General features: G+C 42.7%; 1 protein-coding gene, 1 long non-coding RNA gene and 1 pseudogene across 2 annotated transcripts in view; 2 read left to right on the top strand and 1 right to left on the bottom strand.

The window, feature by feature from the left end:
• The window catches only part of LOC139569862 (uncharacterized), a 1,593-nt gene extending 368 nt beyond the window's left edge, over positions 1-1,225 (top strand). Inside the window, exon 2 of the mRNA XM_071391186.1 lies at positions 321-1,225. Within this exon, the coding sequence (XP_071247287.1) occupies positions 321-1,225 (905 nt within the window). The remainder of the gene's footprint in view (positions 1-320) is intronic.
• A 28,776-nt stretch (positions 1,226-30,001) lies between these two features.
• On the top strand, positions 30,002-66,475 carry LOC139569861 (toll-like receptor 13; annotated as a pseudogene).
• A 3,591-nt stretch (positions 66,476-70,066) lies between these two features.
• Positions 70,067-93,663, bottom strand: LOC139571450 (uncharacterized). The gene is made up of 3 exons (XR_011674298.1): positions 93,446-93,663; positions 72,127-72,248; positions 70,067-70,842 (listed from the first exon to the last, which is right to left on the bottom strand). It is a non-coding gene; the product is annotated as an uncharacterized lncRNA (long non-coding RNA).
• Positions 93,664-107,500: the final 13,837 nt, after the last annotated feature.

The raw sequence follows: 107,500 nt of genomic DNA, 5'->3' as shown, positions 1-107,500 counted from the left end.
GGTGACATTCTCAGTTCTGGTCTTTCAAATATATAAATCCAATGTCTAGAGATTACTGCAGAGGTGTCCAATACTTTTGAAAGCCTGTCCTGCTGAACAGTATAACGACAGTACTGCACAGTACACAGTCAGATACCGCAGTACAGTCACATGTTTTTCTATTCAGTCATAGTTCTTTCTTGCACAGGATTTCATCTCAGTTACTGTATCCCATTAGCCTACTTTAACAACTCAGTGTAGTCATCAGACATATTATTTTATAGTGAGCTCAATTACAAATTACCATCATAGCTAATAGTTCTCATATGGTTTCCTTTAAGTGTGGTTAGTAGTGGATGAGGAATATCCCCTGGGACGGACTCCAGTCTACAGGTACTTCACCCCAGACACCACCCTGGCACGGACTCCAGTCTACAGGTACAGAACCCCAGACACCACTCTGGGACGGACTCCAGTCTACAGGTACAGAACCCCAGACACCACTCTGGGACGGACTCCAGTCTACAGGTACTTCACCCCAGACACCACACTGGGACGGACTCCAGTCTACAGGTACTTCACCCCAGACACCACTCTGGGACGAACTCCAGTCTACAGGTACTTCACCCCAGACACCACCCTGGGACGGACTCCAGTCTACAGGTACTTCACCCCAGACACCACCATGGAACGGACTCCAGTCTACAGGTACATCACCCCAGACACCACTCTGGGACGGACTCCAGTCTACAGGTACTTCACCCCAGACACCACCATGGGACGGACTCCAGTCTACAGGTACATCACCCCAGACACCAATCTGGGACGGACTCCAGTCTACAGGTACTGCATCACAGACACCACCCTGGGATGGTCTCCAGTCTACAGGTACAGAACCCCAGACACCACTCTGGGACGGACTCCAGTCTACAGGTACAGAACCCCAGACACCACTCTGGGACGCACTCCAGTCTACAGGTACATGACCCCAGACACCACTCTGGGACGGACTCCAGTCTACAGGTACATCACCCCAGACAACACACTGGGACGGACTCCAGTCTACAGGTACTGCATCACAGAAACCACCCTGGGACAATCATTAGTCTCACAATCACGGGGACGTAAGGGACTCCAGCTGAAAGACAGACAGACAGTCTCACAGTCAAGAGGACAGGAAGGGACTCGAATCTACAGGTACTGCACCCCAGACACCACCCGGGGACAGTCTCCAATCTACACGTAATGCACCACAGGCACACTGGACTGTCTCCAGTCTACATGTACTGAACCACAGACATACTGGGACGGACTCCAGTCTACAGGTACTGCACCACATACACACTGGGACGGTCTAAAGTCTACAGTAACTTCACCACAGACACCACACTAAAACGGTCTCCAGTCTACTGGTAGAGTACCAGAGACACACTGGGACGGTCTCCATTCTACATGCACTGCACCACAGACACACTGGGACGGTCTCCATTCTACATGCACTGCACCACAGACACACTGTGATGGTCTCCAGTCTACATGCACTGCACCACAGACACACTGTGATGGTCTCCAGTCTACATGCACTGCATCACAGACACTGGGACAGTCTCCAGTCTACAGGTACTGCATCACAGACACCACCCTGGGAAAGTCTCCAGTCTATAGGTACTGCACCACAGACACACTGGGAGAGTCTCCAGTCTACAGGTACTGCACACCAGACACAGGGGGGCGGTCTCAAGTCTCCAGGTACTGCAACACAGACACAGGGGGACGGTCTCAAGTCTACAGGCACTGTACCACAGACATTGGGACAGTCGCCAGTCTACAGGTACTGCACCAGAGACAACACCCTGGGACGGTCTCCATTCTACAGGTACTGCGCACACTGGGACGGTATCCAGTCTACAGGTACTGCGCCATAGACACACTGGGACGGTATCCAGTCTACAGGTACTGAACCACAGACACAGTCGGACGGTCTTCAGTCTGCAGGTACTGCACCACAGACACCACACTTGGACCGTCTCCAGTCTACAGGTACTGCACCACAGACACCACCTTGGAATAGTCTCAGGTCTACAGGTACTGTACCACAGACACACAGGGATGGTCCAGTCTGTCATGACTGAGACAATATTTTGTGAAATCTCTTTTCCTTTCCTTTCCTTCTCTCCATTCAACCCCACCTCACTAACCTAGCCATCACAACCTCCTCTTCTTTCTCATTGTAATTCAAGATGGGTGTTGGGTTGCAAACAGTCGTGTTCAACGAAGCCTGAGACTTTTATTTTGAAGCCCAGCTATAAACAATGTGCAGATTGTGTTCCAGAGAAAACAATTGGACTAAATGCAGAAAATCCATCAGCCGTCAATAAACATTGAGCTGCAGCGGAACAGAGCTCCTTCCTCACATTGCATTTTCATAGTTGACCTTTGTAGCCGGAGGCAGTGAATTATTAGAAGTGCTGTCTGTGCATGTCAAGTATATTGCTGAAGGAGCACTAATGTTTTTTGTTGATAGAAACTAACTTTCATTTTGCCATATTAAGGTAATACTTGGGCTGGTACAGCAAACAACTTTCAATATAAAGAAATAGCAAACTGACAAATACCAGTTTAGTCAGCTTTCACACTCTCTCTTCCTGTTTTAAATGTAGCACTAACAATTATTGGTACAAAGCAATCATTTTGTATGGAGTCTGAGAGGGGATGAATGGCTGTGGTTAATGTGCGTGATTGAATTTTGAAGGCAGCTGCAGCAGGGCCCGCCTGCCCCTCTCCCCCTGGGGAGTCTGAGTCTGTGGCCACGATGCCCACCCAGGATGGGGCCAGGAAAACCAGGCCTCCTCCATCTGCTCCTGGGCTAGGACTCTGGGCCCTGGCTCCTAGGTCTGGGTCTGTAGTCTGGGGCGGGTTCCAGTGGCTTGCTGGCCGGCAGTGTGGGAGAGCCATGGCATGGCCCTGGAGACTGTCTGCAGCCTGCAGGGTGTGGTGTCTTCTTACATCCACCGGGCTGGGCTTCCAGGGCTGAGGGAAGGGAGAGGTGGAGACGTTTGATCCATCTAATTCCAGAGGTGAAATAGATCCCAGGTCTGTAAGGTCTTTCCACTGGATCTGTATACCATATACAGTACCAGTCAAAAGTTTGGGGACATCTACTCATTCAAGGATTTTTCTTTATTTTCACTATTTTCTACATTGTAGAATAACAGTGAAGACATCAAAACTATGAAATAACACATATGGAATCATATAGTAACCAAAAAAGTGTTAAACAAATCAAAATATATTTTTTCTTTAAGAAACTTCAAAGCACTTTAAAAGTTTCTTCAAGTGCAGTTGCAAAATCCATCAAGCGCTATTATGAAACTGACTCTCATGAGGCCCACCACAGGAAAGGAAGACGCAGAGTTACCTCTGCTGCAGAGGATATGTTCATTGGACTTACCAGCCTCAGAAATTGCAGCCCAAATAAATACTTCACAGAGTTCAAGTAACAGACAGAGGAGACTGCATGAATCAGGCCTTCATGGTCGAATTGCTATAAAGAAACCACTAGAAACAAGAGCAATGAACATTAGACCAGTGGAACTCTGTCCTTTGGTCTGAGTCCAAATTTGAGATGTTTGGTTCCAACCTCTGTGTCTTTGTGAGACGCAGAATAGGTGAACGGATGATCTCCGCATGTGTGGTTCCCATTGTGAAGCATGGAGGAGGAGGTGTGATGGTGTGGTGGTGCTTTGCTGGTGACACTGTTATTGATTCATTTAGAATTCAAGCCACACTTAACCAGCATGGCTACCACAGCATTTTGCGGTGAGACGCCATCCCATTTGGTTTGTGCTTAGTGGGACTATCATTTGTTTTTCAACAGGACAATAACTCAACACACCTCCATGCTGTGTGAGGGCTATTTGACCAAGAAGAATAGTGATGGAGTGCTGCATCAGATGACCTGGCCTCCACAATTACCCAACCTCAACCCAGTTGAGATGGTTTGGGATGAGTTGGACTGCAGAGTTTTTATTTTTTTACCATTATTTAACTAAACAAGTCAGTTAAGAACATATTCTTATTTTCAATTACAGCCTAGGAAGAGTGGGTTAACTGCCTTGTTCAGGGGCAGAATGACAGATATTTACCTTGTCAGTTCGGGGATTTGATCTTGCAACCTTTCAGTTACAAGTCCAACGCTCTAACCACTAGGCTACCTGCCACCCCAGAGTGAAGGAAAAGCAGCCAACAAGTGCTCAGCATATTTGGGAACTCCTTCAAGACTGTTGGAAAAGCATTCCAGGTGAAGCTGGTTGAGAGAATGCCAAGACTGTGGAAAGCTGTCATCAAGGGAAAGGGTGGCTACTTTGAACCATCTAAAAAATATGTTTTTGTATTTTTTTGGTTACTACATGATTCCATATGGTTTTTTAATAGTTTTAATGTCTTCACTATTATTATACAATGTAGAAAATAGTACAAATAACGAAAAAACCTTGAATGAGTAGGTGTGTCCAAACTTTTGACTGGTACTGTATATAAATGTCACTCCCTGATCTGTTTCGCCTGTCCTTGTGCTTGTCTCCACCCCCCTCCAGGTGTCACCCATCTTCCCCATTATCCCCTGGGTACTCTGTTTGTCTGTTGACTGTTGCCAGTTCGTCTTGTTTGTCAAGTCAACCAGCATTTTTCTAGGCTCCTGCTTTTCCCCAGTCTCTCTTTTTCTCGCCATTCTGGTTTTGACCCTTGCCTGTCCGGACACTGAGCCCGCCTGCCTGACCACTCTGCCTGCCCATGAGCCTGCCTGCCGCCCTGTACCTTTGCCACTACTTTGGATTACCTACCTCTACCTGACCTGACCCTGAGCCTGCCTGCCGTCCTGTGCCTTTGCCCCACCACTCTGGATTATCGACCCCTGCCTGCCTTGACCTCTGGTTTTCCTGCCCCTGTTGCTGTAATAAACATTGTTACTTCAACATAGTTTGCATTTAGGTCTTACCTGAAACGTTATAGTACGAACTGGCCATGACTGACCCAGCAGACTTGGACCATCTCCTCCCAAGGAGCTACCATTGGTGGCATGAGGAGTTGCTTCGTAATCTGATGGAGGGGTTCCAGGCCGTGGCCGAATGTCACGACCTAGCTTTGGACACATTGCGGGAGCAATTCCGTTTGTTGCCTACTAGGCAGCCTACCACGACGGTAACCTCCCAGACCCTCAGTAACCCGGCTGGTAGCAGCCCAGTCACCCCGGTTTCTCGGGAACCGCGCTTACCTCCCCCGGAGCACTACGATGGAGATTCCAGAACCTACTGGGCCTTTCTTTGCTCCCTCATTGCTCCCTCATTTTCGAGCTGCAGCCTTCTTCATTCCCCTCGGACCGCTCGAGGAAAGCGTACATCATTACGCTGATGTCTGGGAGGGCACTCGACTGGGCCACGGCGGTGTGGGAGCAACAATCCGCCATCTGCCTCAGTCTGGATGTATTCATGGCAGAGTTGAGAAAGGTGTTCGAGGCTCTGGTGTCCTGGAGAGAGGCTACCCGGAGGTTACTCCAGCTTTAGTCCAGCAGGACTCACTCAGTGTGGCAGACTATGCGGTGGATTTCCGCACGCTAGCAGCGGAGGGTGCCTGGAACCACTGTTCGACACGTTCCTGCACGGAGTATTGGAGGAAGTAAGGACGAGCTTGCAGCCAGGGAACTACCAACAGATCTCGACTGACTCATCGCTTTGACCATCCAGTTTGATGGACGGCTACAGGAACGTAGGAGGGAGAAGAGGTCTGATTGCAGTGCCAATCGTTCACTCAAAGATTCCACCTTGCATCTGATGGACTCCGGAAGTCCCCGGTGTCTACGTCCCCGCAAGGATTCAAGCTTACACGAGTTCCTCCAACAGCCTCCGAAGACTGCCTATGTACCTCTTCCCAAGCCGATGCAGCTCGGCAGGGCCAGGCTGTCTCCAGCCGAACTCATACGCAGACTTACCACCCATTGGCAGTTACAATTGTGCTGATAAACGATGGGGAATAGTAGCCTGCTCTCATCCTGCAGCTTGCCGGCCAATGCATGCTTGTCCCAACACATGTTTTGACAACTGAATGGCAACATGCCTGCCCGCCCATTTGATTGATGCAAAATACATTTGATTGACAACTAAGCGTGTGTTGGTAAATTGCCATCAGTGCGTCAAAGTGAGCTCTTGGTGTTCATAAAATCAGAACGTTGTCAGATTGTCTGTTCATAAATTCACATAAAAAGACACGCAAGCCTATTAGCCACGTTATGACTGACTTGTGGTCATTGTCCTGGCTACTTTGATTGTACTGACCTTCCAATCCTTAGCCACCTTCATCCGCCTTATTTTAAAATGTATATTAAAAATATAAAATTTTCAGCAATCTGCACACAATACCCATAATGACAAAGTGAAAACATGTTTTTTTAAATGTTTGCAAATGTATAAAATATAACAAAACAGAATAGCTTATTTACATAAGTATTCAGACCCTTTGCTATTGAGCTCACGCGAAATTGAGCTCAGGTGCATCCTGTTTCCATTGATCATCCTTGAGATGTTTCTACAACTTGATGGAGTCCACCTGTAGTAAATTAAATTGATTTGACATGATTTGGAAAGGCACACACCCATCTACAGTATATTAGGTCCCACAGTTGACAGTGGATGTCAGAGCACAAACCAAGCCATTAGGTTGAAGGAATTGTCCGTAGAGCTCCGACACAGGAATCTTTCGAGGCACAGATCTGGGGAAGGGTACCAAAACATTTCTGCAGCATTGAAGGTCCCCAAGAACCCAGTGGCCTCCATCTTTCTTAAATGGGAGAAGTTTGGAATGACCAAGACTCTTCCTAGAGCTCGCCACCCGGCCAAACTGAGCAATCGAGGGAGACGGGCCTTGGTCAGGGAGGTGACTAAGAAGCTGATGGTCACTCTGACGGAGCTCTAGAGTTCTCCTGTGGATGTCAGGTTTTGGCCAGGACTGTTCTGGTTTTTTGTCACTAGATGTCCCCATTGCACCTTTTTTGTACCTTTTGTTTTTCCCTTGCTCTAATTATTGTTTGCACCTGTATGTCGTTCCCTTGTTAGTATTTAATCCCTGTGTGTTCCTCAGTTCCTTGCTCAGTGTTTGTATGTTAGCACCCAGCCCCAGCCCAAGCCTTGTTGTGAACATATATTTTTCTCTTGTTGGATTTTCCAGAGGTTCTCTGGTTTTGTTCTTTTGTATTTTGGATTAGTCTTTTAAGGTTTGTTTTTCCCTTGCTGTTTTTACCACTTTGTGGATTTCTTTGTATTTTGGAAGATATCTATTTTTTATTAAACCACCATCTCTAGTACTGCTGTGTCTGCCTCATCTTCTGGGTTCTGCCGATTTAGTGACTGTTTCTCGCACCGGGTCCTGACAATGGGAGAACATTCCAGAAGGACAACTATCTCTGCAACACTCCACTAATCAGGCCTTCATGGTAGAGTGGCCAGATGGAAGTCACTCCCAGATGGTGAGAAACAAGATTCTCTGATCTAATGAACCAAGATTGAACTCTTTGGCCTAAATACCAAGTGTTACGTCTGGAGGAAACCTGGCACCATCCCTACGGTGAAGCATGGTGGTGGCACCATCATGCTGTGGGATGTTTTTCAACGGCAGGGACTGGGAGACTAGTCAGGATCGAGGGAAAGATGAAAGGAGCAAAGTACAGAGAGATCCTTGATGAAAACCTGCTCCAGAGTGCTCAGGACCTCAGGTGGTTCACCTTTCAAAAGGACAATGATCCTAACACACAGCCAAGATAACGCAGGAGTGGCTTTGGGCCAAGTCTCTGAATGTCCTTGAGGGAACCAGTCAGAGCCCGGACTTGAAGCCGATCGAACATCACTAAAGAGACCTGAAAATAGCTGTGCAGCAATGCTCCCCATCCAAACTGACAGAGCTTGATAGGATCTGCAGAGAAGAATGGGAGAAACTCCCCAAATACAGGTGTGTCAAGCTTGTAGCGTCATACCCAAGTCAAGGGGTCTGAACTCTTTCCGAATTAACTGTAAAGTTGGTTTTATGGCATAAACTGGGAATTTTATATATTTTGACTGATATTATGATTGTCTTTTTTTTCATATCTGCAAAGTAGTTAAAACGTTGTCAGTTCCACTTTAACAGAAACCTCAATGGATTAACATGCTGACCACACCGCCCGCTTTGCGTGCGCTGGTGTTGCAAAATAAATGTATAAATACATGTTATTCAATAATTTCATCCTAACTGCTCTGAACTTGGTTCTATTATAGACACTTGACGCGCTGCAAGTCCCGCCTCTCCCATCACCTCATTGGTTTTTAGGAACATATACCAACGTGGGTGATTGAAAGATGAACTGAGGTCCATGCTCCAGTCCAGTTGGGGGTGGTAATGCACCTTAAAGTTGGTTGCCAACCGCCATATAAAATCCACAGAAGAAGAAGAGTAAGAAGAAGAAGAAGAAAAAGAATACTGAACTAGGAGATATTATTAGAAACTAACTAGGTTTCCCCTTTTATCTGTGGATTAATTGTCAGAGTAGAGAACACACGATTTTGTGTGACTAAAAATGGGTCAAAGATTCTACAAAGATACAGCAAAAAAAGTATAACAACCCAGTGTTTATCTCCCTGGACAAAATGTTTCTAGCAACAGCAAGCTCGCTAAATGTCCATGAATATTTTGTGTGTGTTTCGACCTGTTCCCAAATTAATATAGTTGGTTGTGAGATAATTTTGACTTTTCAACCTGTGTGTCCTGATTGTGTCTGATGTCTCTAAATACAATCCCCTGGTCCCAGGTATCAACTGCAACTATTTCAAGTGTTCTGGTCTTTTGTTATACTGTTATAAATGATTCATGACTGATATCTGTCTTTTAACCCTGTCTTCAGTCCCACCACTAAGTGCTACTACATGTAGCTGAGTGTTTTTGATGAAAGAAATGAACTGCTGAATCACCATGTCATGGGTTAGGCTGTTATTTGCTGAGGGAACAGCAGCACACCCTGTCCAGCCATCTCTGCCCATCAGGCTGGGGGTCGCTATGCTTTGCCCATGTGATATGTGACCACCTGGTATGAGTGCCTGGTATTAGCCTTGCATCACCCGACCTGGCAAACGCTCCATAGACATTATAAGACATTTCTGCAGCTCCAGGAACAGCAGGGGCTTCCCTTTCACTGGCATCAGGGAATGTGATCACTGTGCATTATCACCGTGTAGTTAGCGTACATTTGGACATATTAGTGCGATCTGGTTTCAACATGAAACTCAACACCCAGTCACCCTAACACAAATTTTACAGATGGCTTCTCAACAACAAGCACTGTATAAAAATATCCCTCGGCCATCTACGTTCTGAAATCCTATTTGTACAAATTGGGACCATGTGCGTAAGCTTGACCAATAGGAGTGCCCGTGGAGCATTAGGATCGTGTTGCCTGTGTGGCTGCTGGGTGATTTAGAGAGGCGTTGGTATTTATAAGTGTCACAGAGAGAAGGTCAGAGTACTGAGTGAACACTTCAGCCCCATGTATCACAAAAAAGCCTGCTTGTTAAACATGTGGGCAGAGCACATGCACATTAACACATACAGTGCATTCGGAAAGTATTCAGACCTCTTCTCTTTTTCCACATTTTGTTACGTTACAGCCTAATTCTAAAATTGAAAAAATATTTATTTTCCCTCATCAATTTACACACAATACCCCACAATGACAAAGTGAAAACAGGTTTTTAGAATGTTTTCAAATGTATTAAAACCACTTAGTGCGGAAATCCCATTAACGGGATCAAATTCGACAACATCCGGTAAAATCGGAGAGCGCCAAATTCAAAATACAAAATCGTAATATTAAACATTCATAAAATTACAAGTGTCTTGCATCGTTTAAAAGCTTAACTTCTTGTTAATCCAGCCGCTTTGTCAGATTTCAAATAGGCTTTACGGCGAAAGCATACCATGCAATTATCTGAGGACAGCACCCGCGAACAAAAGCATTACAAACATTTTCCAAACAAGCAAAGGCGTCACGAAAGTCAGAAATAGCGAGAAAATAAATCACTTACCTTTGAATATCTTCCTCTGTTTGCAATCCCAATGATCCCAGCTACACATCAAATGGTCGTTTTGGCCAATAAAGTCCTTCTTTATATCCCCAAAAAGTCAGCTTAGTTTGCGCGCTTGATTCAGTAATCCACCTGTTTCCCTCATTCAAAATGCATACAAAGGAATCCCAAAAGTTACCAATAAACTTCATCCAAACAAGTCAAACGTTTCTAATCAATCCTCAGGTACCCTAATATGTAAATAAATGATAACATTTAAGACGGAGAATAGTATGTTCAATACCGGAGATAAATAACGAAGTGTGCGCACTCATCCACGCGCGCCTCAATACTAGAGTCAAAATGGGAGCCACCTAGAAAAATGACAAATTCTAGCTCATTTTTTCAAAAAACAAGCCTGAAACTCTTTCTAAAGACGATTGACATCTAGTGGAAGCCCTAGGAACTGCAATCTGGGAGGTATTCCTTTAATTTCCCCAATAACAAGGATTTGAATGGGCAGACACCTAAAAAAAAAGCCGGATGGATTCTCCTCGGGTTTTCGCCTGCCATATCAGTTCTGTTATACTCACAGATATTATTTTAACAGTTGTAGAAACTTCAGAGAGTTTTCAATCCAATACTACCAACTATATGCGTATCCTTCTGGGCCTGAGTAACAGGCAGTTTACTTTGGGCACGTCAGTCATCCGAATTTCCGAGTAAGATTGCCCTCAATTACTGCCCTCAAGAAGTTTTAAAATATAAAAACAGAAATACCTTATATACATAAGTATTCCGAACCTTTGCTATGAGACTCAATATTGAGCTCAGGAGCATCCTGTTTCCATTGATCATCCTTGAGATGTTTCTACAACTTCATTGGAGTGCACCTGTGGTAAATTCAAATGCTTGGGCATGATTTGGAAAGGCACACACCTCTCTATATAAGGTGCCACAGTTGACAGTGCATTTCAGAGCAAAAACCAAACCATGAGGTTGAAGGAATTGTCTGTAAGGGCTCCGAGACACGATTGTGTTGGGGCACAAATCTGGGGAAGGATACCAAAAAATGTATGCGTCATTGAAGGTCCCCAAGAACACAGTAGTCTCCATCATTCTTAAATGGAAGATGTTTGGAACCACCAAGACTCTTCCTAGAGCTGGTTGCCCGGCCAAACTGATCAATCGGGGAAGAAGGGCCTTGATCAGGGAGGCGACCAAGAACCTGATGGTCACTCTGACAGAGCTCCAGAGTTCCTCTGTGGAGATGGGAGAAATTTCCAGAAAGACAACCATCTCTGTCTCACTCCACTTTATGGTAGAGTGGTCAGATGGAAGCCACTCCTCAGTAAAAGGCACATGACAGCCCACTTGGAGTTTGCCAACAGGCACCTAAAGGCCTCTCAGACCATGAGAAACACGATTCTCTGGTCTGATGAAACCGAGATTGAACTCTTTGGCCTGAATGCCAAGTATCACATCTGGAGGAACCGTGGCACCGTGGCATCCCTACAGTGAAGCATGGTTGTGGCGGCATCATGCTGTGGGGATGTTTTTCAGTGGCAGGGACTGGGAGACTAGTCAGGATCAACGTAAAGATGAACAAAGTACAGAGAGTTCCTTGATTAAAACCTGCTCCAGAGTGCTCAGGACCTCAGACTGGGGTGAAGGTTCACCTTCAATCAGGACAACGACCCTAAGCACACAGCCAAGACAACGGTAGGAGTGGCCTCTGTGCAAGTCTCTGAATGTCCTTGAGTGGCCACGTCAGAGCCCGAACTTGAACCCGATCAAACAGCTCTGGAGAGACCTGAAAATAGCTGTGCAATGACACTCCCCATCCAACCTGAGAGCTTGATAGGATCTGCAGAGAAGAATGAAACTTCCCAATTATATGTGTGCCAAGCTTGTAGGGTCATATCCAAGAAGACTCAAGGCTGTAATTGCTGCCAAAGGTGCTTCAACAAAGTACAGAGTAAGGGTCTGAATTCTTATGTAAATGTGATATTTCCATTTTTTTTTATTTAATACATTTGCACAAAAAACAGCTGTTTTTTGCTTCGTCATTATGGGGTGTGTAGATTAATGAGGGGGGAAAACTGTTTAATCAATTTTAGAATAAGGCTGTACCTAACAAAATGTGGAAAAAGTCAAGGGGTCTGAGTACTTTCTGAATGCACTGTACACAACCATGCGTCGAGAATACACATATGCATGTACTGCATATACAGTATATGCATATATATATGTATATGCATGTACACACACACACACACACACACACACAGGACTGCTGTAATGTTCACATGGTCAGGGTTCTGTCCGTTTCAATGAAATCTCTTGGGAAGAAATCAAGAGTAGTTTATGTCAATTGAAATGGACTGGAACCCAAATCAAGCTGCTCGTTCAGTCCGAGGCGATAAAGTGCATACCTCCTCAGTGCTGTAATATGGTCAATTTCCCCATGAAACTCTTGTCCTAATAAAGAGCTACTCAAAACACAATGGAGGTGCCACATGTCGGACTGGACCCGGACCAGCGATGACACTGTCCTCTTCCAAGTAGGGAGAGAAATTGAAAACACAGCCAGAGTTACTGTCAGCAGACATATTAAAAGAGGGAGAGACATTCTCATGGCCATACACCACCGGTCCTCTCTGCACTTCTCCTTTGTGTCTGATTAAATGAAAGCTTGAGGTCAGTTCTGCTGCTATTCAGCTGTGAATAGGATGGAAGGTCTGTATCACTATACAGTGCATTTGGAAAGTATTCAGACCACTTTACTTTTTCCACATTTTGTTACATTACAGCCTTATTCTAAAATTGATTAAATAAATAATTTTCCTCGTCAATCTACACACAATACCCCATAATCACAAAGTCAAAACAGGTTTAGAAATGTTATCAAATTTATAAAAAATAAAAACAGTGAAAAATGTCAAGGGGTCTGAAAACTTTCCAAATGCACTATAATTGATGAAGGACTTGTTTATTTACCCTCGACAGCTTCACACTGCGTGTCCATCGAATCAATTACCCATAACACCACAGGCTAAACAAATATCAACACATATCAATTCATATGGAATAGGGAAAGAAAACAAACTGGACCTAAAACACAATATTACATTTTCAACACAAATCCTGAAAGTTGGTGTCATGGGGATATATTTGATACGAAAATTTGATCTGACATTTCAGGCTTTTAAACCTCTAAGGTCCTGAACCTCAGTAATGTCAGCAATCATGAATTGGTCAAGTCTATTTCCAAGGGATTCACATTTACTGATACTTACCTATTTTTTATAACAAAACCATTCACTCAAGTTCTTAAGCCTTTCCGATTGGACCGTTTCAAACTTCATCCTCCTTCCTCATGTTCCCCTTCCCCTTCCTCCACGCCTCAGAGGGCTCTCAAATTTGGCGAGTTAAACGTTTGAATCTGAATTAAGCAAGAGGAGTTGGCTTGGCCAACGGCTGCCAGCGTGGTGGGACACCAGTGACGGTGATGTCAGTTGAAGGGGCCACCCTCATTGCAGACTGGTGCATATCGCTGACACCTCTCATAACTCAACACCCTACAGGGCAGTACCAGGCAGCATCCTGTCTCTCCAGCTGGTCCCCTGCCCCTCCCACTAGAATCAGTACAGTGCAGTAGAGTACAAAGGGCTGGGATTGATTGGCTGGCAGGGATAGGTAGTCTGGTATAGAGGTGGGCTGGTAGGGGTGGGTAAACTGATAGAAGGGCTGACTGGTAGGGGTGGGTAGACTGATGTTGTCTGGCTGGTAGGGGTTGGTAGCCTGGTGTTTTCTGGCTGGTAGGGGTTGGCAGCCTGGTGTTTTCTGGCTGGAAGGGGTGTGTAGACTGGAAGGGGTGGATAGACTGGTAGAGGGGCTGACTGGTAGGGGTGGGTAGACTGGTAGATGGGCTGGCTGAAAGGATTGGGTAGACTCATGTGGGCTGGCTGAAAGGATTGGGTAGACTCATGTGGGCTGGCTGAAAGGATTGGGTAGACTCATGTGGGCTGGCTGAAAGGATTGGGTAGACTCATGTGGGCTGGCTGTGGGGGTGGGTAGACTGGTAGGGGTGGATAGACTGGTGAGGCTGGTTGGTAGGGGTGGGTAGACTTGTATGGGCTGGTTGTTTGGGGGGTTAGACGGATGCGGGCAGGCTGTTAGTGGTGGATAGACTGGTGTGGGCTGGTTGGTAGGGGTGGCTAGACTGGTAGAAGGGCTGACTGGTAGGGGTGGCTAGACTGGTAGGGTGGTTAGACTGGTTGAAGGGCTGACTGGTAGGGGTGGTTAGACTGGTAGAGGGGCTGACTGGTAGGGGTGGTTAGACTGGTAGAAGGGCTGACTGGTAGGGTGGTTAGACTGGTAGAGGGGCTGACTGGTAGGGGTGGTTAGACTGGTAAAGGGACTGACTGGTAGAAGGGCTGACTGGTAGGGTGGTTAGACTGGTAGAGGGGCTGACTGGTAGGGGTGGTTAGACTGGTAGAGGAGCTGACTGGTAGGGGTGGCTAGACTGGTAGAGGGGCTGACTGGTAGGGGTGGCTAGACTGGTAGAGGGGCTGACTGGTAGGGTGGTTAGACTGGTAGAGGGGCTGACTGGTAGGGGTGGTTAGACTTGTAGAGGGGCTGACTGGTAGGGGTGGTTAGACTGGTAGAGGGGCTGACTGGTAGGGGTGGTTAGACTGGTAGAGGGGCTGACTGGTAGGGTGGTTAGACTGGTAGAGGGGCTGACTGGTAGGGGTGGTTGGACTGGTAGAGGGGCTGACTGGTAGGGGTGGCTTTACTGGTAGAAGGGCTGACTGGTAGGGTGGTTAGACTGGTAGAGGGGCTGACTGGTAGGGTGGTTAGACTGGTAGAGGGGCTGACTGGTAGGGGTGGCTAGACTGGTGTAGGGGCTTACTGGTAGGGGTGGCTAGACTGGTAGAAGGGCTGACTGGTAGGGGTGGTTAGACTGGTAGAGGGGCTGACTGATAGGGGTGGCTAGACTGGTAGAAGGGCTGACTGGTAGAGGTGGTTAGACTGGTAGAGGGACTGACTGGTAGGGTGGTTAGACTGGTAGAGGGGCTGACTGGTAGGGTGGTTAGACTGGTAGAGGGGCTGACCGGTAGGGGTGGTTAGACTGGTAGAGGGGCTGACCGGTAGGGGTGGTTAGACTGGTAGAGGGGCTGACCGGTAGGGGTGGTTAGACTGGTAGAGGGGCTGACTGGTAGGGGTGGCTAGACTGGTAGAGGGGCTGACTGGTAGGGTGGGTAGACTGGTAGAGGGGCTGACTGGTAGGGTGGTTAGACTGGTAGAGGGGCTGACTGGTAGGGTGGTTAGACTGGTAGAGGGGCTGACTGGTAGGGTGATTAGACTGGTAGAGGGGCTGACTGGTAAGGGTGGCTGACTGGTAGAGGGGCTGACTGGTAGGGGTGGTTAGACTGGTAGAGGGGCTGACTGGTAGTGGTGGATAGACTGGTGTTAGCTGGTAGGGGTGGTTAGACTAGTGTGGGCTGGTTGGTAGGGGTGGGTTGACTGGGGTGGGCTTGCTGGTAGTGGTGGGTAGATCTTTGTGGGCTGGCTGGTAGGGGTGGGCAGGTAGACTGCTGTGGGCTGGCTGTTGGGGGTGGGTAGACTGGTAAAGGTGGATAGACTGGTGTGGACTGGTTGGTAGGGGTGGGTCGACTCTTGTGGGCTGGCTGGTAGGAGTGGGTAGACTGGTGTGGGCTGGCTGGTGGGGGTGGGTAGACTGGTGTGGGCTGGTTGGTAGAGGGGGGTAGACTGGTAAAGGTGGATAGACTGGTGTGGACTGGTTGGTAGGGGTGGGTCGACTCTTGTGGGCTTGCTGGTCGGGGTGGGTAGACTTGTGTGTGATGGCTGGTAGGGGTGGGTAGACTGGTGTGTGATGGCTGGTGAGGTTGGGTAGACTGGTATAGGGGCTGGCTGGTATGGGGTGGGTAGAGTTGTAGAGGTGCTGAGCGGTCACTTGCACAACCAGAGCCTAGTGAGTAGAGAATTGTCATGGTGCCAGTGATTGACACAGAGGCCCAGTGTTCTAGTGATGCAACGGTTGTGTGGTGAGAGGGAAGCCAGTTATGTAGTTGAGTGGAGCACAAAGCGTGTTGAATTGTCCTCTTTCCAGATTTTAAATGGGCTTATATTCTGGTCTCTGGGTGATTTATGCCCCACTCCAGCTTTGAAGATCAGAGGGATTAAATGGTTGTTGGAGAGAGAGAGAGAGAGAGGAGAAGGTGGACACAGACTCCCTCCCTGAAACCCAAAGGCTTTGCAGACATTAATGTACCTCAGAGCATGACTATATACAAACTCTCAAACGACCCCAGGGCACGGGTCACAGGTCAAGCTAGTATTTCCCCTCCGTGCCTTTAAAAATCTGCAGATGACAATTACAGCTCATTTGATTAACAGAGAGGGCGGTGCAGATATCGGAACTATTTTACAGCGGGGAAGCAGATCCAGTTTCACTGGCTGTCATTTATATGGTCAGAGGAAGGCAGGCAGAGTCCCTTTACTGCTGCAGCCTTTCTACATCCCAGACTTCAAACAAACCTCTCTGGCTCGACAGACCTGTTTTATAAGAAAGAGAGCGAGAGAGACAAAATCCACAAAAGTGGAGACAAATTTGACCCAAATAACTACTCTGGGATATGTGTCAACAGCAACCTCGGGAAAATCCTTTGCATTATCATTAATAGCAAACTTGTACATTTCATCAGTGAAAACAATGTACTGAGCAAATGTCAAATTATCTTTTTACCAAATTATCGTACGACAGACAACGTATTCACCCTGCATACCCTAATTGACAAACAAACAAACCAAAACAAAGGTAGAGTCTTCTCTCTACTTCCTCTCTCCCCAGTCCATATCAGCTAACTACTTCCTCTCTCTCCAGTCCATATCAGCTAACTACTTCCTCTCTCTCCAGTCCATATCAGCTAACTACTTCCTCCCTCTCCAATCTCAAATCAGCTACCTACTTCCACTCACTCCAGTCCAAATCAGCTACTTACAACGTCCTCTTTCTCAAGTCAAAAACAGCTACCTACTTCCTCTTTCCACAGTCAAAATCAGCGACTTACAAAGTCCTCTCTCTCCAGTCCAAAATCAGTTACCTACAACCTGCTCTTTCTCAAGTCTAAATCAATTACCTACTAACTCTTTCTCCAGTCCAAAATCAGCTACCTACAACCTGCTCTTTCTCAAGTCTAAATCAATTACCTACTAACTCTTTCTCCAGTCCAAAATCAGCTACCTACAACCTTTCTCTCTCAAATCCAAATCAGCTACATACTTCCTCTTTCTCAAGTCCTAATAAGGTACCTACTTCCACTCTTTCCATTCCAAATCAGCTACCTAATTCCTCTCTCAAGTCAAAATCAGCTACCTACAACCTCCTCTTTCTTAAGTCCAAAAAAGTACCTACTTCCTCTTTCTCAGTCCAAATCAACTACTTACAGTCTCCACACTATCCAGTCCAAATCAGCTACCTACTTCCTCTCTCTCCAGTCTAAATCAGCTACCTACTTCCTCTCTCTCCATTCCAAATCATCTTCTCTCTCCAGTCAAAATGAGCTTCCTGCAACCTCTCTCTCCAGTCCAACTTAGCTACATACAACCTTCTTCCTCTCTCCAGTCAAAATCAGCTACCTACTTCCTATCTCTCCATTACATATCAGCTACCTACTTCCTATCTCTCCAGTCCAAATCAGCTACCTACAACCTCCTCTTTCTCAGGTCCAAATAAATTACCTACTTCCTCTTTCTCCAGTCCAAATCAACTACCTACTTCCTCTCTCTCCAGTTCAAATAAGCTACCTTCTTCCTCTATCTCCAGTCCTAATCATCTACCTACAACCTCCTATTTCTTAAGTCCAAATCAATTACCTGCTTCCTCTTTCTCCAGTCCAAATCAATTACCTACTTCCTCTTTCTCCAGTCCAAATCAATAACCTACTTCCTTTCTCTCCAGTCCAAATCAGCTACCTGCTTCCTCTCTGTCCAGTCACACCAGCTACCTACAACGTCTCTTTGAAGTCGAAATCTGCAACCTACAACCTAAAATCTCTCTCCAGTCCAAATAAGCTACCTACTTCCTCTCTCTCCAGTCCAAATCAGCTACCTACTTCCTCTCTCTCCAGTCCAAATCAGCTGCCTACAACCTTATTTTCCCCAGGTCCAAATCCAGTACCTACAACCTCTTATCTCTCCAGTCCAAATCAGCTGCCTACAACCTTCTTTTCCACAGGTCCAAATCCAGTACCTACAACCTCTTATCTCTCCGGTCCAAATCAGCTACCTACAACCTCTCTCTCCAGTCTAAATCAGCTATCTACATCTTCTCTCTCCAGTCCAAATCAACATCTTCTCTCGCCTGTCCAAATCAGCTACCTACTTACTCTCTCCAGTTCATATCAGCTACTTACAACCTCCTCTCTCTCCAGTCCAAATCAGGAACCTACTTCCTCTCTGTCCAGTCCAAATCAGCTACTTACAACCACTCTCTCCACTCTAAATCAGCTACCTACCTCCTCTCTCTCCATACCATATCAGGAACCTACATCCTCTCTCTCTGATACAAATCATCTACCTACAACCTCCAATTTCTCAACTTCAAATCAGCTACCTACATCCTCTCTCTGCAGTCTAAATCAGCTACCTACATCCTCTCTCTCCGATCCAAATCATCTACCTACAACCTCCAATTTCTCAACTTCAAATCAGCTACCTACATCCTCTCTCTCCAGTCCAAATCAACTAAATACTTCCTCTTTCTGCAGTCCAAATCACCTAACTACTTCCTCTCTCTCCAGGTCAATTCAGCTATCTACATATTCTCTCTCCAGTCAAAATCAGCTGCCTTCTTCCTATCTCTCCAGTCTAAATCAGCTACCTACATCTTTTCTCACCAGTCCATATCAGCTACCTACAACCTCCTCTCTCTCCAGTCCAATTCAGCTACCTACAACCTCCTCTCTCTCCAGTCCAAATCAGCTACCTACAACCTCCTCTCTCTCCAGTCCAATTCAGCTACCTACAACCTTCTCTCTCTCCAGTCCAATTCAGCTAACTACAACCTCCTCTCTCTCCAGTCCAATTCAGCTACCTACAACCTCCTCTCTCTCCAGTCCAATTCAGCTACCTACAACCTCCTCTCTCTCCAGTCCAAATCAGCTACCTAAAACCTCCTCTCTCTCCAGTCCAATTCAGCTACCTACAACCTTCTCTCTCTCCAGTCCAATTCAGCTACCTACAACCTCCTCTCTCTCCAGTCCAATTCAGCTACCTACAACCTCCTCTCTCTCCAGTCCAATTCAGCTACCTACAACCTCCTCTCTCTCCAGTCCAAATCAGCTACCTAAAACCTCCTCTCTCTCCAGTCCAATTCAGCTACCTACAACCTTCTCTCTCTCCAGTCCAATTCAGCTACCTACAACCTCCTCTCTCTCCAGTCCAATTCAGCTACCTACAACCTCCTCTCTCTCCAGTCCAATTCAGCTACCTACAACCTTCTCTCTCTCCAGTCCAATTCAGCTACCTACAACCTTCTCTCTCTCCAGTTCAATTCAGCTACCTACAACCTTCTCTCTCTCCAGTCCAATTCAGCTACCTACAACCTTCTCTCTCTCCAGTCCAATTCAGCTACCTACAACCTCCTCTCTCTCCAGTCCAATTCAGCTACCTACAACCTCCTCTCTCTCCAGTCCAATTCAGCTACCTACAACCTCCTCTCTCTCCAGTCCAATTCAGCTACCTACAACCTCCTCTCTCTCCAGTCCAATTCAGCTACCTACAACCTTCTCTCTCTCTCCAGTCCAATTCAGCTACCTACAACCTCCTCTCTCTCCAGTCCAATTCAGCTACCTACAACCTCCTCTCTCTCCAGTCCAATTCAGCTACCTACAACCTCCTCTCTCTCCAGTCCAATTCAGCTACCTACAACCTTCTCTCTCTCTCTCCAGTCCGATTCAGCTACCTACAACCTCCTCTCTCTCCAGTCCAATTCAGCTACCTACAACCTCCTCTCTCTCCAGTCCAATTCAGCTACCTACAACCTTCTCTCTCCAGTCCAATTCAGCTACCTACAACCTTCTCTCTCTCCAGTCCAATTCAGCTACCTACAACCTTCTCTCTCTCCAGTCCAATTCAGCTACCTACAACCTTCTCTCTCCAGTCCAATTCAGCTACCTACAACCTCCTCTCTCTCCAGTCCAATTCAGCTACCTACAACCTCCTCTCTCTCCAGTCCAATTCAGCTACCTACAACCTCCTCTCTCTCCAGGTCAAATCAGGTACCTACTTCCTATCTCTCCAGTTCATATCAGCGACCTACACCCAACCAGGGTGACTTGTTACTCTAAAACACAGATTGATTTGGTGTTCAGTAATAAACCAGAGAGCGTGACTAAATCATTCAATATGGTTACTGGGCTATCTGATCATAATCTGACACTTATAGCCAGAAAGCTGTCTAAGAGCAGGTTTAACCTTTCTACTGTTAGAAAGCCGGATCAACTAAGAATACCTAAGAGTGAATTAAACTATTTTGAAAATGCAATTAAGGGAATTAACTGGAATGATCTCTTGTCCTAAATAGACGTGGAAGCTGATAGTCAGGTTTTTCTATCCACAATCCAGACTACAATAAATGGTTTCCTAAAGAAAATCAAATCCAAACCTGGCCAAAAGAGCACTCTTCCTTGGCTAAATGGAGAAATCTGGAAATTGATGAAAGAACGAGATTATGCTCTAAAAATAGCCCTAAGATCCAAATTAGAGCATGACAGACGTAGGTTTACCATGTTGAGAAATAAGGTGATGAAAGAAATCAGACAGGCCAATGCAAACATTTTTATTAACAGAATTGGTGAAGCAAAGGGAAATTCTAAATTGATCTGGGAGAATCTAAAAAAGTCTAAATCTAAAAAAATTAACGGGGAAAGACCATAGTAACACTGCAAAAAGACTAGAAATCATGGTAAATAACAATCTAACACAGGATGCAGTCGAAATAGCAATAGCCTTCAATTCCTACTTTATTGACTCTGTCAGGGTACTGACACAGAACCCCTCCACTAGTTTCTTGGGCTCAGTGCTAGTGAATGACGCTCAACCTGTCTTCATCATAAGGGAGGTTTCTGAGTCAATGGTGAACAAGGTGATTAGCTCACTAAAGAACTCTAAAGCCAAAGATGTGTTTGGGCTGGACTGTACCGTTCTTAAAAACTACAAAGAGTCACTCATTGGCCCCATTACTAAGGTCACCAACACATCTATTGGTCTCGGGGTGTTTCCAAGGGTATGGAAGTCGGCCATAATAACAGCCATCTTTAAATCGGGCGACCCTGCTGACGTGAGTAACTACAGGCCCATTAGTATACTACCTGTGGTGTCAAAGGTTGTTGAAAAGTTTGTAGCAGAACAACTGATTGCCCACCTCAACAACAGCCCCTTCACATTACACTCCATGCAGTTTGGCTTCAGAGCGAAACATTCCACAGAAACGGCCAACTGCTTTCTTCTGGAAAATGTGAAGTCCAAGATGGACAAAGGGGGCGTTGTTGGGGCTGTGTTTCTGGACCTAAGGAAGGCTTTTGATACTGTTAACCATGAGATTCTCATCACAAAATTGTCCAAGTTCAACTTTTCCCCCGATGCTTTGAGATGGATGAAATCATACCTTGAAGGCAGAACTCAGTGTGTCAGAGTGAACAATGAGCTGTCGCCTACTCTTAGCTATGATGTGGACGTGCCCAAAGGGTCAATACTGGGGCCCCTCCTGTTCAGCCTGTACATTAATGATCTGCCTTCTGTCTGTACTGGGTCTGAAGTTCAAATGTATGCAAATGATACAGTGATATATGTGCATGCAAAGAGCAAACAACAAGCTGCACAAGAACTCACTACTGTAATGGTCCAGGTGACAAAGTGACTCAGTGACTCATGTTTGCATCTCAATGTGAAAAAAACTGTTTGGATGTTCTTCACAAAGAGGGCAACTGATGCTACTGAGCCAGATGTCTACGTGTCAGGGGAGAAACTCCAGGTGGTATCTGATTTTAAGTACCTTGGCATCATACTTGATTCCAACCTCTCTTTTAAAAAGCATGTGAAAAAGGTAATTCAAATAAGCAAATTCAACCTAGCTAATTTCCGATTTATACGAAATTGTTTGACTACAGAGGTAGCAAAACTGTACTTCAAATCTATGATACTCCCCCACTTAACATACTGCTTGACTAGTTGGGCCCAAGCTTGCTGTACAACATTAAAACCTATTCAGTCTGTCTACAAACAGGCTCTCAAAGTGCTTGATAGGAGGCCCAATAGCCATCAGCACTGTTACATCCTCAGAAAGCATGAGCTCCTGAGTTGGGAAAATCTTGTGCAATACACCGACGCATGTCTTGTATTCAAGATCCTAAATGGCCTGGCTCCCCCTCCACTCAGTATTTTTGTTAAACAGAAAACCCAAACATATGGTGGCAGATCCACAAGGTCTGCCATGAGAGGTGACTGTATAGTTCCCTTAAGGAAAAGCACCTTTAGTAAATCCGCTTTCTCTGTGAGAGCTTCCCATGTCTGGAATACACTGCCATCAGACACACATAACTGCACCACATATCACACTTTCACAAAATGCATGAAGACATGGCTAAAGGTCAATCAGATTTGTGAACATAATCCCTAGCTGTGTATTGCCGCTTTCCATGTTGTCTGTTGTCTGTAGCTTGTGAGGTGTGGAAACACTTTGTTGCTTTTATGAATTTTGTCTTGCTGCTTTTTGTTCTATGTTGCTCTGTCTGTATGCTACGTCTTGCTTGTCCTATGTTGCTCTGTCTGTATGCTATGTTGCTCTGCGTGTGCTCACTGCTCAATGATTGTCTATATTGTAATTGTTTTTAATAACCTGCCCAGGGACTGCGGTTGAAAATGAGCCGGCTGGCTAAAACCGGCACTTTTACTGAAACGTTGATTAATGTGCACTGTCCCTGTAAAAATAAAATAAACTCAACTCAACTCCTCTCTCTCCAGTCCCAATGATCTACCAACTTCCTCTCTCTCCAGTCCAAATCACCTTCTCTCTCCAGTCCCAATGATCTACCTACTTCCTCTCTCTCCAGTCCAAACACATTCTCTAACCAGTCCAAATCAGCTACCTACATCTTCTCTCTCCAGTCCAAATCAGCTACCAACTTCTTCTTTCTCTAGTCCAAATCAGCTACCTACATCTTCTCTCTCCAGTCCAAATCAGCTACCTACATTTTCTCTCTCCAGTCCAGATCAGCTACCTACATCTTCTCTCTCCAGTCCAAATCAGCTACCTACATTTTCTCTCTCCAGTCCAGATCAGATACCTTCTTCCTCTCTCTCCAGTCCAGATCAGCTACCTACATTTTCTCTCTCCAGTCCAGATCAGATACCTTCTTCCTCTCTCTCCAGTCCAGATCAGCTACCTTCTTCCTCTCTCTCCAGTCCAGATCAGCTACCTTCTTCCTCTCTCTCCAGTCCAGATCAGCTACCTTCTTCCTCTCTCTCCAGTCCAGATCAGCTACCTTCTTCCTCTCTCTCCAGTCCAGATCAGCTACCTTCTTCCTCTCTCTCCAGTCCAGATCAGCTACCTTCTTCCTCTCTCTCCAGTCCAGATCAGCTACCTTCTTCCTCTCTCTCCAGTCCAGATCAGCTACCTTCTTCCTCTCTCTCCAGTCCAGATCAGCTACCTTCTTCCTCTCTCTCCAGTCCAGATCAGCTACCTTCTTCCTCTCTCTCCAGTCCAGATCAGATACCTTCTTCCTCTCTCTCCAGTCCAGATCAGCTACCTTCTTCCTCTCTCTCCAGTCCAGATCAGCTACCTTCTTCCTCTCTCTCCAGTCCAGATCAGCTACCTTCTTCCTCTCTCTCCAGTCCAGATCAGCTACCTTCTTCCTCTCTCTCCAGTCCAGATCAGCTACCTTCTTCCTCTCTCTCCAGTCCAGATCAGCTACCTTCTTCCTCTCTCTCCAGTCCAGATCAGCTACCTTCTTCCTCTCTCTCCAGTCCAGATCAGCTACCTTCTTCCTCTCTCTCCAGTCCAGATCAGCTACCTTCTTCCTCTCTCTCCAGTCCAGATCAGCTACCTTCTTCCTCTCTCTCCAGTCCAAATCAGCTACCTTCTTCTTCTCTCTCCAGTCCAGATCAGCTACCTTCTTCCTCTCTCTCCAGTCCAGTTCAGCTACCTTCTTCCTCTCTCTCCAGTCCAAATCAGCTACCTTCTTCCTCTCTCTCCAGTCCAGATCAGCTACCTTCTTCCTCTCTCTCCAGTCCAGATCAGCTACCTTCTTCCTCTCTCTCCAGTCCAGATCAGCTACCTTCTTCCTCTCTCTCCAGTCCAGATCAGCTACCTTCTTCCTCTCTCTCCAGTCCAGATCAGCTACCTTCTTCCTCTCTCTCCAGTCCAGATCAGCTACCTTCTTCCTCTCTCTCCAGTCCAGATCAGCTACCTTCTTCCTCTCTCTCCAGTCCAGATCAGCTACCTTCTTCCTCTCTCTCCAGTCCAGATCAGCTACCTTCTTCCTCTCTCTCCAGTCCAGATCAGCTACCTTCTTCCTCTCTCTCCAGTCCAGATCAGCTACCTTCTTCCTCTCTCTACAGTCCAGTTCAGATACCTTCTTCCTCTCTCTCCAGTCCAGATCAGCTACCTTCTTCCTCTCTCTCCAGTCCAGATCAGCTACCTTCTTCCTCTCTCTCCAGTCCAGTTCAGATACCTTCTTCCTCTCTCTCCAGTCCAGATCAGATACCTTCTTCCTCTCTCTCCAGTCCAGATCAGCTACCTTCTTCCTCTCTCTCCAGTCCAGATCAGCTACCTTCTTCCTCTCTCTCCAGTCCAGATCAGCTACCTTCTTCCTCTCTCTCCAGTCCAGATCAGCTACCTTCTTCCTCTCTCTCCAGTCCAGATCAGCTACCTTCTTCCTCTCTCTCCAGTCCAGATCAGATACCTTCTTCCTCTCTCTCCAGTCCAGATCAGCTACCTTCTTCCTCTCTCTCCAGTCCAGTTCAGCTACCTTCTTCCTCTCTCTCCAGTCCAGTTCAGCTACCTTCTTCCTCTCTCTCCAGTCCAGATCAGCTACCTTCTTCCTCTCTCTCCAGTCCAGATCAGCTACCTTCTTCCTCTCTCTCCAGTCCAGATCAGCTACCTTCTTCCTCTCTCTCCAGTCCAGATCAGATACCTACTTCCTTTCAATCTGGACTGGTGCCTATTCATTAAAGAAGCTGTCAATTTGTGTTTTCCCTCCTATTCCTCTGTTCAATGACCAATATCTGGCTGCACATGACAAATGCTGTCTGTTGTCGTAACTCCAGGTCACGATTGGATTGGGCCCAGTTGTTTTACAAGCATGCTTTATAAACCCACTGGCTTATTGAGATAGCCTCCCCTCTCTTTCTCCTCCCAACCCCTCTTCATCAATGGATGGTTACGAATGAGTAACAAGCAGATATAAATAGCCTTCTTTATTAAATGAGTGGTTATTTTAATTGAGCTTAAATCAAGAATGACTTATATGGGGCAGCTGATTCTAATGGAGAGAAAGCTCCTTGCCTCAAGTAAAAGCAACATTATTTTCAGCCGCTAGGCTTGTGTCGTTTCGGGGTCCTTGGCGTTATCAACCTCTCCAGAAAACATCAGCACCCTACCCTGATGCATTCCGAGGTGCTGGGGATTTATTTTTCTTTCAATTAAATAAATGGTTTGGTAATTACATTTCTTCACCGGCTTTGAGCATAATGGCCATCCCTGACAAGCGCTAATGTAGGGGGGGGGAGTGGGAGAGGAGTTTGAGACGAAACACGCCGTCTTCACCTTGGTACTCCCCCACACCCCAAACCACAAGTGAGGCGTTGTTTGAAAGCGTTTTGTGGTCTCTGGCAGTGGCGGCTGATGGAAATGTTCTGAGTTGGAGCCATGAAAAGTTGCAGCTGTCTCACTTGAGCCTGGCTACAACTGGGAATCTCAGACCTTGGCTTCAAACTTAGGCAAAACGGGCTTATTTTCTCTCTCTCTCTCTCTCTCTCTCTCTCTCTCTCTCTCTCTCTCTCTCTCTCTCTCTCTCTCTCTCTCTCTCTCTCTCTCTCTCTCTCTCTCTCTCTCTCTCTCTCTCTCTCTCTCTCTCTCTCTCTCTCTCTCTCTCTCTCTCTCTCTCTCTCTCTCTCTCTCTCTCTCTCTCTCTCTCTCTCTCTCTCTCTCTCTCTCTCTCTCTCTCTCTCTCTCTCTCTCTCTCTCTCTCTCTCTCTCTCTCGCTCGCTCGCTCGCTCGCTCGCTCGCTCTCGCTCGCTCTCGCTCTCCCACTTTCTCTGCTTTTGAAAGTTGAGAGTGGCTAAAAAAAAATATTATTACCTTTTCGCCAGGTCTTCATTTCCATGTGTTGGGTTAGGAGATGTGTTAGGTTAGGATATTGTTTTTACCTTTATTTAACTAGGCAAGTCAGTTAAGAACAAATTCTTATTTTATTTTTTTGTGTATTTATTTTAAAAAAATGAATTTCACCTTTATTTAACCAGGTAAGCTAGTTGAGAACAAGTTCTCATTTACAGCTCCTGCTGGAGCACGTGCTGCGGGTGGGTGTTGTTATGGTGACCAATGAGCTGAGATAAGGCGGCGCTTTACCTAGCATAGACTAATAGATGACCTGGAGCCAGTGGGTCTGGCGACGAATATGTAGCAAGGGCCAGCCGACTAGAGCATACAGGTCGCAGTGGTGGGTGGTATAAGGCGATTTGGTAACAAAACTAATGGCACTGTGATAGACTGCATCCAATTTGCTGAGTAGAGTATTGGAAGCTATTTTGTAGATGACATCGCCGAAGTCGAGGATCGGTAGGATAGTCAGTTTTACTAGGGTAAGTTTGGCGGCGTGAGTGAAGGAGGCTTTGTTGCGAAATAGGAAGCCGATTTTAGATTTGATTTTGGATTGGAGATGTTTGATATGAGTCTAGAAGGAGAGTTTACAGTCTAGCCAGACACCTAGGTATTTGTAGTTGTCCACGTATTCTAGGTCAGAACCGTCCAGAGAAGTGATGCTAGTCGGGCGGGCAGGTGTGGGCAGCGAACGGTTGAAAAGCATTCATTTGGTTTTGCTAGCGTTTAAGAGCAGTTGGAGGCCACAGAAGGAGTGTTGTATGGCATTGAAGCTCGTTTGGAGGTTAGTTAACACAGTGTCCAAAGAAGGGTCAGACGTATACAGAATGATGTCGTCTGCGTAGAGGCTGATCATGGAATCACCCGCAGTAAGAGCGACATCGTTGATATATACAGAGAAGAGAGTCAGCCCGAGAATTGAACCCTGTGGTACACCGATAGAGACTGCGAGAGGTCGGGACAACAGGCCCTCCGATTTGACACACTTAACTCTATCTGAGAAATAGTTGGTGAACCAGACGAGGCAGTCATTTGAAAAACCAAGGCTGTTGAGTCTGCCTATAAGAATACGGTGATTGACAGAGTCAAGGTCGATGAAGACGGCTGCACAGTACTGCCTTTAATCCATGCCGGTTATGATATCGTTTAGTACCTTGAGCGTGGCTGAGGTGCACCCGTGACCAGCTCGGAAACCAGATTGCATAGCGGAGAAGGTACGGTGGGATTCGAAATGGTCGGTGGTCTGTTTATTAACTTGGCTTTCGAAGACTTTTGAAAGGCAGGGCAGTATAGATATAGGTCTGTAACAGTTTGGTTCTCGAGGGTCACTTCCTTTGAAGAGGGGGATGACCGCGGCAGCTTTCCAATCTTTAGGGATCTTGGACGAAACGAAAGAGAGGTTGGACAGACTGGTAATAGGGGTTGCAACTATGGCGGCGGATAATTTTACCTTATAACTTCTCATTAGTGAGCTCAGTAAATATGGTGGCTGTGGTCTGCACCTTATAACTTCACAATAGTGAGCTCAGTAAATATGATGGCTGTGGTCTGCACCTTATAACTTCACAATAGTGAGCTCAGTAAATATGATGGCTGTGGTCTGCACCTTATAACTTTTCATTAGTGAGCTCAGTAAATATGATTTCTGTGGTCTGAACGTTCTACCTTCTCATTAGTGAGCTCAGTAAATATGATGGCTGTGGTGGCACCTCAATAACTTCTCATTAGTGAGCTCAGTAAATATAGTGAGAACATCAAGGTCGCTGTGGTCTGTTACTTATAACTTCTCATTAGTGAGCTCAGTTCATTTGGTGGCTGTGGTCTGTACCTTTACAGAAACACAAACACACACAAAGGACTAATTGCAATGCTAATCTGAGGCACTGAGGAAAACCAAATGTCTGCAGTGAACAGAAAAGAAACACAATTACCGATAAGAAAAATATACTGCGTGTTACATCTTTTATGTTCCTGCCAAGAGGGACAGGCCGGTCATTCAGCTCACCAGGGATATTGTGTCAGGAGAATAACAAACACGCAATAAATACTGGGATTGATATCATATGTCTGGTTTACCATACAACATGGAATTTACTTTTAGTTTTCCAGCATTCTAAAGCTGTCAATCTATTTGTTTTAGTTTGTGTACTAAATAGATCGTGAAGTGTTCATTTAACTGCTCTAATGATCCGTAATGCATAATAGTCCTCCACTATAACAGGTGGCACTAAAAGAGAACTGGTAAGTCTAACACAGCTTGACCTTTGCCCCTTTTACACAACATAATGTGGTATGGGCTGAAGGAGTTACAGAGAGAATGAGAAATCCTCTCTGTGTTTTTGTTCCAACCTTGAGTTTTCAGAGATGACAGGTTGAGTCTCCACCAGCATCGGCATCGTAAACATCTCTCTTTGCAGTTCAGGTTTCTTCATTGAACCTCCATTAGTGCTTTATAGACACTGTGTCCTCCATCTTGATTGCCTTTTATGGACGCTTTTAAAAAAAGCATCTCTTTAACTCCTTATCATGCAACTGAGTTTTTCTGCTTTTCTCAAACAGTGTATCTCAAACTCTATATGTTGGATGGAGAGAATTCAGTTACATGGCCTTTGCATTTATGTCAGGTTGCCACCATTTAACGAGAGAGAGAGAGTGCGTGAACCAGAGAAAGAGAGAGAATGAGAGAGAGAGAGACAGAAAGGGAGAGAGAATGAAAGTGAATGAAAGAGAGGGAGAGAGAGAAAGAGAGAGAGAGAAAGAGAGAATGAAAGAGGGAGAGAGAGAGAATGAGAGTGAATGAGAGAGAGAGAGAAATAGAGAGAAGATGACTATGAATAAAGTGAAAAGTGGTGAGAGATATGTAGTGACAATGTAAACATATGTTTCCAACGCCAATAAAGCCCTTAAATGGAAATTGAATTGAATTGATATATTACAGCCAACAAGTGGTACTTGTTTATTTTCCTAATTATGTATATCAGTTGAAATGTGATCCTGATATGCTGTGGGAACACCGGAGATAATTATAGTGTAACTCAAACCCTAATGAACCAATAAACACACAAACACACTCTAAAAGTCTATCCGTACTTATTAATAACAGGAATGTCCCAGTTAACCACATGCAGACACCTATGATGCACTGAGCTGTCCAGTACCACCACAAGATATACACATCCCACTGGGCACAGACGTCGGTTCAACGTCTAGTTTTGATTTACATTTGGTTGAGGTGTCAACTAAAGTGAATTCAATGTGAAATCATCCAAAATGTAAATGTGATGATGTTGATTGAATTTGGAAAACTGACTGGATTGGCAAAAGTCATCAAAGTAAGTTTTTTAAATTATTTATTCACCAAACTTTTAACCTAATAAAAAAAATCCACAATTTCCTTAATGATTTAACTCAACTTTTTATTTCTTTATTTTTGTTTTGTACTTTTTGACCCTTTTTTCTCCCCTATTGGTAGTTATGGTCTGGTCCCATCGCTGCAACTCCCCTACGGACTCGGGAGAGGTGAAGGTTGAGAGCAATGCATCCTCTGAAACACGACTCTGCCAAGCGTCACTACTTCTTGACACATCGCTCGCTTATCCCGGAAGCCAGCCACACCAATGTGTCGGAGGAAACCACGCCCAGCTGGCGACCGAAGTCAGCTTGCAGGCGCCCGGCCGCTACAAGGAATTGCTAGAGCGCGATGGGGAAAAGGAAATCCCGAGATTCGAACCTGGGTCGGTAATGACGCCTCAAGCACTGCGATGCAGTGCCCTAGACCGCTGTGCCACTCGGGAGGCTTTCCACCAAAGTTTTTACCTAAATCATTGGATTTAGGTAAAGTTGGGTGAACAAAAATAAAAAATTCCCTTACGTTGATGACTTTTTGCCAATCCAAACGGTTTTTAAATCTTGATTCAATGTCATCACATATAATTTTGGGGTTGAAATTAAGTGGATTCAACCTGTTTTTGCCCAGGGTGATTAGACAGCAGCATCGTAATAACATGAACACTCAGAAACGATGATATTTGGAGTGAACTAGGCCTACCTATCTTAAATCAAAGCCCTAATAACATTATTATATTTTGAAAGCAGACTATCACACCTCTGTATAATCTAGCATTAGATCCCTGTGCACAATAGATGAAACACCAGATCATTCAATAAGACACACTGCAATCCATACGGGAGAAACTTAATACTCCAGTACTGGGTTTTATAGAGCAGCTCACTATCCAACTGTACTAAACCACTGGTTCTGTAATACACGAGCAAGTACTAAGACACACTACTGGGCCAATACTGACACTGAGACAAGCTGCATCATGCTTTAGACTGATGACAGACACTGAATATATTTCCCTAAATTAAATGTGAAAAATGAGTATGGCGTACCTGCTGTGTCATTTGTGTGATTATCAATTCAAATGTATTTATATAGCCCTTCTTACATCAGATGATATCTCAAAGTGCTGTACAGAAACTCAGCCTAAAACCCCAAACAATGCAGGTGTAGAAGCATGGTGGCTATGAAAAACTCCCTAGAAAGGCCAAAACCAAGGAAGCAATCTAGAGAGGAACCAGGCTATGAGGGGTGGCCAGTCCTCTTCTGGCTGTGCCGGGTGGAGATTATAACAGAACATGGCCAAGATGTTAAAATGTTCATAAATGACCAGCATGGTCAAATAATAATCACAGTAGTTGTCGAGGGTGCAGCAAGTCAGCAAATCAGGAGTAAATGTCAGTTGGCTTTTCATAGCCGATCATTCAGAGTCTCTACCGCTCCTGCTGTCTCTAGAGAGTTGAAAACAGCAGGTCTGGGACAGGTAGCACGTCCGGCTATGGTCAGGGTTCCATAGCCGCAGGCAGAACAGTTGAAACTGGAGCAGCAGCACAGCCAGGTGGACAGCAAGGAGTCATCATGCCAGGTAGTCCTGAGGCATGGTCCTAGGGCTCAGGTCCTCTGAGAGAGAGAAAGAGAGAATTAGAGAGCATACTTAAATTCACACAGGACACCGCATAAGACAGGAGAAGTATTCCAGATACAACAAACTGACCCTAGCCCCCCGACACAAACTACTGCAGCATAAATACTGGAGGCTGAGACAGGAGGGGTCAGGAGACACCGTGGCCCCATCCGATGATTCCCCCGGACAGGGCCAAACAGGAAAGATATAACCCCACCCACTTTGCCAAAGCACAGCCCCCACACCACTAGAGGGATATCTTCAACCACCAACTTACGATGCTGAGACAAGGCCGAGTATAGCCCACAAAGATCTCCGCCACGGCACAACCCAAGGGGGGGCGCCAACCCAGACAGGAAGACCACGTCAGTGACTCAACCCACTAAAGTGACGCACCCCTCCTAGGGACGGCATGAAAGAGCACCAGTAAGCCAGTGACTCAGCCCCTGTAATAGGGTTAGAGGCAGAGAATCCCAGTGGAGAGAGGGGAACCGGCCAAATTCTGAATTTAGTTATATTTCTATAAACAAATATCCCTAGAGGTAGGTAGAGGCACAGTGCATCTAGAGGTAGGTAGAGGCACAGTGCATCTAGAGGTAGGTAGAGGCACAGTGCATCTAGAGGTAGGTAGAGGCACAGTGCATCTAAAGGTAGGTAGAGGCACAGTGCATCTAAAGGTAGGTAGAGGCACAGTGCATCTAGAGGTAGGTAGAGGTACAGTATATCTAGAGGTAGGTAGAGGTACAGTATATCTAGAGGTAGGTAGAGGTACAGTATATCTAGAGGTAGGTAGAGGCACAGTGCATCTAAAGGTAGGTAGAGGCACAGTGCATCTAGAGGTAGGTAGAGGCACAGTGCATCTAGAGGTAGGTAGAGGCACAGTGCATCTAGAGGTAGGTAGAGGTACAGTACATCTAGAGGTAGGTAGAGGTAGGTAGAGGTACAGTACATCTAGAGGTAGGTAGAGGTACAGTATATCTAGAGGTAGGTAGAGGTACAGTATATCTAGAGGTAGGTAGAGGTACAGTATATCTAAAGGTAGGTAGAGGTACAGTATATCTAGAGGTAGGTAGAGGTACAGTATATCTAGAGGTAGGTAGAGGTACAGTATATCTAGAGGTAGGTAGAGGTACAGTATATCTAGAGGTAGGTAGAGGTACAGTATATCTAGAGGTAGGTAGAGGTACAGTATATCTAGAGGTAGGTAGAGGTACAGTATATCTAGAGGTAGGTAGAGGTACAGTATATCTAGAGGTAGGTAGAGGTACAGTATATCTAGAGGTAGGTAGAGGTACAGTATATCTAGAGGTAGGTAGAGGTACAGTATATCTAGAGGTAGGTAGAGGTACAGTATATCTAGAGGTAGGTAGAGGTACAGTATATCTAGAGGTAGGTAGAGGTACAGTATATCTAGAGGTAGGTAGAGGTACAGTATATCTAGAGGTAGGTAGAGGTACAGTATATCTAGAGGTAGGTAGAGGTACAGTATATCTATAGGTAAGTAGAGGTACAGTATATCTAGAGGTACAGTATATCTAGAGGTAGGTAGAGGTACAGTATATCTAGAGGTAGGTAGAGGTACAGTATATCTAGAGGTAGGTAGAGGTACAGTATATCTAGAGGTAGGTAGAGGTACAGTATATCTAGAGGTAAGTAGAGGTACAGTATATCTAAAGGTAGGTAGAGGTACAGTATATCTAGAGGTAAGTAGAGGTACAGTATATCTAGAGGTAAGTAGAGGTACAGTATATCTAGAGGTAGGTAGAGGTACAGTATATCTAGAGGTAGGTAGAGGTAGGTAGAGGTACAGTATATCTAGAGTTAGGTAGAGGTACAGTATATCTAGAGGTAGGTAGAGGTACAGTATATCTAGAGGTAGGTAGAGGCACAGTATATCTAGAGGTAGGTAGAGGTACAGTATATCTAGAGGTAGGTAGAGGTACAGTATATCTAGAGGTAGGTAGAGGTACAGTATATCTAGAGGTAGGTAGAGGTACAGTATATCTAGAGGTAGGTAGAGGTACAGTATATCTAGAGTTAGGTAGAGTTAGTGTCACACCCTGATCTGTTTCACCTGTCGTTTTATTTTTCTTCTTAGGGGGCGGATCAGCTTTAATATTGCGGTTAGATTGTTGCTTCCATCAATGTAATTATCTGCGTCATTTCCCCATTTATACCCATATTTACCCTTTTTGGATAAACATATACCCATATACATCATACATACACATATATGTACACTGCCGTTCAAAAGTTGAGTCACTTAGAAATGTCCTTGTTTTTTAAAGATAAGCACATTTTCTAGTTTAGACATTGTTAATGTTGTAAATGACTGTTGTAGCTGTAAACGGCAGATTTTTGGGGGAATATCTACATAGGTGTACGGAGTGCCATTATCAGCAACCATCACTCCTGTGTTCCAATGGCACGTTGTGTTAGCTAATCCAAGTTTATCATTTTAAAAGGCTAATTGATCATTAGAAACCCTTTTGCAATTATGTTAGCACAGCTGAAGACTGTAGTCCTGATTAAAGAAGCAATAAAACTGGCCTTCTTTAGACTAGGACAACAAAGTCAAGGTATTGGAGTGGCCATCACAAAGCACTGACCTCAATCCCATAGAAAATGTATGGGCAGAACTGAAATAGCTTGTGCGAGCAAGGAAGCCTTCAAACCTGACTCAGTTACACTAGCTCTGTCAGGAGGAATGGGCCAAAATTCACCCAACTTATTGTGGGAAGCTTGTGGAAGGCTACCCAAAACGTTTGATCAAAGTTAAAGACAATGCTACTAAATAACAATTGAGTGTATGTAAACTTCTGACCCACTGGGAATGTGATGAAAGAAATAAAATCTGAAATAAATCATTCTCTACTATTATTCTGACATTTCACATTCTTAAAAAAAAGTGGTGATCCTATCTGACCTAAGACAGGGAATTTTTACTTGGCCTAATGTCACTAAATGTGAAAAACTGAGTTTAAATGTATTTGGCTAATGTGTATGTAAATTTCCGACTTCAACTGTATATGCCAATCATGTGATGATCCGACTGCATTCTGTCCCCTATCAACAGTTTAATCTTTTGGTGCCAGAGAGAATGACATAGGAAAGTAATCAAGACGACCATGGACCATCTCACTAGGTCAGGGTATTTAAGCCTCCATATTGTTACATTCCCCAGTTTGTGTTGTAGTTTCTATTTGAGTGTGAGTGTGAGTGTGAGTTTCAGGAGATGGCTTCCTGGAATTTCTCCCCAAGCAGCTGATTGGTCGGCCCCAATTGATGATTGGAGCGCTGACCCCGCCCCCTCGTCAAGATACAGCTGTCTCTAATTACCATTGCTACCTGACGCTATGAAGAGAGGTAGTTCCGGAGTTCCAAATTAAGCAGCAACAGCTGAAAAGATGAGCTCCTACAAATATGGAATTTTACATGGTTTTAGAGTAAAGTACATCGAAAAAAAGCAAAAGATAACTGCAAGACTGAATAGGAGACCAAACAAGCAGCAAACAAAGAAAAGCTTTTGAAAAAGTAACAATTTTTCATAAAATTATACCGTTTTCTTAGCTAGCTAAGTTGTTTACCTGTTGCTAGGCAGTTGCTAAGGACTCTCCTAGAAGAAACTAGCTAGCTAACAAGGAGTGTCTAGTTGGCAGAAGAGAAGGGACAAAGTGGGACATCAAGGTGAAGCAGTCCTCTAAAGACACAAAAGACAATTAAACAAGAAACACTTCTATTGCAACATCACCAGCGTTGCTATGGAAATTGTTTACCCACCAGACATCAAAACAGAGAAAGTTAAGAAAAGTTTCAAAGGTTTGTTGATGGGACAGAACCATGAATGCCTGTTTGCAGATCTTACCAGTTGCAAAACAAGAGCAAATTTAATTTGTAATACCAAACGAGGGCACATATGGAAAAGGGTTATTTGCAACCATTTCCCTTTCTCAAAAAAGAGGCATCAGCCAAGGATGTCAGATCAGCATTTTTGAAGAAGCTGACCATAGCAACACATATCAAACAGTAAACGTATATAATAATGGAACTGTATTGATACAAGGCAATGATTCAAGCCTCCAGGCTTTTGAGAATAGGTTTACAACCCTAAAAGCAGAAGCTGAAATCTCAGAAACTGAGGAAAAAGTCGAGGGAGATGACGGTGAAAGACAGGCCCCAACGGTCTCTGTGACCCAGCAAGAAGCCCTCAGTGTCCCTCTACCTACCTCACCTGCAGCAGACAGAGCCAAGGACATGCCTACAACACCAAGAACACCTGCTATGCAACTTTTCCACAACACCCTCTCTCTAGTCAAAGCAGAGGTCATAGAACTCAGAGAACAAGCTTCAAGAGGAGGACACTGTCCAGAAACTTAGAGATGAAACAGTTCGAGGAGAGCAGAGCATCTATTGCTAAACTAGAAAGCAGAATGGACAAACTGAGTCAGACAAATTATGACCTCAGAGACCATCTGAGCACAACAAGAAAGGAGCTAGAACAAAGAGAGAGATACATTGACCTCCTCAACCAGCAGCGAGTCATTATGTCCTCTGCATCTAGAGAACATGTCCACCAGCTTGGCATAACACAAGCAGAACCCGAGACCAGCCTGACCTCCACCACACAGCACCAGCCACCCAGTCTGCTCCAGCCCAGGTCAGAATACCAGTCTCCCAGTCTGCTCCAGCACAGGTCAGAATACCAGTCTCCCAGTCTGCTCCAGCACAGTGTGCTCCAGCCCAGGTCAGCCAACCAGCCTCTGTCTGCTCCAACACAGTGTGCTCCAGCCCAGGTCAGAATACCAGCCTCCCAGTCTGCTCCAGCCAGACAGTCACCCACAACTGCAATCCTTATTGATTCAAATGGGAAGTTCTTAGTCCAGGAAAGATTATTCCCTAGACGCCAGGTGTATAAGTTCTGGTGTCCTACAACTGACAGTGCAATGCAGCTACTCAGTCAGACCAGGATTGACACCCTCGACAACATCATCCACACTGGCACAAACGACCTTCATGCCAAAGGTGAAGATGTATCCGGGGCAGTGAGAAGAGTGGCAGAACGGGCACAGGCTGTGTTCCCAACAACCAATATAGTTGTGTCCACCCTCCTACCAAGAAAAGACTTCCCAGGAAAGTTGATCGACAAAATAAAACAGATCACTGTGCCTCACTACTCAACGTCAGAACGGCTCACCACCCCACTCTGACATGTCAACACTTATACGATAATGTACATCTTGATCAGGACAGTATCAGAACCTTTGCCAAGGACCTAAAAGATGCAACACTTGGCAGGGACCCACACCCATCACCCCAGCAACAGAGGTCCCCCGCCCCACCTTCTGAAACAGTACCTCCACCATCCCCAGGAGAAAAGAGCCAGACACGGCTTATTACAGCACAGCTCTACTAGACCAGGCCCAACACAACAGATTTACGAGACCAGACCCGCCTCAGGACAGCACGACTAGACCCGGCCCATCACAACACAGCTCTACTAGACCAGGCCCATCACAACACAGCTCTACTAGACCAGGCCCATCACAACACATCTCTACTGGACCTGGCCCATCACAACACAGATCTACTGGACCATCACAACACAGCTCTGACCACTACTCCAGGGTCGGACAGAACACTGTCTTTCAGAGAAGTACACCACATGATGCATTCCACACCATGTATCATTCAGATCATCAGCCTACATATGCTGAGGTAACCTCTGGCAAAAGACACCTAAAACAGTCAGAGATAGGAGAGGTGCGCCAACTACTGCAACTAATATGCAGACTGAGCTAGACGGGCACGCACACACAGGGTTGCAGATTGCATTGTACTTATTTTTTGTGCAGTCTTATTAATTTGTTTACAACTATTCTTAATTTTATTGGCACCGGTATAATAATAATTATGTGTGTGTGTATGTATGTGTATGTGTATGTATATATCTTTTTTTTTTTTTTTTTTTTACAATGTACTTTACTCAAACCAGTGAATATCACTTATTATAAATGAGATCATTAACTATCAGCTCTTGGAATATCCAGGGCCTTTACTCTTCACATTTTGCTTATAAAACAAATCCAGAATTGATTAAAAACATCCAGGGACAGGACATCATAATCCTACTGGAAACATGGTGTCGTGGAGACAGATAGTCAGTGTCCCTTAGGCTATAGAGAAAGTTTACTACCATCAATCAAACATAAAAATGTTAAACGGGGCCAAGACTCAGGTGGAATCATTTGGCATAAGCAGGACTTGGCACTGAATGAAATGAAAAAAAGGTACCAGTCACATTTGGCTAAAACTTAAAAAGGTACAATCTATTGTGATAATGACGTGTACATACAGTGGGGAGAACAAGTATTTGATACACTGCCGATTTTGCAGGTTTTCCTACTTACAAAGCATGTAGAGGTCTGTCATTTTTATCATAGGTACACTTCAACTGTGAGAGACGGAATCTAAAACAAAAATCCAGAAAATCACATTGTATGATTTTTAAGTAATTAATTTGCATTTTATTGCATGACATAAGTATTTGATCACCTACCAACCAGTAAGAATTCCGGCTCTCACAGACCTGTTAGTTTTTCTTTAAGAAGCCCTCCTGTTCTCCACTCATTACCTGTATTAACTGCACCTGTTTGAACTCGTTACCTGTATAAAAGACACCTGTCCACACACTCAAACAGACTCCAACCTCTCCACAATGGCCAAGACCAGAGAGCTGTGTAAGGACATCAGGGATAAATTGTAGACCTGTACAAGGCTGGGATGGGCTACAGGACAATAGCCAAGCAGCTTGGTGAGAAGGCAACAACTGTTGGCACAATTATTAGAAAATGGAAGAAGTTCAAGATGACGGTCAATCACCCTCGGTCTGGGGCTCCATGCAAGATCTCACCTCGTGGGGCATCAATGATCATGAGGAATGTGAGGGATCAGCCCAGAACTACACGGCAGGACCTGGTCAATGACCTGAAGAGAGCTGGGACCACAGTCTCAAAGAAAACCATTAGTAACACACTACGCCGTCATGGATTAAAATCCTGCAGCGCACGCAAGGTCCCCCTGCTCAAGCCAGCGCATGTCCAGGCCCGTCTGAAGTTTGCCAATGACCATCTGGATGATCCAGAGGAGGAATGAGAGAAGGTCATGTGGTCTGATGAGACAAAAATAGAGCTTTTTGCTCTAAACTCCACTCGCCGTGTTTGGAGGAATAGAAGGATGAGTACAACCCCAAGAACACCATCCCAACCGTGAAGCATGGAGGTGGAAACATCATTCTTTGGGGATGCTTTTCTGCAAAGGGGACAGGACGACTGCACCGTATTGAAGGGAGGATGGATGGGGCCATGTATCGCGAGATCTTGACCAACAACCTCCTTCCCTCAGTAAGAGCATTGAAGATGGGTCGTGGCTGGGTCTTCCAGCATGACAACGACCCGAAACACACAGCCAGGGCAACTAAGGAGTGGCTCCGTAAGAAGCATCTCAAGGTCCTGGAGTGGCCTAGCCAGTCTCCAGACCTGAACCCAATAGAAAATCTTTGGAGGGAGCCGAAAGTCCGTATTGCCCAGCGACAGCCCCGAAACCTGAAGGATCTGGAGAAGGTCTGTATGGAGGAGTGGGCCAAAATCCCTGCTGCAGTGTGTGCAAACCTGGTCAAGAACTACAGGAAACGTATGATCTCTGTAATTGCAAACTAAGGTTTCTGTACCAAATATTCAGTTCTGCTTTTCTGATGTATCAAATACTTATGTCATGCAATAAAATGCAAATTAATTACTTAAAAATCATACAATGTGATTTTCTGGATTTTTGTTTTAGATTCCTTCTCTCACAGTTGAAGTGTACCTATGATAAAAATTACAGACCTCTACATGCTTTGTAAGTAGGAAAACCTGCAAAATTGTCAGTGTATCAAATACTTGTTCTCCACACTGTATGTGCAGCTTATGCTCCTCCTTCAGATTCACCATATTATGATGATCAGTTTTTTGACACTCTCCATACAGAAATCATTACATTTCAGGCAGAGGGTAAAGCGCTTCTTTGTGGAGATTAATGCAAGAACAGGTTCTGAGCCTGACTACACTGATGCGGGAGGTAACCACCACATATTTGGTCACCCCTCCTTGTACAGTAGCCCTATTATAAATAATATAAACAGTCCTGACCAAATACTGAACAAAAATGGGAAGGAGTTAGTGCATCTCTGTCGAGCTTTAGGCCTGTACATGCTTAATGGTAGAATCAGAGGGGACTCTTTAGGTCAGTTTACTTACTGCTCAGCTCTTGGGACAAGTGTAGTCGATTATGCCATCACGGACATTGACCCCTCCTCCATTAGTGCATTCACTGTCAGACCACAGACACCATTGTCAGATCAGTCAGATCAACGTGTTTTTGAAGAAATTAACCGGCAATATTCATTCAAAAAAACTGCCCAATAAACTCTACAACATAAACCAATTGTACAGATGGGCTCCAAACAGTGCAGAGAGATTCATTGAAACATTAAACTCAAATGAAATGATGAACTATACCGTTTTTCAATAACTCACAATACCAAAACAATAAAGATGGTGTCAATTCGGCTACTCTAAACATCAACTGCATATTCCAAAAAGCAGCATCGAAAGCAAATTTGAGAAAACCAAAGAAATGCAACATCAGAAACAAAAAAAAAAATGTTTCTGACAAATGGTTTGATAATGAATGTAAAACAATTAGAAAACACCTAAGACAAATGTCAAACAAAAAACATAAGCAGCAAAACAACCCAGAGCTACGATATGAATACTTTGAAACTCTGAAACAGTATAAACATACACTGAAACGCAAGAAACTGAATTATACCAACAAGACACTTGATGAAATTGAAAACGCAATTGACCAAAATCAGTTCTGGGACATGTGGAACAATTTAAGCACAACAAAGCCACAAGAATTAGCCATACAAGATGTAGGAATTTGGAAAACTTATTTTGATAATCTATACAAAAACATCCCACAAAAAGACTTAACAGAACCAATTAGAAATTAAAGAAAAATTGAACATCCTTGAATCAGTCATTAAAAACAACCAAAATCCATTAGATTACCCAATAACCCAACAAGAACTAAATGAAAAGCTCAAATCTATTAAATCAAAGAAGGCTTGTGGTCTAGACAACATCAGAAATGAAATGCTGAAAAACAGCACACCTGAGTTGCAAAATGCTGTGCTTAAATTGTTCAACATGGTTTTAACTTCTGGCTGCTTCCCTGATGTCTGGAACCAGGGGCTCATCTCCCCTATCCACAAAAGTGGAGACAAATCAGACCCCAATAATTACAGGGGAATTTGTGTAAACAGTAACTTGGGAAAGGTTTTCTGTAGCATTTTGAATTCAAGAATTCAAACCTTTCTTCAAGAAAAAAAAATGTAATAACTAAATGTCAAATTGGCTTTCTCCCTAACCATCGCACTACTGACCATATATACACCTTACACACACTAATTAATAAACACGTCCACCAAAAAAAAGAGGGCAAAATCTTTGCTTGCTTTATTGACTTTAAAAAAGCATTTGATTCTATTTGGCATGAAGGGCTTTTCTACAAAATTCTCCAAAGTGGGCTTGGTGGTAAGGTGTATGACTTAATAAAATGTATGTACACAGAAAACAAGTGTGCAATGAAAATCAAAAACCAAAGAACAGAATTCTTTTCACAATGTCGAGGTGTGAGACAAGGCTGTAGTTTGAGTCCAAATCTTTTCAACATTTATATCAATGAATTAGCAGACATGTTGGACAATTCTCCAGCCCCAGGACTCACACTATTTGACAGAGGTGAAATACCTGCTATATGCTGATAACTTGGTACTTCTATCACCAACCAAAGAAGGTCTTCAACAGAACATTAATATTCTAGAGCAATATTGCCATAATTGGGCCCTGGCAGTAAATTTCCCAAAAACTAAAATCATGATTTTCCAAAAACAAAACAGATGTCAGAAACACAAATATAAATTCACCCTGAACACCATCATTGAACACACAAAAAATTACACCTACCTTGGTCTGACCATATCTGCATCGGGAAACTTTAATAGGGCAGTGAATGCACTCAAAGAAAAAGCCAGCAGAGCATTGTATGCAATAAAAATGAAATTATTTAAAATCAACATCCCAATTAGAATTTGGACCAAAATATTTGACAGTGTAATACTACCAATTGCTCTTTACAGAAGTGAGGTTTGGGGGCCACTCAATAAACTGGACTTTAAAATGTGGGACAAACATCCAATTGAAGCCCTACATGCAGAATTCTGTCGGAAAATCCTACAAGTCCAGAGAAATACATCAACTAATGCATGTAGGGCAGAATTGGGCAGAAAAAGACATGGTTACCCAAAGAGGAGCGTGTATGTGGTCACTGCACGACAGGGGATGTAGAAACCGATGCACTCTCCTTTACTGTGATAAATATTCCTCACCAAGAGATTCATTATTCACAGAAATGTCTACATTTATTCCGAATTTTAACTTATTAAACCCAGAGGAAAAACTAAAAATACTCATGGGCGAAGGAGCAATGGCTCCTCTTGCAGCCAAATATGTATTTGCCTGCCATAGCCTGAGAGACACTGAATAATAACATCTGCATAGTAAGCAGTAACTTACTTATTATTACTATTATTGTTATTACTATTATTATTGTTGTTTATCATTCCAAGTAGTAATGGTATGGGTGGTAATGGTAATGATAGCAGTTTAATGATGGTGGTGGTAGTTGTAATGATGATAGTAGTACCGATGTAATGGTGAAGATTACCGTTATTTAGTTATAAGTTAGTTATAGTTTCATTTTTTTATTACATTACATTCGATTGACTGTTACCATTTTATTGTTACTATTTTTATATTTAATTTTGTATTATTATTTACTGCCATTCTATTTTATTACAATGTATATTGTATACATTGTTGTTTTGGCAATATTGACACAATGTTTTTCATGGAGAGAGTTATAGCATGTTGGTCGTTGGTATGTACTGTGTTTGTTGCTTTGTCAGAGCTTCTTTAAAGGCTTGCTGGAACAAAAATATGATACAAGGAATTTATTCCATCACACGGTAATATGGGGAAAAGGGGCTGGACGGAACCAAAGCAAAGAAAGTAAATGTCAAAGCCCCCTCTCCTACCTTACCTGCCTACCCACTACTTACCTAACTTATCACCACCTGGTGCCCTAACCAAAATACAGGGGGTGGCCCGCCCAGGTCTTACCTAGACAGTGAATATACTACGGGTATATGTATGCCCGCGGGTCTCTTGCCTAAGCACTCCCTAGGTGCCTTCCCCTTCCTCCCTGGGAACAAAAGAAACAGAATATTATAAAACAACTTCACAAACACACTGAGAAACAGAGGACATCAAATAGGCTCTGACTGAGCAACAAACTCACACAGAACATACCAAAGCTGCTCCCATCAACAACTAACATAGTACATACCCTCTGCAATGATCCCTCTCTCAGCAAGGATCTCAGGATATACAATCAATCTCTCTCTGCATTCTCTGCTCTGAGCCACAGAACACTGGCTTATATAGCTTCAGAAGGAATCTAATTGAAGACAGCTGTGTCCTGACGAGGGGGCGGGGTCAGCTCTCCAATCATCAATTCGGGGCCGACCAATCAGCTGCTTGGGGAGAATTTCAGGAAGCCATCTCCTGAAGCACACACACTCAAATACAAAACTACAACACAGAAACTGGGGAACGTAACACGCACTCAGCCCTTCTCCATTCCCATGGATGTCCGAGCACTGGATTGGCACTTTATAGGCCGGGTCACCCACAATACCACCCCCATCCACCTACGTGTGTCAGGGAACCATAGCGAGACGATCCAGTTTCTGCTCATTAAGTCTCCGTTTCCCGTGGTATTGGGATTTTCCTGGCTCCAGCGACACAATCCCCTCATTGACTGGTCTGCCGGTCCTCTTGGTGATACCCGCCACAACATGGCGGGTATCTGTATGGCTTGTTTTGGTCTCTGAGCGCTGTACTCAGATTACTGCATGGTGTGCTTTTTCTGTAAAGCTTTTTTGAAATCGGACACTGTGGTGGGATTAACAACAAATGTATCTTTAAAATGGTGTAAAATACTTGTATGTTTGAGAAATTTTTATTATGAGATTTCTGTTGTTTGAATTTGGGGCCCTGCACTTTCACTGGCTGTTGTCATATCGATCCCGTTAACGGGATTTCAGCCGTTGACTGTGGCTGTCTTCATGGTTTCATTGTATTTTTGAATGTGGCTGTCTTCATGGTTTCAGTGTAATTTATGAGTGTGGCTGTCTTCATGGTTCCAGTGTAATTAATGAGTGTGGCTGTCTTCATGGTTTCAGTGTAATTTATGAGTGTGGCTGTCTTCATGGTTCCAGTGTAATTAATGAGTGTGGCTGTCTTCATGGTTCCAGTGTAATTAATGAGTGTGGCTGTCTTCCTGTTTCCAGTGTAATTAATGAGTGTGGCTGTCTTCATGGTTCCAGTGTAATTAATGTGTGGGGCTATCTTCCTGTTTCCAGTGTAATTAATGAGTGTGGCTGTCTTCATGGTTCCAGTGTAATTAATGTGTGGGGCTATCTTCCTGTTTCCAGTGTAATTAATGTGTGGGGCTATCTTCCTGTTTCCAATAAAGCCTGCTAACAATCCTCTGAGCTCCAGCCAGGCACATGTGGCAGCTGGCATGCCTGTCCCAGGCCTACATTCAGGCCCAGGCCCAGACCCCTACGCCCCAGGACACCCAGAGTAGCCCACCACCACCGGTCCACCACCGGTCCACCACTGGGCATGCAGCGAGACAACTGGAGCACTGGAGAAGAGAGAGCAGCCCGCTGCTCAGCACAGATAGAGTGCATTCTGAAAATGTCAGACCCTTTGATGTTTTTCCACATTTTGTTACGTTAGAGCTTTATTCTGAAATGGATTTAATTACTTTTTTTCCTCATCAAACTACTCACAATACCCCATAATGACAAAGAGAAAACAGGGTTGATTAATTGTTTGCAGAATAGTTTTTTTAATGGAAATTCCTTATTTACCTAAGTATTCAGACCCTTTCCTATGAGACTCAAAATTGAGCTTAGGTGCATCCTGTTTCCATTGATCATCCTTGAAATGTTTTTACAACTTGATTGGAGTCCATCTGTGGTAAATTCAATTGATTGTATATGACTTGAAAAGGCACACACCAGTCTATATAAGGTCCCACAGTTGACAGTGTATGTCAGAGCAAAAACCAAGCCATGAGGTCGAAGGAATTTTCCGTAGACCTACAAGATAGGATTGTGTCGAGGCACAGATCTGGGGAAGGGTACCAAAACATTTCTGAAGCATTGAAGGTCCCAAAGAAAACAGTTGCCTCCATCATTCTTAGATGGAAGCAGTTTGGAACCACCAAGAGTCTTCCTAGAGCTGACCGCACGGCCAAAGTGAGCAATCGGGGGAAAAATTCCTTGGTCAGGTAGGTGAGCAAGAACCCGATGGTCACTCTGACAGAGCTCCAGAATTCCTCTTTGGAGATGGCAGAACCTTCTAGAAGGACAACCATCTCTGCAGCACTCCACCAATCAGGTCTTTATGGTAGAGTGGCCAGAAGGAAGCCACTTCTCAGTAAAAGGCACATGACAGCCCGCTTGGAGTTTTCCAGAAGGCACCTAAGGTACTGAGACCATGATAAACAAGATTATTTGGTCTGATGAAACCAAGATTGAACTCTTTCGCCTGAAACCAAGGGGGGGTTGGCACCCCCCCTTGGTTTGTGCTGTGGTGGAGATATTTGTGGGCTATACTCGGCCTTGTCTCAGGATTGTAAGTTGGTGGTTGAAGATATCCCTCTAGTGGTGCGGGGGCTGTGCTTTGGCAAAGTGGGTGGGGTTATATCCTTCCTGTTTGGCCCTGTCCGGGGGTATCATCGGATGGGGCCACAGTGTCTCCTGACCCCTCCTGTCTCAGCCTCCAGTATTTATGCTGCAGTAGTTTATGTGTCGGGGGGCTAGGGTCAGTTGGTTATATCTGGAGTACTTCTCCTGTCTTATCCAGTGTCCTGTGTGAATTTAAGTATGCTCTCTCTAATTCTCTCCTTCTCTCTTTCTTTCTCTCTCTCGGAGGACCTGAGCCCTAGGACCATACGTCAGGACTACCGGGCATGATGACTCCTTGCTGTCCCCAGTCCACCTGGCATTGCTGCTATTCCAGTTTCAACTGTTCTGCCTGCGGTTATGGAACCCCTACCTGTCCCAGACCTGCTGCTTTCAACTCTTATTGATCGGCTATGAAAAGCCAACTGACATTTATTCCTAATTATTATTTGACCATGCTTGTCATTTATGAACATTTTGAAAATCTTGGCTCTCTCTAATTCTCTCCTTCTCTCTTTCTTTCTCTCTCTCGGAGGACCTGAGCCCTAGGACCATACGTCAGGACTACCGGTCATGATGACTCCTTGCTGTCCCCAGTCCACCTGGCATTGCTGCTATTCCAGTTTCAACTGTTCTGCCTGCGGTTATGGAACCCCTACCTGTCCCAGACCTGCTGTTTTCAACTCTTAATGATCGGCTATGAAAAGCCAACTGACATTTATTCCTGATTATTATTTGACCATGCTTGTCATTTATGAACATTTTGAAAATCTTGGCTCTCTCTAATTCTCTCCTTCTCTCTTTCTTTCTCTCTCTCGGAGGACCTGAGCCCTAGGACCATACGTCAGGACTACCGGGCATGATGACTCCTTGCTGTCCCCAGTCCACCTGGCATTGCTGCTATTCCAGTTTCAACTGTTCTGCCTGCGGTTATGGAACCCCTACCTGTCCCAGACCTGCTGTTTTCAACTCTTATTGATCGGCTATGAAAAGCCAACTGACATTTATTCCTGATTATTATTTGACCATGCTTGTCATTTATGAACATTTTGAAAACCTTGGCTCTCTCTAATTCTCTCCTTCTCTCTTTCTTTCTCTCTCTCGGAGGACCTGAGCCCTAGGACCATACGTCAGGACTACCGGGCATGATGACTCCTTGCTGTCCCCAGTCCACCTGGCATTGCTGCTATTCCAGTTTCAACTGTTCTGCCTGCGGTTATGGAACCCCTACCTGTCCCAGACCTGCTGTTTTCAACTCTTAATGATCGGCTATGAAAAGCCAACTGACATTTATTCCTGATTATTATTTGACCATGCTTGTCATTTATGAACATTATGAAAATCTTGGCTCTCTCTAATTCTCTCCTTCTCTCTTTCTTTCTCTCTCTCGGAGGACCTGAGCCCTAGGACCATACGTCAGGACTACCGGGCATGATGACTCCTTGCTGTCCCCAGTCCACCTGGCATTGCTGCTATTCCAGTTTCAACTGTTCTGCCTGCGGTTATGGAACCCCTACCTGTCCCAGACCTGCTGTTTTCAACTCTTAATGATCGGCTATGAAAAGCCAACTGACATTTATTCCTGATTATTATTTGACCATGCTTGTCATTTATGAACATTATGAAAATCTTGGCTCTCTCTAATTCTCTCCTTCTCTCTTTCTTTCTCTCTCTCGGAGGACCTGAGCCCTAGGACCATACGTCAGGACTACCGGGCATGATGACTCCTTGCTGTCCCCAGTCCACCTGGCATTGCTGCTATTCCAGTTTCAACTGTTCTGCCTGCGGTTATGGAACCCCTACCTGTCCCAGACCTGCTGCTTTCAACTCTTATTGATCGGCTATGAAAAGCCAACTGACATTTATTCCTAATTATTATTTGACCATGCTTGTCATTTATGAACATTTTGAAAATCTTGGCTCTCTCTAATTCTCTCCTTCTCTCTTTCTTTCTCTCTCTCGGAGGACCTGAGCCCTAGGACCATACGTCAGGACTACCGGGCATGATGACTCCTTGCTGTCCCCAGTCCACCTGGCATTGCTGCTATTCCAGTTTCAACTGTTCTGCCTGCGGTTATGGAACCCCTACCTGTCCCAGACCTGCTGTTTTCAACTCTTATTGATCGGCTATGAAAAGCCAACTGACATTTATTCCTGATTATTATTTGACCATGCTTGTCATTTATGAACATTTTGAAAATCTTGGCTCTCTCTAATTCTCTCCTTCTCTCTTTCTTTCTCTCTCTCGGAGGACCTGAGCCCTAGGACCATACGTCAGGACTACCGGGCATGATGACTCCTTGCTGTCCCCAGTCCACCTGGCATTGCTGCTATTCCAGTTTCAACTGTTCTGCCTGCGGTTATGGAACCCCTACCTGTCCCAGACCTGCTGTTTTCAACTCTTAATGATCGGCTATGAAAAGCCAACTGACATTTATTCCTGATTATTATTTGACCATGCTTGTCACTTATGAACATTTTGAACATCTTGGCCATGTTCTGTTATAATCTCCACCCGGCACAGCCAGAAGAGGACTGGCCACCCCTCATAGCCTGGTTCCTCTCTAGGTTTCTTCCTAGGTTTTGGCCTTTCTAGGGAGTTTTTCCTAGCCACTGTGCTTCTACACCTGCATTGCTTGCTGTTTGGGGTTTTAGGCTGGGTTTCTGTACAGCACTTCGAGATATTAGCTGATGTACGAAGGGCTATATAAAATAAACTTGAAACTTGAATGCCAAGCATCACATCTGGAGGAAACTTGGCACCATCCTTACGGTGAAGCACGTTGGTGGCAGCATCATGCTGTGGGGATGTTTTTCAGCGGCAGTGACTGGATTACTATTCAGGATCAAGGGAAAGATGAACGGAGCAAAATATAGAGAGACCCTTGATGAAAACCTGTTCCAGAGCGCTCAGGACCTCAGACTGGGGTGAAGGTTCACCTTCCAACATGACAACAACCCTAAGCACACAGCCAAGCCAACACAGGAGTGGCTTAGGTACAATTCTCTGTATGTCCCTTAGTGGCCCAGCTAGAGCCCGGTCTCTGGAGAGACCTGAAAATAGCTGTGCAGCGATGCTCCCATCCAACCTGATAGATTTTGAGAGGATCTACAAAGAATGGGAGAAAGTCCCCAATTACAGGTGTTCCAAGCTCGTAGACTCGAGGCTGTAATCACTGCCAAAGATGCTTCACCAAAATACTGGGTATGTAAATGGTATATTCCGTTTTTAAATGTTTAATACATTTGCAAAAATGTCTAAAAAGCTGTTTTTGCTTCGTCATTATGAGGTATTGTGTGTAGATTGATGAGGGAAAAATGTTTATTAATATATTTTAGAATAAGGCTGTAATGTCACAAAATGTGGAAAAGTCAAATGATCTGAATACTTTCCGAATGCACTGTATTTGAGTCAGTCATGTTGCTTCCCTCTTTTCAGCCTCACCTACCACTGGTCTGTTTTACTCTTTCTCAGCTTCCTCAAATTCATGTTATTGTTCCTGAACATATCTCAATGAACGTTATGGTTGCTGAACATATCTCAACTAACGTTATGGTTGCTGAACATATCTCAACTAACGTTATGGTTGCTGAACATATCTCAACTAACGTTATTGTTCCTGAACATATCTCAACTAACGTTATGGTTGCTGAACATATCTCAACTAACGTTATGGTTGCTGAACATATCTCAACTAACGTTATTGTTCCTGAACATATCTCAACTAACGTTATGGTTGCTGAACATATCTCAACTAACGTTATGGTTGCTGAACATATCTCAACTAACGTTATGGTTGCTGAACATATCTCAACTAACGTTATGGTTGCTGAACATATCTCAACTAACGTTATTGTTCCTGAACATATCTCAACTAACGTTATGGTTGCTGAACATATCTCAACTAACGTTATTGTTCCTGAACATATCTCAACTAACGTTATGGTTGCTGAACATATCTCAACTAACGTTATGGTTGCTGAACATATCTCAATGAATGTTATTGATTTTTTTCATTTAAAAATATTTTTTTTACAAATGAAATGTTTCATATATAATATGAAATGATACATTGATTACATACTGTGATTAAATGTAGAATGAATTTATTTATTTGTTTATTTCATTGAGTGAGTGTGGCATTCTTAGTTATACTTTTATTTATGGGTAAAATAAAATTTAAATAATTGGGCAACATAAAGTCTTCAGGAGGTGGAGTCAGATTAAAATCAGGAAATTCAAAAAGGCCTAAAGATATGTAACACTACCCAGCTCCCGTCTTTCCTTTCTAATTTGACTTGAAATGCTGCAAGGAAACTCCACGACCAAACATAAGTGAATAATTCAGTAAAACACCTTCAGCCTCTTTCAAACAAATTCACAAAATCAAAGTGGTACTTACAAATAATTATGCTGATGTTTTTAAATCCGAATAAGTACGAAAACAACAGTGAAAGTTATCCCCCAATTTGCCGAGCGCTCTGATAGGAGGGGAAGTATATGTTTACCTTGTGATTAGGACAATGTTACTGTGGTGGAGCAGTACATTCAAACCATTCAGCCAGGTTGGCCCAGACTACATCAGGCACTCCTGGTGAACACTATAGACCCTTGTCTAGTTTGTTTTCATTTCATGGTTCCTTCAAACTTAACTAAACCTTCACATGTAATTACACATAATTCTGTATGTTTTTGTGTCCATTTCCTTCAAACAAATAAAGATAGACTATGAAGTGAGCGTATTATGGTAACCCTATGGCACACAGAAGGCTCACATAGAAAGGACTGAAAGGGTGTCTTATTTATGCAAAGTTAAGAAGGTAAAAGAAACATTATCCAGTCTGTTCTTAAATTACATGAAGAATGCCATGTCGGAGAGAGGTTCACAGTTCTGTGTTGCCACGTCATGAAAACATCAGAGTAAATATTATGTGTGAAAAGTTCCTCATAATCAAGTACTATTGTGGTTATGTCTGACTGTCTCACTCTCCTCTCAGAGGAAGATTATTAAATGATGAACCTAGACTCCAAAACAGAGGAAGATTATTAAATGATGAACCTAGACTCCAAAACAGAGGAAGATTATTAAATGATGAACCTAGACTCCAAAACAGAGGAAGATTATTAAATGATGAACCTAGACTCCAAAACAGAGGAAGATTATTAAATGATGAACCTAGACTCCAAAACAGAGGAAGATTATTAAATGATGAACCTAGACTCCAAAACAGAGGAAGATTATTAAATGATGAACCTAGACTCCAAAACAGAGGAAGATTATTAAATGATGAACCTAGACTCCAAAACAGAGGAAGATTATTAAATGATGAACCTAGACTCCAAAACAGAGGAAGATTATTAAATGATGAACCTAGACTCCAAAACAGAGGAAGATTATTAAATGATGAACCTAGACTCCAAAACAGAGGAAGATTATTAAATGATGAACCTAGACTCCAAAACAGAGGAAGATTATTAAATGATGAACCTAGACTCCAAAACAGAGGAAGATTATTAAATGATGAACCTAGACTCCAAAACAGAGGAAGATTATTAAATGATGAACCTAGACTCCAAAACAGAGGAAGATTATTAAATGATGAACCTAGACTCCAAAACAGAGGAAGATTATTAAATGATGAACCTAGACTCCAAAACAGAGGAAGATTATTAAATGATGAACCTAGACTCCAAAACAGAGGAAGATTATTAAATGATGAACCTAGACTCCAAAACAGAGGAAGATTATTAAATGATGAACCTAGACTCCAAAACAGAGGAAGATTATTAAATGATGAACCTAGACTCCAAAACAGAGGAAGATTATTAAATGATGAACCTAGACTCCAAAACAGAGGAAGATTATTAAATGATGAACCTAGACTCCAAAACAGAGGAAGATTATTAAATGATGAACCTAGACTCCAAAACAGAGGAAGATTATTAAATGATGAACCTAGACTCCAAAACAGAGGAAGATTATTAAATGATGAACCTAGACTCCAAAACAGAGGAAGATTATTAAATGATGAACCTAGACTCCAAAACAGAGGAAGATTATTAAATGATGAACCTAGACTCCAAAACAGAGGAAGATTATTAAATGATGAACCTAGACTCCAAAACAGAGGAAGATTATTAAATGATGAACCTAGACTCCAAAACAGAGGAAGATTATTAAATGATGAACCTAGACTCCAAAACAGAGGAAGATTATTAAATGATGAACCTAGACTCCAAAACAGAGGAAGATTATTAAATGATGAACCTAGACTCCAAAACAGAGGAAGATTATTAAATGATGAACCTAGACTCCAAAACAGAGGAAGATTATTAAATGATGAACCTAGACTCCAAAACAGAGGAAGATTATTAAATGATGAACCTAGACTCCAAAACAGAGGAAGATTATTAAATGATGAACCTAGACTCCAAAACAGAGGAAGATTATTAAATGATGAACCTAGACTCCAAAACAGAGGAAGATTATTAAATGATGAACCTAGACTCCAAAACAGAGGAAGATTATTAAATGATGAACCTAGACTCCAAAACAGAGGAAGATTATTAAATGATGAACCTAGACTCCAAAACAGAGGAAGATTATTAAATGATGAACCTAGACTCCAAAACAGAGGAAGATTATTAAATGATGAACCTAGACTCCAAAACAGAGGAAGATTATTAAATGATGAACCTAGACTCCAAAACAGAGGAAGATTATTAAATGATGAACCTAGACTCCAAAACAGAGGAAGATTATTAAATGATGAACCTAGACTCCAAAACAGAGGAAGATTATTAAATGATGAACCTAGACTCCAAAACAGAGGAAGATTATTAAATGATGAACCTAGACTCCAAAACAGAGGAAGATTATTAAATGATGAACCTAGACTCCAAAACAGAGGAAGATTATTAAATGATGAACCTAGACTCCAAAACAGAGGAAGATTATTAAATGATGAACCTAGACTCCAAAACAGAGGAAGATTATTAAATGATGAACCTAGACTCCAAAACAGAGGAAGATTATTAAATGATGAACCTAGACTCCAAAACAGAGGAAGATTATTAAATGATGAACCTAGACTCCAAAACAGAGGAAGATTATTAAATGATGAACCTAGACTCCAAAACAGAGGAAGATTATTAAATGATGAACCTAGACTCCAAAACAGAGGAAGATTATTAAATGATGAACCTAGACTCCAAAACAGAGGAAGATTATTAAATGATGAACCTAGACTCCAAAACAGAGGAAGATTATTAAATGATGAACCTAGACTCCAAAACAGAGGAAGATTATTAAATGATGAACCTAGACTCCAAAACAGAGGAAGATTATTAAATGATGAACCTAGACTCCAAAACAGAGGAAGATTATTAAATGATGAACCTAGACTCCAAAACAGAGGAAGATTATTAAATGATGAACCTAGACTCCAAAACAGAGGAAGATTATTAAATGATGAACCTAGACTCCAAAACAGAGGAAGATTATTAAATGATGAACCTAGACTCCAAAACAGAGGAAGATTATTAAATGATGAACCTAGACTCCAAAACAGAGGAAGATTATTAAATGATGAACCTAGACTCCAAAACAGAGGAAGATTATTAAATGATGAACCTAGACTCCAAAACAGAGGAAGATTATTAAATGATGAACCTAGACTCCAAAACAGAGGAAGATTATTAAATGATGAACCTAGACTCCAAAACAGAGGAAGATTATTAAATGATGAACCTAGACTCCAAAACAGAGGAAGATTATTAAATGATGAACCTAGACTCCAAAACAGAGGAAGATTATTAAATGATGAACCTAGACTCCAAAACAGAGGAAGATTATTAAATGATGAACCTAGACTCCAAAACAGAGGAAGATTATTAAATGATGAACCTAGACTCCAAAACAGAGGAAGATTATTAAATGATGAACCTAGACTCCAAAACAGAGGAAGATTATTAAATGATGAACCTAGACTCCAAAACAGAGGAAGATTATTAAATGATGAACCTAGACTCCAAAACAGAGGAAGATTATTAAATGATGAACCTAGACTCCAAAACAGAGGAAGATTATTAAATGATGAACCTAGACTCCAAAACAGAGGAAGATTATTAAATGATGAACCTAGACTCCAAAACAGAGGAAGATTATTAAATGATGAACCTAGACTCCAAAACAGAGGAAGATTATTAAATGATGAACCTAGACTCCAAAACAGAGGAAGATTATTAAATGATGAACCTAGACTCCAAAACAGAGGAAGATTATTAAATGATGAACCTAGACTCCAAAACAGAGGAAGATTATTAAATGATGAACCTAGACTCCAAAACAGAGGAAGATTATTAAATGATGAACCTAGACTCCAAAACAGAGGAAGATTATTAAATGATGAACCTAGACTCCAAAACAGAGGAAGATTATTAAATGATGAACCTAGACTCCAAAACAGAGGAAGATTATTAAATGATGAACCTAGACTCCAAAACAGAGGAAGATTATTAAATGATGAACCTAGACTCCAAAACAGAGGAAGATTATTAAATGATGAACCTAGACTCCAAAACAGAGGAAGATTATTAAATGATGAACCTAGACTCCAAAACAGAGGAAGATTATTAAATGATGAACCTAGACTCCAAAACAGAGGAAGATTATTAAATGATGAACCTAGACTCCAAAACAGAGGAAGATTATTAAATGATGAACCTAGACTCCAAAACAGAGGAAGATTATTAAATGATGAACCTAGACTCCAAAACAGAGGAAGATTATTAAATGATGAACCTAGACTCCAAAACAGAGGAAGATTATTAAATGATGAACCTAGACTCCAAAACAGAGGAAGATTATTAAATGATGAACCTAGACTCCAAAACAGAGGAAGATTATTAAATGATGAACCTAGACTCCAAAACAGAGGAAGATTATTAAATGATGAACCTAGACTCCAAAACAGAGGAAGATTATTAAATGATGAACCTAGACTCCAAAACAGAGGAAGATTATTAAATGATGAACCTAGACTCCAAAACAGAGGAAGATTATTAAATGATGAACCTAGACTCCAAAACAGAGGAAGATTATTAAATGATGAACCTAGACTCCAAAACAGAGGAAGATTATTAAATGATGAACCTAGACTCCAAAACAGAGGAAGATTATTAAATGATGAACCTAGACTCCAAAACAGAGGAAGATTATTAAATGATGAACCTAGACTCCAAAACAGAGGAAGATTATTAAATGATGAACCTAGACTCCAAAACAGAGGAAGATTATTAAATGATGAACCTAGACTCCAAAACAGAGGAAGATTATTAAATGATGAACCTAGACTCCAAAACAGAGGAAGATTATTAAATGATGAACCTAGACTCCAAAACAGAGGAAGATTATTAAATGATGAACCTAGACTCCAAAACAGAGGAAGATTATTAAATGATGAACCTAGACTCCAAAACAGAGGAAGATTATTAAATGATGAACCTAGACTCCAAAACAGAGGAAGATTATTAAATGATGAACCTAGACTCCAAAACAGAGGAAGATTATTAAATGATGAACCTAGACTCCAAAACAGAGGAAGATTATTAAATGATGAACCTAGACTCCAAAACAGAGGAAGATTATTAAATGATGAACCTAGACTCCAAAACAGAGGAAGATTATTAAATGATGAACCTAGACTCCAAAACAGAGGAAGATTATTAAATGATGAACCTAGACTCCAAAACAGAGGAAGATTATTAAATGATGAACCTAGACTCCAAAACAGAGGAAGATTATTAAATGATGAACCTAGACTCCAAAACAGAGGAAGATTATTAAATGATGAACCTAGACTCCAAAACAGAGGAAGATTATTAAATGATGAACCTAGACTCCAAAACAGAGGAAGATTATTAAATGATGAACCTAGACTCCAAAACAGAGGAAGATTATTAAATGATGAACCTAGACTCCAAAACAGAGGAAGATTATTAAATGATGAACCTAGACTCCAAAACAGAGGAAGATTATTAAATGATGAACCTAGACTCCAAAACAGAGGAAGATTATTAAATGATGAACCTAGACTCCAAAACAGAGGAAGATTATTAAATGATGAACCTAGACTCCAAAACAGAGGAAGATTATTAAATGATGAACCTAGACTCCAAAACAGAGGAAGATTATTAAATGATGAACCTAGACTCCAAAACAGAGGAAGATTATTAAATGATGAACCTAGACTCCAAAACAGAGGAAGATTATTAAATGATGAACCTAGACTCCAAAACAGAGGAAGATTATTAAATGATGAACCTAGACTCCAAAACAGAGGAAGATTATTAAATGATGAACCTAGACTCCAAAACAGAGGAAGATTATTAAATGATGAACCTAGACTCCAAAACAGAGGAAGATTATTAAATGATGAACCTAGACTCCAAAACAGAGGAAGATTATTAAATGATGAACCTAGACTCCAAAACAGAGGAAGATTATTAAATGATGAACCTAGACTCCAAAACAGAGGAAGATTATTAAATGATGAACCTAGACTCCAAAACAGAGGAAGATTATTAAATGATGAACCTAGACTCCAAAACAGAGGAAGATTATTAAATGATGAACCTAGACTCCAAAACAGAGGAAGATTATTAAATGATGAACCTAGACTCCAAAACAGAGGAAGATTATTAAATGATGAACCTAGACTCCAAAACAGAGGAAGATTATTAAATGATGAACCTAGACTCCAAAACAGAGGAAGATTATTAAATGATGAACCTAGACTCCAAAACAGAGGAAGATTATTAAATGATGAACCTAGACTCCAAAACAGAGGAAGATTATTAAATGATGAACCTAGACTCCAAAACAGAGGAAGATTATTAAATGATGAACCTAGACTCCAAAACAGAGGAAGATTATTAAATGATGAACCTAGACTCCAAAACAGAGGAAGATTATTAAATGATGAACCTAGACTCCAAAACAGAGGAAGATTATTAAATGATGAACCTAGACTCCAAAACAGAGGAAGATTATTAAATGATGAACCTAGACTCCAAAACAGAGGAAGATTATTAAATGATGAACCTAGACTCCAAAACAGAGGAAGATTATTAAATGATGAACCTAGACTCCAAAACAGAGGAAGATTATTAAATGATGAACCTAGACTCCAAAACAGAGGAAGATTATTAAATGATGAACCTAGACTCCAAAACAGAGGAAGATTATTAAATGATGAACCTAGACTCCAAAACAGAGGAAGATTATTAAATGATGAACCTAGACTCCAAAACAGAGGAAGATTATTAAATGATGAACCTAGACTCCAAAACAGAGGAAGATTATTAAATGATGAACCTAGACTCCAAAACAGAGGAAGATTATTAAATGATGAACCTAGACTCCAAAACAGAGGAAGATTATTAAATGATGAACCTAGACTCCAAAACAGAGGAAGATTATTAAATGATGAACCTAGACTCCAAAACAGAGGAAGATTATTAAATGATGAACCTAGACTCCAAAACAGAGGAAGATTATTAAATGATGAACCTAGACTCCAAAACAGAGGAAGATTATTAAATGATGAACCTAGACTCCAAAACAGAGGAAGATTATTAAATGATGAACCTAGACTCCAAAACAGAGGAAGATTATTAAATGATGAACCTAGACTCCAAAACAGAGGAAGATTATTAAATGATGAACCTAGACTCCAAAACAGAGGAAGATTATTAAATGATGAACCTAGACTCCAAAACAGAGGAAGATTATTAAATGATGAACCTAGACTCCAAAACAGAGGAAGATTATTAAATGATGAACCTAGACTCCAAAACAGAGGAAGATTATTAAATGATGAACCTAGACTCCAAAACAGAGGAAGATTATTAAATGATGAACCTAGACTCCAAAACAGAGGAAGATTATTAAATGATGAACCTAGACTCCAAAACAGAGGAAGATTATTAAATGATGAACCTAGACTCCAAAACAGAGGAAGATTATTAAATGATGAACCTAGACTCCAAAACAGAGGAAGATTATTAAATGATGAACCTAGACTCCAAAACAGAGGAAGATTATTAAATGATGAACCTAGACTCCAAAACAGAGGAAGATTATTAAATGATGAACCTAGACTCCAAAACAGAGGAAGATTATTAAATGATGAACCTAGACTCCAAAACAGAGGAAGATTATTAAATGATGAACCTAGACTCCAAAACAGAGGAAGATTATTAAATGATGAACCTAGACTCCAAAACAGAGGAAGATTATTAAATGATGAACCTAGACTCCAAAACAGAGGAAGATTATTAAATGATGAACCTAGACTCCAAAACAGAGGAAGATTATTAAATGATGAACCTAGACTCCAAAACAGAGGAAGATTATTAAATGATGAACCTAGACTCCAAAACAGAGGAAGATTATTAAATGATGAACCTAGACTCCAAAACAGAGGAAGATTATTAAATGATGAACCTAGACTCCAAAACAGAGGAAGATTATTAAATGATGAACCTAGACTCCAAAACAGAGGAAGATTATTAAATGATGAACCTAGACTCCAAAACAGAGGAAGATTATTAAATGATGAACCTAGACTCCAAAACAGAGGAAGATTATTAAATGATGAACCTAGACTCCAAAACAGAGGAAGATTATTAAATGATGAACCTAGACTCCAAAACAGAGGAAGATTATTAAATGATGAACCTAGACTCCAAAACAGAGGAAGATTATTAAATGATGAACCTAGACTCCAAAACAGAGGAAGATTATTAAATGATGAACCTAGACTCCAAAACAGAGGAAGATTATTAAATGATGAACCTAGACTCCAAAACAGAGGAAGATTATTAAATGATGAACCTAGACTCCAAAACAGAGGAAGATTATTAAATGATGAACCTAGACTCCAAAACAGAGGAAGATTATTAAATGATGAACCTAGACTCCAAAACAGAGGAAGATTATTAAATGATGAACCTAGACTCCAAAACAGAGGAAGATTATTAAATGATGAACCTAGACTCCAAAACAGAGGAAGATTATTAAATGATGAACCTAGACTCCAAAACAGAGGAAGATTATTAAATGATGAACCTAGACTCCAAAACAGAGGAAGATTATTAAATGATGAACCTAGACTCCAAAACAGAGGAAGATTATTAAATGATGAACCTAGACTCCAAAACAGAGGAAGATTATTAAATGATGAACCTAGACTCCAAAACAGAGGAAGATTATTAAATGATGAACCTAGACTCCAAAACAGAGGAAGATTATTAAATGATGAACCTAGACTCCAAAACAGAGGAAGATTATTAAATGATGAACCTAGACTCCAAAACAGAGGAAGATTATTAAATGATGAACCTAGACTCCAAAACAGAGGAAGATTATTAAATGATGAACCTAGACTCCAAAACAGAGGAAGATTATTAAATGATGAACCTAGACTCCAAAACAGAGGAAGATTATTAAATGATGAACCTAGACTCCAAAACAGAGGAAGATTATTAAATGATGAACCTAGACTCCAAAACAGAGGAAGATTATTAAATGATGAACCTAGACTCCAAAACAGAGGAAGATTATTAAATGATGAACCTAGACTCCAAAACAGAGGAAGATTATTAAATGATGAACCTAGACTCCAAAACAGAGGAAGATTATTAAATGATGAACCTAGACTCCAAAACAGAGGAAGATTATTAAATGATGAACCTAGACTCCAAAACAGAGGAAGATTATTAAATGATGAACCTAGACTCCAAAACAGAGGAAGATTATTAAATGATGAACCTAGACTCCAAAACAGAGGAAGATTATTAAATGATGAACCTAGACTCCAAAACAGAGGAAGATTATTAAATGATGAACCTAGACTCCAAAACAGAGGAAGATTATTAAATGATGAACCTAGACTCCAAAACAGAGGAAGATTATTAAATGATGAACCTAGACTCCAAAACAGAGGAAGATTATTAAATGATGAACCTAGACTCCAAAACAGAGGAAGATTATTAAATGATGAACCTAGACTCCAAAACAGAGGAAGATTATTAAATGATGAACCTAGACTCCAAAACAGAGGAAGATTATTAAATGATGAACCTAGACTCCAAAACAGAGGAAGATTATTAAATGATGAACCTAGACTCCAAAACAGAGGAAGATTATTAAATGATGAACCTAGACTCCAAAACAGAGGAAGATTATTAAATGATGAACCTAGACTCCAAAACAGAGGAAGATTATTAAATGATGAACCTAGACTCCAAAACAGAGGAAGATTATTAAATGATGAACCTAGACTCCAAAACAGAGGAAGATTATTAAATGATGAACCTAGACTCCAAAACAGAGGAAGATTATTAAATGATGAACCTAGACTCCAAAACAGAGGAAGATTATTAAATGATGAACCTAGACTCCAAAACAGAGGAAGATTATTAAATGATGAACCTAGACTCCAAAACAGAGGAAGATTATTAAATGATGAACCTAGACTCCAAAACAGAGGAAGATTATTAAATGATGAACCTAGACTCCAAAACAGAGGAAGATTATTAAATGATGAACCTAGACTCCAAAACAGAGGAAGATTATTAAATGATGAACCTAGACTCCAAAACAGAGGAAGATTATTAAATGATGAACCTAGACTCCAAAACAGAGGAAGATTATTAAATGATGAACCTAGAGCAATTTCCAATTCTCAAAACCCTACTTTACCGTAGTTAAACATATTACATGCCGATCGCCAGCACCCTTGTCCTTTCTCCTCCAATCTGTGAAATATGGACCCTCCCACAGCGCAAGCTATTTTATAACCTGCCTGCAATTAACCAATCATCATCATCATAGTCTTCATTGTCATAGACACACAAAACACACATGGGTGATCCACATCCCACCATAGTTTCCACCATGTTGGTTTAATTTGTTTTCATTACATTTTTCTTAAAGAGAGAAGCTCACCAAATATGCAGGCAATCATACTGTATGTGATGTAATTGCGAAAGGTCTATTTTGACATTATATGTATATGGAGTGAATGGGAAAATGAAGATACAACTGACATTATTGGTTAAAAAACATGTGTGCTTTACTGAGAAAGGTACCACGTTACCTATAGATCTGGGCCTACCAAAGATAGTTAGTCGAGAGTGACCCCAGACTGTGTTGCATGTCAAATATACCAACAACACATACAACTCATGACATTTTTATAGGGATCAGTGCAGGTGCCCTGGTATATAGCCTCGTTATTGTTATGTACATTTATTGTGTTGCTTTTTTTCTCTTTTATTTAATAAATGTTTTTCTTGACTCTATTTCTTGAACTGCATTGTTGGTTAAGGGCTTGTAAGTAAGCATTTCACGGTAAGGTCTAACTAAACCTGTTGTATTCGGCGCATGTGGAAAGGGAAGTTAGACAGTGGTAACCACTAACAACAGTATTTGTGCCTCAAAGCCTCTCTCTCTGTCCAAACAATAGAAAAAAAGACCAGGAAGAGACTGAACAGATAGAGAGAAGATAGGACACAGGTAACAGACACAGAGAAGATAGAACACAGGTAACAGACACAGAGAAGATAGAACACAGGTAACAGACACAGAGAAGATAGAACACAGGTAACAGACACAGAGAAGATAGGACACAGGTAACAGACACAGAGAAGATAGAACACAGGTAACAGACACAGAGAAGATAGAACACAGGTAACAGACACAGAGAAGATAGAACACAGGTAACAGACACAGAGAAGATAGAACACAGGTAACAGACACAGAGAAGATAGAACACAGGTAACAGACACAGAGAAGATAGAACACAGGTAACAGACACAGAGAAGATAGAACACAGGTAACAGACACAGAGAAGATAGAACACAGGTAACAGACACAGAGAAGATAGAACACAGGTAACAGACACAGAGAAGATAGGACACAGGTAACAGACACAGAGAAGATAGGACACAGGTAACAGACACAGAGAAGATAGAACACAGGTAACAGACACAGAGAAGATAGAACACAGGTAACAGACACATAGAAGATAGAACACAGGTAACAGACACAGAGAAGATAGAACACAGGTAACAGACACAGAGAAGATAGAACACAGGTAACAGACACAGAGAAGATAGAACACAGGTAACAGACACAGAGAAGATAGGACACAGGTAACAGACACAGAGAAGATAGAACACAGGTAACAGACACAGAGAAGATAGAACACAGGTAACAGACACAGAGAAGATAGAACACAGGTAACAGACACAGAGAAGATAGAACACAGGTAACAGACACAGAGAAGATAGAACACAGGTAACAGACACAGAGAAGATAGAACACAGGTAACAGACACAGAGAAGATAGAACACAGGTAACAGACACAGAGAAGATAGAACACAGGTAACAGACACAGAGAAGATAGAACACAGGTAACAGACACAGAGAAGATAGAACACAGGTAACAGACACAGAGAAGATAGAACACAGGTAACAGACACAGAGAAGATAGGACACAGGTAACAGACACAGAGAAGATAGAACACAGGTAACAGACACAGAGAAGATAGAACACAGGTAACAGACACAGAGAAGATAGAACACAGGTAACAGACACAGAGAAGATAGAACACAGGTAACAGACACAGAGAAGATAGAACACAGGTAACAGACACAGAGAAGATAGGACACAGGTAACAGACACAGAGAAGATAGAACACAGGTAACAGACACAGAGAAGATAGAACACAGGTAACAGACACAGAGAAGATAGAACACAGGTAACAGACACAGAGAAGATAGAACACAGGTAACAGACACAGAGAAGATAGAACACAGGTAACAGACACAGAGAAGATAGAACACAGGTAACAGACACAGAGAAGATAGGACACAGGTAACAGACACAGAGAAGATAGAACACAGGTAACAGACACAGAGAAGATAGAACACAGGTAACAGACACAGAGAAGATAGAACACAGGTAACAGACACAGAGAAGATAGAACACAGGTAACAGACACAGAGAAGATAGAACACAGGTAACAGACACAGAGAAGATAGAACACAGGTAACAGACACAGAGAAGATAGAACACAGGTAACAGACACAGAGAAGATAGAACACAGGTAACAGACACAGAGAAGATAGGACACAGGTAACAGACACAGAGAAGATAGAACACAGGTAACAGACACAGAGAAGATAGAACACAGGTAACAGACACAGAGAAGATAGAACACAGGTAACAGACACAGAGAAGATAGAACACAGGTAACAGACACAGAGAAGATAGAACACAGGTAACAGACACAGAGAAGATAGAACACAGGTAACAGACACAGAGAAGATAGGACACAGGTAACAGACACAGAGAAGATAGAACACAGGTAACAGACACAGAGAAGATAGAACACAGGTAACAGACACAGAGAAGATAGAACACAGGTAACAGACACAGAGAAGATAGAACACAGGTAACAGACACAGAGAAGATAGAACACAGGTAACAGACACAGAGAAGATAGGACACAGGTAACAGACACAGAGAAGATAGGACACAGGTAACAGACACAGAGAAGATAGAACACAAGAAACAGACACAGAGAAGATAGAACACAGGTAACAGACACAGAGGAGATAGAACACAAGAAACAGACACAGAGAAGATAGAACACAGGTAACAGACACAGAGAAGATAGGACACAGGTAACAGACACAGAGAAGATAGGACACAGGTAACAGACACAGAGAAGATAGAACACAAGAAACAGACACAGAGAAGATAGAACACAGGTAACAGACACAGAGGAGATAGAACACAAGAAACAGACACAGAGAAGATAGAACACATGTAACAGACACAGAGGAGATAGAACACAGGTAACAGACACAGAGGAGATAGAACACAGAGAAGATAGAACACAGGTAACAGACACAGAGAAGATAGAACACAGGTAACAGACACAGAGAAGATAGAACACAGGTAACAGACACAGAGGAGATAGAACACAAGAAACAGACACAGAGAAGATAGAACACAGGTAACAGACACAGAGGAGATAGAAAACAGGTAACAGACACAGAGAAGATAGAACACAGGTAACAGACACAGAGAAGATAGAACACAGGTAACAGACACAGAGAAGATAGAACACAGGTAACAGAGAACACAAGAAACACAGAGAAGATAGAACACAGGTAACAGACACAGAGGAGATAGAACACAGGTAACAGACACAGAGAAGATAGAACACAGGTAACAGACACAGAGAAGATAGAACACAAGAAACAGACACAGAGAAGATAGAACACAGGTAACAGACACAGAGGAGATAGAACACAGGTAACAGACACAGAGAAGATAGAACACAGGTAACAGACACAGAGGAGATAGAACACAGGTAACAGACACAGAGAAGATAGAACACAGGTAACAGACACAGAGAAGATAGAACACAAGAAACAGACACAGAGAAGATAGAACACAGGTAACAGACACAGAGAAGATAGAACACAGGTAACAGACACAGAGGAGATAGAACACAGGTAACAGACACAGAGAAGATAGAACACAGGTAACAGACACAGAGAAGATAGAACACAGGTAACAGACACAGAGGAGATAGAACACAGGTAACAGACACAGAGGAGATAGAACACAGGTAACAGACACAGAGAAGATAGAACACAGGTAACAGACACAGAGGAGATAGAACACAGGTAACAGACACAGAGGAGATAGAACACAGGTAACAGACACAGAGGAGATAGAACACAGGTAACAGACACAGAGGAGATAGAACACAGGTAACAGACACAGAGGAGATAGAAAACAGTGGAGTGCGTCACATAATAAAATATGATTAGAAAACATCTCATCTCTGATTTTGCCTGACATTGATGAATGACAGACTCAGCTTCTGCAGTCTGGTATCAGTAGATTGCGTTCTTTCGATTTCAATGACAAAAACATTTCCTTTGTGTCTGTTTGTGGGACAGTGCACAAACTCTCAATCACAAAACTTGATTTAAGGATCCATAAAATTGGAAACTAGTCATGGTCTGCACTGAGAAATAGTCATCTTTTCTAGAGATAATTACAGTGTCATTTAGGCTTGATTCATTGTTTGAGGAATCGTACCGATGTGGCAGTTAGTCTTCTTTTGAAAGTTATCCCTCAGTTAATTTTGCTTTGTGACATTCAAATGTCCTGTCCCAAGGCTAAAGAGATTGTCCTTGCATGTCTATCGCATCACAAACATCACCTCAGAGCATTTCAGTTGCTTGAGACATCTGGAGTGGCTAGATTCAGGACTCAATGACATAACCATTATTCTAGATTTAACATCTCAGGGACTGGGTAAATTGAGATTCTTAGACCTAACATTAAACATGATCTCTCAGATTACAGATAATACTTTCTTTGGCCTTGACAGCTTGGACACCCTCATGTTGCGAGAAAACCCCCTTGTAAATATCGACGTGTCTGGATTCATCCACCTCACTTCGCTGAAAAACGTAGATTTACGGGACTTTCTCCCTCCTCCGGGTGAGGTGGAAAACAGTGTGAATATATGTGTATATATGTGACACATATATTTGGTTCCATCCCTCAAGGCCTGACTCATTTGAACATTTCCTCCATTGGGTACCCCCTTACAATCATCATTGGCAGAAACAGCACCCTCGTCACCAAAACCACTGGCTCCAGGTCATCTTCAAGTCACTGCTAGGTAAAGCCCCGCCTTATCTCAGCTCACTGGTCACCATAGCAGCACCCACCCGTAGCACGCGCTCCAGCAGGTATATCTCACTGGTCGCCCCCAAAGCCAATTCTGCCATTAGCCGCCTCTCCTTCCAGTTCTCTGCTGCCAATGACTGGAACAAACTGCAAAAATCTCTGAAGCTGGAGACTCTTACCTCCCTCACTAGCTGTAAACACCAGCTGTCAGAGCACCTCACAGATCACTGCACCTGTACATAGCTCATCTGTAAATAGCCCATCCAATCTACCTCTTCCCCATACTGTATTTATTTATTTATCTTGCTCCTTTGCACCCCAGTATCTCTACTTGCACATTCATCTTCTGCACACCCTACCATTCCAGTGTTTAATTGCTATATTGTAATTACTTCACCACCATGACCTATTTATTTCCTTACCTCTCTTATCCTACCTTATTTGCACATGCTGTATATAGATTTTTCTACTGTATTATTGACTGTATGTTTGTTTGTTTATTCCACGTGTAACTCTGTGTTGTTGTATGTGTCAAACTGCTTTGCTTTGTCTTGGCCAGGTCACAGTTGTAAATGAGAACTTGTTCTCAACTAGCCTACCTGGTTAAATAAAGGTGAAATAAAAATAAATAAAAATAAAACAGAGACATGCCCAGGTCCTCATGTATCACCTTGGGGAGGCAGAGCTAACATGCAAGAATGAAAATGCTATCCAGAACTGTAATAGGTACTCAAAGGCCAACTGTTCCCTAGACGTGGGCTTTGTCCTGTTCATCTGCAACTCCATGGGCCTTCTCCTCTTCATGCTGGTGGTGCTGCTCCATTTGCTCGCCGGGGACTACCTGCTTGCCCTCGGACACATCGCCCGCAGCTGTCTGGAGGAGGCCATGTAGAGGCCTTTGTGTCGTTCAGCAGGAGAGACAAACGCTGGGTGGTGGAGAAGCTGCTGCCAGGCATGGAGCAGAGGAGGCCCCCATTCCTGTGTCTCAGCTTGCACAGCAGGGACTTCCTGCTGGGGAAGGACATCATGACAACATCACAGACAGCCTCTACGGCAGCCGCTACTCCCTGAGTCGTCACTACCTGTGCAGTAACTGGTGCTCTTTAAAGCTACGCCTGGCCACCCTCCGTCTGCTGGTGGAGCACAGGAACATCCTCATCCTGGTCTTCCTGGAGGACATCCCCTTCGGCAACTGTCAGTCCAGCACCGTCTGGCAAGACGGGTCAAGACCAGGACCTATCTGGACTGGCCCCAGGACTCAGCCTTGCAGCCTCCCTTCTGGGACCGCGTGTCGACCAAACTGGCTGCTCCAGGGCCTGTGTGAACAACCTGGTATCAAATCCAGGTTGTCAGAGGTACTCAAGACTCTTGGCCCACTGAGCTAAAACCTTGATATCTTTAAGAGCTACCCCAATGTTTGCTCTTAGGCAAGATTACTCATCACCTGAAAGTAATTCATGATTTCATACCATAGCATTACTCATCACCTGAATTAAATATCACCTGAAAGTAATTCATTAATTCATAACATAGCATTAAGAAATCTTTACATTTTAGTAGGTATAAAGAAGCAAACAAACTAATGAAACAAACCATTTTCTCAAGCTAATTGTTAATTTTAGAAATTAGGACAATTTTTCTCAGGCTAATTGTTCATATTAGTGACAAGTTAAAATCACATGTAAATGTTTACATTAGCACATTTTTTAAAGCTGCTTGTTCAAGTTAGTAAAGGAATAAAATGTACACAAGATTATTGACTCAAGTTAAAACAACCTATTTGGAATATCTAATAAGTGTATATGTATCAGGTGTCACCAACCCAAAATATGGATTGATTTGTTTGGTTAGTTCCAGTTTAGCATTGGCATCATTGAGTGCAAAATAATGAGAGTGGTAGAATACTGCCAGCATGGTAACATCCTGGTGCCACAAGGTGGGAGAGAAGGCCAACCAGGTGTGTGGCAGAGGAGCACAGCTTGAGCAGATGATTCTTTACAGTAACACATGGGAATGTGTGTACTGCTGGCCAATGCTGGCAGAAGCCCCTACAGCCCGGCCAGCTGCCAACTGACACTGGGACAGAATGGATACATGAGAGAGGCAGGCTTAGTGTGTCTTTTATGATGACTTGAGTAAGCACTGAGCAGGAGGCCTGGTTACCCAAAGCAGAGAGGTAGGCAGAGTGGGTAATTACTTTAAAGAGGGCCTGAGGGCTTCATTACAATATCACAACAAACAATGATGCTGCTCCTCTGAAGTAACCATGAGAGGCAGGGCACGCACCAATAAACCTAATGACCAACACGAAACAGTCAGGAACATTGACTGCTATACATACATATTTACACCATTAGAATGAGTTGCATCGTTGTTCCGTATTACTGGTGACACATATAAACCAATAGAGTAAAACAGTTTACTCACAACCACTTTAAGGATCAGTAAACTTGACCTGGTAATTCCTCTCTCTCTCAATACAAGTAATTATAATAATAATAATGACAATAATAATAATAATATTTGAATTGTCATTGTACTGTAATTATAATTATTTAAAATAATTGTATTGCCATAATATATCTTGCAGAAACGGTTGTGTAATTGTTGCTGTCATATTCAGACGTTTAAGTTTGGGGAGAAATTCACTTGACATTTGTAACTAATTTAAACTGTTCATTTTATTGTTGTAATAAAACACCTAGGTCAATATATTTAGGTCAACATATGCATGCATCTTTCTTCCTTTGTCTCGAAATAATATCGCAATTATTTCACATTTCAAATGTTAGTCTAAACATTTAGCAAAATATAACAGATTTTTAATTTGTTAATCCATTATTCCCGAATTTATTACTGACGTTTTTTTAATCATTTATTTTTTAAAGTAATTATTCTGAGTGAAAATAACCTAATTTAAAATGAATGCAGATAATGTTCACTAGATTGCGTTACCTAAGCTGCTATGGTTATTCAATGTCTTTTGAAATCGAATGCATCCAGTGTTCGCCAACATAGCAAAAACAGTGAGATTTCATGACACGGTGATCTGAAATCTGTCCGTTAGCAGTGCTTAAAGGATTACGGTTAAAAAGCAAATGAATCCACAGTGCAACAGTGCAAGTTGAACAGGTTGCTATGGCAAGCTCTTCATCAGACAAAAAGCCGGAGTGGAATTACACCGCTGTGGCCTCACCTCCGCTCAATAGTCACCGCAAAGGCGATGTCCCAGACACCAACGGCCCTTATGTGTGTACTATCTGAACACTTCATTCCCGAAGTCGTTTATCTGTGACAGCCAGAGATTGGCTATGAGTGACATGGGAAACTCAGGTAGACCCATGCCAGAACGACTGTATACCGACAGTATACCGACTGCAATGGCCTAATTATTGTGTTTCTGTTGTAGATTTTTTTTAAATTAAAATTACATTTCTTATCACATATATTCGGGGAAAAAACAATATTACCGATAGCATTAAAAGAGTATGCCATATTGATTTTTAATAATGACATGTTGTGTTTTCATCAAAATAAGCTATTTCATGTTCTAAAATAATGATCTGCAGATAAAAACATTGAATAACTTTACAACCTCTGGGAAAAAGTATGATTCTCAAACACCATGACTTCAGCTAGAGACAACCAAACCCTTTTACACATTATACTCACCATGCAGACACTCTCCAGAACAGTTGTCAACCATTATGATACATGAACCTCACACTTAGACAACTTTTTTAAGCATTGCATTTTGTTATTTACGCATTATAAAGCCAAATAATTGAATGTTGAGAGAGAGAGAGAGAGAGAGAGAGAGAGAGAGAGAGAGAGAGAGAGAGAGAGAGAGAGAGAGAGAGAGAGAGAGAGAGAGAGAGAGAGAGAGCTGGCATTCATCTGTCTGTATAATGGCATCAAATGGATTCATAAAAAGCTAAGGAGATTACTCTCTTCACAATAATGCCACATTTAGATGAGTTCACTAACAGTTGTTAAAACACACCCTAGTGATTTAACCTATCAACATAAATAGTATTTCTCCTTCTCTGTATCAGCTGTAGGGAATTAAGTGTATTAGGTTTCAAGGCTGCCTGGACAAATCCCTCCATTTCTCTCTCTCTCTCAATTCAATTTCAATTTAAGGGCTTTATCTTTCTCTCTATCTCTCATCAAGCGGCACATTTGTTGGAGTCAGTGGACCCTCGTTAGGTTTAATCCAGCAAAGACAAGGCCACACCGGTTTAAGTAGTCTGAGGCGGCTGGATGAGGGGAACAGGGCCAGGCCAAGGGGGTTGCTCGTAGGGGGGCCGAGGGGGCTGCAGCACAGAACAGGACCTTAATTCAATTTGAGAAAGTCTGTTTTGACAGAAGCAAAGAGTTACCAGGAGTGGCATGAGAGCCCATCACACATGTAAGGGGTCCAGGTTAGGAACACCCCATCACTCTCTAAGGGATCCAGATTAGAAACTCACTATCACACACGTAAAGGATCCAGATTAGGAACACCCCATCACTATGTAAGGGATCCAGATTAGGAAAGCCCCATCACACTGTAAGGGACGCAGATTAGGAACACCCCATCAAACTGTAAGGGATTCAGATTAGGAACACACCATCACACAGTAAGGGGTCCAGATTAGGAACACCCTACCACACCGTAAGGGGTCCAGATTAGGAACACCCCATAATATATGTAAGGGGTCCATATTAGGAACACCCCATTATACTGTAATGGGTCCAGATAAGGAACACTCCTCTTCTCAGGAAAGCACAATCCCCCAGCTCAGTTAGTGGATTAGTAAAGATTTTTTCAGAACAACCCGCCATCATTCAGTCTTTCAATCAGTCATTCAACAGAACATGATAATGATCAATGAATTGTGTATTCAAACGTTGATCTAAGTGTATCCAGATATGCAGTAGAAAATGCAGTATTGTCTTGTTTATTGGACAGCATTGTAGTACAGTTGGAGTTTTGCCCTTGGGGTAATTCTAATTGACAAGAAGGGGGGCCTATGTCTGCTGCAATACATTATACATGAGCAAATCCATTATACATGAGAAAATCCATTATTCATGAGGTATCGTATTTAAGTACCTTAATATATAATAGTATACAGCATTCTGAGAATGTGGACAATTAATCCAATATCAGCTCATAACATTTATTGAAGATACATAATATAATCAAGTTATTTAAACAATTTCAGAATTACAGACAAACAGCCGCCAAAAGGAAACAGCAGTGCAATCCCTTACAGCAAGTTGTTTATTAATGATAAAAATATCAATATCAACAACCCCAGAGACGAAGTTAGTGCGTTTAATTACAGATAAAGGCCTATGGTGAGTCTGAGCGAGTAGTGAGGTTCTCCACAGAGACCCAAGGCAATATGTTTTATATTTGCATACAGCTGGCGGAGAGTGAGTGAGTAATAAGCATATTGAGCATATTAAACAACCCCCTAGGACTGTGTACTGTATTCATCTGCCCTCAGGGTTACTGGGTACCTTAGGGGAGAAGATTACCCACAACCCCAACATCACATGGAGGCAAAGTCACAGAGGTCTCAGAGGCATGGTTGTGTAGATACTGGCCTATCGCTTTCAGATTAATCACCATTTGATCTGCTCGTTTCCTGCCATTGATCAAGCCCCACCCGACCGCTCAGCTGAAGGACTCGGAGAAACCTGATCGTAAGAGAGTGACGGAATTAAAGAATGAGAGGAAGGAGAAGAGAAGGGTAAAGTCACTCACCACTGCACCCTCTCACCATTCCCTCTCCATGTTTGCTCATCTTTAAGCCCCATCATGTGCAGACAGAGCTAGAATATGTCTGTGTTTCATGATAATCTCTATAAAGCCTTTTCTATATGGGTATCTCCCTTCCTCCTGTCACCTGACTCCCTTGGCTGATACTTCTTCCTGTCACCTGACTCCCCTGACTGAAACTTTTACAAAATCAGTATTTTTCACCTCTCCAGTCCTTTCCTGTCTACAGCATGTTTCTCATCCTCTCTAGCTGGCTGTTGCTACATTTCTCTTTGATTCTGTGTTAAATGGAGGATGCCAGGTCTTCCACTGAAACAGATGGTTGCAGAGTTTCAGTTATATATCCTGGAGACTCTTTTTAGACTTACACCTATTTCTAAGATGTTCTAAGTTATTGCTCGCATAGCCACAGACTTCTAATCTATCACCTCCCAAGTAAAACGATCAGTTACCATCCCACTAAGCCATCTAGTCAAGGTAACGAACTGACAACTACTCTGTTGAGGTTTTCGCTTACCACATACAGTACAGTACAGTACAGTCATTGCATTTTCATATTCAACTGTCTCTGTAAACTTCAGCTTCTCTAAGGAAGGGAAATTATTCCCTGTAATATAACCTAAATAGCCTAGAACTTTTGTATATTGCGGAACAGATTTGCCTTCAAAGCATGATTTACTGTTACTAACTCTAAATGTAATCAGATACGACCTCATACTTCTATTCCTGCTTTGGGCAAACGGTAAAGATCAAGGTCAAAGGGTTAGTTCATCAATACAATTCTATGTTTATTTCATTCAGGTACAAAAATGTATGTAATGTTTACTTGGGTTAAAATCAATGTATGTTATACAGAGACACATGATACCCTGACAATCAAGACTGATCATCAACAGGGTAAAAAATATATTTTTCCTATTCTTTACTTCACTGTTTTCTATTTTGTAGTAAATGTACATTATCAAATCAAATCAAACTTTATTTGTCACATGTGCCGAATACAACAAGTCTAGACCTTACCGCGAAATGCTTACTTACAAGCCCTTAACCAACAGTGCAGTTCAAGAAGAGTAGTCTACCCCATTATGTAGTCTACCCTATTAAAAACATAAAAAAATCACTTCCGAGACACGAGTAACACAGTGGAGGAAGAGAGACAGGACTCAGGAAGAAGCTGGATTAGTGCAGAGAACAATAAATACCTGGCTGAAGATGGAGATTGGGGGTGGGGTTAGCCATTGTTTACAGTGAGTATCCTGCTGGATGGGTGATGTTAAGAGTAGGCCTCCCTTCTTAGGCCCCTGTGTCCTCTCTCTGCTGCCAGCTGTCATGGAAACAGAGAAGAAACAACAGAGGAAGTCAAGTGGGTGTCATCAGAAACGGAAGAGAAAGCGAGACATCACACTCTTTTTTTCTGATTCATACACAGTCAATGAACTAAGCAGACCAGACCCAGCTGCAATCGTATTTATGCCTATGGGAGAGCTACCCCCTTAAATGCACACCGGAGCTGTGACCATTTCTTCCAATGGTGAACGGCCTGAGTAAGACATCTTCATTCATCCACAATCTTTGGTGTCGTGTTACATAAAAAAAAAAGAGTTTGCCCCGTCTGCTCCTCTTCGTACATTTTTTTACATGATATTGGTGATTTAGGATTTTCAATGTTACAAAACACTGTTCAGTAATCATCATAGCAAATGGTATGGGTTTATAGTAACCTATGCCTATCTATAACCCGATGGCATCATCATCATTGGGGTTTGTTGCCAATAAGTCTACATGCAGGCAGGGCCGGTTCCAGGCTGCTAGGAACTCAGCCGGGGTCTCAATTTACTGTTACCTTTCTAACTGAGTTAGAATAATAGAATACACAAGGTACCATTTCGAAATTTGATTGTGCAACAGTTTCTCTCTTCTTATGTTAGTCACTGACAGTCACTCAATTAGCCATGTCAGCTAACAATTTTTAGATTGGTGATTTAGTCCAGCCAGCTAACTAAACATGTAGTAACCATGGCCGAATACCGAGCACACGGGGCACGTGCCCAGTGGCCCTGACCTCCAGGGGCCCTGACCTCCAGGGGCCCTGACCTCCAGTGGCCCTGACCTCCAGTGGCCCTGACCTCCAGGGGTGCTGACCTCCAGTGGCCCTGACCTCCAGGGGTGCTGACCTCCAGTGGCCCTGACCTCCAGTGGTGCTGACCTCCAGTGGTCCTGACCTCCAGTGGCCCTGACCTCCAGGGGCCCTGACCTCCAGGGGTCCCCCATTGATTTTATTTGTCACTCTCACTCAGATATCATATTTTGGAATGGCACATTGCATTGAACAACAAAGGAGCTGATTAGCTGTCACTGCCATTCAAAAATGGCTGCTGTGGCTTCTGCTACCTAGTATGAGGATGAAAAGGACAGTTTTCCGGAAAAACTAGCAGTAGTTCAATTTTCTTGGTGTAACAGTTGGGATAATAGGACAATTCGGAGAAGAAAGCATTTCTCATCCCTGGATTGAGGTCTGTTTTCCGAGCCATATCTCGTGCCAGCTCCGCAGTGTCTTAATATACAGAGGAATGCTGTCTGACCCTAGTGCAGCTGTAAGCAAGAGGCTCGGATCTGCTGGCTAAGACAATACTGCAGCATATTATTCCAGAAGCAGTTGCTAAATAGTCTTTCACAGTTTTCGTCCATCTGATGCCATTTTTAGCCGACTACCACATTAGATTACAGTATGCATATGGAGACAAATAAATCATGTCGTTGTCTTTCCTCTCTCCGTGCGGGGGATTTCTTTGTGACAAGTTGACATTTATGAAGTGAATTCCCTTATTTTTGTCTTTCAGTATTTCATTACTCACTATCTCATCTCTGTCTCCTTTTGAGTTGAGGAATAGGTTACAGACAGAAAGCTTTTTGCAGGGATTATAGGTCTTGAAAAACAACTTAACATAGACAGAGCAGTAGTTGAGAAGCCAGAGTTGGCCTCTTCTGCCTGTGAAGACACTGAATCTAGCTGAGACGAGGATGAGCTGTGCTTCACTAAAGCTCTCTGTTCCTAAAATAAACAGCTGGTCTGCTGATAAATGTGTGTGTGTGTGTGTGTGTGTGTGTGTGTGTGTGTGTGTGTGTGTGTGTGTGTGTGTGTGTGTGTGTGTGTGTGTGTGTGTGTGTGTGTGTGTGTGTGTGCGTGCCTGCGTGCGTGCATACGTCCGTACGTGCGTGTGTGTGTGTGTGTGTGTGTCCCTCATGTCCCAGAGTTCTGTAGTACACCAACTACAGAGCAGGACGTCTATGAAATAAGCGCTCTGCTGAGATTATATCAGCTTTCCTTGTTAAAATTAATGATCTCGACACCTTGCTCCACAAGGCTTTTGGCCGATACACAGTCTTGTTAATATCCACTTTATATGTGTTCACTATTGCTGCCCACAGCGTTCCTCATTAACCATTGGCCAGTGGGGTAGGCCAGACAGGCCATAGCTGGACTTGCCCTACACCATAGACTGCCAGATGCAGTAGTATAATGTGTGTGCGTGTGTCTGTGTGTGTGTGTGTGTGTGTGTGTGTGTGTGTGTGTGTGTGTGTGTGTGTGTGTGTGTGTGTGTGTGTGTGTGTGTGTGTGTGTGTGTGTGTGTGTGTGTGTGTGTTGAAGGTACAGAGTTGTTTGTCTCCCAAATTATTTGGCGATTTCTGAACTGTGATTTAACATCAGCATCACGGACAGAGAGTTGCCTGAGTTTCTGTTTCCTAAACAACTACTGATTTAGAACCATGGAGTTACCGCAAGGCAGCACATACAACAGGAGCACTGCCTCCGCTACTCCAACACCATTTCAACATAAACATTTAAACATCATCAAATCAACAAAGCTATATATCTAAATTAGTTAGCTAGCTAGTTAACGTGGGCCTACTAGGCTACATTGCTGTTGTTCTGGGATTGATTTGCACTTTTCGCACCGAAGTACGTTCATCTCTAGGAGACAGAATGCGTCTCCTTCCTGAGCAATATGACGACTGCGTGGTCCCATGGTGTTTATACTCGCATACTATTGTTTGTACGGATGAATGTGGTACCTTCAATTGCTACCAAAGATGAACCAGACTTGTGGAGGTCTACATTTTTTTTTCTGAGGTCTTGGCTGATTTCTGTTGATTTGACCATGATGTCAAGTAAAGAGTCACTGAGTTTGAAGGTAAGCCTTGAAATACATCCACAGGTACACCTCCAATTGACTCAAATGATGTCAATTAGCCTATCAAAAGCTTCTTGAACCATGACATCATTTTCTGGAATTTTCCAAGCTGTTTAAAGGCACAGTCAATTTAGTGTAACTTCTGACCCACTGGAATTGTGATACAGTGAATTATAAGTGAAATAATCTGTCTGTAAACAATTGTTGGAAAAATGACTTGTGTCATGCACAAAGTAGATGTCCTAACCAACTTGCCAAAACTATAGTTTGTTAACAAGAAATTTGTGAAGTGGTTGAAAAACGAGTTTTAATGACTCCAACCTAAGTGTATGTAAACTTCCGACTTCAACTGTATTATATTTAAAATGTATAATGTTATTATTTTAAACATAGCAGTTATAATGTTATTGTTTGAAATACCAGTTATAACGTTATTATATTATGTATACCAGCTATAATAGTTAAATATTATATATGCCAGTTTTAATAGTATTATATTATATATACTAGTTATAATGTTATCATATTATATACACCAGTTATAAAGTTATCATATTATTTATACCAGTTATATTGTTATTATATTATATATACCAGTTATAATGTTATTATATAACATATATACCAGTTATAACGCTATTATAAAAATGAACAGGGCTCCGGGCAGCCGAGCGGAAATGGAGGAAAACTCGCCTCCCTGCGGACCTGGCATCCTTTCACTCCCTCCTCTCTACATTCTCCTCTTCTGTCTCTGCTGCTAAAGCCAATTTCTACCACTCTAAATTCCAAGCATCTGCCTCTAACCCTAGGAAGCTCTTTGCCACCTTCTCCTCCCTCCTGAATCCTCCTCCCCCTCCTCCCCCCTCCTCCCTCTCTGCTGATGACTTTGTCAACCATTTTGAAAAGAAGGTCGACGACATCCGATCCTCGTTTGCTAAGTCAAACGACACCGCTGGTTCTGCTCACACTGCCCTACCCTGTGCTTTGACCTCTTTCTCCCCTCTCTCTCCAGATGAAATCTCGCGTCTTGTGACGGCCGGCCGCCCAACAACCTGCCCGCTTGACCCTATCCCCTCCTCTCTTCTCCAGACCATTTCCGGAGACCTTCTCCCTTACCTCACCTCGCTCATCAACTCATCCTTGACCGCTGGCTACGTCCCTTCCGTCTTCAAGAGAGCGAGAGTTGCACCCCTTCTGAAAAAACCTACACTCGATCCCTCCGATGTCAACAACTACAGACCAGTATCCCTTCTTTCTTTTCTCTCCAAAACTCTTGAACGTGCCGTCCTTGGCCAGCTCTCCTGCTATCTCTCTCAGAATGACCTTCTTGATCCAAATCAGTCAGGTTTCAAGACTAGTCATTCAACTGAGACTGCTCTTCTCTGTGTCACGGAGGCGCTCCGCACTGCTAAAGCTAACTCTCTCTCCTCTGCTCTCATCCTTCTAGACCTATCGGCTGCCTTTGATACTGTGAACCATCAGATCCTCCTCTCCACCCTCTCCGAGCTGGGCATCTCCGGCGCGGCCCACGCTTGGATTGCGTCCTACCTGACAGGTCGCTCCTACCAGGTGGCGTGGCGAGAATCTGTCTCCGCACCACGTACTCTCACCACTGGTGTCCCCCAGGGCTCTGTTCTAGGCCCTCTCCTATTCTCGCTATACACCAAGTCACTTGGCTCTGTCATATCCTCACATGGTCTCTCCTATCATTGCTATGCAGACGACACACAATTAATCTTCTCCTTTCCCCCCTCTGATAACCAGGTGGTGAATCGCATCTCTGCATGTCTGGCAGACATATCAGTGTGGATGATGGATCACCACCTCAAGCTGAACCTCGGCAAGACGGAGCTGCTCTTCCTCCCGGGGAAGGACTGCCCGTTCCATGATCTCGCCATCACGGTTGACAACTCCATTGTGTCCTCCTCCCAGAGTGCTAAGAACCTTGGCGTGATCCTGGACAACACCCTGTCGTTCTCAACTAACATCAAGGCGGTGACCCGTTCCTGTAGGTTCATGCTCTACAACATTCGCAGAGTACGACCCTGCCTCACGCAGGAAGCGGCGCAGGTCCTAATCCAGGCACTTGTCATCTCCCGTCTGGATTACTGCAACTCGCTGTTGGCTGGGCTCCCTGCCTGTGCCATTAAACCCCTACAACTCATCCAGAACGCCGCAGCCCGTCTGGTGTTCAACTTTCCCAAGTTCTCTCACGTCACCCCGCTCCTCCGCTCTCTCCACTGGCTTCCAGTTGAAGCTCGCATCCGCTACAAGACCATGGTGCTTGCCTACGGAGCTGTGAGGGGAACGGCACCCCCGTACCTTCAGGCTCTGATCAGGCCCTACACCCAAACAAGGGCACTGCGTTCATCCACCTCTGGCCTGCTCGCCTCCCTACCTCTGAGGAAGTACAGTTCCCGCTCAGCCCAGTCAAAACTGTTCGCTGCTCTGGCACCCCAATGGTGGAACAAACTCCCTCACGACGCCAGGTCAGCGGAGTCAATCACCACCTTCCGGAGACACCTGAAACCCCACCTCTTTAAGGAATACCTAGGATAGGATAAAGTAATCCTTCTAACCCCCCCCCCCCTTAAAAGAGTTAGATGCACTATTGTAAAGTGGTTGTTCCACTGGATATCATAAGGTGAATGCACCAATTTGTAAGTCGCTCTGGATAAGAGCGTCTGCTAAATGACTTAAATGTAAATGTAAATGTATATGCCAGTTAAAATGTAATTATATTATATATTCCCAATATGATATTATTATATTGTACATACTAGTTACATACAGTATTATATATACCAGTTACAATGTTATTATATTATATATACCAGTTACAATATAATTATATTATATATACCAGTTGTACTGTTATTAAATTATGTATACCAGTTATAATGTTATTATATTATATATACCAGTTATACAATTACTATATTATATATACCAGTTATGATATTATTATGTTATATATACCAGTTAAAATATTATTATATTAAACATACCAGTTATAACGTTATTATATTCTGTACACCAGTTATAAAAAATATATATATTATATATATACCAGTTAAAATAATATAATATTTTGCACAAAAGGTATAAAATTATATTATATATACCAGTATTAAATATTATTATATTATATATACCAGTTATAATATTATTATATATACCAGTAACAATATTATTATAAAATATATACAGTTTATATGTTATCATATAATGTAAACCAGTTATAATGTTATTATTCAATACATACCAGTTATAACTTTTTTATATTATATATACAAGTTATAATGTTATTATGTTATATATACCAGTTATAATCTTCTTATTTTAAACATACCAGTTATAACGTTATTATATTCTGTATACCAGTTATAAAATTATTATATTATACATACCAGTTATAATAATATAATATAATATTTTTTATAAAAGGTATAACATTTTATTATATATACCAGTATTAAATATTATTATATTATATATACCAGTTATAATATTATTATATATACCAGTAATAATATTATTATAAAATATATACAGTTTATATGTTATCATATTATGTAAACCAGTTATAATGTTATTATTTGATACATACCAGTTATAACCTTTTTATATTATATATACGAGTTATAATGTTATTATGTTATATATACCAGTTATAATCTTCTTATTTTAAACATACCAGTTATAACGTTATTATATTCTGTATACCAGTTATAAAATTAGTATATTATACATACCAGTTATAATAATATAATATAATATTTTTTATAAAAGGTATAACATTTTATTATATATACCAGTATTAAATATTATTATATTATATATACCAGTTATAATATTATTATATATACCAGTTATAATATTATTATAATATATACCAGTATTAGATATTATTATATTATATATACCAGTTGTAAAAATATTATTTTATATATACCAGTTATAATATTATTATAATACATATTCCAGTTATAATGTTATTATATTATGTAACTCAATGCCGTTTTGCTTGACATCATGGGAAAATCAAAAGAAATCAGCCAAGAAAAAATTATTGTAGACCTCCACAAGTCTGGTTCATCCTTGGGAGCAATTTCCAAATGCCTGAAGGTACCACGTTTATCTGTAGAAAACAATACTACGCAAGTATAAACATCATGGGACCACGCAGCCGTCATACCGCTCAGGAAGGAGACGCGTTCTGTCTCCTAGAGATGAAAGTACTTTGGTTGTGAAAAGTGCAAATCAATCCCAGAACAACAGCAAAGGACCTTGTGAAGATGCTGGAGGAAAAAAGTACAAAAGTATCTATATCCACAGTAAAATGAGTCCTATATTGACATAACCTTAAAGGCCGGCCAGCCAGAAAGAAGACACTGCTCCAAAACCGCCATAAAAAAGCCAGACTACGGTTTGCAACTGCACATGGGGACAAAGACAGTACTTTTTGGAGAAATGTCCTCTGGTCTGATGAAACAAAAATATAACTTTTTGGCCATAATGACCATCGTTATGTTTGGAGGAAAAAGGGGGAGGCTTGCAAGCCGAAGAGCACCATCCCAGCCATGAAGCATCCCAACCCTGGTGGCAGCATCATGTTGTGGGGGTGCTTTGCTGCAGGAGGGACTGGTGCACTTCACAAAATAGATGGTATCACGAGGATGGAAAATTATGTGTATATTTTGAAGCAACATCTCAAGACATCAGTCAGGAAGTTAAAGCTTGGCTGCAAATGCTCCAAATGGACAATGACCCCAAGCATACATCCAAAGTTGTGGCAAAATGGCTTAAGGACAACACAGTCAAGGTATTGGAGCATGAGTGAAGGATGCTTTGTTGCGATATAGGAAGCCGATTCTAGATTTAATTTTGGATTTTAGATGATTAATGTGAGTCTGGAAGGAGTTTACAGTCTAACCAGACACCTAGGTATTTGTAGTTGTGCACGTATTCTAAGTCAGAACCGTCCAGAGTAGTGATGCTGGACGGGCGAGCAGGTGCGGGCAGTAATCGGTTGAATAGCATGCATTTAGTTTAACTTGCGTTTAAGAGCAGTTGGAGGCCACGGAAGGAGAGTTGTACGGCATTGAAACTCGTCTGAAGGTTAGTTAACACAGTGTCCAAAGAGGGGCCAGAAGTATACAGAATGGTGTCGTCTGCGTAGAGGTGTATCAGAGAATCACCAGCAGCAAGAGCAACATTATTGATGTATACAGAAAAGAGAGTCGGCCCGAGGATTGAACCCTGTGGCACCCCCATCGAGACTGCCAGAGGTCCGAACAACAGCCCCTCCGATTTGACACACTGAACTCTATCAGAGAAGTAGTTGGTAAACCAGGCGAGGCAATCATTTGAGAAACCAAGGCTGTCGAGTCTGCCAATAAGAATGTGGTGATTGACAGAGTCGAAAGCCTTGGCCAGGTCGATGAATACGGCTGCGCAGTAATGTCTCTTATCGATGGCGGATATGATGTCATTTAGGACCTTGAGCGTGGCTGAGGTGCACCCATGACCAGCTCTGAAACCAGATTGCACAGCGGAGAAGGTAGGGTGGGATTCAAAATGGTCGGTAATCTGTCTAACGAGTCACCCTCCCGGATCCGGGATCCTCCTCATCAAAAAAGCTGACTAGCATAACCTAGCCTAACGGGACAGGGATATCATATAATATAATTTTCATGAAATTACAAGTCCAATACAGCAAATGAAAGATAAACATCTTGTGAATCCAGCCATCATTTCCGATTTTTTAAATGTTTTACAGCGAAAACACAATATGTATTTCTATTAGCTAACCACAATAGCCAAACACCCAACCGCATATTTTCACCATGTTTCCACCGCATAGGTAGCTTTCACAAAACCGACCAAATAGAGATATAATTAGTCACTAACCAAGAAACAACTTCATCAGATGACAGTCTTATAACATGTTATACAATACATTTATGTTTTGTTCGAAAATGTGTATATTTGAGGTATAAATAATAGTTTTACATTGCAGCCACCATCAAAAATAGCACCAAAGCAGCCAGAATAATTACAGAGAGCAACGTGAAATACTTAAATACTCATCATAAAACATTTATGAAAAATACATGGTGTACAGCAAATGAAAGATAAACATCTTGTGAATCCAGCCAATATTTCTGATTTTTAAGTGTTTTACAGCGAAAACACAATATATATTTCTATTAGCTCACCACAATAGCCAAACAGACAACGCCATTTATTCACCGCAAGGGTAGTTTTCACAAAACCCAGAAATAGAGATAAAATGAATCACTAACCTTTGGACAACTTCATCAGATGACAGTCTTATAACATCATGTTATACAATACATTTATGTTTTGTTCGAAAATGTGCATATTTAGAGCTACAAATCGGGGTTTTACAACGCAGCCATCGACACAAATAGCACCAAAATGTCCGGAGATATTTTGGACAGTCAGCTAATCTAACCAAAGAACTCATCATAAACTTTACTAAAAAATACATGTTGTACAGCAAATGAAAGATACACTGGTTCTTAATGCAACCGCTGTGTTAGATTTTTTTAAATAACTTTAGTACAACATACAGCATGCAATATTGTGAGACAGCGCCCTACAATTCTCCGCCTTGTTGGAGCCAACATAAAATACAAAAATACGAAATAACATCATAAATATTCTCTTACTTTTGATGTTCTTCCATCAGAATGTTGTGCAAGGAGTTAGTTCCAGAATAAATCGTTGCTTGGTTTTAGAATGTCCATTTCTTCTGTCGAATTAGCAACTTTGGCTAGCCATGTGGAGCTCACGTGTCCAAGAAATGTTTGCGCCTGGAATGAAAAATTCCAAAAGTCCCAATAAACGTTGAATAAACTGGTCAAACTCGGTTGAAAAATCCTACTTTATGATGTTTTTCTCATATGTATCCAATAAAATCAGAGCCGGAGCATTTCGTCATGTAAACCGAATGCATTTCAGAAGACAATGTTAGGTTCCCTTGTGCGCAGCTGACTACTGACAAAAGAGCGGACCTGTCACTCCAAAAGCTCTCATTCGGCCTCACATCAAGCTAGACACCCCATTCAACCTTCTACTGCCTGTTGACATCTAGTGGAAGGCGTATGAAGTGCATACAGATCCATAAATATAAGCCAGTTGAATAGGCAGGCCCTGACACAGAGCCCCTTTTTCAGAATTTTCACTTCCTGTCTGGAAGTTTGCTGCCAAATGAGTTCTGTTTTACTCACAGATATAATTCAAACAGTTTTAGAAACTTCAGAGTGTTTTCTATCCAATATTAATAATAATATGCATATTGTATGATCTAGAACAGAGTACGAGGCCGTTTAATTTGGGCACGATTTTTTCCCAAAGTGAAAACAGCGCCCCCCCCATTTAGAAGAAGTTAACTTGGCTTTCGAAGACCTTAGAAAGACAAGGTAGGATAGATATAGGTCTGTAGCAGTTTGGGTCTAAAGTGTCACTCCCTTTGAAGAGGGAGATGACCGCGGCAGCTTTCCAATCTTTGGGAATCTCAGACGATACGAAAGAGAGGTTGAACAGGCTGAATAGGGGTTGAATAGGGGTTGCAACAATTTTGGCAGATAATTTTAGAAAGAGAGGGTCCAGATTGTCTAGCCAGGCTGATTTGTAGAGGTCCAGATTTTGCAGCTCTTTCAGAACATCAGCTATCTGGATTTGGGTGAAGGAGAAATGGTTGGGGCTGAAGCGAGTTGCTGTGTAGGATGCCGGGCAGTTGACCGGGGTAGGGGTAGCCAGGTGGAAAGCATGGCCAGCCGTAGAGAAAAGCTTATTGAAATTCTCAATTATAGTGGATTTATTGGTGGTGACAGTGTTTCCTAGCCTCAGAGCAGTGGGCAGCTGGGAGGAGGTGCTCTTATTCTCCATGAAATTTACAGTGTCCCAGAACTTTTTTGAGTTAGTACTACAGGATTCAAATTTCTGTTTGAAAAAGCTAGCCTTAGCTTTCCTAACTGCCTGTGTATATTTGTTCCTAACTTCCCTGAAAAGTTGCATATCACGGGGGCTATTCGATGCTAATGCAGAACGCCACAGGATGTTTTTGTGCTGGTCAAGGGCAGACAGGTCTGGAGTGAACCAAGGACTATATCTATTCCTAGTTCTACATTTTTTGAATGGGGCATGCTTATTTAAGATGGTGAGGAAGGCACTTTTAAAGAATAGCCAGGCATCATCTACTGACTGGATGAGGTCAAATGTTTTTATTGATTGCTACACTAAGAGATGGCACATTTCATGCTAATCTCAGTTACCCAGAAGTAAAATTATCTTGCGAAAGTTTATAATTTCCTGTTTTACTTCTCGGGGAATGCAGTTAACAATTGTGCAAACGGAAACTCTAGCTCAGCCAAACTCCTCCCTTCCGCTAATTTCACCCGTGTCTATATTGGCTAAAAAAGGCATTTTCGTTTCCATACATTTTTACGATATAGCTAATTTTGAATTTGTGGCTGTGGAATCTAGTGTAAACCGTTTCATAATCCGCACACAGTCTTGAAAATCACTGCACCAGTTTAGGCACCGCCTTCGCCCAATTCTGATTTGTCCAAATAATCAATGACAAAACCCCCAAACCAGGAACTGCTGCTACCCATAATCACACAATCAAAGACCGTACAGTATGGCTAAAACTGCTTCTCCAATAGAAATCCCCGATCACACTTGTAGGCGATATCATGGCTACGTTGGCTAGCTAAGATTACTCTTGGACTTCCTGAGCTAACGCTCACAGTGAGTCAAAATAGGTTCCCACGTGTCGGACATACGCAATACCAACACAAGCTCTCCTCAGGGATGTGTTTTGTCCCCACTCCTGTACATCATGTACACTAATAGTTGTACTAGTTCCCATCCTGACAGACACCTCGTTAAGTTAGCTGATGACACTGCCTTGATCAGCCGGTTGCATGATGACGAGGAACAACATGGCCCTGGTCCTAGATGACTTTGTAGAGTGGTGTGAGGAATCACACTTGGTCCTCAATACCAACAAGACCAAAGATATGTGCATAGACTTCAGGAATTGTACAACACCTACCTCTGCAACATATATCAGAGGTCAGATTATAGAGATTGTAGAGGAATACAAATACCTGGGTGTCCTCTTGGACAATAAACTTCAGTGGAGTAATCTACAAAAAGAGCCAACAGAGATGGTACTTTCTCAAAAAGCTGGGATCTTTTAATGTACTGTAGACTGTACTATACTGACTCTGTTATACAAATCTTTCATTGAGAGTATTTTAACTTTTTGTATTGTTTGTTGGTTTGGCAATGCCACTGTCAGCCAGAAAAATATGCTGAGAAGGATTATCACCACAGCAAGCAAGGTACTTGGAGTCAAACAGTCAGGCCTGGATGATATCTTTAAGGTCAGGGCCCTCCGCAAGGCTCACAAAATCATTTTAAACCCAAGCCACCCCCTGTACCAGGACTTTGAACTACTCCCCTCTGGGCGCAGGTATAGGGCACCTCCCAGCAGGAAAAACACAACTAGACAATAATTTGTGCCAGGTGTGATATCCCTCCTAAATAGCTCGGGCTAATGTTCCTATCGACTCAGTAAGGCCAGCAGGCTAGCCTTTAAAAATATATATATTTAATTGGTATGTAACTGTTATGAAAGTTGTATTGTCAATTTTGTTTTGTATTTATATGCCACTTTAAACATGTACATAACACTGCAACAAAATTTCCCCATAGGGACAATAAAGTCAGTAAGTAAGCAAGTTATGTGTAGAAACACTCATTTTGTCTAACAGTCGTCTGGCGCTGATCTGCACATAAGCAGTCCGTCAAATCAAAGGCACGAGTCAGTTTGTCACTTTCTTAAGGTTGGAGAAATAACATGTTCAACTGCTTAAGACATTGGCTCAAATCTATATTTTGAGAATATTAACATCTAAGGAAGAATGTTTCACTGTTCCCATTGACTACTCAAACCCAAAACCCTGGTCTGTTTGGACTGTAGCTAGCTAGCTTGTCATCTGAGCTGGTTGTTAGCTTGCAGAACTGATATGTGTATAATTTGAAGGGACACTTAATTTTTTATGGATAACATTTACATTTACAGATGTGTGATCTCTATTCCTGGGCGGCAAGTAGTGGTTAGAGCGTTGGGCCAGTAACCGAAAGGTTGCTAGATCGAATCCCTGAGCTGACAAGGTAAAAATCTGTCGTCCTGAACAAGGCAGTTAACCCACTGTTCCTAGGCTGTCATTGTAAATAAGAATTTGTTCTTAACTGACTTGCCTAGTTAAATAAAGGTAAAATAAAAAAATACATTCCTGACAGGTTGATCAGATTCAGTAGCAGCCTCAGAGGCTGATAAGTCAGGATTCTGCCTTGTAGGCCGTTTACATTTAACATTTTAGTCATTTAGCAGATGCTTTCATCCAGAGCTACTTACAGGAGCAATTAGGTTTACATGCCTTGCTCAAGAGCACTTCAACAGATGTTTCACCTTTATAGGTAAAGCTCCTGGAAGGCAGATTAGCAGTCAGTGCATTATGCATATGATCAAGAGTGGGTACACTCTATTCCTGGCAGGCTGATCAGATTCAATCTCAGAGGCTGATAAGTCAGGATGTTACTTTATCTGCTGTCTGCAAGGAGCTTACAGCATCCTGATTTATTAGCCTCTGAGGCTGAAATAGAATCTGAGCAACCTGTCAGAAATGGAGCTAACCCCAATGTAAATTGAAATATTTCCCACCAAACATGAAGTGTCCCTTCTAACTATACACATATCAGCTAAGTAAGCTAACAACCAGCATCGATTACAAGATAGCTTGCTAGCTAGCTAGGTAAACTAGCTAATAAGACTACCTAGCGAACTAGCTAGCACATTAAACTAGGAAGGTTAGCTGCTTTGTTCCTTGCATGCGAATGGATGTGGTCTTTGGTTATCTTATGGCTTAAATCCCCCACAAGCATATTGTCATCAACGCAGCCACAGGGCTCCTTGATAAGGTGGTTATCATGCATCTGAACAAATGAATGGATAATGCGTGGTACTTTTGATTATCTCGACAGAACAACTTTTGTTATGTAGTGATCATGAGATATATAAGTTGTGAACTCGACATAGAAAAATATTTGTATTTATTCATATGTCCTCTCTGGACTTCAGTAATAACGTATACAATCTGCTTTATAAGACCATTACCCACAATCCTATTAATTTACAGAAAGTTAAGGAGGGCAATCATTTTCCTTTCAACTGTGGTCGAGGAAACACTTTCACAGTAATTCACTAATTATTCCAGAAGATTTCTTTAAAGCTGAATTTCACCTTGGCTCTGCCACGGCATATAGTCATTACTATATTAACAACATTACGTTTTTATCATAAACATCACAATTATCCAAACCACAAGCTATAACGCGCACATTTTCATTTCACTGGTAGAATCGGGAAGTTTCGACTACTTGTGTATTAGTGTACTCTTAGTGAACCACAAAGTCCAGCATTCAAAGTGAATACTGATACCGCCCACTAGGCAGAGTGGGTGTGTCAATAAACTTGAATAATGGCGTTGTTAACTTCGAACAACCAACACACAGTAATCTCTGAATTTCTAGGCAAGATTTTTTAGAAAGCGTTTGTTTTTCATCATACCGGCATGGTGCCTGGCTGTGCTAATTACAAACAATCACAAAAATGAGTTATCTTTCACCATTCTACCTACCAGACATTCGCTCCGATTCTGCCAGTGGCTTGCGGCTATCAAGAATGATGCGGTGACCAAAGATTATCAGAAAGATTTTCAAACTGAACTGATGGGGTATCCATTTCGACGAGAGCTGAGAAGTGATGAGATAACATACATGTTTTTCCTTCACAACAAAATGGAAGACATTCAATAAGAATGAACCTAATGTTAGCGAGATTGCTAGCCTAGCTGCTTAATTTAGCTAGTTAGCTAATGTCAAAGTTCTGTATTGAACTGTGAAAGACATCAGTTATATGATATAGCTATCTTTTGGTACTGTATATACAGTGCATTCGGAAAGTATTCAGACCACCTGAATTTGTTCACTTTTTGTTATGTTACAGCCTTATTAAAAAATGTATTAAATAAAAGAAATCTGAATTAATCTACACACAATACCCCATAATGATAAAGCGAAGACAGGTCTCTGAAATGTATAAAAGATTAAAAACAGAAATACCTTATTTACATAAGTATTCAGACCGTTTGCTATGAGATTCGAAATTGAGCTCAGGTGCATCCTGTTTCCATTGATCATCCTTGAGATGTTTCTACAACTTGATTGGAGTCCATCTGTGGTAAATTGAATTGATTGGACATGATTTGGAAAGACACACATCCTGTCTATATAAGGTCCAACAGTTGACAGTGCATGTCAGAGGAAAAACAAGCCATGAGATTTTGGCCGCGAAGGTTCACCTTCCATCAGGACAACAACCATAAGCACACAGCCAACACAATGCAGGAGTGGCTTCGGGACAAGTCTCTGCATGTCCTTGAGTGGCCCAGCCAGAGCCTGGACTTGAACCCGATCGAACATCTTTGGAGAGATCTGAAAATAGCTGTGCAGCAACGCTCCCCATCCAATGTGACAGAGCTTAAGAGGATCTGCAGAGAATAATGGGAGAAAATACCAAAATACAGGTGTGCCAAGTGTCAGGTTTTGGCCAGGACTGTTTGGTTTTGTTCACTAGATGTCCCCCTTGCACCTTTTTTGTACCTTTTGTTTTTCTTGCCCTAATTATTGTTTGCACCTGTAAGTCATTCCCTTGTTAGTATTTAAACCCTGTGTGTTCCTTAGTTCCTTGCTCAGTGTTTGTATGTTAGCACCCAGCCCCAGCCTTTGTGAACATTTTTCTCTTGTTGGATTTTCCAGAGGTTCTCTGGTTTTGTTCTCGTGTATTTTTGGATTGGTCTTTTGAGGTTTGTTTTTTCCCTTGCTGTTTTTACCACTTTGTGGATTTTCTTTTGTATTTTGGAAGATATCTATTTTTTATTAAACCACCATCTCTAGTACTCCTGTGTCTGCCTCATCTTCTGGGTTCTGCCAATTATTAGTGATTGTTTCTCGCACCGGGTCCTGACAGAAACACTGAGCCCTTAATATGAACCCAGAGGCAGCCAGTACCCAGGACTTTTTCCCCATGCTGTCCCACCACGAGGGGACTGTCCAACGTCACGAAGCTGCTCTAGTTCAGCAAGAGGCCTTACTGGCTGGACATTCTCAACTTCTGTCGGAGATGATGACTTCCATAAAGCAGATTTCTGATCAACTTTCTCCTGCAACCGCTTCTGCTCCAGTTCATCAGATTCAAGTGCCCGTGGCAGTTAACCCCCTGGCTGAACCTCGTCTGCCGCCTCCCCAACGGTTCTCAGGTGATCCGAGTGTTTGTAAGGGGTTTTTCACCCAATGTTCTCTCTCCTTCGAGCTGCAACCCTCGTCGTTTCCCACCGACCGGTCCAAGATAGCATACATCATCACCCTGCTGTCGGAAAAAGCCCTAGCCTGGGCTACTGCTGTGTGGGATGCCCAAAGTCCCTGCTGTGCCAGCTACTCTACCTTTGCTGAAGAATTCAAGCGAGTGTTTCAAGGTCCTACCAGCGGTCCTGACTCAGCCAAACAGCTCCTGACTCTCCGCCAAGGTCGGCGCAGCGTGACGGACTATGCCATCCAGTTCCACACGGTGGCAGCAGCGAGTGGCTGGAACGACGAGGCGCTCACAGTGTGCTTTTTGAAGGGTCTTTCCGACACCATCCAAGATGAACTGGCCACTCGGGAACCACCAGACAACCTCGAGTCCCTGATCAAGTTGGCTTCACGCATAGACCAGCGTCTGAGAGAGAGAGAGCTCAACCGTAGATCTCTCACCCTAGCTCCTATCGGTCCCAGCTCCGAGTCTCCACCTTTATCCTCGCTGACTCCACCGGAACCCATGCAGGTTGGACGCATCTCCCAGGCTGAGAGAGACCGCCGGATGAGGGAGCGATGCTGTCTATATTGCGGCAAACCGGGCCATTTCCTCTCCACGTGTCCCGGGCTCCAGGGAAAACGCACTCTCCCGTGCAGGCCTGGGAGGACTGTAACGGGAAACATAACCTCCTCCCATCCATCCAACTCCCGCCTGCTCATTCCAGTTACCCTTTCCTGGGACAACCACGAGCTTCCCCTTCAAGCCTTGGTAGACTCTGGAGCCGCAGGTAACTTCATGGATGGTGTCTGGGCGAAGGAAAATGGCGTTCCCTCTGAACCTCTAAGTGATCCCATAAGGGTTACTACGTTGGATGGAAGCCCTTTGGGATCTGGACTTGTCACTCGTGTCACTACCCCCTTGCGACTTTCAGTTTCCCAACACCAGGAAGTGATGAACTTTCATCTGACCTCGTGTTCCGAGTTCCCTCTCGTCCTTGGATACCCCTGGCTTCACAGCCATAACCCTCACATCGACTGGTCTGTGGGCACTATCAAGCAGTGGGGTCCTACGTGCCAAGCCACTTGTATCTTCCCAAGTTCCCCGAGTTCCCCTCCCGAGTCTCTAGAATCCATCGACCTGTCCCGAGTTCCCGAGTGTTACCATGACCTCAAACCGGTATTTAGCAAACAGAGGGCCACCAAACTACCACCCCATAGACCTTACGATTGCCCCATCGACCTGTTTCCGGGCACCTGCCCTCCCAGGGGTCGGATCTTTTCCCTATCTCCTCCCGAACGAGCTGCTATGGATACCTACATCAAGGACTCTCTGGCAGCAGGCCTCATGCGTCCATCCACCTCGCCGGCGGGAGCAGGGTTTTTCTTTGTGGCCAAAAAAGACGGGGGATTACGTCCTTGCATCGACTACCGGGGACTTAATGCCATAACCGTCCATAACCGCTACCCGCTACCCCTTATGGCCACAGCCTTTGAGCTGCTCCAGGAAGCAGTGGTCTTCACTAAGCTTGACCTGCGGAACGCATACCATCTTGTGCGGATCAAACCCGGTGACGAGTGGAAGACCGCTTTCAACACGCCTACTGGTCACTACGAATACTTGGTGATGCCCTTCGGCCTGACCAACGCCCCGGCTGTGTTCCAAGCGCTCATAAACGATGTGCTTAGGGATATGCTTAACATTTTCGTGTTTGTTTACTTGGATGACATCCTCATCTTTTCGAGCTCCCTTCAAGAACACACTAAGCATGTCAGACAAGTGCTCAAACGCCTTCTAGACAGCCATTTGTACGTTAAGCCTGAAAAGTGTGAATTCCATTCCTCTCGAGTACAATTCCTGGGATTTGTAGTGGAACCCGGTCGAGTCCAGATGGATCCCAAGAAGGTAGGGGCGGTAGCAGATTGGCCCAACCCCAAGTCCGTTAAGGAAGTTCAGCGTTTCCTGGGCTTCACTAACTTCTACCGCAAGTTCATCAAGAACTTCAGCTCGATGGCAGCCCCTCTCTCAGCGTTAACCAAGGGTGGCAACACAAGGTTTCTGTGGGGAAGAGAAGCTGAGACGGCCTTCCAAGGACTCAAGCAGCGCATCCTCTCTGCTCCCATCCTGACACTACCGACGGCGGATGAACCTTTTGTGGTGGAGGTAGACGCATCAGAGGTGGGTGTTGGAGCTGTCCTGTCTCAGAGGGGTGAAGACAAGAGGCTTCATCCTTGCGCCTTCTTCTCTCACCGGCTTACCCCGGCCGAGAGGAATTACGATGTGGGGGATCGTGAGCTCCTAGCGGTTAAGATGGCATTGAAGGAATGGAGACACTGGCTCGAGGGGGCTTCTCAACCGTGTCAAGTGCTTACGGACCACAAAAATCTGGAGTATATCCAGCAGGCGAAGCGGTTGAACTCCAGACAAGCTCGATGGTCTCTTTTCTTCAGCCGATTCCAGTTTATTCTCACCTATAGACCCGGGTCGAAGAATCTCAAACCGGACGCCTTGTCACGAATCTACTCTCCTGCCATTCGAGAAGATACTGACATGACTGTCCTTCCGGCCGCTAAGATTGTGGCTCCGATCTCGTGGCAAGTGGAGGATACCGTGAAACAAGCCCAAGCCATCGAACCGGGCCCTGGAGGAGGTCCTGCTAATCGGTTGTTTGTTCCCAAGGCAGCAAGGTCCCAAGTCCTTCTGTGGGGGCACTCCTCTCGCCTCACCTGTCACCCGGGCGTAGGTCGCACCTTGGAGTTCATCCAGCGTAAGTTCTGGTGGCCCACCATAAAAGAAGACGTTGCCACTTTCGTCAAGGCCTGTTCCGTGTGCTGCCAGGGCAAATCTTCTCACCTCCGCCCTCAAGGACTCCTTCACCCTCTATCTATTCCCCACCGACCCTGGTCCCATATCTCATTGGACTTTATTACTGGCCTTCCTCCGTCCCATGGTAATACTACTATCCTAGTCATCATCGACAGGTTTTCTAAGGCGGCCAGATTCGTTCCCTTGACTAAGTTACCTTCTGCCAAGGAAACAGCTGAGTTGGTGATTAACCATGTGTTCCGAGTCTTTGGTATCCCGCAAGATATGGTTTCCGACAGAGGTCCCCAGTTCGCCTCAAGGTTTTGGAAGGCCTTCTGCCAACTCATAGGGGCCACGGCCAGTTTATCTTCAGGGTACCATCCGGAGTCCAACGGCCAAACTGAGAGGATGAATCAGGAGCTGGAAACCACCCTCAGATGTATGGTTTCCAACAACCCGTCCACATGGTCATCCTTCATTGTTTGGGCCGAGTACGCGCACAACACCTTGTGCTCCTCCTCCACTGGTATGTCTCCGCATGAGTGTCAGTTTGGCTATGCTCCGCTATTGTTCCCGGACCAGGAGGCAGAAGTCAGAGTGCCTTCAGCCTCGAGGTTCATCAGACGCTGTCGGCTTACGTGGAAGAAGGCCCGTCTTAATCTTCTGCGTTCCTCACAGCAGTACCAGCGACAAGCCAACAGACGTCGCCGTCCCGGTCCTACCCTGTACCCCGGCCAGAGAGTATGGCTCTCAACAAAAGACTTACCGCTAAGGGTGGAGTCTCGCAAGCTGTCCCAGAGATTCATCGGTCCCTTTAAGATTGCCAGGAGAGTCAATCCCGTTACTTTTCGCCTGCACTTACCCAGATCCCTTAAAATCAATCCCACATTTCACATTTCTTTATTAAAACCTGTTGTTTTTTCTCCCCTTATCCCGGCAGGCAGACCTCCCCCTCCGCCCCGTGTCATCGGAGGCCAGTCGGCTTATACCGTCCACCGGATACTGGATTCCCGCCGGGTGCAGCGGTCCTGGCAGTATCTCGTGGACTGGGAAGGCTACGGTCCCGAGGAGCGCTCCTGGGTTCCTGCCAAGGACATACTGGACCCTGACCTCATTCGTCAGTTCAGGGTCCTCCACCCTGAGAAGGCTGGTAGGAACGTCAGGAGCCGTTCCTAGAGGGGGGATTCTGTCAGGTTTTGGCCAGGACTGTTTGGTTTTGTTCACTAGATGTCCCCCTTGCACCTTTTTTGTACCTTTTGTTTTTCTTGCCCTAATTATTGTTTGCACCTGTAAGTCATTCCCTTGTTAGTATTTAAACCCTGTGTGTTCCTTAGTTCCTTGCTCAGTGTTTGTATGTTAGCACCCAGCCCCAGCCTTTGTGAACATTTTTCTCTTGTTGGATTTTCCAGAGGTTCTCTGGTTTTGTTCTCGTGTATTTTTGGATTGGTCTTTTGAGGTTTGTTTTTTCCCTTGCTGTTTTTACCACTTTGTGGATTTTCTTTTGTATTTTGGAAGATATCTATTTTTTATTAAACCACCATATCTAGTACTGCTGTGTCTGCCTCATCTTCTGGGTTCTGCCAATTATTAGTGACTGTTTCTCGCACCGGGTCCTGACACCAAGCTTGTAGCTTCATACCCAAGAAGACTTGAGGCTGTAATGGCTTCCAAAGATGCTTCAACAAGTACTGTGTAAAGGTTCTGACCACTTATGTTAATGTGATTTTTCAGTTATTTATATTTAATACATTTGCAAAAAATTCTAAAGACCTGTTTTTCTTTTGTCTTTATGGGGTATTGTGTGTAGTATATTGATGAGGGAAAAAAAACAATTTAATCCATTTTAGAATAAACCTGCATTGTAATAAAATGTAGAACAAGTCAAGGGGTCTGAAGACTTTCCAAATGCGCAGTAGCTAGCTTTGTTAGCAAACAGAACAATTATTTGATTTCCTCCCCATTGTGACAAAGTAGTATGTTCGCCAGCATTACACAATATGGGTTTCAGTAGATGAACTGAAGTTAGCTAGCTAGCTAGCTAGGTGGCTTGCAGGAAAAATAACTTACTTAGCTAGGCACTGTTTTTGTCATCTGTCCTCTCTCTGCTGGCATGAGCTGTAGCTGAACTTCTAAAGTTAGCTAAATCCAACTCTTTGTTTCGATTCCTCTTCTCTATATTCCGGTGGAAACACGTATGGTTGAATGTCACCATGTAGCTAATAGATGCTCTTTCGTCTAATTCGTGTTGATGAGAGTAGTCACTTGAAGCCATTTCTTCTGGTCAGTTCTTTCAGTTTTGCCTTAAGGATTGTTGTTAGTGTCCGCCTCCTTTTCAAAAAATCCCGCTTTGGGGGAGGGACGGATGCCAGAGCATAAAGCACCGCCCAAAACAAGTTGTAGTCTTTCAGAGACTGGAAAAAATGTGTCTGCTTGTATATTTAGCAATGAATCCGCTGATAGGAACATTGCTGAAATATGGGCAATGGCTCTATCAAACAAGGACAATCATATCTACACCCACAAAAACGTACAGCATAGTGTGATCAGTATAACATCTCACTGTCCTGGAAATGCCTCAGACATCATGAAAACAAGCCCAGATTCCCCCAGGGTGAAATTCCCCTTTAGCTGTAACAGAAATGCATGATGCATCACTCAGACCCATCCCTCTCCACTAAAGCAGAGCTAATGCAGGGAACAGGGGCTTGTTTTTATTACCGCGTGTCCGAGTGTTTGGACTATCTCTCGATTTACAAAAGCCACGTTGACAGGCCTCCTCATTGAGCCAAGCCCCACAGATGTCCAAACACCAGCTAATGTAACCGGCAGGACCTCATACAAGTCCCATACAAGGCTCATCGTGACAGCAGAATAGGAAATGGAGGACAGAGTAAAGTCACTCAAATGGAATGGCTGATTAGTTCACACCAGACTGGAAATGGGGAGTTTAATGTAATGAATAGGAAATGGGGAGTTTAATGGTCTGGCAGATATAAACAGACGGGGCCATCTTCAGCCCTGGGTAATCCTAAGAGGCTCATTTGTGTATCTCACACCGCAGAAACAGTTTTGATTAATCGTGTGACCTTTGACCCCAATGACTGATGACAGAGGAAAAACTGCAGACAGCCATTACATCCTGTTTGCGTGTGGGGTGGTCCGCTGTTAATCTTCACATTATCTGATACACTCTAACAGTCTATGCAATATCTCTGGGGGTTACAGTAAACCCCAACACACGCCCAAGACAAGAGGAAAGAGATTTGATCAAATATTATTATTTGATCAAATAAGATACAATTAGTCTTTCGTCAGTCAAACTACGTACAGTACATAGATAATAGAGCATGCATGTATTATTTTTCTATTAAGATCAATTAGAACCTGTGTTCCCTTTGTAAAGTATAAATAACTTTCTATTTTGGAATTATACATCACATTTTTCATTGCATTTCACACTAATTTGCAGCAACAATACACATACATGTATAACGGTATATTTACATTGACTAAAAACACAAGCCAAATATCCCATTTGAGAATCATCTGCAGTGCAGTCATGAAATGTCTACTGCTGTTCGACTACATGATTAGCAGTCTCAATTTGCATGAGTTTTAAACTGTTCATACTGACGTCAGTTTGATTAGTTTAAAATGTATGGACAATATTGCAAAGACCTTGAAAGTAAAAAAAAACATTAACTTTTTTAATGTAAAACTTTTGAGTTTTTGTAGATATATCATAAACTGTGGAAAAGTGCATTTACATCTCTGTAGTTATTGAAATTGTAACATTTGCTTTGAAACTTGTTCTCATATGTAGCTGTTTCTTTGATCAGTTCAGAACATTCAAGACCTTGAAAGGAATCGCTCAGTGTAAACAAATGCTCCTCCTGTTCCCAGTGTGTAACAAAAGATTTCCGTGGTCATTGTGGTATTGAATGAAGTTTCAGTGCAGTTTATTTTTAATCTAGGCCCATAGCTAATGTGCAGTAATCTAGGCTTTTAATGGACGGGAACAACCATACAATCACCACCTTTTGGACCGGAGCAAAAAGGCTTTGAGAAAATCAATGGGATATTTCACAAATTTCAGAGAGTTCAGTGAGAGACTTATACATATATCATATATCATATATAACAGTAAAGATTAAACACAAGACTATAGGAGAACAAAATCCAGGAAATAAGAAATAGGCTATTTAGTTTGTTGTCAGTGAAGTCATGTGTGCTATGGCTCTGTTGTCTGACATTACCTTTACTTTCAGATCGCGATTCTACTATCCTGCACACATCACAAACAGGTTATAGCATGGGCAGTTTCTATGTTGCAATATTTACCATAATGTTCATTAGATATACAGTACATGCTGAATAGTTAGAATGTATATAATACTAATATTTTTTAAATATTGAGAACATAACAATTGAAATGAAAGCATGACATTACTTTTATCCTCCAAATATACTCTTTATTCTATCATTGGAAAGTTGAGCAAATGGTGACCCATTTGGAACACTAACTCTGCATGTGCCTTAAATTTAAAACCGCTTAAGGATCCGCCCCTTTTTTTAAATTTTCGCCAAAAATGACATACCCTAATCTAACTGCCTGTAGCTCAGGCCCTGAAGCAAGGATATGCATATTCATGGTACCATTTGAAAGGAAACTCTTTGAAGTTTGTGGAAATGTGAAAGGAATGTAGGAGAATATAACAAAATATATCTGGTAAAAGATAATACGAAGAGAAAACCAACTGTTCTTTTGTATTTTTTTGTACCATCATCTTTGAAATGCAAGAGAAAGGCCATAATGTGTAATTCCAGCCCAGGTGTAATTTATATATTGGCCACTAGATGGGAGCAATGTATGTGCAATGTTTTAGACTGATCCAATGAACTATTGCATTTCTTTTCAGAATTTGCATCAGGACTGCCCAAATGTGCCTAATTTGTTTATTAATAACTGTTCATGTTAAACATTGTGCACTCTCCTCAAACAATAGCGTGGTATTATTTCACTGTAATAGCTACTGTAAATTGAACAGTGCAGTTAGATTAACAAGAATTTAAGCTTTCTTCCAAAATCAGATATGTCTATTTCCTGGGAAATTTTCATGTTACTTACAACCTCATGCTAATCGCATTAGCCTGCGTTAGCTCAACCGTCCCATGGACGGGACACTGATCCCGAAAGAAGTTAAAACATCTCTGTGCTCTGTGGCCAGCAGGACAGAGTCACACAAACAATGGCCATCTCTCCTACATGAAGCCTGTTTGTCAAACTTGCTCTGGAAAAGCTGAGCCTCTCCTGCAGGCTCAATTAGCTATGATTGCCTCGCCTGGTTCACCAACTACTTCTCTGATAGAGTTCAGTGTGTCAAATCGGAGGGCCTGTTGTCTGGACTTCTGGCAGTCTCTATGGGGGTGCCACAGGGTTCAATTCTTGGGCCGACTCTCTTCTCTGTATACATCAATGACGTCGCTCTTGCTGCTGGTGATTCTTTGATCCACCTCTACGCAGACGACACCATTCTGTATACCTCTGGCCCTTCTTTGGACACTGTGTTAACTAACCTCCAGACGAGCGTCAATGCCATACAACTCTCCTTCCGTGGCCTCCAACTGCTCTTAAATGCAAGTAAAACTAAATGCATGCTCTTCAACCAATCGCTGCCCGCACCTGCCCGCCCGTCCAGCATCACTACTCTGGACGGTTCTGACTTAGAATATGTGGACAACTACAAATACCTAGGTGTCTGTTTAGACTGTAAACTCTTCTTCCAGACTCACATTAACATCTCCAATCCAAAATTAAATCTAGAATCGGCTTCCTATTTCGCAACAAAGCATCCTTCACTCATGCTGCCAAACATACCCTCGTAAAACTGACCATCCTACCGATCCTCGACTTCGGCGATGTCATTTACAAAATAGCCTCCAACACTCTACTCAACAAATTGGATGCAGTCTATCACAGTGCCATCCGTTTTGTCACCAAAGCCCCATATACTACCCACCACTGCGACCTGTACCCTCTCGTTGGCTGGCCCTCGCTTCATACTCGTCGCCAAACCCACTGGCTCCAGGTCATCTACAAGTCTCTGCTAGGTATCTCAGCTCTTATCTCAGCTCACTGGTCACCATTTGAGCACCCACCCGTAGCACTCCAGCAGGTATATCTCACTGGTCACCCCCAAAGCCAATTATTCCTTTGGTTGCCTCTCCTTCCAGTTCTCTGCTGCCAATGACAGGAACGAACTGCAAAAATCACTAAAGCTGGAGACTCTTACCTCCCTCACTAGCTTTAAGCACCAGCTGTCTGAGCAGCTCACAGATCACTGCACCTGTACATAGCCAATCTGTAAATAGCCCATCCAACTACCTTCCCCAGTATCTCTTCTTGCACATTCTACCATTACAGTGTTTTTTGCTATATTGTAATTACTTCGCCACCATGGCCTATGTATTGCCTTACCTCCCTTATCCTACCTCATTTGCTCATGCTGTATATAGACTTTTATACTGTATTATTGATTGTATGTTTGTTTATTCCATGTGTAACTCTGTGTTGTTGTATGTGTCGAACTGCTATGCTTTATCTTGGCCAGGTCACAGTTACAAATGAGAACTTGTTCTCAACTAGCCTACCTGGTTAAATAAAGGTGAAATGAAAATGTAAAAAAATCTTGGTTTTAGCTTTTTGATTTGTTTGACAGTGGAAAAATATAACAGCATGGAAAAATGAAAATATTACCCGTAATAGTTGCATAACATTTATGAACTATTTTCCTCTCTGAAAAGTTGTGACATGAGCAAATGTTTGGTGCATAAGATGAAATAAAATCAAGAATGCGATATGACACTCTCATTATATACAGTATATTGCAGGTTTAGTTTCTTTAGGGCTTGGTTTGGCTGATTTTGCTTTCATTCTCCGCTGTTGCGTGACATTGACTCCATTTCTTCATTCATTCCTCTTTATGACGTTGGTTTCCACCCCAGTGACTGTTTGTTGAGGGATTGTCCACTGATTTGTTTTAGAACTAAACATTTCAAAATGATGGTTTAAGTTGAGCAAAACCAAAAACAGACGGCTCATCCAGAAATGCAGATATCACAGTAACCTTTGCTCTAGGACACATACACGTGCATGCTTGTACACAAGGAGACCATTTTTTAAAATTGAAACATGGTTACAACATACAACACCCATTATAAATGTAATATATTATATGCACTCTACATAAAATATACTTACAGTGGGCACCCTTGATAAAGATGAGCAATAATAACTGCATAAAATAAATAATTCAAATCTGAGCTTTATTGTATGCTTTTTGGTAGTCACAGTGCATTCGGAAAGTATTCAGACCCCTTTGTCTTTTTCCACATTTTGTTTTGTTACAGCCTTATTGTAAAATTGATTCAATTGTTTTTTCCACATCAATCTACACACAATACCCCATATTGACAAAGCAAGAACAGGTTTTAGATTTTTTTTTACAAATGTATAAAATACATTTAAATTAAAATAAAATATGTAAAAAAATAAGTTTTCAAAAACTCAGTACTTTGTTGAAGCACCTTTGGCAGCGATCACAGCCTTGAATCTTCGTGGGTATGACGCTATAAGCTTGGCAAACCTGTATTTGGGGAGTTATTCCCATTCTTCTCTGTAGATCCTCTCAAGCTCTGTCATGTTGGATGGGGAGCGTTGCCGCACAACTATTTTCAGGTCTCTCCAGAGATGGTAGATTTCAGGCTCTGCCTGTGCCACTCAAGGACAACCAGAGACTTGTCCCGAAGCCAATCCTGCATTGTCTTGGCCGTGTGCTTAAGGTCATTGTCATGTTGGAAGGTGAACCTTCGCCCCAGTCTGAGATCCTGAGCGCTCTGGAGCATGTTTTCATCAAGGATCTCTCTTTACTTTGCTCCGTTCATCTTTCCCTCGATCCTGACTAGAATCCCAGTCCCTGCCGCTGAAAAACATCCCCACAGCATGATGCTGCCACCATCATGCTTCACCGTAAGGATTGTGCCAGGTTTCTTCCAGACGTGACGCTTGGCTTTCAGGTCAAAGAGTTCAATCTTAGTTTCATCATACCAGAGAATTTTGTTTCTCATGGTCTGAAAGTCTTTAGGGGCCTTTTGGCAAACTCCAAGCGGGCTGTCATGTGCCTTTTAGGCACATAAAGGCCTGATTGTGGAGTGCTGCAGAGATGGTTAACCTTCTGGAAGATTCTCCCATCCCCACAGAGTCAGTCTGGAGCTCTGTCAGAGTGACCATCGGGCTCTTGGTCACCTCCCTCACCAAGGCCCCTCTCCCCCGATTGCTCAGTTTGGCTGGGCGGCCAGCTCTAGGAAGAGTCTTGGTGGTTCCAAACTTCTTCCATTTAAGAATGATGGAAGCCTGCGCCTCCAAAGTGGCTCAGCGGTCTATGGCACTGCATCGCAGTGCTAGAGGCGCCACTACAGACCCGGTTTTGATCCCGGGCTGTATCGCATCAGGTCGTGATCGGAAGTCCATAGGGTGGCGCACAATTGGCCCAGCGTCGACCAGGTTTGGCCGGGGTGGCTTTACTTGGTTCATCACCCTCTAGCGACTCCTTGTGGGGGGCCGAGCGCCTGCAAGCTGACCTCGGGTGTTAGTTGAACGGTGTTTCCTCCAACACATTGGTACGGCTGGCTTCCCGGGTTAAGCAGGTGGGTGTTAAGATGCGTGGTTTGGCGGGTCATGTTTCGGAGGACGCATGACCCGACTTTCACCTCCCGAGCCCATTGGGGAGCGGCAGCGATTACAAAATATCAAAATTGGGGAGAAAAAATGAGAAAAAAAAAAATCTACAGACAATTCCTTCAATGTCATGGCTTGGTTTTTGCTCTGACACGCACTATCAACTGTGGGACCTTATATAGACAGGTGTGTGCCTTTTCAAATCATGTCCAGTCAAGTTATAGAAACATCTCAAGGATGATCAATGGAAACAGGATGCACCAGAGCTCAATTTCGAGTCTCTTGGCAAAGGGTCTGAATACTTATGTAAATATATATTTTTTATTTAATCAATTTTGGAATAAGGCTGTAACGTAATTTAAAATGTGGAAAAAGTCAAAGGGTCTGAGTACTCTCCGAATGCACTGTACATAAATATATTTTATATTTGTAGAATATTATTTATTGCAGAATCAATTTAGCCACATACTTAACCAAGAACACTAATTCATCACTCTAGCACACTGGCTGGCCTGTAGCGAGACAAACCCTGCAGCACGCCCTCCTAAATTCCTTGAGGCAGTGCAGTGCTACTGTACCCCTAACAAGCCACAGGGATTAAGTGTTGGCATCCTGCTTGTGCCAAAAGTTTACATTGGACACTGCGACAAAAACAGACACAGATACACAGACGCTATTGCGCTATGTTGAGTTTACAGCAGTGGTGAGAGAGAGAGGAAGAGAGAGAGATAGATAGGAGATGATAGAGTAAGGAGATGATAGAGTAAGAGAGAGGGAGAGGAAAGGAGCGGTTGCGTAGGATCGATAAGCCTGCTCACCGTTGGGACTGTGCTAACAGCATCTAGCTCTCAGGTGTCCATAGCTGATGCATTAGTCTGCTGATACGCGCCGGTTTTGGGTTCAAACACACATTTTCTTAATACAACATGATCCCATTTCCCCCTCTCATCAATCATGTAACCCGATTACGCCAGCCCTCTCTGCCTCTGCGTTTCATTTGGTCTGTCAGACCTCTCTCTTTCTCCTGCACCGGAGACTACACTCTGGAGGACAGCCTGCCTCTGAAGTCATTGCGGTCGGGAATGGTTGCAGCTGTATGATCCCTTTTTTTCCTAGTTTCGGTGAAATATTGAGCAGGCAGTTGTATTACTGTATGACTCCTTTCAGCCTACGCTCAGCAACATGAACGGTAGACGCGAGCAGGAGAGAGACTGCCTTTCAAAAGATTGACGGAGGGTGAAACTAAATATTCAATAACTAAAATAGGGTACACAAGTATTATGAGAATGCAGTGCTTTGGGTTTTGCTTGGAAGCTAATTTGTTGAGGGTTGTGTGTGGAGATAAAGCTTGGGTGACCATCATGACCACAGATGGACAGACAGGCTAGTGACATTGTCTACCACTCTGACATGGTTTTGACAGGCTGTGCATGATGTGTGCAGTGGCTGTCTTGTGGTTAGTACCAACGGTATACGGCGATATCGCTTGGAGCCCCTCCAAGCCTATCTCCCATGAGGTATCTCTCTGTAAACATTCCCCTTTCTGTGTTACCCTCTAATACATTTCTCCACTTCGCCCTCTATGGCTAATTAGCTTAGTGCTCAACATTCAAGCCCACCCCAGCCCACCCTGCCCCACCCATCTCTGCCCCACCCTGCCTCTACCTGCCCTGCTCCGTCCCTCGTTGCCACTCTCCGCCCCGCCCCTCTCTGCCCCACCCCTCTCTGCCCAACAGGTCTCTGTTATTTTTCTGCTCTATACATTTTTCCTCAGTTCCAATATGACTCAATATTTCTACTGCTGCTGCAGTGGTGGTGTTCACTGGTCAATTGTCTTCATTTCGCCTGTTGGTTAGTTTGTTTATGAAAGTAAACACAGCGACCTGGGAACATGGAAAAGGCCTGGTCTTCTTGTCTAATTACATCTCAGTGCAACGCAAGCTAGGTCACAGACAGACAGTACGCAAGTGACTCATCTGAGAGTAGAACACTTGGAACGGGTCCAACTGAGCTGACCTTGAGATACTTACTGCTTGACTGTAGACACAGTGTGTTCTGTGAGTCCAGTGTAGGCCTAATTGGGTCAGTGAGTCAGGGGACAGAACTGTCCTCCGTGTGGTGTAGCTAAGTGATTCAGTGAGTCAGGGAGTCAGGGGACAGGACTGGCCTCAGTGTGGTAAAGTTAATGAGTCAGTGAGTCAGGAGACAGGACTGGCCTCAGTGTGGTATAGCTAAATGAGTCAGTGAGTCAGGGGACAGGACTGGCCTCAGTGTGGTGTAGCTAAGTGATTCAGTGAGTCAGGAGACAGGACTGGCCTCAGTGTGGTAAAGCTAAATGAGTCAGGGAGTCAGGGGACAGGACTGGCCTCAGTGTGGTAAAGTTAATGAGTCAGTGAGTCAGGAGACAGGACTGGCCTCAGTGTGGTATAGCTAAGTGAGTCTGGGGACAGGACTGGCCTCAGTGTGGTAAAGCTAAATGAGTCAGTGAGTCAGGGGACAGGACTGGCCTCAGTGTGGTATAGCTAAGTGAGTCTGGGGACAGGACTGGCCTCAGTGTGGTAAAGTTAATGAGTCAGTGAGTCAGGGGACAGGACTGGCCTCAGTGTGGTATAGCTAAGTGAGTCTGGGGACAGGACTGGCCTCAGTGTGGTAAAGCTAAATGAGTCAGTGAGTCAGGGGACAGGACTGGCCTCAGTGTGGTATAGCTAAGTGAGTCTGGGGACAGGACTGGCCTCATTGTGGTATAGCTAAGTGAGTCTGGGGACAGGACTGGCCTCAGTGTGGTATAGCTAAGTGAGTCTGGGGACAGGACTGACCTCAGTGTGGTAAAGTTAATGAGTCAGTGAGTCAGGGGACAGGACTGGCCTCAGTGTGGTATAGCTAAGTGAGTCTGGGGACAGGACTGGCCTCATTGTGGTATAGCTAAGTGAGTCTGGGGACAGGACTGGCCTCAGTGTGGTAAAGCTAAATGAGTCAGTGAGTCAGGGGACAGGACTGGCATCAGTGTGGTAAAGCTAAATGAGTCAGTGAGTCAGGGGACAGGACTGGCATCAGTGTGGTAAAGCTAAATGAGTCAGTGAGTCAGGGGACAGGACTGGCCTCAGTGTGGTTTAGCTAAGTGAGTCAGTGAGTCATGGGACAGTATTGGACTCAGTGTGGAATAATTAAGGTACCCATGACAACTGTATGCGGGGTATGTCACACGCTTGCCGGTTTGTTCGGCATGGTCTTGCCCAGGTTCCTTATTGCTGGTGTCAGAACATTGGAAGTAGAGAAACAAGGAGGGTGTAGGACCCAGGGGCCAAAGTTACCAGGAACCAGAGACTGGAGGGTGTAGGACCCAGGGGCCAGAGTTACCAGGAACCAGAGACTGGAGGGTGCAGGACCCAGGGGCCAAAGTTACCAGGAACCAGAGACTGGAGGGTGTAGGACCCAGGGGCCAAAGTTACCAGGAACCAGAGACTGGAGGGTGTAGGACCCAGGGGCCAGAGTTACCAGGAACCAGAGACTGGAGGGTGTAGGACCCAGGGGCCAAAGTTACCAGGAACCAGAGACTGGAGGGTGTAGGACCCAGGGGCCAGAGTTACCAGGAACCAGAGACTGGAGGGTGTAGGATCGAGGGGCCAGAGTAGAACAGGTCAGACTGGGTTTATATGCCTGTCAGCTTGTCACCGATATCCCCGTGGCATCTGTCACTAACCACACAAACATGCAGCCACACGCACACACACACACACACACACACACCTTCAAGATCAGTTGGCCCATTTTTCTTTCCATTTCACCCTTATCTCTTTTGATGATTCCCTGATGTAATGTGGTTTTTAACTCATTCCATTCATTGCATATTCATTATTTGCTCCTCTAACATGATCTCTAAACCCTCTCTTCACCAGGGATACTACACAGTGCTGATTGTGTGTTAACAGGTTGGATGTATTCAGAGTGCTCTTTTACACACTTTGGAGCAGCACCAAAGGATAGCATTTCCCATGAGACCAGGAGAAAAATGTTGAGTTTAGTTTTTTTCTTCTTTCCCAGTGTGCTAAAGAATCCTGGCTAACAATAGCAGAGTTGTGGAAGTATTATGGGTTTACATGATGTTGTGTGGAGGAAGTGTTGTGGGTTTACATGATGTTGTATGGAGGAAGTATTATGGGTTGACATGATGTTGTGTGGAGGAAGTATTATGGGTTTACATGATGTTGTGTGGAGGAAGTGTTGTGGGTTTACATGATGTTGTGTGGAGGAAGTATTATGGGTTTACATGATGTTGTGTGGAGGAAGTGTTGTGGGTTTACATGATGTTGTATGGAGGAAGTATTATGGGTTTACATTATGTTGTGTGGAGGAAGTATTATGGGTTTACATGTTGTGTGGAGGAAGTGTTGTGGGTTTACATGATGTTGTGTGGAGGAAGTGTTGTGGGTTTACATGATGTTGTGTGGAGGAAGTGTTGTGGGTTTACATGATGTTGTGTGGAGGAAGTATTATGGGTTTACATGATGTTGTAAGGAGGAAGTGTTGTGGGTTTACATGATGTTGTGTGGAGGAAGTATTATGGGTTTACATGATGTTGTGTGGAGGAAGTGTTGTGGGTTTACATGATGTTGTGTGGAGGAAGTGTTGTGGTTTACATGATGTTGTGTGGAGGAAGTATTATGGGTTTACATGATGTTGTGTGGAGGAAGTGTTGTGGGTTTACATGATGTTGTGTGGAGGAAGTATTATGGGTTTACATGATGTTGTAAGGAGGAAGTGTTGTGGGTTTACATGATGTTGTGTGGAGGAAGTATTATGGGTTTACATGATGTTTTGTGGAGTAAGTGTTGTGGTTTACATGATGTTGTGTGGAGGAAGTATTATGGGTTTACATGATGTTGTGTGGAGGAAGTGTTGTGGGTTTACATGATGTTGTGTGGAGGAAGTATTATGGGTTTACATGATGTTGTGTGGAGGAAGTGTTGTGGGTTTACATTATGTTGTGTGGAGGAAGTATTATGGGTTTACATCATGTTGTGTGGAGGAAGTATTATGAGTTTACATGATGTTGTAAGGAGGAAGTGTTGTGGGTTTACATTATGTTGTGTGGAGGAAGTATTATGGGTTTACATGATGTTGTGTGGAGGAAGTATTATGGGTTTACATGATGTTGTAAGGAGGAAGTGTTGTGGGTTTACATTATGTTGTGTGGAGGAAGTATTATGGGTTTACACAATGTTGTGTGGAGGAAGTATTATGGGTTGACATGATGTTGTGTGGAGGAAGTGTGGTGGGTTTACATTATGTTGTGTGGAGGAAGTATTATGGGTTTACATTATGTTGTGTGGAGGAAGTGTTGTGGGTTTACATGATGTTGTGTGGAGTAAGTATTCTGGATTGACATGATGTTGTGTGTGGAGCAAATTTACAATTACTTAAAGGGGATAACATGAGCAACGAACGAATGGTATTTCCATGCAACAGCACGCACACACACACACACACCCAGAGAGAGAGAGACACAGACACACAGACACACTCTCACACACATGCACACACACACACACACACAGGATAGTATTTCAATACACAGCCTGGACAGTATGGCATTTTCAGTGAGCTGTCTGTGTTGATTCTTGTCAAAGCCAAGCGGTGTATTCATCCTTCAACTGCCACAATGGGCCTGATACAAGATACTTACCAACACTCACTCACTCACTCACTCACTCACTCACTCACTCACTCACTCACTCACTCACTCACTCACTCACTCACAAACACAAACACATTTTTGGCATATATACATGCATGACTTAGGTGTGCAATCGTCCCAATATGTTCAGAACATGAGCCAACACAGGAAAGGGTCCTTTAGAGCTCTCTCCATGTGGCCAGCCTGACTTCACCCAAGTGTGGGAGTCTAGCTTCTAGATGAGCACTAGCTGCTGCCCATTGGCACCCACAGAAGACTATGCCGGCTGCAAGTATTGAATTTAACTGTAGAGTTGATGTCTTTGCAGTAGAGGTCGACCGATTAATCGGAATGGCCTATTAATTTGGGCCGATTTCAAGTTTTCATAACAATCGGTAATCGGCATTTTTGGACACCGATCATGGCCGATTACATTGCACTCCACGAGGAGACTGCGTGGCAGGCTGACTACCTGTTATGCGAGTGCAGCAAGGAGCCAAGGTAAGGTGCTAGCTAGCATTAAACGTATCTTAGAAAAAACAATCAATCTTAATGAACATAATCACTAGTTAACTACACATGGTTGATGATATTACTAGTTTATCTAGCTTGTCCTGCGTTGCATATAATCGATGCGGTGCCTGTTAATTTATCATTGAATCACAGCCTACTTCGCCAAACGGTTATTTAACAAGCGCATTCACGAAAAAAGCACTGTCGTTGCACCAATGTGTACCTAACCATAAACATCAACGCCTTTCTTAAAATCAATACACAAGTATATATTTTTAAACCTGCATATTTAGTTAATATTGCCTGCTAACATGAATTTATTTTAACTAGGGAAATTGTGTCACTTCTCTTGCGTTCTGTGCAACAGAGTCAGGCTATATGCAGCAGTTTGGGCCGCCTGATACGTTGCTAACTGTGTGAAGACCAAATTCGCCAAACGGGGGATGACATAACAAAAGCGCATTTGTGAAAAAATCACAAAATGTTGCACGAATGTACCTAACCATAAACATCAATGCCTTTCTTAAAATCAATACACGGAAGTATATTTTTTTAAACCTGCATATTTAGTTAAAAGAAATCCAGGTTAGCAGGCAATATTAAACTAGGGAAACTGTGTCACTTCTCTTGCGTTCATTGCACGCAGAGTCAGGATATATGCAACAGTTTGGGTCGCATGGCTCGTTGCGAACTAATTTGCCAGAATTGTACGTAATTATGACATAACATTGAAGGTTGTGCAATGTAACAGGAATATTTCGACTTATGGATGCCACCCGTTAGATAAAATATGGTACGGTTCCGTATTTCACTGAAAGAATAAACGTTTTGTTTTCAAAATTATAGTTTCCGCGTTTGACCATATTAATGACCTAAGGCTCGTATTTCTGTGTGTTATTATGTTATAATTAAGTATATGATTTGATATTTGATAGAGCAGTCTGACTGAGCGGTGGTAGGCAGCAGCAGGCTCGTAAGCATTCATTCAAACAGCACTTTCGTGCGTTTGCCAGCAGCTCTTCGCTGTGCTTCAAGCATTGAGCCATTTATGACTTCAAGCCTATCAACTCCCGAGATTAGGCTGGTGTAACCAATGTGAAATGGCTAGCTAGTTAGCGGGGTGCGCGCTAATAGCGGTTCAATCGGTGACGTGACTCACTCTGAGACCTTGAAGTAGTTGTTCCCCTTGCTCTGCAAG

The sequence above is a fragment of the Salvelinus alpinus genome, chromosome 3 (genome assembly GCF_045679555.1).
Source record: "Salvelinus alpinus chromosome 3, SLU_Salpinus.1, whole genome shotgun sequence".
NCBI classification, from domain to species: domain Eukaryota; kingdom Metazoa; phylum Chordata; class Actinopteri; order Salmoniformes; family Salmonidae; genus Salvelinus; species Salvelinus alpinus.
This window is presented reverse-complemented; position numbering and strand designations above follow the sequence as displayed.